At 40.7% G+C, this 143196-nt stretch overlaps 11 protein-coding genes and 1 pseudogene across 17 annotated transcripts in view; 1 reads left to right on the forward strand and 11 right to left on the reverse strand.

Moving 5' to 3' along the window:
• LOC115589550 (E3 ubiquitin-protein ligase TRIM47-like) overlaps positions 1–2482 on the reverse strand; it is a 4877-nt gene extending 2395 nt beyond the window's left edge. For all 4 annotated transcript variants that reach the window (XM_030430503.1, XM_030430501.1, XM_030430504.1 and 1 more), the window contains exons 1-5: positions 2166–2482; positions 1075–1449; positions 784–879; positions 428–661; positions 28–190 (exon numbers count right to left, since the gene is read on the reverse strand). In XM_030430503.1, the coding sequence (XP_030286363.1) occupies positions 28–190; positions 428–661; positions 784–879; positions 1075–1449; positions 2166–2402 (1105 nt within the window). In that variant the 5' untranslated portion in view covers positions 2403–2482. The remainder of the gene's footprint in view (positions 1–27; positions 191–427; positions 662–783; positions 880–1074; positions 1450–2165) is intronic.
• A 3996-nt stretch (positions 2483–6478) lies between these two features.
• On the reverse strand, positions 6479–11237 carry LOC115589545 (tripartite motif-containing protein 16-like). The gene is made up of 7 exons (XM_030430493.1): positions 10916–11237; positions 10006–10380; positions 9801–9884; positions 9473–9706; positions 8944–9106; positions 8549–8608; positions 6479–7825 (listed from the first exon to the last, which is right to left on the reverse strand). Exons 1-7 carry the CDS (start codon positions 11150–11152, stop codon positions 7263–7265), a joined length of 1716 nt encoding a protein of 571 aa, XP_030286353.1. The 5' UTR covers positions 11153–11237; the 3' UTR covers positions 6479–7262.
• Positions 11238–18870: 7633 nt separating this feature from the next.
• LOC115589389 (tripartite motif-containing protein 40-like) lies at positions 18871–23593 on the reverse strand. The gene is made up of 4 exons (XM_030430232.1): positions 23348–23593; positions 21591–21695; positions 20482–20580; positions 18871–19146 (listed from the first exon to the last, which is right to left on the reverse strand). Exons 1-4 carry the CDS (start codon positions 23582–23584, stop codon positions 18871–18873), a joined length of 717 nt encoding a protein of 238 aa, XP_030286092.1. The 5' UTR covers positions 23585–23593.
• A 198-nt stretch (positions 23594–23791) lies between these two features.
• Positions 23792–29757, reverse strand: LOC115589578 (GTPase IMAP family member 7-like). 2 transcript variants are annotated; one of them, XM_030430556.1, is made up of 3 exons: positions 29587–29605; positions 27140–27303; positions 23792–25662 (listed from the first exon to the last, which is right to left on the reverse strand). In XM_030430556.1, the coding sequence occupies exons 2-3, from the start codon at positions 27144–27146 to the stop codon at positions 24815–24817; spliced, it is 855 nt and encodes a 284-aa protein (XP_030286416.1). In that variant the 5' UTR covers positions 27147–27303; positions 29587–29605; the 3' UTR covers positions 23792–24814. The 2 variants fall into 2 exon arrangements, with proteins under 2 accessions (XP_030286416.1, XP_030286414.1); XM_030430554.1 differs by lacking the exon at positions 27140–27303 and having other exon boundaries at positions 29587–29757.
• Positions 29758–34850: 5093 nt separating this feature from the next.
• On the reverse strand, positions 34851–38040 carry LOC115589390 (GTPase IMAP family member 7-like). Its single transcript, XM_030430233.1, has 3 exons — positions 38034–38040; positions 35748–36480; positions 34851–35040 (listed from the first exon to the last, which is right to left on the reverse strand). The coding sequence occupies exons 1-3, from the start codon at positions 38038–38040 to the stop codon at positions 34851–34853; spliced, it is 930 nt and encodes a 309-aa protein (XP_030286093.1).
• A 2675-nt stretch (positions 38041–40715) lies between these two features.
• Positions 40716–41771, reverse strand: LOC115589391 (GTPase IMAP family member 7-like). Its single transcript, XM_030430234.1, has 2 exons — positions 41714–41771; positions 40716–41338 (listed from the first exon to the last, which is right to left on the reverse strand). The coding sequence occupies exons 1-2, from the start codon at positions 41769–41771 to the stop codon at positions 40716–40718; spliced, it is 681 nt and encodes a 226-aa protein (XP_030286094.1).
• Positions 41772–46020: 4249 nt separating this feature from the next.
• On the reverse strand, positions 46021–53581 carry LOC115589575 (GTPase IMAP family member 7-like). Of its 3 annotated transcripts, none has more exons than XM_030430552.1 (2): positions 53475–53581; positions 46021–47506 (listed from the first exon to the last, which is right to left on the reverse strand). In XM_030430552.1, exons 1-2 carry the CDS (start codon positions 53482–53484, stop codon positions 46677–46679), a joined length of 840 nt encoding a protein of 279 aa, XP_030286412.1. In that variant the 5' UTR covers positions 53485–53581; the 3' UTR covers positions 46021–46676. The 3 variants fall into 3 exon arrangements, with proteins under 3 accessions (XP_030286412.1, XP_030286411.1, XP_030286410.1); XM_030430551.1 differs by lacking the exon at positions 53475–53581 and adding an exon at positions 50636–51231 and having other exon boundaries at positions 46021–47051; XM_030430550.1 differs by lacking the exon at positions 46021–47506 and adding an exon at positions 49721–51090 and having other exon boundaries at positions 53475–53556.
• A 5496-nt stretch (positions 53582–59077) lies between these two features.
• On the reverse strand, positions 59078–61499 carry LOC115589392 (GTPase IMAP family member 7-like). Its single transcript, XM_030430235.1, has 2 exons — positions 61416–61499; positions 59078–60162 (listed from the first exon to the last, which is right to left on the reverse strand). Exons 1-2 carry the CDS (start codon positions 61497–61499, stop codon positions 59101–59103), a joined length of 1146 nt encoding a protein of 381 aa, XP_030286095.1. The 3' UTR covers positions 59078–59100.
• A 5821-nt stretch (positions 61500–67320) lies between these two features.
• Positions 67321–71633, reverse strand: LOC115589571 (GTPase IMAP family member 7-like). The gene is made up of 2 exons (XM_030430544.1): positions 71604–71633; positions 67321–68477 (listed from the first exon to the last, which is right to left on the reverse strand). Exons 1-2 carry the CDS (start codon positions 71608–71610, stop codon positions 67396–67398), a joined length of 1089 nt encoding a protein of 362 aa, XP_030286404.1. The 5' UTR covers positions 71611–71633; the 3' UTR covers positions 67321–67395.
• A 5239-nt stretch (positions 71634–76872) lies between these two features.
• Positions 76873–92013, reverse strand: LOC115589393 (uncharacterized). Its single transcript, XM_030430236.1, has 6 exons — positions 91974–92013; positions 89665–90568; positions 89138–89303; positions 78496–78610; positions 78115–78357; positions 76873–76982 (listed from the first exon to the last, which is right to left on the reverse strand). Exons 1-6 carry the CDS (start codon positions 91978–91980, stop codon positions 76873–76875), a joined length of 1545 nt encoding a protein of 514 aa, XP_030286096.1. The 5' UTR covers positions 91981–92013.
• Positions 92014–97942: 5929 nt separating this feature from the next.
• On the forward strand, positions 97943–99125 carry LOC115589394 (uncharacterized; annotated as a pseudogene).
• Positions 99126–117271: 18146 nt separating this feature from the next.
• LOC115589396 (GTPase IMAP family member 7-like) lies at positions 117272–138715 on the reverse strand. Its single transcript, XM_030430238.1, has 3 exons — positions 138469–138715; positions 118402–118541; positions 117272–118332 (listed from the first exon to the last, which is right to left on the reverse strand). Exons 1-3 carry the CDS (start codon positions 138713–138715, stop codon positions 117424–117426), a joined length of 1296 nt encoding a protein of 431 aa, XP_030286098.1. The 3' UTR covers positions 117272–117423.
• Between the last annotated feature and the right edge of the window lie 4481 nt (positions 138716–143196).

A 143196-nucleotide genomic window follows, 5' to 3' on the forward strand; every position in this document is an offset into this window, starting at 1 on the left:
AAATAAATAAAAATAAAAAAAAGGTACCTGTTTTAGAGATCCCGGGCCATTTTTCATTCAACAGCCTTTTTATATCACCCCTCAGCTGAGACACACCGTCAGTCACAGCTTTGAACGAACGTTTAGGACAAGCAAAAGGACCAGCACGCACATCTGGATTTTCACAGGAGATGGAGAGGGACTTAAAAGTCTGCAATGAAATAAAATAATTTCAAATTTGCACTTTTTACACATTTGTCAAAGTTTTTGGTCCAAAGTATAATAGATCAATAGTTAACTTTTGGTTAACTAAGACTGAAGTTGAGTGAGCGCTTTGGCTTGTTTCATCAGTCAGGATTGACACAACATAAAAAATTATACAGAGTAACAAAATACCAAAAAACAGACACAATTGCTCCTCTCTGGTCCTGTACAGTTTCTCTGGTACCTGAATGAAGTGGATGTGGTCGTCCACATGAGAAAGCTGTTCCAGTTCAGAGTCCCTCCTCCTCAGCTTGGTGATCTCGTCCTCCAGCTGCAGCTGCAGCTGTTTGGCCTGAATGACGGCAGTCTTCTCCTGACTTTGCATCAGCTGCTTTACCAGAGTGTGTTTTATCTTTATGGAGGTGATCAGCTCATCAAAGATCTTGTCGCTGGTCTTCACTGCAGTCCCACTACAGCTCTGTTCATGCAAAGACAGTAGGTTTTACAAGCACACCTTGCCAGAGATCAAAACCTGAGACTTCTTCTTCTATAGGGATCAATAAAGACACAGGATCAAATCCTGAAGTCTAACATCCACACCTTGTACTCCTTCAGAGCTTGGATCAGCTGATTCAGCTCCTTTTCTCGCTCCTTTTCTCTCTGCTGAACTTTCCTTTGACTCGCAGTCAGCCGTTTCTGAAATAATAGTACACGGTTTTGTTGATCAGTCAGTACTTATTCTATTATTTCATTCACAGGTGGTAATTGGTAATGCAATTTGGAGTAAAACAATAAGAAACTTGTCAATATGTCCGACTGCAGACCTTTCTGATTTTCTTATCGTCCACAGTCAGTTTTATAATTACTCTTCATCTGTGTGTTTGCTTCTACCTGTTCCTCAGCCCTCTCTGCTGCAGCTGACACTGTACGGTGGTATTTATGCTCATCTATAATGCACAGATAACAGATGCACTTCTTGTCCGTCTGGCAGTAGATCTCCATCAGCTTGTTGTGCTTCGTACACATCTTCTCCTGCAGTGGGATTGTAGCAGAGACCAGCTGGTGCTTCTTCAACACAGGAACACTGTAGTGAGGCTCAATGTGAGTCGGACAGTAAGACGCCAGACACGTCAGACAGGACATGGTGGCTTTGTTGGATTTGGTCTCAGAGCAGAAATCACAGGCAACATCTGACGGGTCGGCACAGGCCACAGCAGCAGGGGGAGGAGCCTGCTGGGTGCTCGTCTTCTTCAGATTTAGAACAACCTAGAGGCAACAACATGGAACGTGAATGTACAGGTGTAGCACGGCTTCTCAACTCTCTCAATCAGTCACTCAATATGTATCTACCTACCTACCTACCTACCTACCTACATTTAATTTTTTTTTACCTGTAGCCAAGACTGTAATTGGCTGATGGTAGCTTCTTTTGATTCTGAATAGAACCCAATTCATGGGCATATAGACTTTACTTAAGGACAGTATGCAAGTTTCAAGTTAGTTTTACTGTTCATCAATCAGAGCTTTTAACCCGAAAGTACAACTACATAGAAACATTTATAAATAGAAATGTGTGAATAAATGAGAAGGTAAATAATAGGTACAATTACGTATTTCTTGTGTCATTTAATGTGTGATTCATCCATTGCCAGTTGAAACAATGTGTTCAATGAGCTGCTGGGAGGTGTGGCGCGTTTCAGACACGGAAGTAGCCAGGATGCACCCGAAAAAAAAAAACAGGCTTTCACAGCAATGAGGTGACAAAGTGAGGCTTTTTACAATCAAAAAATAAATACAAATCTAATGTAATGCTTAATTTACAAGAAGGCGCCAATTAGTTAGAATCCGTTGTAGCCGTTTGACGCAGCAACTCTTAAAATTACACAAGTTGCAATCAGAGTCTGGGATATTCGCCGTCACTGCATGACTAAGTGACTGCACTTCCAGCCATACGTTCGTATTCAGAACTAAACCCTTCCTACCTCAGCCAGGATGTTGTTCTTCCTCAGCACAGGCCTCTGACTGAACTCCTCTCTGCACTGAGGACAGCTGTACTTTCCTCTCTGCTTCTCCTGGTCCCAGCATCCCTCAATACACACTTTGCAGTAAGTGTGTCCACAGGGAATGGTGACCGGCTCCTTAAACAGCTCCAGACAGACTGAACAGCAGAAATGACTCTGGTCCAGGTCTATGCCCTGCTGCATCTGCTGCTCAGCCATGTTGACGAGTGTGCAGTGAAGAGAACTCCTAAGTTTGGTCTTGTCTAAAGCTGCTTCCTACTGTGGCAGGTCATCCAAGAGCAGCCAATGAACATGTTTATTGGTTCCATTAAGTCACATGACAAAGAGGGCAGTGCTTCAATCACACACCTGTGCTGATCCCACTGTGTATCAACACAGGTGGGTTAAATAACACAAGCACATTTCTAATGACAACACTGCAGGAAAACAGCTCTCTGAAACAGTTTTGACACAATAAACTGAACATCATGGTCTTTATGTAGGTAGGGTTTATTGCAGGACTGTTGTATTAGACTGCATTTCTCCTTAAAGGTGCAATATGACTCATTTTGTTTATGGCAAAACAGGCTAAATGAACAAACTGTCTTTGTTTTAATGACTGAATGAATTCAATTAACAACACAATTATATTGTTTTACTTATATTTGGCGGACCCTGACACTTTTCTACCTCTACATAGGGACCTTATTGTTTTTTGTTTGTATTATTACATCATTGATATTATACAGTTCGATTTCTTCTCCAAAACTACACAGTGCGCCTTTAAATGTAAAAAAAAAAAGAAAAAAAAACTTAACCAGTTTAAATATCATAACAGGTCCTTCATCTTTCCCAGATAGGTTTTGATTAACAGAAGAATTTATTACAAAGTTCATAAAATTATCATTCTATCATTCATATCATCTGCCAAACATATTGTAGGTGGCACAACAGAAAAGCCAAAACTCATCAAGAAAGAAAATCAACTGATGGAAAGTAAAACATTATTCAGCATCTTGACAGTGTAAAAGAATTCGTTACAGACAGTTTGAGATTATTAATCACTTTCAATTTATGATAAAAGTAAATCACATGAGAGTCTAATAATGTAGGAATTCATAATAAATGTCTTCAAACTGTTTTGACTCGTTATTACATTTCATCAACAACAGTTTTCAGATATATACTAATTATTTACCCTGTATTGCTAAAACAACTACCCCACTGATACTCAACATGCAGCCCATTGTTTCCTAGTCAACCAGCTGCTCCACTCTGTTTACTGTCGATGTTTGTTTATTGTTTGTTTTGATCTGCTGCAAACCCAGATTGGCTCCAGACAGCGCTCGCTGCCTTCTGCACGGCCTCCAATGTCGTCTCTGCTCCTTCAGCTGCAGTATATCTTGTCCGACCTCCCTTTGCCAAAGTGCTTTGTATAAACATGGTATACAAAGCACTTTGTAAACCACGTTTTTAAAAGTGCTATACAAATAAAGTTATTATTTACTCCATCATCATCATTTCCATCCATCCATCAATTTTCTTCCTTTTATCCGGGGCCCGGTCGCGGGGGCAGCTGTCTGAGCAGGAACACCCAGACTTTCCTCTCCCCGGACACTGCCTCTAGCTATTTTCAGGAGGATCCCAAGGTGTTTCCAGGCCAGCCGAGTGACATTGTCACTCCAGCATGTCCTGGGTCTCCTCCTGGCAGGGCATGCCAGGAACACCTCCCGAGGAAGGCGCCCAGGGGGCATCCGGTACAGATACCCGAGCCAACTCAGCTGGCTCCTCTCGATGTGGAGGAGCAGCGGCTCAAGTCCGAGCTCCTCCTGGGTGCCAGAGCTCCTCACCCTATCTCTAAGGGAGCGCCCTGCCACCCTGCGCCGAGAAATTCTGTCCATAAAAATAATGAACAGAACTGGTGACAAAGGGCAACCCTACCAGAGTCCAACATGCACTGGGAACAGGTGTGACTTACTGCCGGCAACGTGAACCAAGCTCCTGCTCCGGTCGTACAGGGACCACACAGCCCTTTACAGAGGGCCTCCGACCCCATACTCCCGAAGCACCTCCAACAGAATGCCACGAGGGACACGGTCGAACGCCTTCTCCAAGCCTACAAAGCACATGTGGACTGGTTGGGCAAACTCCCATGAACCCTCGAGCACCCTGCGGAGGGTATAGAGCTGGTCAAGTGTTCCACAGCCAGGACGAAAACCGCATTGTTCCTCCTGAATCCGAGGTTCGACTAACGGCCGAATTCTCCTCTCCAGTACCCTGGAATAGACTTTCCCAGGGAGGCTGAGGAGTGTGATCGCTGATAGTTGGAACACATCCCCCGGCCCCCCTTTTTGAATAGAGGGACCACCACTAGTCCTCCTCCTTGAACTTTTCCCTGACCCGAGTTTTTGCTTCAGTGACCGCCCGTGCTGCCGGTACCCGCCAGCTGCCTCAGGAGTCCCCCAATCTAACCAGGCTTGATAGGACTCCTTCTTCAGCATCCCTTACTTCCTGTGTCCACCACCAGGTCCGGGGATTGCCGCCACGACAGGCACCGGAGACCTTACGGCCACAGCTTCGAATAGCCGTGTCAACAATGGAAGTGGAGAACATGGTTCATTCGGACTCAATGTCCCCAGCCTCCCTTGTGATCTGGCCAAAAATCTGGTTGAAGATCTCCCCGACAGAGGGTTCCGCCAGAAGTTCCCAGCAGACCCTCACAATGTATTTGGGTCTGCCAAGTCTGTCTAGCTTCCTCCCTTGCCAGTGGATCTGACTCACCAGGTCGGAGGTCAGATGACACGACCACAAAGTCCTGGTGCAACGTGCACTGATGGACACCCTTATGCTTTAACACGGTGTTTGTTATGGACAAACTGTGACTAGCACAGAAGTCCAGCAATAGAACACCACTTGGGTTCAGATCAGGGAGGCTGATCACTTCCAATCACACCCCTCCAGGTAACACTGTTGCTGCCCACGTGAGGGTTGAAGTCCCCCAGTAGTACCGCAGAGTCCCCGGTTGGAGCACTTTCCAGTACTCCTCCCAGGGCCTTCAAGAAGGCCAGGTACTCTATACTGCTGTTCGGCCCATAAGCCAAAACAACAGTAAGAGACCTATCCCAAACCCGAAGGCACAGGGAAGCGACCCTCTCGTTCACTGGGGAAAACTCCAACACATGGAGGCTGAGCTGGGGAGCTATAAGCAAGCCCACACCAGCTTGCCCACTCTCACCGTGGGCAACTCCAGAGTAGAAGAGAGTCCAGCCTCTCTCAAGGAGTTGGGTTCCAGAGCCAAGACTGTGTGTGGAGGTGAGCCCAACTATCTTCTAGCTGGTACCGCTCAACCTCCCGCACTAGCTGGAACTGGTTGCTCCTGTATTCATGATTCGGCTTTTCTTTCCTAGTATTTATTGTCGACGACGTGGCACCGTCCTCCACACTTCTTCACAAGATCACTCAGGATTTTATTCTGGCAGACAAAATCCTCAATCGTCTCTTCTTCAGGGAGCTGGTCACCATGAATGAAGAGAACTGTGGCATATTTGAAAGCTTCTTCAGAGAAGTATTCCTGTATTGTGTTGATGACTTCCTGCTCCTGCTCTGTGAATTTCTCCACTTTTGAGCACAATGAGAAAAGCACGAGGCCCAGGAGCACACTCTGTGATACACCTCACTATCTCAGGCTTCAGCTGCTCCTCAGATCTGTCTGTGTCAAAGAGACCAGAGTGATGCTTCTTCCATTAACAGATCTGGTTTCTGCTTGACATTGACTTGTTCCAGACCTAAAAGTGTGGCAGATAATGAACACATCTTCTCCAGATATGGTGTTAGCCAGGCTGCTTCTCCAGCTTTTCCCAAGATGACAATACTCTTTTCTGACACTCAGCGAAAATAATATTTTACATCAGTGTTTGTGATTTTCGTGTGCAAGAAGATACACATGCTAAATTAAAGTTTTCATTGGTCAAAATCAAAAGCTACCAAAAAGTCATGGTACAGTATGATATACACAATATTTTTCACAATTATGAATATGATTATTATCATCCTTTGTTATTAACAAGAATTATTGTGAATACAATGTTATTTTACTTGAGCTCCTTCTAAAGTGAAATAAAAAGACCTCCACGTCTGTGTAAACTCTAAATTTAATCTGTTCCATTTTCCCGGTGATTCATATTTTTAAGTTCAGTTTTTATTTTTTCATGTGTGAAATGTATAAAAAAGGTTTTCACAAGTTCTCTCTTCTATACACATACATGGAGAAAAATGAAAAGTCACAAACAATGGGCTGTAAGTCAAGTGTGTATTTTATTTATTCATTTACTTAATCACAACTTTCAAATAAACAAAAGAAAAGAAAAATCCAAAACAGACTGTTACCAATTTACAGGATTTGGATAATATACATACTGGAAATAAACATGTATCGCATGTCCGCTCTTCATCACCAAACAGTTGTAGATGAAGAAAAACACATGCGTGGATAAAATAAACTTACAAGGGCCAACATGGCTTGAAGTATGTGATGACAAGTAATCCAAGCACAAGTAAAAGCAAAACACTTAAACTTCAGCATTACAGGCCACAGAAATCTGAGACCCATCTTTTTAAAAAAAGTGTGTTCAAACAAGTTCAATGTCTTTTACATGTTTTTTTCTTAAAAATAAATCCTCATCTCAACAGTAGCCAATATTTTTAGAAGACAAGAGAACATTGCCACAAGTCTCAAAACACTGAGCACCGACCTTGAAATGTGGGGGACTCATAACACTCGATCATATGTTATGATTGTATAGTGATCATTTGACCTTGGTTGACATCATCCCCAACATTCCTACCAATGGAATTTCTCATTTCTGAATGGCTGACATAATTCTGAGCCCCACAGAGTGCTGATGGTGACGTGACCGGACCTAAAAATTTGGGCGAGGTGGGATTCAACATTCATTTGTAGAATTTTTCACCATTAAAAATCACATCCTCTCATCTGTCATATGATGTCCATATATTGAAGGGGCCAAGTACAGCCTGATCAACAGTGGCGCACATCAACCACCCCAATAATATGTTTCTTTACCACAGTTTGATCAGCTCTGCATAAGATCCACTGCTTGACTGAGCTCCATCATCACTCATCCCTAACCCAGGATAGAGAGGCTGAGTGAATATGGTTTTTACTTTGTGGAGCAGAGCCATGTTTGTACCACAGATGCTATAAAAGGACAAAGTACCTTCCTTATAATCCAGGTAAACTCCAACCCTGGAGGTTCGATAGCCTGACACTCGTCCGCGCCAACCATTGTGTCGGAAATAGTAGCCTTGCTGGGAGCAGTCTAGACTCCAAGACTTGTTGTCATTACCAAACGCTGAGTTATATGTGGATTGTTGACTGATGTCTTTGTACGACACCGCCACAGACCAGGTACTACCTCGCCAAGTGACCTCCCAGTAACATTGCCCAGACAAACCCTCGCTGCACAACACCTGCCTAATATCCGTCCCGACATTAATCCGTCTACCTGAGTAGCTATCATAATAACACTGAACATTTTTTTTATTCGTCGCCCGCCGATTTTCTTGTGAAACGGACACATATTTGGAGACTGTGTTCTGATCCAGTGTTAGAGGACAGCAATCTGACAGAACAAAAGAGGAAAACAAATTCAATCAACCTTTTGATATTTAGATTATGATTAATGCACTGGTATACAGAGTATTCACTCTCTTGGATATTTTTCCCTTTTTGGTCAACATAATTTGGCTCTTCTGACAAAAATGTCTTCATTGTAAGTGCAAATAAAGTAATGTCAATTCATTAAAAACTGATTGTAGTATAAAGACACCTGTGTCTGAAGGTCCAGTCACTGGTTAATCAGTATTTCTGGTTATAATTACACCATAAAGGCAAAAGAACACTACAAGCAACACTGTGTAATGGTTATTGAAATGTATAAGTTAGGGGATGGATACAAAAACATGTCCAAGTCACTGAACATCCCCTGGAGTTCAGATACATCTATCCAAACTCAATGAACATACAAGGGGACCAGTAAAAGAGACCAAGGAGTTTAAAGCCTCAGCAGCTGAGATGGGAGAGACTCTTTATACGACAACTGTTGCTCAGGTTCTTCACCAGTCAAAGCTTTGTGGGAGAGTGGCAAAGTCACTGTTGATCACATTAAATCTCAGATAGAGTTTACTCAAATGCATGTGGGAGACTCCAAGCTCAACTGTTAGACTGACCATATTAACCATCATTCCATTTATAATAGCACTAAAAGGGGAAACCATCTGAGGGGGGTGAATACGTTCTATAGGAACTGTGTTTTTAAATGTGAAGAATCAAATGTTTTACTCACAGTGTAAAAACTCGTCTCTTGTCTTTGGTTCAGGTGGCTTCACAACATTTGTAAGAGACACTATAAGAAAAAAAATAATATTAATACCACTGAACCTGAATCAAACCACTGTATACCCCGGGGTTTTTATATACTGCAAGGCTCACAAAATGCAGCTTTTGCACACCTGTGGACTGACAGGTACATAGGAGAACGAAGGCTGACGAAATCAGGAAAAGAACTCCTGCACACTGTTGGCTTCACTTGCAATCAATTTTAATAACATTTTTGGTACTCAGAAATGTGAGATAACCTGATGAATTACCAAAACATTGTTATCTAAATGCACTGCAAGTGAATTTAACAGTGTGCAGGAATTTTTTCATGATATTTCTTTAAAAAGAAAAAAAGTGTACCCATTTTGGAGATCTTGGGCCATTTTTCATTCAAGATGCTCTCTAGATCATCCCTCAGCTGAGACACACCGTCAGTCACAGCTTTGAACGAAAGTTTAGGACAAGCAAAAGGACCAGCACGCACATCTGGATTGTCACAGGAGATGGAGAGGGACTTGAAAGTCTGAAATAAAGTAAAAGAATTTTTATTAGCACTTTTTACAAGTGTCAAAGTTTTCAGCCCAAATTATAACAGATCAATAGTTAACTTTTGGTTAACCAAGACTGAGTTGTTATAGAAAAAAAAAAAACAACAACAAAAAAACTCAGTCAGCAGATGTCACCTTTGGTTCATGTATTCAGCTGAGCTTTGCTAGAGTTTTACATGGTTTAAGCTTCTACAGTTACAGACGGTGAGTAAGTGCTTTAGCTTGTTTCATCAATTGGGATTGACACAACATAAAAAGAAATAAAAATCTACGGAGTAATAAAATACCAATTAACAGACACAATTGCTCCTCTCTGGTCCTGTACAGTTCCTCTCTAGTACCTGAATGAAGTGGATGTTGTCGTCCACATGAGAAAGCTGTTCCAGTTCAGAGTCCCTCCTCCTCAGCTTGGTGATCTCGTCCTCCAGCTGCAGCTGCAGCTGTTTGCCCTGAATGACGGCAGTCTTCTCCTGGCTTTGCATCAGCTGCTTCACCAGAGAGCGTTTCTTATTTATGGAGACGATCAGCTCATCAAAGATCTTGTCGCTGGTCTTCACTGCAGTCCCGCTACAGCTCTGTTCATATGAAGACAGTAAGTCTTACAAGCACATCTTGCCAGAGATCAAAACAAACACAGGATCACTTCATACTGAAGTCTAACATCCACACCTTGAACTCCTTCAGCGCTTGGACCAGCTGATTAAGCTCCATTTCTCTCTGCTGGACTTTCTTTTGACTCACATTTAGCCGTTTCTGAAATAATAGTACACGGTTTTGTTGATACAATCAGTACTTATTCTATTATTTCAGTCACAGGTGGTAATAAAAGTTTACAGTTTCATGATCACTAGTTCATCTGTGTGTTTGCTTCTACCTGTTCCTCAGCCCTCTCTGCTGCAGCTGACACTGTTCTGTGGCCTTTATGCTCATATATAATGCACAGGTAACAGATGCACATCTTGTCCGTCTGGCAGTAGATCTCCATCAGCTTGTTGTGCTTCGTACACATCTTCTCCTGCAGTGGGATTGTAGCAGAGACCAGCTGGTGCTTCTTCAACACAGGAACACTGTAGTGAGGCCGGAGGTGAGTCGGACAGTAAGATGACAGACACGTCAGGCAGGACATGGTGGCTTTGTTGGGTTTGGCCTCAGAGCAGAAATCACAGGCAACATCTGACGGGCCGGCACAGGCCACAGCAGCAGGGGGAGGAGCCTGCTGGGTGCTTGTCTTCTTCAGATTTAGAACAACCTAGGAGGCAACAAAATGGAAGGTGAATATAAAGGTTTTTGTGTCATTTAATGTGTGATTTATCCATTGCCAGTTGAAACAAGGTGTTCAATGAGCTGCTGGGAGGTATGTCACGTTTCAGACACGGAAGTAGCAGGACACACCCGAAAAAAAAAACAGGCTTTCACAGCAATGAGATGACAATGTGAGGCTTTTTACAAGGAAAGAAAAAAAATCTAATGTACTGTATTTAATGCCGAAGTTACAGGAAGGCGCCAATGAGTCAGAATCCATTGTAGCCGTTTCACAGAGTGTGTTAAGTTTCTCCTCATGACGCAGCAGCTCTTAAAATTACACAATTTGCAAGGGAGTCTGGGATATCGCCAACTGCTTGAAACAACTCCATACATGCTCATAAGAGATTTACTGAAAATACTTTTAGATTTGAAAGATACCAATCATTTTAAAGATGTTACAGTTAAACTCTTTACAACTATTCGGCCTTTAAAAGACAACAACCTTCCAGCCATAGGTTCGTACTCACAACCCTTCCTACCTCAGCCAGCATGTTGTTCTTCCTCAGCACAGGTCTCTGACTGAACTCCTCTCTGCACTGAGGACAGCTGTACTTTCCTCTCTGCTCCTCCTGGTCCCAGCATCCCTCAATACAGACTTTGCAGTAAGTGTGTCCACAGGGAATGGTGACCGGCTCCTTCAACAGCTCCAGACAGACTGAACAGCAGAAATGACTCTGGTCCAGGTCTATGCCCTGCTGCAGCTGCTGCTCAGCCATGTTGACGAGTGTGCAGTGAAGAGAGCTCCTAAGTTTGGTCTTATCTAAAGCTGCTTCCTACTGTGGCGGGTCATCCAAGAGCAGCCAATGAACATGTTTATTGGTTCCATTAAGTCACATGACAAAGAGGGCAGTGCTTCAATCACACACCTGTGCTGATCCCACTGTGTATCAACACAGGTGGGTTAAATAACACAAACGTCTTTCTATGAAATGAATCCTCAGATAATGACAACACTGCAGGAAAACAGCTCTCTGAAACAGTTTTGACACAATAAACTGAACATCATGGTGTTTATGTAGGTAGGGTTTATTGCAGGACTGTTGTATTAGACTGCATTTCTCCTTAAAGGTGCACTATGTAGTTTTAGGGAAGAAATCACAGACTGATTTTGTTTACGGCAAAACAGACCAAAGAAACACACTATCTTTGTTTTCATGACTTAATAAACTGAATTAACAACACAATAAATACTGTTTTACTTTGTTTATATCTGGCGGACTCTGCCACCTTCGTCTTATTTTCTTTCTTTTTTTTTTAGTTTGTATTATTATATCATTGATATTATACAGTTCGATTTCTTCTCCAAAAATACATAGTGCTCCTTTAAAGCTTGTTTTTTTAAAAAAAAAACAAACTCAATCCATTCAAATATTGTAATAAATGTCCTTCATCTCTCCCAGAAATGATTACAAATTCATTAAGTTATCATTCGTCACCTGCATAACTTATTGTAGATGGCACAACACAAAAGAGTAGCTGAAGGAAAGTACAACACACAGCTGCTGTTGGATCACACAAACAGAAAAAGAAGCCAAAACTCATCAAGAAAAAAACTCAGTGTAAAAGAATTAGTTACAGTTTGAGATTACATTTCATCAACAATAGTTTTTCAGATATATACTAATTATTTACCCTGTATTGCTAAAACAATAATCCCACTGATACTCAACATGCAGCCCATTGTTTCCTAGTCAACCAGCTGCTCCACTCTGTTTACTGTCGATGCTTCATTGTGTGTTTCTATCTGCTGCAAACCCAGATTGGCTCCAGACAGCGCTCGCTGCCTTCTGCACGGCCTCCAATGTCGTCTCTGCTCCTTCAGCTGCAGTATATCCTGTCTGACCTCCCTTTACTACACTTTCTAAAGCTGCATTTGCTACTGTCGCTCTTCGGAAGAACTCTGTAAGGTCCTGAACGCTTCTAACATCTGATTTAACATCTCTGCCATACCGAGCAACCAATTAAAAATCTGTCAATAAAACAATTTTTAGCTTAATCTGCAATGTCCTCCCGTGAGCTTTCCTGGTGACTGTCTCATGTGCTCTCCCTGTTTTATCTTTTCCTCCACCTTATAAACTCCGCTCTTAGTCATCTTAGATCAATCTGATCTCTTCCAATCTCATGTTTCCTGGTGACTGTCCAATGTTTTCCTCCTCGTTTTTTTTATTTCCTCCACTTTTTGCAGCATCTCATTGGTGTAGCAGCCTCCATTGTTTTCCATCACCGTCTCGTCTATCGTCTTCAGCAGCTCTTCCACCTGGAACTGGTTGCTCCATTCATGTTTTGTTTTTTCTCTCCAGTATTTGTTGTCGACGACGTGGCACCATCCTCCACACTTCTTCACCAGATCATCCACAGGCTTAACTTGTCCGACCAGTTCTTCTGTTGAGTGAAGACAACTGTGGCATATTTGAAAGCTTCTTCAGAGAAGAATTCTTTTGTTTTGCTGATGACTTCCTGCTCCTGCTCTGTGAATTTCTCCACTTTGAGCGTGATGCTTCTTCCATTGACAGATCTGGTTTCTGCTTGACATTTTCTCATTCCAGATTCGGGTGATCGTCTATCTCAAACATAGCCTGTACAAAGACGGTGTTGGCGCGGCTGCTCTTCCCAGCTCCAGTTTTTCCCAAGTTCCAACATTTAAAACGGTGCAGAGGATGTTGCAACTGCATCTTTTCCTCTGTCTTGCTTCGGTTTGCCTCTCACTTCCCTTTTTCCACCTCCATATCACACAATGCACTTCTGCTGTTATACTTATTGTTTTTAATTGTTTTCTTTTATTCTTTTAAAATACTTGGATAAAAACTAATTTAGTAGAACTGTAAACATCTGTCATACATACTACAGCATATTTAAATAATGCACAAAAATTGATAATTTTTCTTGCTTTCTGCAACAGCATGTGAATTATTGTCATTATTTCATTAACATAGCCCCTCACAGACGTAGCAAATTTAGGTGATTTACGGCTTCAGACTCATTGGTATCAGTTTCCAAATCTTGTCATATCTTTTCATAATGCTCTTTTTCTTGACCGAAGTAACAATTATTCACGCATGACCCAGTTGAGTAAGATACCTGGATTTTCTGCACAGCAACATTAAAACGGTTTTCATTCTAAATGAATAATACAGTCTTCTGACTTTTGTTTAAGTTGTTTAAAATCAGACCAGCGCTGTCCTGGATTTGTCTTCTAGGTCAAAATATGGCAGATTTGTCTTTTCGTGTCCATTTAAGGTGGAATGTATTCACTGTGGGTGAGACAGTGGTGGACAGGAATGTTTTTTTGTTTCTTTTTTATAATTGTTTAATATGTGGCCATAGTATCACAATATTTTACAGTTCATACACAATTAAAAATGAATGAAGGCCTCAGCTCAAGTTGGCCCTTCAGCTGTGTTTATCCACAAATGTAGTTTGTTGGCATTGGGTTTACTCAGCTATATAGTAAAATGTGATATTGTTGGGAACCTCAGGAATCAAGAGTTAATAGACATGTGTATTGTGGTGATCAAAAGGTGAAACAAAACTTTGGCACTGTCAGCAAACAAATCCGACAGCATGTGCTGAAACTCGTTTGTTTTTTTGCCCTTAATAAAACACTGTTGATTCATGCCACTTCAGCACCCCCTTCAAACAAGCTTTGGAGACGTTTGGGATGCTATATTTTTTATTTTGTGGTTATCAAACAATCTCATTAAGGGTGTAACTACTTGCATTACATAATGTATATTTAAAATACATGTTCATATATGTGTTAACAACAATATAAGTCATTTTTCTTTTAATTTGCTAATGTGAAAACTAACATTTATTTGCGACTTGTACAAATGATTTTCACCGACACAAACCCTACCCAATGTCATTTCCCCACATAATTACTGTTCTCTTACGGACAAGCTTCTATGTTTTGCTCATGCCTGATATCTTCATAGACAGAGTGATACATCTAATTTACATGATAGTTCATATCTACTCTTGAAAGTGCCTAAAGTCGTAATGTTTAATGAGAACATTCATACTGGAATGAATGACAGAAATGACAGAACTATAGTTGACAAGCAAGAGCATCACTCTTACAGCAAGGGTCAATGGATAACGGGGAATAATACCAGAAGACATGAATCTGATCAACTTTTGTTATCGTTTCATTACATTTGCTAAAACATTTTCAGATTGCAAGAGATGAATAGAAAACATTACACATTATAATCTTCATCCACCTATTTTAGATTTACATTTCATTAAACAATACATTTCAATGCATCTTTGCTATATAGTACTGTTCTTCGTTCCCCTCTATAATCTCTTCCCCTCTTTTTCTTCATCTTTACTTACGTCATCTATTTAAGTCGAAATTCCACAATGAAATATAGGTATGTTGTAGCAACAATTAGCCTACACGTACAATACTACAAAATCACAAAGCATAATGGTAAGTGCAAGCTCTTTTGGTTTAAAAAAATAAGCAGATAAAAGTCATGGAAGACAAATGTAATTATTTTCGTTGATTTATTAACGCTTGAATAAAGCTAGTGAAAATACATCAAGCAATACAATTACCAAAACTAAAAGCACCTGCAATTGAGGCAATGATGACGATAATAATAATAAAACTTACATAACACAAAAGTACTATATTGTTTTCAGTTTTTTTTTCTCTCAGCAGCATGAGTTATTCTTATAATAATTCCCATGCTGCAAAAAGATTCAAACAAAACTAACACAAACGTGAAAAGAAAACTTTGTCCAAAGAAAATCAGCCCTATAGATTGTCTACATTGGGATGTTCGCATAACAGGGCATATAGGTAAGGCTTATTGTCAGGCTTATAGGCACTTTTATAATACCACGAACAATAATACTAACAACAAAAACAAAAATAACACTCCGAACCATAAGAGGAGAGTCCCCACTATTGGTACTTTGACACCTAATGATAATAATAGCAATAAGTAAAAGACAACAACCAGCAATGTGATAGCAATATTTAGTGGCAGGTCCATTATAAAACGTATGAACGCAACAATTTTTGTTTTTATTACCCATGATAGTGTTGCTGCTATTATTGGTCCCAGGGGTATTGCTAGGGGTACTGCTCGGGTTATTGCTGCGACAACTGCACTTGCTGTTCCTGCTGCACTTGCTGTCTTTGCTGTACTTGCTGTTCCTGCTGCACTTGCTGTCTTTGCTGTACTTGCTGTTCCTGCAGTACTTGGTACTCTTAATACCAAGACCAATAAAATTAACAACAAAAACAAAAATAACACTCCGAACCATAAGAGGAGAGTCCCCACTATTGGTACTTTGACACCTAATGATAATATTAGCAATGAGTAAAAGACAACAACCAGCAATGTGATGGCAATATTTCGTGGCAGGTCCATTATAAAACGTATGAATGCAACAATTTTTGTTATTACCCATAATATAAGTCTTGCTAGTCTTGGTCCCAGGAATACTGCTAAGGCTATTGCTGCTATTTTAACTGCACTTGCTGTACCCGCTACGCTTGCTGTTCCCACTGTGCTTGCTGTTCCCGTTGTGCTTGCTGTTCCCGCTGTGCTTGCTGTTCCCGCTGTGCTTGCTGTTCCCGTTGTGCTTGCTGTTCCCGCTGTGCTTGCTGTTCCCGTTGTGCTTGCTGTTCCTGCTGTACTTCCTGTTCCCACTGTACTTGCTATTCCCACTGAACATCCTGTTCCTGTTGTACTTGCTGCCCCCACACCAAGTGCTGTTCCTGCTGCACCCATTGCCGCACCAACTCCTGTTGATAATAATGCCCATCCTGCTGTTGCCGAAAATAATGCCCATCCTGCTATTGCCGAAAATAATGTCCATCCTGCTGCTACCACACCTACTGCCACTGAACCTACTGCCACTGCACCTACTGCTAGTCTACTCCTAACCTTTCCAGATCTTCCTTCTTCTGCTTTCTTCTCTGTTTCTGTCACTACTTCATCTTTCTCTTCATCTTTCTCTTCTGTGTCTGTCACCACTTCATCTTTCTCTTCATCTTTCTCTTCTGTGTCTGTCACCACTTCATCTTTCTCTTCTCTGTCTGTCACCACTTCATCTGTCTCTTCTGTGTCTGTCACCACTTCATCTGTCTCTTCTGTGTCTGTCACCACTTTATCTGTCTCTCCTCTGTCTGTCACCACTTCATCTGTCTCTTCTGTGTCTGTCACCACTTCATCTGTCTCTTCTGTGTCTGTCACCACTTCATCTGTCTCTTCTGTGTCTGTCACTACGTCATCTTTCTCTTCTCTGTCAGTCACTATTTCTTCATCTGTCTCCTTTGTTTCTGTTAGTACTTCTTCATCTGTCTCTTCTGTTGCTGTCGGTACTTCCTCTATTTCATTATTCACTCTGTGTAGCATCTTCTTGGTGAAGCAGCCTCCTTTGTTTTCCATCACTATCTTGTCTGTCATGCTGAGTAAGTCTGACACCTGGAAGTCATTGCTCCTGTAGTCACAAAGTTGGTTGTTCTTCTGGTATGTATTATCAATGACGTGGCAACGCCCACCACACTTCTTCACCAAATCACTCAGACATTTATTCTGATCAACAAACTCCTCAATTTTCATTCCATCTTGTGGGTGGTCACCATGAGTGAACACAACGACAGCATACTTTAAAACTTCCTCAGAAAAATGATGAAAAATGTTGGCAATGACATTCCTGTCCTGCTCCCTGAATTCCTCTACTTTCAGCACAATGAAAAAAACATGAGGTCCAGGAGCACACTCTAAGATACTCAACATCCTCATTATCTCACCCTTCACCTCTTCCTCAGGTCTATCTGTTTCAAAGAAACCAGGGGTGTCGATCACAGTAATTCTTCTTCCATGAACAGATTTGGACTCTGCTTGGCATTCACGAGTTCCACAGAAGGGGGTGTGATGTATCTTGAACACATCCTCTCCAAATATAGTGTTTGCTAAGCTGCTTTTTCCAGCTGTAGTTTTTCCCAGCAGCACAATCCCGTATGTTAGCTCTAGGAGAGAATAATGGTACAACATTAATACTGTGCATTTGTATTCAGTTGGTTCTCTTATATTGCTATTTTTATTATAAAAATAATAATAATATCATACAATATTATTAAAAATAATAATCAGTAATCACAGAGAAGAGGGGATGCTGATAACATGAACTTGTTAATATCAATAGTAAAGGTCTGAGTGGAGAACGCTTTACTTCGCTTTTAGGGAAAGGTGATAATTGTGCATGGTCTGATGGATATGAATAACATTTTTAAAGCACTTTAAAAAAATGTGAAAATACAGTATAGTTAAAAAAACAGCCATTTAGACTATTTCGAGTGATTGCAAGAAAAGCATAGTGTTATAATACACAACATCAAGCTACTTGCAGATAATGATAATTCCAGCTTTAGTAATGATGGCAAGAACACAAGAAGTCAGATGCAAAATGTCCATTATGCTTGCATCTGTTTACTTTCCTCTTTGTAATACTGCAGCATATTGAGCAGTAAAGTGTTCACTGTGAAAGAAAGGTGCTTTTGGTCATTATTTGAAGCTTCCATTTCACCACAGAGGGTGAAAAATGAAGCATCTGGAGATGAATAGTTTAAAAAAAAACCGTTGGGCCAGAAGTAGATGTGCATGAACACAAAAACAATCCATACACAGCTTCCCATATATAAACTGATATTTATGAAGAAAAATGTGAGGTAAGAATGTCAACATCTTATGCATGGGCTTCTTTAGACCAGGCCTACACACAGATTTATAGAGCCTATGTGTGATATGATAAGAACGACATTGATACAAGTTCAGAGATAATCTAAAACCAAAACTTAAAAAAAATGTATTTATTTTTTAATAGAAAAATGATTAATTTGGGATTTCTACTACTACAACTTGGATCCTTTTTTCATGCTTGAAAAGGCTTCTTCAGTTCTTGAATGCGAGGTGAAACATGTTCAAAAAACAGAAACACGTCCAGATGCCTACGATACGTCAGTCAGAATTACCATGACCTGGATGACAGAGAATCGGCATCAACATGTTTCCATTTAGCTAAGTAAATTATGAAGTCGGTGGCAGAATTAATTTCTTGTTGTCTCTTTTGGGACACCTTTTGCAGTGTGGCCAACCTTTACACCCAGTCTACTTAACTGTTGTTCCCCCTTGTGCCCCCCACATGACAATAATGTGGATCCGCTCCTGCTGTTGTCTTCTCTGCTTGTAGAGCACAGTTGTTTTAAGTTTCTTTTCATGTGATTTTGTGATTTCAGATGTTTTATTGGAATGCTCTGATCAGTGGCACCAAGACTGAAGAGCTGACCAGCAGGTTAATGCAAGGGGAAATAAATTAAAAGAATTTAGAATCTGATGGATACCAATATTTACATTTTCCAAAAATATTTGTTAAATGTTGCAATAACAGTAGACTACAGAAAACAGTGATACTATGTGGGGTCGAGTTGAAGTCCGAACAGATGAGTCTTGAGGACTTTTGCAGAAGATGGAGTGATTCCGCTGTCCTGACATTGGTCGGGAGTTCGTTCTACTACTGAGGTGCCAAAACAGAGAAGAGTTGCGACTTTGCTGAGCGGGCTTTGTTTGCTGTCAGCGATGGGGGTACCAGCCGGCCATCTGATGTAGATTCGGGAAGTGCTCTCGCGAAGTGTTTGGAGGTAGAGGGGTGAAGTTCCATTGAAGGCCTTGAAGGCCAGCACCATTGTCTTGAATCGGACGCGGGCCGCAACAGGAAGCCAGAGATCATGGAGGAGGTCCCAAGGTTCCTCACCGTCGACGAAGGCGATACCGTGACATCCTCTACAGTGACTGACAGGTCCGGGCAAGGCCGAGAATGAAGAGGAGTTCAGTTTTACTAGGGCTGAGTTTAAGGTGATGTGCAGCTGTCATATATAATATATTATATTATATATTATTTAACTGATCAACAAGCTGTTTTCGGGGTGCCACAAGCTATGTTAGTAGAGTGCGCCCCATGTACAGAGGCTGTGTCCTTGCTGCTGCCCAGAGTTCGAGTCTGACTTGACCTTTGCGGCATGTCATCACCCTCTCTCTCATCCCACTTTTGTTCACTGTTGCCAACTCTGCAGTAAGGAAAGTTACTATTGTCGGTCCTAGAAGTCGCTAAATGACGCCATCATCTAATTTTCCTAACTGGCCATGTGCATTAAATTGTAATGGGTGCAGTAGAAAAGATGAGCATATGTCAGTGTAGTGATTTAATTTAGACAAAGAATATTTAACATTTACATCAGCCAGTGCTGGCTTCGCACATGCGCGATTCACAGTCTGAACGTGGAGGGCTGAAATCTCTTAGATTTGTCGCTAGTTACGATACTTTTTCAAAAAGAGTTGCTAGAGTTGTCTGAAAACTTGCTAAATATAGCAACAAAGTCGCTAAGTTGGCAACACTGCTTTTGTTATGCTGCAACTTTTTTTCCCACTTAAATCTACACTCAATACACCATGATGAGAAAGCAGAAACAGAATTTAGGAAATGCAAATGTATGAAAAAGGAAAAGCTAAAATATCTCATTGACGTAAGTATCCAGACCCTTTTGCTTTGACACTTGAAATGTAGCTCAAGTGCCTCCCATTGAAGGTCCTCAAGAGCACAGTGGCATTCATAAGTCTTAAATAGAAGAAGTTTGGAGCAGGACTCTTCCTGGAGCTGGCCACCAAGCCTAGAAATTGGGGCGAAGGGCCTTGGTAAAAAAAAAGGTGACCAAGAACTCGATGGTCACTTTGGCTGAGCTCCAGAGATCGTGTGTGGAGATGGGAGAAACTTACAGAAGGTCAGCCATCACTGCAACTCTCCACCGATCTGGGCTTTATGGCAGTGTGGCCAAGATGCTTGAAATTTGGAAATACATCTCCTCACAGCACAGCAAAATCAGGCAAAAACTGCTGCACACTGTTCGCTTCACTTGCAATGAATTTTAATAACAAGGTTTTTGGTACTCAGCTCCCTTCATCGGGTTATTGCGAATGTTTGAGTACCAAAAACATTGTAATTAAAATTCACTGCAAGTGAATTGAACAATGTGCAGGAGTTTTTTTTCCTGATATTTCTGTAAGCTACCTGTTTTGGAGATCCCGGGCGATTTTTCATTCAAGAGCCTCTCTTCATAACCCCACAGCTGAGAGGAGAAGAAAAAAGAATGTTATCAGTAAATTAATCACGATATGTAAAAACACAATGTAGTTAATGTGAATTCCAGTAAAATACAATGTGGCAACATGCATTTTTCCCACATTTGTCCTAAGTATAAAAGATCAATAGTTAACTTTTGGTTAACTAAAACTAAGGTTGGAATAAAAAAAAGCTTGGTATATACAATAACTTTGTCATGTGTTGCACTGTCAAATTTGAACAGCAGGTGTCACCTTTGGTTCATCTATTCACTGTTTCATCTATACACTTCATGTCACAAAGACTGATTGTTTTTTGTTCTGGTGTTTTTAATTTTTTATTATCTCAGGAACCCTGCACATTGCACATTTATCATACATTAACTGTATGTGGTATGTTTATCTGTATTCAAATAGTTTTTTTTTATTTTCTATTCAAATAGTTATTTTATTCTTCATATATTCTGTTATTGTTGTATCTATTTTTTGAGATTACTCTTGTGCTGCTACTATTTTCCTCTGTACTGTTGTGTTACCTGTAGATTTCTCCCAAGGGGGATCATAAAGGAACATCTTAGTTTAGTTTTGTATGTTCTACGCTTCTACAGTTACAGACAGTGAGTGAGTGCTTTGGCTTGTTTCAACAATTGGGATTGACATAAAATAAGATCATACGGAGTAATAAAATACTAAAAAACAGACAAAATTGCTCCACACTGGTACTGTAATGTTACTTTCTGGTACTTGAATGAAATCGCTAGTCTTCACTGCAGTCTGGCTACAGCTCTGTTCATACCATCTAAAAACATCAAAATTATCTCTGTGGCAAACTTCTCATTTGTTTTTTTATGAGCACACCTTGCCAGAGATCAAAACCTGGGCAAGACTCAGCTGTTTCTGAAATAACAGTACACAGTTTTGTTGATACAATCAGTACTTATTCTATTATTTCAGTCACAGGTGGTAATAAATGTCTGCAGTTTCATGATCACTGGTTCTGCTGTGTGTTTGCTTCTACCTTTTCCTCAAAGTAGAAATCCCAGAGCCCAGCACCATGGAATAACTCCCATAAATCCACTAAATCCACAGCAGCAGGGCAAGAAGCCTGCAGATTCCCAACAACCTAGATGTAACAAAGTGGAAGGTGGTGAGATATATTGTACTGCAGATTTCATGACATACAGGACAAAAAAAGAGTGAGAGCAGAATTCAGTCATAGAAAGTATAGGTGTAGCACGGCTTCGCAACTCTCTTCATCAGTCTTTCGTTTTATAGGAAGCGTTAGATTTATCTTTTTTACAATGGATCGTAATGGAGAGTTAAAAAGGCCAAACTGAAATATACAAACACATAAATAAATATATAACCAAATAATAAAATGTTTATTTAACTTTGAAATAATCATAGAATTGAATTCTTAATACATACGTAATTATTTATTTAATTGCTTCTATAAATAACAAAACACAAATTAAAATGGCACATTAAACATATAGACGCTAAATGTATTTCTCTATCTATTTATTTACATTTTTGTTTATTTGTACATTTTTCAGACAGTTGCTTATTTATTCACACATTTATCGATCTATTTCTAAATTTATTTATCGATTTGTACTTCGATCCCGAAGATCGAAGAAAAGAATAAATCTGTCAATTTCATCCAAAAGTCAGGGGGCGGGTCAAAGGCTCTGATTGGAGAATGAACAGTATTACAGACTCAGCAGACGCTGTTTTTATATACAGTATGTATTCGTTCATTTAAACATATAATTATGTCATTATTTATGTATGTATACATTTAGTTAGATCTACAGCTAGATTAGTGACAACAAATCGTCATAATGGATATATTTATTGATCTTTAACACACAGATGACAGAAACATTAGATCACATCAACAATTTCTTTACCTTTGGGCATTAAACCCACCATACAGCTGAACTGTGGACATATTTATAAGCAAGGATTGTAATTGGCTGATGGTAGCTAATTCATAGGGATATCAAGACCTTACATAAGGATATGTTTGCACATTTCAAATTAGTTAGACTGTTCACCAATCAGAGCCTTGAACCCGAAAGTACAAATAAATAGAAACATTTATACACAGAAATGTGTGAATAAATGAGAAGGTAAGTAGTAAATATACAAATGAATAAATAAATAGCGTATGCAAAATTGTAAATAAATAGAAAAATGAACATTTACATATTTCTTGTATCATTTAATGTGTGATTTATTCATTGCAAGTTGGAACAATGCGTTCAAACGGCTGCTAGGAGGTATGACGCTTTCAGATACGGAAGCAGACAGGACGCACCCGAAAAAAACGGCTTTCACAGCGATGAGGTGACAAAGTGACGCTTTTTACAAGAAAAGAGAAAATCCTAATGTACTGTATTTAATGCCGAATTGACAAGAGGGCACGAATGAGTAAAAATCCGTTGTAGCCGTTTCACAGAATGTGTTGAGTTTCTCCTCATAACGCAGCAACTTTTAAAATGACACGATTTGCAAGGGAGTCTGGGATATCGCCGTCACCAGTGACTTCACATCATTACGCGATCAAATTCCATCACTTTCACACACACACAGCAGCCAACTGCTCGAAACAACTCCTGTAGTGCTCGTAAGAGATTTACTAAAACAAATATTTAAATTTGAAAGATAATAATCCATTTACAGATGTTCGAGTAAAACTCTATACAACTATTTGGCTTTTAAAGGACTACAACCTTCCAGCCATAGGTTCGTACTCACAACCCTTCCTACCTCAGCCAGCATGTTGTTCTTCCTCAGCACAGGTCTCTGACTGAACTCCTCTCTGCACTGAGGACAGCTGTACTTTCCTCTCTGCTCCTCCTGGTCCCAGCATCCCTCAATACACACTTTGCAGTAAGTGTGTCCACAGGGAATGGTGACCGGCTCCTTCAGCAGGTCCAGACAGACTGAACAGCAGAAATGACTCTGGTCCAGGTCTATGACATGCTCTTGCTGCTGCTTTGCCATGTTGATGGATGTGCAGTGAGCACTTTTTAGTTACGTTTTCTCTAAAGCTGCTTCCCCCTGTGGCAGGTCAGCCAAGAGCCAAACAAATGTTTATTGGTTCCATGAAGTTGCATGGCAAAGAGGGCAGTGATTCAATCACAAACCTTTGCTGGGTTAAATAACACAAACACTCTCTAAAACAGTTTCGACACAATAAATTGAACATCATTGTCTTTATGTAGGTAGGGTTTATTGCAGGACTGTTGTATTGGACTGCATTTCTTCTTAAAGGTGCACTGTGTAGTTTTAGGGAAGAAATCACAGACTGATTTTGTTTACGGCAAAACAGACTAAATATACAAACTATCTTCGTTTTCATGACTGAATAAACTGAATTGACAACACAATAAATACTGAAATACGTTTATATTTGTCGGACCCTGCCACCTTTCAACCTTTACACAGGGACCTTATTATCTTTCTTTTTTTACTTTGTATTGTTACGTCATTGATATTATACAATTTGATTTCTCCTCCAAAACTACACAGTGCCCCATTAAATGTTTAAAAAAAAAATACTCAATCCATTTAAATATCGTAATAAATGTCCTTAATCTTTCCCAGTAATTATTACAAAGTTCATAAAGTAATCATTTGTCGTCTGCAGAACTTTTTGCAGGTGGTGCAACAGAAAAGAGAGGCTAAAAGGAAAGTTCACACAGCTGCTGTTGGATCACACAAGCAGAAAAAAAAAGCCAAAACTCATCAAGAAAAAGAATCAACTGATGGAAACAAAAACATTATTCAGGATCTTGAAAGTTTAAGATAAATAGTTACAGTTTGAGATTATTAATCACTTTCGTTTTATAATAAAAGTAATCACATGAGAGTCTAATAATGTAGGAATTCATAATAGATAAATGTCTTCAAACTGTCTTGACTCGTTATTACATTTCATCTACAATAGTTTCTCAGATATATACTAATTATTTACCCTGTATTGCAAAAACAACAATCCCACTGATACTCAACATGCAGCTCATTGTTTCCTAGTCAACCAGCTGCTCCACTCTGTTTACTGTCGATGCTTTATTGTGTGTTTGGACCTGCTGCAAACCCAGATTGGCTCCAGACAGCGCTCGCTGCCTTCTGCACGGCCTCCAATGTCGTCTCTGCTCCTTCAGCTGCAGTATATCCTGTCTGACCTCCCTTTACTCCACTTTCTAAAGCTGCATTTGATACTGTCACTCTTCAGAAGAACTCTACAAGGTCCTGAACACTTCTCAGATCTGATTTAGCCATCTCTGCCAGACCAAGCAAAGCGCCTAACAATGCACCCGTTGCAACACCTGCTGATCTGATCAAAAATCTGTCAATAAAACTCTTTTTAGCCTCATTTACAACCTCCTCCTGTGACAAGTTTCCTGCTGACTGTCTCACGTGCTCCTCCTCTCTCTCCACTGCTCTTTTCACTGCTTGCAGCATCTCATTGGTGTAGCAGAGTCCTTGGTTTGCCTCAGTCATCTTGTCCAGTGTGTTTAGCAGCTCCTCGACCTGGAACTTGTTACTTCTGTAGTCGTCTTCTTCATTGTGCTTCCAGTATCTATTGTCAACGACGTGGCACCGGCCTCCACACTTCTCTACCAGATCACGCAGATTTTTATTCTGGCTGACGAAGTCCTCAATTTTCTTTCTGTCAGGGAGCTGGTCACCATGAGTGAAGACGATCACTGCGTATTTGAGGGCATCTTTGGAGAAATGCTGGCGTATTTTGGTGATTACAGCCTGCTCGTGCTCTGTGAATCTCTCCACTTTGAGCACAATGAGAAAAGCATGAGGCCCAGGAGCACACTCTGTGATACACCTCATCATCTCAGGCTTCATCTCCTCCTCAGATCTGTCTGTGTCAAAGAGACCAGGAGTGTCGATCAGAGTGATGCTTCTTCCTTTGACAGACCTGGTGTTTGCTTGACATTTGGTTGTGCCCGAGTTGGGAGAATCGTTTATAGTGAACAGCTGCTCTCCAAATATGGTGTTAGCCAGGCTGCTTTTTCCAGCTCCAGTTTTTCCCAGTAGGACGATCCTCCTTGAAGTCAGCTCTACAGGAGAGAACAGCGACACTGTTAACTTCTTTTTATTGATGATTAACCTAGTGATTATTTTTTCCATTTAACAGATTATTTGGTCTGTAAACTAGAATGGCACTCAGTCGAGCATATAATATAAAAACAAAAGCCCTGTATCACACTAAATTATAGCCCCCCTCTTAACCATAAAATCAAAAAATCCAGCATCTGCATCAAATTGTACTCCATTAACTCTTTCCTGAACAAATTAACGAGAATGTCAACAAACACCCTATCTCGCAATGTTATAGAAAGTGAGCAAAAATGTGAGAAGTTAACAGGCTCTATTCTGGGCCGAGACCAATTCTCCATCCAAATATCATGGAAATCCGTTCAGTAGTTTTCGTTTAATCCTGCTGACAAACCAACCAACAAAGCTTGCTAACTTATTCACAGTGGCAATGCTAACATGCTGATGTTTAGCAGGTGTAATGTTTATCTTGGTGACCGTCTTACAGTGTGGTAGCATGCAAACAGTTGCTAATTAACTCTAACACAAAGTAGAACATGGGAGTAAACAAAAGAAATCAAACAAACATGGTCGTATCTTTTTGTGTTGTATGCCTTTACGTGTTAATTATGAATGAAAAACATGCCAAAGGACAATTGTTTAGCCTTTTGCCTAAGGAAACGCATATAACAATGCGTGTTACATTGCTTTTTTTCTGTGTTTTTGCTTGGCTGGTTTTGTTGAGGCATTGTAAAACTTCCATTGTACTATTGATGCTGATGAGATTGCCATTTGGTTCTACAGTACTTTGCTCATAAACCAAAGTACTAAACCAGTAATGTTTTTGGCCTGATGATGGCGCCAGATGAAAAAAGTTAAGGGATCGTCAACTCCTTCTGAGGAACTGAACCAGATTTCCTGTAAATCTAGTCAGTGTACAGCAAGTCACTCAGTGTTGACACCAATGACAGTGGCTAAGTGTTTTTGCTGAACTGTTTTATGTTCGCATATACACATCTGGGACACTTGATATGTAATTTTAGTGTATCTATTTCATGCTACTTTACACCTTTACTTCATTACATTTCATAGGAAAATATTGTACTTTGGTAACACTTTTAAGTTACTATCATTGATAAATGTTAAATTCATAGATAACTCAATCTTAGTTGATAATTTGCAAACAATTAAATGCTTTATAAACTTTTTATCAAGCAACTGTTTATTGTAAATTTAATGGATGTTCATAATACTTTGTAAATGGTTAATAAATAGTGTGCAGTTCTATAAACATCTGGATGTTCATTATGAAATTGCAAGTCTTGTCTATTAACCTTTACAATTTCTTAATTAATTTTTTATAAAGCATTTCATTGTTTGTTGAAAGACACATCACAGTTAAACATCTTTTAAGTCAACTACACATTTAGCTATCAGTGCTATTAGAGTTGTGAAGTTGCTACTTTTGCTGCATTAAAAGTCTAAAATGACTCAACTTACCGTCCATGCTGTCTGAAAAGAAATCACTGTAGTCGTCAATACTGCTGGATGTCCTCGCCGCATAACTTTCCACCTTTTCTGTTGCTATGGTTGGACGGCACTTTCATTTTCTACCCGTTTGACTTGATTGACCGAACTTGCCCAAACAACAGCGTGAGTGTCACCTGTTCACGTGCATTGCGAGGAATGTCGTTTTATTTTTTACACAGGCACTATTTCTATAAACAGAATTTTTGACAACATGTAAAAATGGAGTGGAATGAGGTCAAATAAATAAGTAATAATTAAAGTAAAAGATTTGTAAGAGTGAGATTTAAAACAGATCATTAAGGGGGATGTTGATCCACCCTAAATGCTGTGGACAAAATAAGGGAACAGTCTATAGTTTAGTTAGAAAACTCTGATGAAATGAAGTAAAACTGGAAATCTTGAGAATGCAGATCACTGTAATGGATGAGATGTGAAGTGCTTTTAGCTTGCATATGTGACCACCCTGAATGAGTGAGAGGATTTCTTTTTAGAGATAAAAAAAGGTATGTTATGCTGATCTCATTTGTACCTTTTGGTTACTTTCACCCACAAATTAATAAGAGAAAACATCTCCTAATCCCTTGAAATACCATTTCATTGTAAATTCCTTCATTGCATTGCAGCTTTATTGAAATGTGCAGTAAAAGGAAATGACAGACACACTTCTGCACATTCAAAGAATTATAAGCAAAAGCTAAATTATGATTGAAAAAATTAAATAAAAATAAATGTTTTCCCTTTTTTTGGTGTTGTCATTGAAGCGGCATGTGTGGGCATGAATCAGGCAATTTCACATTTTATCTTATTCTAATTAAGGCACACGTTAATTTATGCATCCCTTAAGAATGTCTCTCTCTTGAAATCATGTGACCGTTTGTTAATCCCACTTGCATGGAAATGGTTGTAAAAGAAAAGTCTAGTTAGATATGCAGTACCGGCCACCTTCAAGAGCTGCAGTTGCTTGCTTTGTTTTCTCATAATCGAATCTTTGATTTGGATGGAACGTGGCGGGGAGGGTGGTGGCAGCACCCTTAATAGCTGTTTAGGGTGGTGACTGTGGCTTACAAGGTACAGCTTCAAAAGAATGCTATTTTAATTGGCATCAGGTGTTTCCACCGTGAGAATGATCAGGCTGTAAAAGCCGACAATAGTTGGGTACTCCACTCTTCTGGCTCCACTGCTTTTTTGAAGGGTTCGTAATAATATGTGTCATGCCAAAAGTTTTTCTGTACACAACATATAATTATTCATTGACAATAGAAGTGGTGCTGCACCTGTTCATACCTTTTAAAGGTGGAGTGTTTTATCTGAAACAGAACAAGCTGAAAGGAATTTGTTTTATCTGTTTGTGTTGGCAGCATCAATACCCCACTGCTGGGAACCAACTGTACAAGTGCACAGACTGAAATCAAGGCCTTCGTGTTTAAACTTTGGCCAGTAGCCAGATTACTTCTTTCTCATAAGTGTGAGAATGGTTCTAAGTTTCTTCTTGTCTTTAAGAATCTTACAAAATAAAAATGACAGTTAGGAATTGAGATTCAAGGCTGCTTTTAAACACACACATTAAACCTAAAGGTAAAACTTTGGTCATTATCTGACTCACCCTCTGGTGAAGTTTTGTAGTCTCCAAAATATTCCTGAAGCCTCACTACAAAAGTGTTGTAGCATTCTCCTAAACAGTTGATGTAGATTGGGATTTGACACAACCAAGAAATGACAGCTCGTCCGGTCAAAATTTATTAAAGTCATTAAAGTCATCAACACACGGTTGAGCTACTTTTGTTCCGACTTGGATTACCTAAGCAACCATTTCATGTTTTTCTTTTTTTTTTCTTTTTTTTTTGTAGTTGTAGATTTTTTTACACATAAAAACTGGTCCCCATCTACTTCAGTCATAAAATAATTGTATTTTTTGTCTTAAAATAGATTTTATCTATAAGAAAACAGTGTTGTTGGTCTTACACTTTAAAATTACATGTGAATGTGAAAAAAGGAAGCAACTGAAATAAAGACGTGACCAGCTTGAATCAGCTTTTTTTTTTGTTGCTGCTCAATAGATTTATTGCAAAAAACGATGCAATCATCGTCATTAAACACCATTGATTCGGTATTGTACTCCCACAAAGCCGCAACAAAACAAATTAAAGAGTGTTCTCTTTTAGTCTCTTTTAAGCAGTGAGTCAAGCTTTCACAATTGTCATTACGCAGCTCACTTGTCTTTAATTTTATACACTCCTTGCCTCTTAAATGTTCATGGTGTGATGAAACTAAAAATGAAAGTGAAATGCACACATAAAAATGGTAGCATATCCCACTGAAACAGCATAAAGTCATAGAGAATATCTAACCCAACAACCACTTTTAGCTTTAAAGGGTAAGCCCACCCAGAAATCAGAAGTCAGCAATTATCTACTCACCTTCATGGCTGAAGTTTCGTAGTTGATAAAACATTTCTGGAGTAACAGCTGAAGTAGATGGGGACTTGTTTTAAATGTAAAAAAAAACAACACCAACAGCCAAAAGCAAGGCACAAAATGGCATCTGGCATATTTCAAGTCTTTGGAAGCACTGAGTGTCACGTCGCCCAGCTAAGTGTTCCCCTTTTACCTTGCCAGTTTCTCTCCTGTGCTTCTTGTATTGTATTTTGGTTCTCACTGTTGTCTCTGTTCCAGGTCATCACCTCCCGTCCTTGTGTCCTTCCCTCCTGTGTGATTACCTGCCCCGCCCTGATGTGCTTCACCTGTGTCTCTTTGTCTCACCTGTGTGCTTAAGTAGCCTGTCTCCCCCACCTCCTGTGCCAGTTCGTCTTAGTTTTGTCTAGCGTTCCAGCCTTTTTCTCCGAGCTCCTAGTGATTGTATCTTTCTGGTTTTTTGGACTTCTGCCTGGTTTCTCCGACGCTGCCTCTGCCTGACCCTCTTGTATTGTTTGCCTGTCTGGACTGATAACCCGTGTACCGAACCCCTTTTTGATTAAAGACACCTTCTCTGAGCTCTGCGTCCTGCGCTTTGGGTCCTGTCTCTGTGCCTCCCGTTACAGAACGAACTGGCCAAGATGGACCCAGCGGACGCTGGCTCTGTGCTGCAGGCGCATGCACAGAGGATCCAGAGCCAAGACGACCACATCGCCGCTCTGACTCGAGAGATGCAGGGGCTCGCTGACAGGCAGGAGAAATGGATGAGCTCAATGGGAGCACAGTTCGCTATGTTTGTGGAGCAGGCACAGAAGACGCCGTCGCCACCGCCACCTCCTCCCAGCAGCGCCGAGGCGTCTTCTCCGGGACCCACCGCTCCTCTACCTCATCCCATCCCTCTTCACCTCTCCAAGCCTGCCGTTTTCTCCGGGGACTCAGGTGATTGCACAGCTTTCCTCACACAATGTGAACTCCACTTCGAGCTCCAGGCGGCTGCCTTTCCTTCTGAGCGAGCCAAAGTGGCGTATATTATTTCTCACCTGACGGGTCGGGCCGAGGCCTGGGCCACGGCTGAGTGGAGCCGGAAGACGGCCATCTGCAACTCTGTTGCCCGGTTCACCAAGTCTTTTACCCAGATTTTTCAGCTGACTACTCCCGGCCGGGAGGCAGCACGGGCTCTGGTGCGGCTGCGGCAGGGAGGAAGCCGGGTCTCCGATTACGCCATCGAGTTTCGGACCCTCGCAGCAGAGAGCGGCTGGAATCCGGAGGCTCTGTTCGACACTTTCATCGAAGGCCTATCTGAGCCCCTCAAGGATCAACTCACTCCTCTCGATTTGCCTGACGGCCTTGATGCCCTCATCGCCTTGGCCATCAAGATAGACAAGCGTTTGTTTGAAAGAGAGCTGGGTCGCAGCAGGTCAGCATGTTCTCCGCCCCGCCAGCAGGGACGCCATTACTCCGGTGGACGGTCCCCGTTTTCTTCGTGGCGCCACTCATCTCCTCCCAGGTCTGACGCAACTCCGACGGAGGAGCCCATGCAGCTGGGGCGCACCCGTCTCTCCCTTGAGGAACGACAGCGCCGCATGGTGGAGGGGAGGTGCCTTTACTGTGGACTGAGCGGACATTATATCGCCACCTGCCCTCGGAGAGGCTCCGCGCCGCCCAGCAAGGTAAAGGTCCTCACCAGCAGTACTCTGTCTATTTCCAATCCTGCTAAGCTACCAGTCACAGTCACTCTGACCTCTCCTTCACAAACTATTGTAACCCCTGTGTTCATTGACTCTGGCTCTGATGCTAACTTTATGGACTTTGCTCTTGTTAGTTCTCTCAGCCTAAAGACGTATCGGCTCCAGACACCCATTGAGGCCTTCGCTCTGGACGGCAGACTTATCTGCAAGGTCACCAATCACACACAGTCACTCCTCCTCTCCTTCCCGGACTCTCACACGGAGAGGATTAGTTTCCATGTTTTCAAGGCTCCTCAGCACCCCCTAATTTTGGGTCACCCCTGGCTATCCTCACACAACCCACACATTGACTGGAACACTAACCAGGTGATATCTTGGGGAAAAGAGTGCAGGGGAAAGTGTTTCCCCGCCCCCAAGGCTCTGTCTCCCGCGGAGGACGCCAAGTACCCTGACCTCTCTAGGGTCCCCTCCTGTTACCACCAGCTTAAGGAGGTGTTTAATAAGGCCCGAGCTCTCTCTCTCCCTCCACATCGCCCTTATGACTGCGCCATTGAGCTCCTTCCAGGAACCTCTCCACCTAAGGGGAGGTTATACTCCCTGTCCAGACCTGAGACCCTAGCCATGAAGAAGTACATTGATGACTCCCTCGCTGCTGGAATTATCCGTCCTTCCTCCTCCCCTGCCGGTGCAGGATTCTTCTTCGTGGACAAAAAGGATAAGTCTTTACGGCCTTGCATTGATTACAGAGGTTTGAACGACATCACCATCAAGAACAGGTACCCCCTCCCTCTGATCGCATCTGCGTTCGAGTCCCTGCAGGGAGCCAAGTGGTTCACCAAACTAGATCTCCGCAACGCCTATCATTTGGTCAGAATCAGGGAGGGGGATGAGTGGAAGACTGCCTTTAACACCCCCAGCGGGCATTACGAATATCTTGTGATGCCTTTTTGGCTTAATGAACGCTCCTGGAGTGTTCCAGGCCCTTGTGAATGACGTCCTCAGAGACTTTTTGAATGACTTTGTTTTTGTATATCTGGATGATATCCTGATTTTCTCTCCCGATGAGCAGGCTCATATCCAGCATGTCACCCAGGTTCTGCAGCGTCTCCTCCAGCACCAGCTCTATGTCAAGGCCGAGAAGTGTGAATTTCACGTTCACTCGGTCTCCTTCCTCGGCTTTAGGGTCTCCCAAAGCAAGGTGGCTATGGATCAGGAAAAGGTGAGGGCAGTGGCTGACTGGCCGGTTCCCACCTCTAGAAAGGAGGTGCAGCGATTTTTGGGCTTTGCTAATTTTTATAGGAAATTTATCAGAAATTTTAGCTCTATTGCTGCACCTCTACATGCTTTAACCTCTCCCAAGACTCTCTTCCAGTGGAACACCCGTGCCGACGCTGCTTACAGTACCCTTAAGAGGAGTTTCTCGTCTGCTCCCATACTCACCCTGCCTGATCACGAACGCCAGTTTATTGTAGAGGTGGATGCCTCGGACGTGGGCATAGGAGCAGTCCTGTCCCAAAGGTCTGCAGCAGACAGTCGTTTGCACCCCTGTGCTTTTCTCTCTAAAAGGCTTTCCCCTGCTGAGAAGAACTATGATGTGGGCAACAGAGAACTACTGGCGGTGAAGGTGGCACTGGAGGAGTGGCGGCACTGGCTGGAGGGAGCACAGACCCCTTTCCTTGTGTGGACTGATCACAAGAATCTGGAGTACCTGAAGAAGGCAAAGAGACTCAACGCCCGTCAAGCAAGGTGGGCCCTCTTTTTTACCCGATTCAATTTCACTCTGTCCTATCGTCCAGGTTCCAAGAACACAAAGCCAGATGCACTCTCTCGTCTGTTTTCGGCCAGGAGTAACGGTCAGTCTGACAGCACCATTCTCCCCCTGTCCTGCGTAGTGGGGGCTGTCTCCTGGGAAGTTGAAGCCCAGGTTCTACGAGCTAATGTTAATAACCCACCGCCGGCCGGCTGCCCGCCGAATCGGCTATTTGTCCCTAACCCTCTCCGCTCACAGGTCATTCACTGGGCCCACGCTTCACGACTCTCGTGCCATCCAGGAGTTAAACGGACCCTCTTTGTGACCAGGCAGAGATTTTGGTGGCCTGCCATGGAGAGGGACATCACAGACTATGTAACTGCCTGCCCGGTGTGTGCACAATGCAAGACCTCTCGCCACCCCGTAGCTGGCCTGCTCCGCCCCCTCCCTGTGCCACAGCGGCCCTGGTCGGACATTTCAGTGGACTTTGTTACTGGACTTCCTCCTTCAGAAGGTAACACAGCCATTCTCACCGTTGTTGATCGCTTTTCCAAGATGGCTCACTTTATTCCCCTGCAGAAGTTGCCCTCAGCCAAGGAGACAGCTGAGGTAATGCTCCAACACGTGTTTCGGCTCCATGGCCTGCCAAGGGACATCGTCTCCGACCGGGGTCCCCAATTTGTGTCTCAGTTTTGGCAGACCTTTTGTCGGCTCCTGGGAGCCACGGCCAGCTTGTCCTCAGGTTATCACCCGCAGTCCAACGGTCAGACAGAGCGCTTAAACCAAGTCCTGGAAACCAGCCTTCGTTGTCTTGCCACCCAGAACCCTGGCTCCTGGAGTAAACATCTCATCTGGGCAGAATATGCCCACAACTCCCTTCCTAGCTCCTCCTCTGGTTTCTTACCTGTTCATTGTGTTTATGGTTACCAACCCCCCCTCTTCCCCGCCCTGGAAGAAGAGGTCAACGTCCCGTCAGCCCTTGCCCTGGTCCGCCGCTGCCGCCGCATATGGGACACTGCCAGACGCTCCCTACTGCACCGCTCGGACCAGTATAAGGTGGGAGCAGACAGGCGTCGCTCCAAGGGGCCCACTTATCTGGAAGGACAAAGAGTGTGGCTTTCGACCAAAAACTTGCCCCTCCGTCATGTGGAAGCCAGGAAGCTTGCCCCAAGGTTTGTGGGACCGTTTATCATCTCTAAAGTTATTAACCCTTTTGCTGTGAAGCTTAAACTCCCCAGAACTATGAGGGTGCACCCTACGTTCCACATCAGCCAGGTGAAACCCGCAAGAGAGAGCGCTCTGGTCCCTGCATCCAGAACCCCGCCTCCCCCCCGAATCGTGGATGGAGGCCCTGTCTTCACTGTCCGCAAGCTTTTGGCTGTTCGCCGACGAGGACGTGGGTTCCAGTACTTGGTTGACTGGGAGGGCTACGGCCCGGAAGAACGATCTTGGGTTCCCACCAGGCACATCGTGGACCCTCACCTTATACGGGACTTCCACCGCGAGCGTCCCGGGGAGCCTCGGCCGCCAGGAGTCGGCCGTTGGGGGGGGGGGGGTACTGTCACGTCGCCCAGCTAAGTGTTCCCCTTTTACCTTGCCAGTTTCTCTCCTGTGCTTCTTGTATTGTATTTTGGTTCTCACTGTTGTCTCTGTTCCAGGTCATCACCTCCCGTCCTTGTGTCCTTCCCTCCTGTGTGATTACCTGCCCCGCCCTGATGTGCTTCACCTGTGTCTCTTTGTCTCACCTGTGTGCTTAAGTTGCCTGTCTCCCCCACCTCCTGTGCCAGTTCGTCTTAGTTTTGTCTAGCGTTCCAGCCTTTTTCTCCGAGCTCCTAGTGATTGTATCTTTCTGGTTTTTTGGACTTCTGCCTGGTTTCTCCGACGCTGCCTCTGCCTGACCCTCTTGTATTGTTTGCCTGTCTGGACTGATAACCCGTGTACCGAACCCCTTTTTGATTAAAGACACCTTCTCTGAGCTCTGCGTCCTGCGCTTTGGGTCCTGTCTCTGTGCCTCCCGTTACACTGAGATTCCAAATTGATAAGAAAAGGGTGTAAAAAAACACATTTTTAAATCAATTTTGTAATCGCTGTGCTTCTGAAGACTTGGATCATGCTGGACAAAACTGGACACCTTTTGTGGTTTTCAGTTGTCCCCACCTGCTTCAGTTGTTTTAGGAGGAGACTGAATATTCATTTTTGAGGCGAACTTGTCCTATAGGATCATTAATCAAATTGGGTCTGTCAGAAACACACACACATTTCCATTTTTGATTATTTTGCCACTCAATTTACTTTTGGATTCAAAGTCGACCCTTCAATTTTATAGCTTACTAGTTTTAAATATAATTTGACATGACCTGTGTAGGATTGCGACAATTAATACACTGATGTCAACCTCTGAGGGGCTGCTTTTTATTTGATTCGGTGTTCAGTCGAATGGATTCCAAGGATTGAATATTCTTTCATACAAATCAAAAAGTTTGGCCGTGAAGGATTCAAATGTCTCTTGTGGGATTACCTCCTCAGCGACCTCTACCATTGTACTGGCTGTCTCGACTACTATTTTTTCTACCACATCTCCCAGTCCTGTACAAACTTCTTCAAGTGGTGCTTTTGTTAATGCCTCCCCACCTCTTAAATAGATCCACACAGCTGAAACAGCCGCTCCTCCAGCTATGAATGTGAAACCCACTAAACGTCTGAACCATGTTCGTAGTGAGCTGTCAAACCGCTTCTTAAAGACGCTGATTTTAGCCTGTTTCCTGATCTCTTCATCTGTCATGTGTCCGGATGGCTTTCCGATGCACTCCACCTCGGTCCGTATTGCGTTCTCCATTTCTTGTAGCATCTCATTGGTGAAGTATCCTCCATTGTTCGCCATCACCATCTTGTCTATGGTGTTGAGCAGCTCTGCCACCTGGAACTGGTTGCTCCTGTATTCATCCCCTTGGCTGCTTTTCCAGTATCTATTATCAACAATACAGCAACGGTCTCCGCACTTCTTCACCAGATCGCTCAGACCCTCACTTTGAGCCACATACTTCTCAATTTTAATCTCTTCAGGGAGCTGGTCACCGTGAGTGAAGACGACTACAGCATATTTGAGGGCATCTTCAGAGAAAAGCTGGCATATTTTGTTGATGACTTCCTGCTCCTTATCTGTGAATCTCTCCATTTTGAGCACAATGAGAAAAGCGTGAGGCCCAGGAGCACACTCTGTGATACACCTCACTATCTCAGGCTTCATCTCCTCCTCAGACCTCTCCCCATCAAAGAAACCAGGCATATCGATCAGAGTGATGCTCTTCCCATTGAGAGACTTGGTTTCGGCTTGTGTACAGTGTGTTTTCAAGTCATTGAAATCGTTTATTTGGAATTTGGCTTCTCCAAAGATGGTGTCAGCCAGGCTGCTTTTTCCAGCTCCGGTTTTTCCCAGTAGGACGATCCTCCTGGTGTTTGGCACTGGAAGAGAATAACTTGGTATCATTAAATCGGTACATTTATCTCTTCGCGTTGTTTTGGATAGACTTTCTGACCAATTACAGGAAGGTATGATTAGCTAAAACCTTGCATCACAAGAGCACATGGGTAGAAGAGGAGACCAAATATAACATTTACATTTGGTCCGACGACTTTATTAAGAATCACCTGGACGAAAAAATAATACAAATGTCGAGAGACGATACAAGAGGACAGGAGAGCAATGCCACCTGAAGACAGCGTAACTGTTGCAACAGTGTACAAACCGTGTGATGCCGTGGGAAAAAACCGAGCACCGACAAATTCACTTTTCATTAATAGCTAATTGGTTGTTTCCTTTATTCAAAATCTTGTATAGTTTGTTTTACGTTTGTTATTTAAACATTTTATGCTGATGTATCAACCAGGACTCCATTGTAACAAAGAATCACAATAGGAATATTCCTGTCAGAATAAAAGTTGAACACCCAAAAAACAAAAATGCTACACGCATGGCGCCACAGTGGGGTTAGATGATGCTATAATCACATCACTAATCTGTTGTCAAGCATTTTAAAGTATTTTTATGAAGACATATGGAAAGACCTTTAATTTTGGCAGCAGGTATACTGTCCTGTGCTGGAGTCGTTCACCGAATGTTTTTGTCATTGCCTGGTGGTCACTTGTATTAGGCTGTTCAGTACTATGTGGGTTGTTTTTATTTTGTGTTGCTGTATGAACAGTTTGGTACTGATAGATATGGTGCTGTGGAAAACAATTTCCCCTGAGTCTAAATCTAAGTCTAAGTCCAAGTCTAGACTTATACGATATTTTGCTATAGTCAGTTAAAAAGATGAATACTTCCTGATAAAGTAACTCTTAAGTCATGTAAATCGACTATTCTCTTAGCGCTCACATGTAATGGTCCAGCCCTCCCTTAGCACCAGAAGAACAAACTCCTGGCACCGGCCGTGGTTAAGGGTGAATACTCAGCGTGAAATAAAGCTAATTACATTAAAAAAACTGTGAAAAATCACAAGTAGGAAAGACAGAACTTTCATCTTTTAGGATTTTGATAGAATATATAGTATGTGTGGGGTCACAGTTTACTAATTAGTCACAGTGAGACACCAGAGCTACCTGACAGGTGCACATAAGGAAGTTAACTCCTAATTCTAAACACTCTGATAAGCTCAAGGATGCTGATACCTTTTAAAAATTAAATTAAACTAAAACAAATAAATACAAAATAAATAAATTATTGGATGAATTGGATGGTTGAAAGTTAGAAATGCATAATTGGAAAATAGAGTATTATTATCTAAATATGATTTTACTACTAGGTCATTCACAAGGTTTTGTCAGACCTTAAATTATGTAAAAAAGAAAAAAAGTAAAATAAACTCTTCTGAATAAAATATATTAAAAGACAGCAACAAAACTGTCGTTTGAAATACTTACTTTGAGTTATAAGAATGCCACATTGGCATGAGCTACAGTATTTGGTGGTCCTTGTTGACACAACAGCTGATTAAAGGAAATAAGTTATAACTTACCGTCCATGCTCACGAAATCAGACCACCACAAAAGTCACTCAGATCCACGCAACGTCTCGAGGTGAGTCTTTACTGTTGCTCTCCTGCTCGGACTTGGCTCTTGCTTTGTTTTCTTTCAACCTGTCTGACTTGTTTCCTGGCTGCACGCTGCAGGATTGATCAACACATGTTGCAATTGTTTTCACACAATAACCCCATACAGGCATCAGTATACCTATTAATAGTAATAATCAGTGGGTGTTCTAGCTTGCATGACGCCCTGGGGGAACCTCATCTCCAGCAAAGGTGGGGTTCTGAAAATCAGTCACTTGCGTAGCCCAGATGAGAGTTGGACAAAACACAAGTTTGACACAATATTTCTTCTCTGTAAGTTCTTCATTGTTTGCAAGCAAGAGTCACTCATCAGCAGCGCATATATGATGACTGAAGAGAGGCATTCTCTCCTCATCCTTTATTGTAGCAGACACCGACACACAATCATAGTAGTCCCAAGGTTACATGTGACCTCACTTAAATAACATTCCCACTTCATGCACATCCACCTCACGTTAAAATTTAATTTAACATTCAAATACATTCCATACTTTATGTGTCATACATCAACCATTTTCAGAACACATATGCACAGGAGAGGTTACACAGAGGAGGTTACAAAAACACCTTTTAGCATGAACTCCTTAACTGAGTTCTTATCTATGTTACAGCCCTCAATATTAACATATGCTCTGCAACTATAAAACTGTCACTGGACAGAAATCATGCAAGAGGCCCACAGACTTAAGTTTTCACCCTACACACATAATGTTGCATCCATATTTATAAAGTTTCATATGCAAGCACAACATAATAAAGGGATGTTAGAGAATTTCCCTCACATGCTGCTCGTTAGTGGTTGCTTTACCAACAATACAGCTGTCAAGAGATGAGAAAAGGCAGCTGAAGGACAGTATAAGAGACAACGTGTACTCGATAAAACATGATCCAGTTTTATCTAAAGCACTGAAAAATAGATATAAAGTTGTGTTTTTTAACAGTAATCCATGGCAGCATCATGAAAATTAACAGAGCCTTTACTGGACATAAAACTATTATACACTGCCAAGTGCAGGATGAGTTTTTATTGTTTTCCAGGAAATACCTCTAAAATACAATTAAGAATACCATCTTGCAACATTTTTGGTGTTGTTGGGTTAGATACTAGCATTTAGGTGCACAATGTGATAAAAACACTTCAAGCAACATTATTCAGGAATTGGCATTTTTTGCAATTCACCCCCCCAAGTCAACATGTATGTAACGCTGTGATCCTACCCTCTCACTGAAGGTACACAGTGCAGAATTAAGTGATAGGCCGGACAGAGTGGACACCATTCACCCTATTACAAGACACTGTATTGCATCAAAGTGATTTTGAAGCAGTTATTTTAAGCTAAAAAGATACATAATGTTGCTTCAGTATTGCTTTTAACTTAACTTTGAACAGCTTTCTACTTTAAAGAAGGGTGCTTCCCTGTGCTGCATCTATTGCGGCGATGCTTCTGCTCCTCTTGCTGCTCCCTTTGCTACTCCTAGTGCTAATGCTATTGTCCTGCTCAATACTTTCTCACTAAGGAAAAGTCCCAGCAAAGCTGCTGTTGTGACTCCTGGGCTCGCAGTCAAGACGATCGCAGCAAACACAATTTTAGCCTGCTGTCTGATTGCTTCGTTTGACATCTCTGCAGACAACAGTTTGCGCTCTTCCTCTTGTATTTTCCTCTCAGATGCCTGCCCTTAGCAAAAAGTAGTATACTTGAAGTTCATTTTATTAAGTATGCTTGAGTATAAGTATAAGTATAGCAAGTATACTATGGACCATGTACTTGTAGCATACTAGAAAGTATACTTATTTAATACTTCTTTGGACTAAATTGGAACATTTTAAGTTTATAAAAGTATACTTTAAGTATATTTTATAAGGTCATTTTAAGTTTACAGAAGTACACTTTCAAGTATACAACAAGTACACTAATCTATATACTACTAGTGTACTAAGTATATACTTCTAGTCCACATTTTAGTCAATTAACATGTAAGTTTATAACAGGGGTAATACCTCAAGGCAAATGTATGTAGTGAAAAACATTTTTATTCTGCTAAATTAAATGTAAGCACAACTCAATAAGTCAACCTTTTTCTGTACTTACATTGAGATATTGAAAGTATTACCACTTGCAATGTGACAAGCTTTAGCAAGAGATCCACCATACCCACTGCTTAACAGATGGGAAGTTTCTCCTGGAAAACACCCCTTCACTCACGGTGCCAACATTTTTATCATCTTTGTTAATTCGACACAATTTAACCACAGAACAAGGATGTGAATTAACCCGCAACCATCTTACACATCATCTTATTCACAAACACATTCACAAACCATAATTACACTAACAACAACAGAAAACCCAAGAGTCTTTGCGCCACAGTCCACAGTATACTAAAGTACAAGTATAAGCTTTAATATTAAAGTATAAGTCAGAGTATTAATGTACGTAGTCTTAGACTATTCTTTATACTTTTCAGTATAAGCCAAGTATACTTCACTATACTAAAATGTAGTATATAAAAAGTACACTTCAAGTATACTGCCTCAGTTTTAGTATAAAATAAGTATACTTGTTGTACACTTGAATAAACTACTTTTTGCTAAGGGTGCAGCATCTCATTGGTGTAGCAGCCTCCTTTGTTTGCCTCAGTCATCCTGTCTATTGTCTTGAGTAGCGCCTCTGTCTGAAACTGGTTGCTCCTGTATTCATGTTTTTTTTCTTCTTTCCAGCGTTTATTGTCGACGACGTGGCACCGACCTCCACACTTCTTCACCAGATCATGCAGAGGTTCACACTGATTTACAAAATCATCAATTGTCTGTCCTTCACGGAGCTCATCACCATGAGTAAAGAGAACGGTGGTGTATTTGAAAGCTTCTTCAGAGAAATATTTTTGCATTTTCTCTATGACTGCCTGCTCATGCACTGTGAATTTCTCTACTTTAAGCACAATGAGAAAGGCATGTGGTCCAGGAGCACACTCAGCAATACACCTCATGATCTCAAGCTTCATCTTCTCCTCATCCTCCCTTGTGTCAAAAAACCCAGGAGTGTCGATCCACGTGATGATTCTTCCATTGACTGATCTGGTTTCTGCTTGGCATCTGATCGTTCCAATTTCGGGTGAATCATCTGTCTCAAACACAGCCTCTCCAAAGATGGTGTTGGCAAGGCTGCTCTTGCCAGCTCCAGTTTTTCCCAAGACCACAATCCTCCTTGCTGCTGCAAGAAGACAATAAAAACTCTGGGTCAGCGATGTATATGTTAATCTGCTGTGACCTGATGTTGCAGGAGAGAAAAAGAAGCCCAACAGTGGTGAGGCTCTGCTCTCACACAGACACACACACACAAACACACTACTCTTACAACTACTACTACTACTAATACTCTTTAAGTGCTGTAAGTGAAGTTATCGAATTTCACAGTGGACATTATTGTGGTTGCTAGATCAAACATTACTAAACACTCATGAATGCAACAACACATCACATGAGAAACAAAAACCACACGCAAACCTCCTATTGATTTTGATTTCAGCACAATAATTTAACTTTCTGTTTATTAGAAATACTTTTTTTAAAAATAACCAAAACTTACCGTTCATGTCTCCAAAGTTAAAATCAGTGCAGAGGATGTTGCCACTGCGTCTTTTCATCGATCTTGTTTCGCTTTGCCTCTCACTTCCCCTTTTCCACCTGCTTGACTTGTTTCTTGGCAGCAGGCTAATGGAGCATATCACACAATGCACTTCTATTTTTATACAAGTGTAAGCATTAATAATAAGCTCTGGCTCTGATGTCAAGCTGAAAAGCAGAAAAAAGCAGAAAAGTCATACAAGAAAAACACAATTGTTTTCTCTCATTTTAAAATACTTGATTAAAAAAAGTAAATCTAATAGTGTTACGACCAGGCTCGATAGGGGAAAAGAAAGTAACATAAAACCAGGTGATATTGGTAATTTAGAGTTATTTATTTTATGGAAGCGGGATTGTCAAAAAAACACAACCAATAAACGAAGGACAGAGGGCCTGCGGGTGCTGTTAAATCAAAGAAACAAATATAACCAAAAGAGGACTCGAAAATTGAGCTACTGTTTTTAAACAAACTGAAAAAAAAAACCCCTCTCTATCTACTTCCAGATTACTCCCAACAAAAACAGTCGAAACAGTACCCCTCTTCCTAGTGGGTCTTGTAGTGGAAATTCTCCTTTCTGAGGTAGAGAGTTGCTAAGTCTCCAAAGAACTTCAGACTTCAGCGTATGAATCAGATGTCATTTAATAAAAACACACAGCGTGGAAAGAAGGCCAAAGCATTTTCTCCTGAACTCTAAATTGTTATCCCTTAAGTACAGAAACAGAGAGGAGGTTACCTTCATTTACAACAGTCATAAAACATTTTATTTACAGAATAATGCCTCTTTGATATTTGGGTGTATCCTGTCTTCCCAGGACAGTGACCCTTTGATGTAACAGATGGGACAGCAAATGTCATCTTATCTAAACTTGTGTATCTTTCCATGTGGGGATGTGCCCCCTCCTGTGGCTCTCTCTCCCCCCTCCTGTCCTTACAGTACGTGTGATAACAAAAGGAAGACTATGTAATTTTCTCACAGTCTAACAAAGAAAAACTACATGTGTGTGCAATCAGTACTCTAAAGAGTGTCTAAACCTGGCCCAGTCCACAGACAATTGACAAGTGTCTCAATCACAGAATTCAAATGTACAATCTCGAGAGACACAGTGGCGTGCTGCTCAGTGGTAATCACAGCTTCCTCGACTGCCATGCTGGCCAGAAATTTATAGCCACTTCCGTGACTTGCTCCGCCCAGATTAGTGCGTCGTTACAGGTGCCGGTCCAATCAGATTCCCTCAGGCCAAGAAGGAGGAGCACCCACATCCTGAAACATCACTGAGAGACAGGCAAACACACACACACAAAAACGGAGGCAGAGCTCGGTGACGGCCGTAACAAATACTTATAAAAGTAATAATAATAATAATACTTCATATACTATACATTGTTGTGGCTTTCTGCCTCTTAGCAGCATGTGAATATTGTCATTATCTCAGTCTTGTTGCTTAAAATAGCAACAGTACTCAAAGAAATGCTGCAATTGTCACCCAGAGGGCTCCCTTACTGTGGGGACAACTTAATAAAGTGCCCTGTTGTTTGTCCCATCTCGTAGAGCTGGTGCTCTTTTTAGGTTTTTCACCCCTGAACCTTAAACATCCTGGGTCAGCCACTGCTCTGGTATGATATTTTTTTCACAAACCATCAAACAAACAACAGTCTGCCAAGTACTGATTATTAAGGTGATTTACGGCTTCTGACATGTGCTGGGACCCACAGATGAAGTCATTCATTGTGGATTTCAAAATGGACTCTGTGTCCCAGAATTCCCAATTCTTCACACCTAAGTGCAAAATTCAGGTCTGAGCTACTATTGGTCAGGGTGACAGATCAGGTAGTCAAAACCCCAGTGCCTTCATTATTCTCTCTCTCTCACACTCGACGCCCTCTACTTCTTCAGCTTCGGATCTTCAAGAGCTCCTCTCCATCTCCCCCCCACGGGGCTGCCTGCCTTCAAGATCTCTTCTTCTGGGCCCAACAAGCTGTGGAGAGCTGCAAGCTGCATTGGCAGCATGCCCAAAGAACTTCTCCTCACTGCAGCGACACAAGGTCCTGCCAATCTGAGGAGCTGAGGAACTCCAAGCAGGTTAGCACCGAGCTGCTATCCTTAGGAAAGGAGGGACCAGTTTCCTCCTCTGCCGACTTTCATCAAACCTTGCACAGCAAGAACAGCATTCAACATTGGAGCCCCAACTTTCTCCTGCAACCACCAGCACCTTCTCTTCAAAGACTGGTAATGTTGAACTGGTCTTAGAAAGCATAGCATAGCACAGCTAAGCACAGGACTTTAAACTCTGGTTGATGTAATGTGTTCAATTTATGTGTTTGCTCACTGTTTGGTGTTTTTGTGACCTCAAGTCCAGTTATTGGTAGTTTGCTTTCCTAGACGGCTAATTCGACGTTAGTGCTTCCCACAGACTCAGGGTCTCTGCATGCAACTAAAAATCTTCTATAACCTGGCATCATGTCACACACACACACACGCTCACAGGCACACACACATTCCTTGGGGCTAGAGCATATCACACCTACATGTGATATCACTGACCGCCATTAGTTCTTTGCTCTGCCAGGCACACACACACACACACACACACACACACACACACACACTTGTATATAGGACATATTAGATTGTGTGTTTCCATCTTTGTGTTAAATAAAAGACGTTTGAACCTTCTTGCTGTCTATTTAATATCGTACAAGAGTTAATGTTGCCAACCTCTACACTGTCAAGGACTCCAAAATCCTTCAACCATTACTAGCTGTTATGGCAAATTTGATTGTAGTTATTGAGTTAATTATTAACCAGAGTTACAAACAGTTCAGCACATTTTTATGAAACTGATTTGGTAAAATTTCTATCTTTTCCCTTCTTCAAGGGTGGTGCCCCGAGGTGATCTTATGCAAATTGGATCATATTATTTATCATAATTTATAATTATCCCAAATAATCATTAATTATTATTGATAGCCAAATTTAACCTAAATCCCTCTTTTATTGTTGCATAAACACTCCTTAACTGGGCTTTGCGTAATGCAAGGCCCAACAGCTGTTGTAATCACTTGTCAAATCTTATGTGTTTTCATAACCACAAATCAGTTGCATCACATTTATGCAGCAACTGTTGCAGTTGAACTTTATTTAAACATTTTTTTTAATAATAGTTACAATGACCTTACCTCATACAGCACCTCTTGAAACACAGTAAAGAAGTTAGGAAATGCTATACAAAACTTAATAGAACACAAAGCAAATAAAACAAGTTAGAATCAATTAAACTAAACACAAAAAAGTAAAACAGGGCGTCATTAAAGCAAATAAAATCGCAATCATGAATTGTAAATGCGTGTTCAAAGTTGCACAAATACAAATTACTGAAAATACAATTAACTAAAGATTCTATGGAGCCATGGATTGTTATCCTACTCAGCCTCACAGCTCAGACTCCATCATGAACGTTTATGTGACAAATCCAACCTTCTATGACCTTATTGAGTACAAACCTGATTTATAGTAAAATCTTCACCCTCCATATAGGAAAAGTGAACATAGTTGAAATGAATCATAGACTTTCATGGATGTGTTTTTCCTGAACCTCTTCATCATAGAGTTTCCTTTCTTCTTCAGTGGCTTCTTCAGCTAATGGTGCTTTGCGCTGCCCTCTAGAGGTTGATGAAATATAGTGCAATGATACATCACACCGGTTCAGTTCAGTCTCTACCTCAACCTCTCTCTGGTCCTCATTTTCTCTCTTTCACTGAGTCAGCTGTTCTTTTTATTTAGTAAAATTTTGTACTGACATTTATGGTTTTCAGACAGTGAATGCTGCTGACTTTATGATCCCCTGTCATGTCATATAGCAGGATTCGTCCAATACTTTCATTTTGACCAAATCCGCAAAACTGTATTAACTGTATAAACTTGCCTTGAATATAAACTTGCCTTAACTGTATTTTATCTTCTGTTAATAATCAAATGCTAATATGCTAAACTAGGTGATGATCATGGTAAACATCAGACCTACTAGACATCACCATATTAGCTTTATCATTGTGAGGATGTTAGCATGCTGACATTAGCTGTGCCTACACATAGTCTCATATAGTCTTGTTTTACTCTTTACAGTTATTGTGTCTTTGATTATAATGTTTGGTTTACTCTGTATGAAATTTTTCATAATGTTCTCAATGCACAACTGTTATTTTTTTCACCATTTTTAAATGTATCACCATACCAAGTAAACACTAAGAAATTACATTTTTTCGCAGGTTTCATTTTATTGATTGTTCACATTGATGAGACAGTGTGATCCACAAAGAAATAAAGCTGTTTTAGAACGAGCATCAGAATCCTGTCTAACTAAGTGATGTTGTACATTAAGTGATATTTTCTGGTTAGCTTTTTCAACAAGAAACAGCGATCAGTGTTTTAAGGGCAGACAGAAATACAGTCAACAGCGTACACTGGTTTGAATTAAATCAGCAATTGAAAAATTAAAAGAACACATCAAACCAATACTGAGGTCAGCTCATAAATCAGAAGTTAGTGGCTAAAGTTTGAACCTTAGACAGAAAGCACAGCCTATCACAAGTGACTAAACATTTTAATCAGAGAATGAAGATGTCTCATTAAATATACAGGCAAGCGATCTTTTCTTTGTTCAAGAGCCAGAATATTACAGGTTTCAAGTCTTTTTTTACTCTGGCTGTGACAATCTGCCCATAACATCCTGTGTTTGACCAAAAACAGATTGGGCATCATTCTTGATGGCCTCTGCTGCCCTCTTTCCTGCCTCCCATGGTGTGTCTGCTCCTTCAGCTGCACAATATCCTTGAACACTTCATATATCTGCTCCTACTGCTGCAGCTGTCCCTACAACTGCAGTATTATTCCTAATACTCCTCCTCCTGATCCTGCTGCTCCTAGTCAAGCCTGTAAAGCTGTGATCACTGCTGCAACCATCACTGCTACACCAAACAAAGCTCCCATGAAATCAACTGTTCTAATTCCTCTTAATCTGTTTAAAATATTATAAACTCTGTCATTAGCCTCCTCTCTGATCTCTTCCTCTGTCAAGTTTGCTTGTGACTGTCTAATTTTCTCCACATCTTGTTTTTTCATTTCCTCCACTTTTTGCAGGGTCCCATTGGTGAAGCAGCCTCCTTTGTTTTCCATCACCATCTTGTCTATCGTCTTGAGCAGCTCCTCCACCTGGAACTGGTTGCTCCTGTATTCATTCTTTGGTTTTTCTTTCCAGTATTTATTGTCGATGATGTGGCACCGTCCTCCACACTTCTTCACCAGGTCACTCACACGCTTATTCTGGTGAGCAAATTCCTCAATTGTCTGTTTCTCAGGGAGCTGGTCAGCATGAGTGAAGAGAACTGTGGCATATTTGAAAGCTTCTTCAGAGAAGTATTCTTGTATTTTCTTGATGACAGCCTGCTCCTGCTCTGTGTATTTCTCCACTTTGAGCAAAACGAGAAAAGCATGAAGCCCAGGAGCACACTCTGTGATACACCTCAATATCTCAGACCTAATCTCCTCCTCAGATCTGTCTGTGTCAAAGAGACCAGGAGTGTCGATCAGAGTGATGCTTCTTCCATTGACAGATCTGGTTTCTGACTGACATTTCTTTGTTCCAGAGCTGAAAGTGTGGTAGATCTTGAACTTAGCTTCTGCAAATATGGTGTTAGCCAGGCTGCTTTTCCCAGCTCCAGTTTTTCCCACGATGGCAATTCTCTTTGTGTTCGACACTGAAAAAAAATAATACCCATCAATAATATTTAAAATTTGTGTTTTGTTTTTTTTCCTGTATAAGAAGATAGAATAATGTATGAAGAAGGTGTCAATGCATAAATAAAGGTGCACAATTTAATGATCAAGTACTTCTATTGTATCCAGTCTCTGCTAACACCAGTCAGAACACTTGATGTTCTGTTCTTGATGTGATGTTAATGTGATGTTCTCTATATCTTTTTGAGTTTGGGCATTAGTTCACTCCTTCACTTGTTTCACAACAGATGAAGTCATAAAAAAAGAAAAGAAATAAAATCATGTGTTTCTCACACATGTGCAATGTTCTATCACGTTTTAGATTGAATGATAATCTGTTCTTTCCATCATTCTTTTGTCGATACCGAAACAACATGTCACGACCGAAACTTCACCACATGTTGTGGGTGTGACAGTTGTAGATGATCTGTATCTCATCAAATAGCTTGCTGCTAGCACAGCTCTGAAAACATTAATACATGTGTTGTGTTGAAAATAACAGCTGTTTGTTATTTTCAACATGTTATACTCAGACTTTCAGATTTTCAGACTTTTGAACACATTCACTTCAAAGTGATGGGACCTTTTAAACACAGGGATACTTAACTGTAGGGGTGAGGTTATAACCAGCCTCAGCTAGTCGACTAAAACGTCCGACACTGACATAAACATTCACACATGTTATAACATATAACATATATAACACATATAACCATAGAAACATTGCCAATAAATGATTTCTGTAGCATCTCATGAACTTAATGATGTTGTTAGGATGCAGGATTCAGCAGAATGGCTCTGCCAAAGATGGAAGGATCCTTTTGCAAAGACAAAAGACATTCAATCATTTTTGCATGAATATCACCAGTAATAAAAAAGCCTTTAAGAGACTCTCTGGGAACTGTCTTCTGTGTACAATAACACAGGCAACCCCGACTTAAGTTACTTAAATATTCAATCTGCCTTTTAAACCTTGGCGACCCTGTTTAAACTTGGCAGCAACTCAACCAAATCCCTCAAACACTGAAAATAATATCTGTCTGTCTCATCATCTATCTATGTCAAAGGAAACAAAAGGCCTGATAATAGAGGAGACTTAAGCCAGGCAAAGGGTATTGTTAGATGGACAAAACAGTGAGTTGACAAACAAAGTCAAACACACAGTTGAGGAGTGTGTGTGCACATTGTTCATAAAGTTCACCACGAGCTTGGACAGATGCATCCAAAACAACACTAATCCTACATGACCAGCTGGAAAATCGCCTGCTGTAGGTCTTGCCGAGATATTTCTTAGAGATAAGATACTTTCCACATCAAAATAAGTTTTTATAAATAAGTACTTATGTGCTTTTGTGCTGAAGCCATTCTTAAGATTTGATTTTATGTCTGATTAATTAAAGAGGCCCAACAAGTCGCAGATTGGCTGTCGGGAGCACTCTGATTTTCTGGTGGCCTAGAAAGATAAAAACAGAAAAATGAGCACAGGGCAGTTACAGTCCCTCAGAACTGTAGACCTCCCCACCTGTTTTTAACCTGATGGTATGAGAAGTGAACCTACAAATCATAACATCCATCAGTCAGTGGGTGGAGTGCGAGTGGCCAGGGTGGGAAAGAGAAAAAGTAGAACTGAGAAGGAGGGTATGATGTGGAGTAAAGCCAACAATATCCATCATTGGATCTATTGTCATGGAATTTCTTACACATAAATGGTGACAAGAGCATAAACAGCTCCACCAAGTTCTCCAGTGAAATATTTCAACATCTACTGAATGAATGGGCACAAAATCTGAACTACCTCAACAATATATGCAAATTCATCAAATGCTGCACAAACATTTATGGCTCTGAGACAATAAATGCTACTGACGTTTCATATAACACCACCATCAGGTCAAAATGCTGTTTGGTTTATAACCAAGCTAATGACATTCAACCAACGACATCAGCCTCAACTCCACTTTGTGTTTTGTACGAATTATCATTGTGCTAACATGCTAAACTGATGAACATTACACACACTAACCATCAGCATGTTAGTGTGGCTGTAGACACTTAGTCTTGTTTCACTCTTTAAACTGTCGGAATGCTTTATAAATATTTAAAATAAACATGTTAGGGTTCTCTGTGAAATAAGTTTCATTATCCCACTGCACCATTCATAAATGAATTACCTTACCAAGTGAAACAAATACAAATACGTTTTTCAAAGGTTTTTATTGATTGTTCATATGTGATGATACATTGTGATACAAAAGGAACCACAACCTTTGCAGGATCATCAGAAACATGTCACAAATATTATTTACATGAATCACTCTGGTCAGTGTTTGAAAGAGGAAACACTGACCAATGTTTTAATGGAGACAGAAATACAATTGACACCGTACACTGGTTTGATTACAATAATATAATATAATATAATATAATATCATGTTTGTGATTAGAGTTTACAGAACTGACAGCCCGGTGCTGTGGTTGGCTTTTGAAACAGGAATGAGCAACTAAAAGTTTGAAGCTCAGACAAAGTACAACCTATAACATACAACATCTGAATAAACATAATTAGCTCAATGGTTAAAGATTTAAATCTGATCAGAGATTGTTCATGAAGAATTCTCTCCAGCTCTCTCACATCTCAAGGCTCATTACAGGTTTCAACGATGTTTAAACATCGGCGTTGATGAATTTGCTTCATCTAAAACAGATGGGATTTCATTCTTGACAACCCCAGCTTCCTCTGCTGTGTCTGCTCCTTTACCTTTAATGCATCCTGTAACACCTCCCACCACTGCTCCTACTACACCCGCTGCAACTGTGCGGAATCGCAATGAAAATGCAAAACTGAAGGCGACACCGACAGCATATCTGAACATTTCACCTATTACAATGAGTACCGATCTGATGAAATACTTCTTAAACACTCTTCCCTTAGCTCGCTCTTTGAGCAGCATCTCAGTGGAGTAGTAGCTTCTATTGTTTTCCTTCACAATCGTGTCTATCGTCTTGAGCAGCTCCTCCACCTGGAACTGGTTGCTCCGGTATTCATTCTTTGGGGTATTTTTCCAGTATGTATTGTCGATGACGTGGCACCGTCCTCCACACTTCTTCACCAGGTCACTCAGAATTTTATCCTTGCAGACAAAATCCTCAATTGTCTCTCCCTCGGGGAGCTGGTCACCATGAGTAAAGACAACTGTGGCAGATTTAAAGACGTCATCGGAAAAGTATTTTTGTATTTTTTTCATTCCAACCTGCTCCTGATCTGTGAATATGTCCACTTTGAGCACAATGAGAAAAGCATGAGGCCCAGGAGCACACTCTGTGATACACCTCACTATCTCAGGCTTCAGCTCCTCCTCAGATCTGTGTGTGTCAAAGAGACCAGGAGTGTCGACCAGAGTGATGCTTCTTCCATTGACAGATCTGGTTTCTGACTTACATTGTCTCGTCTCAGAGTTGAGAGTGTGGCTGATCTTAAAGCGTTCCTCTCCAAATATGGTGTTAGCCAGGCTGCTTCTCCCAGCTCCAGTTTTTCCCAACATGACAATTCTCATTGTGTTTGACACTGAAAGAAAATAATGTCCATCACTAAGACTGTATGTTTCTCCTTTTGATACTTTTACAGTGCCTACAAAAGTTTTCATTCACTTCATTGTTTTGCCCTCATATTGCTTTTCAAATGGTATCATGGTCAATATACAAAACAAAACAGAAGAAAAAAATCTTAAATGTCAAAGCGAAAACAGATTTCTACAAAGTAATGTCAGTTCTTTAAGAAAAATACAATGTATAATAAGTGATCACACCTCCTTTAAATCAACTAATCTAATTCAACAGAGGTCCAGCCAGTTGGTGCTAGTAATCTCATAATTAGTGAAATGGAGATCAGCTGAGTGCAGTGAATGTTTCTCAATTGATTGTAGTGTAAAGATACCTGTGTCTGAAGGTCCAGTCACTGGTTAATCAGTATCCCTGGCTACAATTACACCATGAAGACAAAAACATACTTTGTGAAAAGGTTATTGAAAAGTACAAGTCGAGGAATGGATACAAAAACATTTCCAAGTTATTGAACATCCCCTGGAGTTCGGTTTAATCCATCATTAAGAAATCTAAAGGAATATTGCACATGTGTAAATCTGCCTCAAGCAAGTCGTTCTCACAAACTGAGTGACTGTGCAAGAAGGAGACCAATGAGGGATGCCACCAAGACACCTATGACAACTCTGAAGGAGTTAAAAGATGGGAGATGGGAGAGACTCTGCATACAACAACTGTTGCCCAGGTTCCTCACCTGTCAAAGCTTTACGAGAGAGAAGCAAAGATAAAGCCAGTGTAGAAAGAAAGCTCATTAAATCTCAGCTAGAGTTCACCCAAAGGTGTGTGGGAGACTTCAAGGTTAACTGGATGAAGGCTTTTTGGTCTGATGAGAACAAAATGGAGCTTTTTGGCCATCAGACTAGGCACTATGTTTGGTGGAAAACAAGCACTGTACATCACCACAAACACACCATCCCAACCATGAAGCACAGTCCGGGAGGACCACCTGATTCAGTTTTCCAGCAAGACAATGAAGTGAACAGCACAGCTACACAGAAATGGTTTGAAGACAACTAGGTGAATTTGTTAAAGTGTGTCCGAAGCGTGTTAAAGCCCAGGCCTCAATCCAATACGCAATATGTGGCTGGACTAGAAAAGGACTGTTCAGGCTCAAATATCATGCAACCTGACAAAGCTTGAGCAGTTTTGGAAGAATGGAGTAAAATTGCAGTGTCCAGATGTGCAAGCCTGATTGAGTTCCATCCACACAGACTGATTGCTGTGATTGAGGCCAAAGGTGCATCTACTAAATGTTGTCTTTAAGGGGGTGATGTTGTGCACTCACTTGTTTTAAATTATTTTTCATTCACTGAAATTACCTTGTAGAAATCTATTTTCACTTTGTAAAGAGATTTTTTTTTGGTACATTTTCGTCAAAAAAGCCAAATTATATTGAACTAGATTACATTTATAAAAGCAATTAAAGGGGAAAACAAGTACGGGGTGGATGCTTGTTATAGGCACTGTGTTTATATATGAAGTTACACATGAGCTCAGTTACAATAAAAATCAACATTAGTCAAAAATCACACCAAAAAGGGAAATCAGACACTACTAATAATTTCTGAAAATGCAGCCACGTTAAAGTAGCAACAACAATGGCATATAAACAGATGAAAGGGACAATCAGCACCGCATAAAACTTAGAAGCTGTCGCCTCAGTGTTTTCACACTTTTCTTTATTAATAGGTCAGAGAACCTTTGCTGATGTTTCAGAGTCAATCCTCGGTCACACCCTCTATTTTTCACATGCAGCAAAATGCTGACAGTGTTGAAGTCAGCTTTTATTAAACAGAGCTGAACTTAATAGGTATAAGACATCAGTATTGCTTATCAGTATGAAGCCCCAGACACGACATGGTCAAAAAAAAAAATGTAATTGTGGCCACAATATAGCTATAACGTGCGCACGACATACTAATTTGTGGCCATGAAGTAGGTATAATGTGCGCACGCAATACCAATTAATAATATTAATATCATTCCTGGACAGCTGGGTAAGTAAATCGAGTGCACCTTCTCTTTAAACTGCAATAGTCTACGTGATGTCCTTAAGGTGAGTTACTTTTCTTATTCTGTTCTTGTCAATATCTTGTTATCCATGAATCAGTATTTCGTGCGGACGTTATAGCTATATTGCGGCACGTCATATCTGGGGGCTCCATATATCAGTATAAGAGCATTATAATTCACATTATATTGGAAAAGAATAAGAAGGAGGAGAATGGCATGACAGCCATATTGTAGCGATGATGAAAAATGATTCAACACAAAACACCTGTTGATCTGATTTCTGTATCTTTAGACTTAATGAGCAGTGATCAGTCCTGCAGAAAGAAATTAACTTACCGTCAGCCATGTTGTCCAAAGTGAAGAACCTGCAAAGTGACAATCAGTCAGAGTAACGAGGCTGCCAGTGTGTATGTGAATGTGTTTCCTGTATCTTCCCAGAGTTTGTCTGCCACGTTCACTGCCTGACTGAAGTGCAAAAAAAAAAAAGAAAAAGAAACACCCTTTAGAGTATGCGTTGATGCAAATCCATTGTGCGTGTTGGAGAACAGGATATAAACACCCGACACAAACCTGTTTTAGGTTCAGTGATAAGCTGATTGTAAAAACACAGTCATGTTGGAATTCTTTTCATCAGGTGCATGTACCAGCACTGGTTACCCGGTTTATCTTACGGTTGTCTTAAAGTGAAACTCTCACCAAAAAGCAACCTAAGCTTTATTTTTGAATGTATATGAGTCAAACCTTTGTGTAAAAGCATATTTATGAGGGTTTATTTTGCTGGAAGACAGTAGCGTTCCGCCTTAACTGACCTCCATGTTACATTGCATTCGGAGATCGATACTTCTCCACTGCCATGACCGGAACAAGCTACTGCTAACGTGAGTTGTCCAAAAACCTTCTTTTTAGTAAACTCTGAGTACACAAACATGTTCTCAATGCTCGTGTTCATGCAGAGACCCTGGTGATACTACGAGCAAAGTTTCATGTTGTGTCGAGCCTTCTTAGTGTTTTAAAAATAGTAATTTTTATGCTAGCGTACAAGTGCCCCTGCACTCTCAGAAAATTAGCTTGCCCGAAAACGAAACTATGGTAAATCTTAAAAGTGCCTCTTTCGTCATAATTATGCTTTTACATGAAGGTTTGACACAAATAAAGCCTAGGTTGCTTTTTGGCGAGAGTTTCACTTCAAGTGAAGTACCTGTGGAGTGATAATCAGACAAAGTAACGAGGCTGTCAGTGTGCATATGAATGTATTTCATGTATGTTCTCTGAGTTTGGCTGCCAAATTCACTTCCTGACTGCACAAAGTGAGGGAAAAGTAGACTACATGTTTACATGCACCACTGAACCAGCCACCATTGAAAAGAAGAAATCATCACATATTTTTGGTTTAATGAAAACCTTATTGGGATGATACTGAATGCTTTTCATTGAATGCATTTACGAGTCTTGGAATGCAGTTTGAAATCTATCATGAAAAAGGATACTATCGACCGCTGAATGATGTAAGATTTCTTGGATTAATCGTCTAAAACTGTCAATTTAAACAGTACAGACAGACAGACAGTCCACTCTATTAAACAAGAAATAGTTCAGCTGTAAATCTAGATGAACTTATCCCAACTATAGTCCAGCTGCTCAGACCTGAGGGACAGTTGGGTTGGTGAGCAGGGAATCTTACAAGCACATGTGATGTGACTTCAGAGTCAATAATAAAAAAGTTATGTTGGGAACAGATCTGCTTACATGCTGACATACACATTAATTAAAGTGTATTTTAAGGTCCTGAAAACATTTTCTCAATCAGCTTGTTACAATGACTGATGAGGTCCAACATGAACACAAATCTGGACAGGGTGCTTGTTGTTTTAAAAAGAAAAAAGTTCATGGTTTTATCCTTTTTGAATTTAAAAACATCTCACTATTCATTACAACCTGTGGCTTGCTCATCTTCTCTGCAGGTATGTTGCTCCTTTTACAGGACAAGCAGTGACCTTATCTACAGTCCAGTGCCAGTGAAAAGTGCAGAATGACAGTAGAATGAATTTGTTACATAACCTGACTGTATGTTTCCTGTTGTCTTTGGCAACTCATCTTACTTCTACTACACAGTTCATCTCCCTATCAGGTCAATTCACATTAGAAGGTAAAGATAAAGTTCACCCCAAAATTAATTAATTCAGTCACTATCTACTCACCCTCCTAAACAACTGAAGTAGATGAGGACTTGTTTTAAAACACAACACAATATGTAAGAATTGGCCACCACAACAGCATATCACCTGAGTGACCTCTAACTGCTGCTAACAGTAGCTGCCACTCGCTAGTTAGCTTAGTTAACAGTGGAGCTATTTGAGAAAAGTTAAGTGAAACTGTAAGTGCATGATCATGAAAAGACTGAAAATAAAATAAACAAAATATTTTAAGCAGTCTGGTTACTTCACCACATGTTATATGCACAAACATTAAGCCATGGATTTCCATTCTATTCACACTCACATGTCAGAGTTCATCATGAAGGACCTTTCATGGTTTAAGTGAGTTAAAACTGATTTGTAAAGTATTCATTGTTACACTGAGTAAAATCTTTATCTCCATGAGAGAAAAGTGAACATTGTTTAAAAAGGAATCATAGACTTACGTGGATGTGGTTTCCCTTCTTCTTCCGTGTCCTCTTCAGCTAATGTTGCTATGCGCTGCCACCTAGAGGTTGATGAAATATAGTGCAATGATATATCACACAGGTTCAGTTCAGTCTCTACCTCACCCTCTCTCAGGCCCTCCTTGTAGTGTTGTGACGTTCACGAACAAACCGATTCTATTGAACGGCTCGTTAACATGAACGATGGGAACCGAGTCGCAGCTGGGAACCGTTCTTTTTTTTTTTTTCTTTATTAATTTTTTTAAATCACTGTGTGCTCCTCCTTTGCTCCTCCCCTGAGTGGGACAGAGAAGTTACATGTGGAGGAGCGCAGCCCAGCTGCACAGTGCTTATTAGATATGCAAATGTAGCATGATGCCACCTGAGTTGTGCACGCTGCCTTTGCATAAAAAAAAAAAAAAAAGAAATACGTGACTGTCCCTGCCTCTGAGAGCAGAGCAGCTGCAGCGGTCTTAATTAGGAGGACAGTCACTGTCGTGTGTCGTGACGTCGTTGTTTGGACAAAATGAGCCAAAGGAAACGGAGCAGCATTTGGATGCACTTTTCTCTTGTGGAAGACAGTAATGCAAAATGCAATATTTGTCATAAAAATATTTCTTTTAAGTCTGGTTCAACAAATAATTTGCATAGACACTTCAAAACACAACACCCAACAGTAAAAGTGGCAGAGGTGAGAAGAGAGCCAACTGACTAAGGCAATAGTGACAATGAAGTCTCCATTGACACTGAAAATGTGAGTGCTTCCCCTGCCTGTTTATTTGTAAGTGTTAAGGTCACGGTGTTGCATGAATAACAAGTCATGGTAGCTTTGCACACATACAAACAATTTGTACAAAGGGTAAATCCAAAATAGTGATGTCACTGTCAAAGCAGAGTGATATGGCGCAGCCTTGTGGAATATTTACAATGAATCCAGATCAGACTTTAAAATCTAGTCCACATGTCAAATGAGGTTATAATCAATATTTCAGAATAATTCAAACTCAAATTTTGTATTATTTTGTTACAAATCTCACTCTATCATACCTCCTAGTGATTATTTCCAAGATAAAATTAGTTACCACCAGGCTGGCTTAAAACTTAATAAATGTAAAAATCAGTCAAATGAGCCAGTGTTTTGAACGGCTCTTTGAAAGGAACGGTTCACCAAGATCCGGCTCCCCTCAAAGAGCCATAAATCCCATCTCTACCTCCTTGTCTCTCTTTCACTGAGTCAGCTGTTCTTTTTGTTTAGTGAAATTTTGTAAGGACATTTATGGTTTTCAGACAGTGAATGCTGCTGACTTTATAATTCCCTGTCATGTCATACAGCACGATTCGTCCAATACTTTTCATTATGACCAAATAGCTGCAAAACTAACAACATCCGACCAATGACATCTGCCTCAACTGTATTTTATCTTGTGCTAATAATCAAATGCTAATATGCTAAACTAAGATGATAATCATGGTAAGCATCAGACCTAATAGACATCAGCATATTAGCTTTATCATTGTGAGGATGTTAGCATGCTGACATTAGCTGTGCCTACATACAGTTTCATCTTGTTTTACTCTTTACAGTTACTGTATCTTTGACATGTTCAGTTTACTCTGTATGGAATTTTAAAAAACATTCTCAATGCACCACTTTTAAATTCATCACCATACCAAGTAAACACTAAGAAATTAAATTTTTTTATAGGTTTCATTTTATTGATTGTTCATATTTGATGAGACTTTGTGATCCACAAAAAAGCAAAGCTGTTTTAGCAAGAGCATCAGAATCCTGTCTAACTAAATGATGTTGTACATTAAGTGATATTTTCTGGTTAGCTTTTTCAACAAGAAACAATGATCAGTGTTTTAAGAACAGACAGAAATACAGCCAACAGCGTACACTGGTCAAGATAATCAAAAATGTAAAAAAAAAAAAAATGAACACATCATACTGACAGTATGGTCAAGTTTGAAGAAGAACCTTTTACATATCACATTTGAATAAACATGATAACCTCCGAGAATAATTAAAACATTTTTTAACAAAAGCAGGCGGTTCTCGGGGGGGGCCAACAGGGGCCAGTGCCCCTGTAACTCTGAGTCTGGACCCCCCTGTGGCCCCCCCTGACAGGGAGTCTGCATTAATAACACAATGACAGATTTCTTGCAATAATTTTGTTCTGAAGGGAAAGGCAGAAATAAAGTGTCTCAGCAGTTTACTACCCAATCAAAACTGCTGAAATTGTCAACACTGTTTTGTCTGAATGAGGGATTTGTCCTTTTCTTTTTTTTTTTATCTTTCTTGTGTACAGCTTCCTACAGCTCAACCAGGACAAAACAGAGATTTTACTCATTGGTCCTGAGGGCCAGAAAGAGAAACTTTTACCAAAGTTGAAGAATTTTAAACTATCACAATCTGTAAAAAATCTGGGTGTGATTTTTGACTCTGAGCTCAGTTTTATTCCACACATCAAAAAATATAACAAAAATAGGTTTTTACCATCTTAAGAACATATGGCCTCTCATGTCTTATGCTCTTATGCTTTTATGTTCTAGTCCATGTTTTTAGCCTCTGTGCTTTTATGCTTTTATGTTTTAGTCCCTCATGTTTTTAGCCTCCATATTTTAACCCTTTACTGTTTTAGGTAACAGTTTTTAATCTCCAGTGTTTCCTCAGGGGGCCTGCCAGATTGGGAGTTGTCTCTGGTCTGGCTGCGGGGGGTGCTGTCCCGTGGACAGTTCCGGCCCGGGCGACTAGAGGGCTCTGCACCTTGGTGCGGAGCCTCCTGTCTGCCCGGGTTGGGGTGGTCTCTGTGGCGGTGCTCCCTGCGACTTTGGACTGGGATCTCTCCCAGTGTGGTTGGCCCCCCAAAGGTAGCTTCCTCTAGCCTCCTCTGTACCTCAGGTCTCGCTGCCCGGCCATGTCTCTGTAGTGACAGCTAGTGTTTGTGTAGGTGTGAGTGTGTGTGTCTGTGTGTCTCTGTGTCAGCGTGGCTGTTTGTGTATGTGTGAATGTGTGTATGAACGTATACATATTTGTGTATGTCTCTGTGCATGACTGTGGGGGTGGGAGGGTTGGGTTCTTTTAACTTTCTTCTCCTGATTTTATTTGATGTTTCTCTTTTTCTGTACATCTCTGTAAGGCACTTTGCGATACTTTTCTGTATGAAAAGCGCCATATAAATAAAGGTTGATTTGATTTGATTTGATTTGTGTAAAGCACTTTTTCCATGTATGAAAAGTGCTCCATGAATAAAGTTGATTTGATTAAAACTGGTCTAGAACCGCCACTGAACAAAAGATCTGATCTCTTATTTAGAGTCAATATTGAGGGTTACAACTCTTTTTTGCCTGTGACATCATGTCCTTTGCTTTACTACGGACAGATTGGGCTTTCTTCTTGACGGCCTCTGCTGCACGTTTTGCTGCCTTCCGTGGTGTTTCTGCTCCTTCAGCAGCACGATATCCTTCAACACCTCCCATCACTGTTCCTACTATTGCGGACGTCCCTACAGCTGCTGCACGTATGGCTCCAAATGTTGGTATGTTGTTTAACATTGGTACATACTTTAAAGCTGTGGTAACTAATTCAACCATCTCAGCTGCACCAAACAAAGCTCCTAATAGTGCACCTGTTCCAACACCTGCCAGTCTGATCAACAGCTTATCACATACACTGGCCTTAGCCTTCTCTCTGATCTCTTCCTCTGTCAAGTTTCCTGGTAACAATCTAATGGTTTCCTCCTCTTGTTGTATTTCCTTCTCCACTGCTTGCAGCATCTCATTGGGGTAGCAGCCTCCATTGTTTTTCATCACCATCTTGTCTATCATCTTAAGTAGCTCTTCCACCTGGAACTGGTTGCTCCTGTATTCATCTGTTTGGATTGTGTTCCAGTATCTGTTATCAGTGACGTAGCACCGTCCTCCACACTTCTTCACCAGATCACTTATTAACCTATTTTTGAAGACAAAATCCTCAACTTTCTGGCCGTTCAGCTGCTCACCATGAGTGAAGACAACTGTGGCGTATTTGAAGACTTCCTCAGAAAAGTTATCACATATTGTGTTGATGACTTCCTGCTCGTGCTTTGTGAATTTCTCCACTTTGAGCACAATGAGAAAAGCATGAGGCCCAGGAGCACACTCTGTGATACAGCTCACTATCTCCTCCTCAGATCTGTCTGTGTCAAAGAGACCAGGAGTGTCGACCAGAGTGATGCTTCTTCCATTGACAGATTTGTATTTTGCTTGACATTTTCTTGTTTCGGAGTTGGGATCGTGGCTGATCTTAAAGAGTTCCTCTCCAAATATGGTGTTAGCCAGGCTGCTTTTCCCAGCTCCAGTTTTTCCCAAGATGACAATTCTTCTTTCGTTTGACACTGAAAGAAAATAATATCAATCATTAATACTGTATATTTGTCATTGGGATTTCCTCATATATAAGATGTCACGTATGATCAGAGTTGTTAATGTTATAATATTGTGTATCTGATGCAGAGTGTGTTTCAACATTTAGCTTACCTAAACTGATTAATACTCAAGTTAAGTAAATATATATCTGACACATTGTGATATCAGGTGTGAACTACCAGATTTGGCACACCAGACTATCAAAATACTGATGGATCTGGTTAAAAAATGGTTGAATTGACAAGCTGAAATTACTTAACTCCTAAAAATTACAGTCTGAACAGTCTTCAGCAGATACCAGCTAAATGTTCACTTCTATATGTAGAGAACTTGGGTTTACTTACCGTCCATGTTGTCAAAAGTGAGGAGGCTGTGCAGCAACAGTCAGAGTGAAAAGACCGCTAGTGTCTTCTTTGAGGTTGGATGCTTCCTGACTTGTTGCACAATTGATAAACTGCCAAAGGTGTGTTCACACACACGCCCATTTGGCACGGCTCACACTGTATAATCAGAATCAAAAGAGAATCACCGTGAACAAAACAAAGAAAGTCTAAGACTGTTTGCTAAAACCTTTTTTGGTCTGAATGATTTACTCCTGCAGAAAATGATGCTGTTTATCAAAACAAAAAAACAACAACCATGAAACAGTTTTCACATGAATGCCATCAATAATAAAACATGTCTGAGGGGGGACAATGGAAAAAGGGAACGTCTTCTGTGGAAGCTCACATTAACGTCCACTCTAGGTTGCTTGAAGCAGTCCAACATGAAAACAGATCTGGGCACGTCCTCATTTGACGTATGACGATAGTTTTGATACTGTCTGTTCATGTTGCTGCTGATATTCAAATCTGATCGAACCACACAGAGGTTTTTTGTCTTTCTATCAGAGCAGCCTTTGTCAAACAAGCACAGCTCCTGCTTCACGTTCACTTGTTAACCATAGGATGTTTAGTAAACTTGTGTTAGTAAAATCCCACTTTCTCCGTGCACATTCCACACAGGTCAGTTCACATTTGAAGTTAAAGGAAAAAAATTATATTTAGTCTTTATCTACTCGCCCCCTTCACTGATCAAAGTTTTTGTAGTCTACAGAATTGATTACTGTTCATAGGCTTGTCCTTGATGCAAAACAGTGAGAAGATGACAGAGGCAGAGAGGCAGAGGGTGGCGGCGCAGCAGGCTATAGTGTTGGAGAAATTGGTCCAGGACATCGGGGTTCAGGCCTGAAGGCCGCACTGCTCCACCAGCACCACCAGCAGGGTGCAGGCGAAGTTGAGCACCCAGCAGAACATGCACCAGTCAGCCATGATTCCATGCAGTGGGCCTGCATGTGCTGCGACACTGAATGGTGAAGAGCAGGGCAGCTAAACACACCCAAAGAACAATGTCAATGTTCTCGCTGATGATCTCTTTTCCTCATATAGAGGCATCAGTATGTAATAAAGCATCATTAAAATCTGAACAGCCTGTGATGAAGAATTTCCCAGTTGTCCATCACCCAGTCATTAATCAGTTGTTCATCCCTGACTGGCAGGCCTGGGCTCAAACTAAAGTTGTGTAAAGACTGAAGAATATGTGAGAACCTCAGTTTGGTGGTTCAAGCTGTGACCTGTGCAGGGAGGTTTACAGGAAGATGAAACTTAAAGCAGTAGGAAATTCCCTCAGTCTAAGAAGAGAAAGCACATTCATAACTCCAGGCTGTGAGCAGTTTCATATTGATTCCCTCTTTGCCAAACTGTGCTGGTTTCCAGTTCAGCTCCAGTTCATTTTTAATTATGCAGCACAAAATAACTAATGACCAACTTACATTTTACAATCTGTAGATCATTCGCGACCCTCTAGCTCTGTGTATATAACCTTTATTGAACTCGGGGTTCACATTAAGATCCAGATCCCAACATGTGTGAGATGATCCTGTGATAAAACAAAAAGCACAATGATGAACTGCAACAGGTTTTCTTAAGTTGGAGCATCATGCACAGACATGACCCGTGAGTGTACAATCATTTTCCAGTCCTCAAGACAGAGGACAAGGCAAGTTTATTTGTATGGCACAATTCAGACACAATGTAACTCAAAGTGCTTTACAGGGGCTATAAAAATGACATTAAAAGAAATATACATATATTATGTATATATACATTAGAAGACACCAAGAAACAAAACCTTCAAACTAGTTGCAGCTGCAGCTGTCTGATGGATATTTTTAGAGAGTCTTGTAAAGAGTAAAGACACTGTTACAGTAGTCGAGTCTGCTGACGATAAAAGCATGGACAAGTTTCCCTCAATCCTGCCGAGACATAAGTGCTTTTATCCTGGATAAATTCTTAAGTTGACAGTAGGCACAAAGTATAGAGGATGAATACCAATGATGAACAGAGGTGTTGTTATTTCCTGGTTTTAAAGGCTTCACAGCAGTAAAGTGAGGTCAGTTTCAGTTTGTTAAGTACTTGTTCTAATAATTTGTCTTTGCTTAGTCACTATATCCACATTACTGATTTTTTTATTTACGATGAATGTCAATGTGTTAATATTTTTCATCCCTGCAGTATTGTTGCTGTTTCAATATCAATGTATTTGGTAAAAAAAAAAAAAAAGAAAAGGAAAGGAAAAAAATATTGTGATATTTGATGTTGCTCAATTCAAGCATTTCCGAAATGATTTTGAGGATATTTCATAATATGGAGATATATAATGTGTATCGTGAACAGCCTTAAAATGATATATTATTTTAAGGCCACACCGCCCAACCCTACATCATCACCTGTTCAATTTGTCCAATAATTTTGTGCTAAACCAAATACCTGCAAAAAATAATGACACAAAGTAAAATCTGTATTTGCTCACATTTTTCATAGGCTTCATTTTAATTGTTGTTCATATTGGCCTTGATGTTGCACTGTAATCCACAAGGAAGCACAGTGATTTTTACAGGAGCATCAGAAGCTGTCTAATAAAATGACGTTTCACATGGAGTCATTGATATTTTCAGATTAGTTTTTTGCAACAGAAAACCAGTGTTTTAATGGCAGATGGAGACATAGCCAACAGCGTACACTGGTTTGATTTAAGCAGTTGTTAAGATCATGTATATGTACATGCTGTTGAAAAATGTTTCATATTTGTGCTTTGTAGTAACATTTAACAGTGGATGCACCAAACAACACATCGCACCAACGTGCAGTCGGCTCGTGAAACGAGAATGAGTATCTTAAGTTTTTAGCTAGGATCAGAAGCATGATCTATTGCACATGAAGTTACATAATCAAAACAATGGTCAAAGCTTTTCTAAAGAACATCTTTGTAATTCAATCTGCCACTTTGTCCCGTCCTCATTGTGTATGGAGTAAGATCACTGTCAAAAAGACGTGTCCATGATTCTAACATTCATATTCGTAATGTTAAACATTTGTGTGCAAATGAAATTGTCGCACACAAAATTCTACTGTCATATACACAAGTCTGAGAAATTGTTTGTGTTAGGATTGTTTTTATGTGACTATAAATCTTAAAGCCGTGAGTGCAAAGTCTTGTGAGCACAACTCTAATTTCTACCACTACGAAGTCTTCACTGTGAACACGAATTCAAGTTTTTGGGTATGAGTAGAAAAGTGTTGAAATGACGTCACGTAGGTCACAGGCAGGTCACAGGAAAAGTAATCCAACTCCGATTACTCCAAACGTGCATGCGCTAAAGCCTTAGCTAACAGCAGTGGACCGGGTGGAGTGGAGATGCCAGCATAGGTGAATCATCACAGGTAAAGTCAATAACGTGTATGTCCAGTATTTATTCATAAAATTGTACTATTTAAAATAATATGCAGTTCATGGACGTACAGACTTACTGCTTTAGCTTGCAAGCTAACGACATGTAGGTGACGCATAATTAGTGCTACTATTACTAGCATTAGAAGTTGGCTTGTGCTAGTTAATTAGCACCGACCTGCAAAATATGAAATAATCAATTTGAGACATAATGTTGATCAAAATACGACTTTATCGATAAATTGTGTCAATTTCTGTAAAACAGACAGTTGCTATAGACACCGCTCTGATCAGAGGAGTACAGATGGAAAGAGGCTAAAGATTAACTAGGCGGGACATTTGCCTTATGGTTCATTTTTGCGTTAATTAAACAGCTTCAGAGTAATAGTGCTGATTAAATTAACTACTTGTAACTTGTTACATGGAGAATGGAGCCTCCGACCCGGTGTCCCAGCTCGTGTCTCTGCAGCACCAAACACAAACGCGCCCCGTATCCCGTAATCTCTTGTTTATGACAGACACGACTACACAATATACACTTATAATGTGTGTATGATAATCCATCGATCCACTGATTGATTTCCCGCTGGCTTCCTTGTAGACAAATGGAAATGACGGAGAGGAGGGTTAGCAAAGAGGAACAGAAACCGTACTTATATGATGGACAGATTTATGTCAATTTAGCTTGCAAGCTAAAGCAGTAAGTCTGTAAGTCCATGAACTGTATATTATTTGAAATGCTACCATTTTATGAAATAAATATTGGATATGTACGTTATTGACAATACCTGTGATGCTTCACCTGAGCTGGCAGCTCCACCCACAGTGCCGGCCCTGAGTAATTTGGTGCCCTAGGCAATATCATAGCCATCAATTTCACAATCAATGTTCATACATTCACACAGAAACTGCATGTATGTATTCAAGATTTTATTTATTTTAAGTCAAAAATATCACACCAAATAAAAACTGACGAAAGAAACAAGTGATAAGAATACAATATAAATAAGGCATTGTGTAAACATATAATCTCTCAGCCTCAGAGTGTCATCTCTCTCTTATCTATTGTCAGCTGCTTTGCAAAACGACCTCCAACTCCTTCCTTGATGCCATGTGGGTATTGTGCTCACGGCTATCCTCATGAACCATCAGCTAGTGACTTGCATTTTTCTTTTTTTTTTTTCAAAGTCTTTTTTTGGCCTTTTATGGATTTATTGATAGTGCAGCTGAAGATATGACAGGAAACAGGGTGAGAGAGAGGGGGAGTGACACATGTAGCAAAGGGAGGTCCGCTGCAGAGCCTCGGCACATGGGACGCGCGCTCTACCAACTGAGCTAAACGGCGCCCCGGCTTGCATTTTTCCAGTCCTTAAGTCCTTCCTTATTAAGTCGGTAATCTTTTGGAGAAAACATTTAGCAGCAGAAGCAATGCAAGCTATATTTCTGTTTGAGTACATCAGCCAGCTTCTTTTGATATTTTCAGCATTGACTAAGACTCTGTTACAAAAGTCATGCTGACACTCTCCCATCTTTGTTTTTGGACAATGTGTAACTGCTTTTTATTTTAACTGGTCCTCTGTGAACTTGTCAGAAGAGATGTCCAGTCAGCCTTTAGTCCTGATGCTGTCACTGGGCTGTGCTGAGATAGAGGGACAGGAGCACCTGATGCTGTGTCACTGGGCTGCTGGTGGTGAAATATGTTAAAGTGCATCTGAAGAGAGAAGAGAAGTATATGTGACCACTGCATGTTACATTTTAATAAAAAAACAAAAACAAAAACAGATGCTTGATGTGTGCTATACATAAGACTAATAATGAACATGTGATGAGATTCATTCAGTTTATTGTCACTGCAATACAATTAAGTCTAATCAGAGTACAAGTGCAGTGTATATCTATATCTATATCCACATATATATTCATTCGCCTATGAATGATATGGGAAAGCTAAGATGTGGAGTATTAACAGTAATACACTTTAACACTGATGTAAACTTTAACAAACATAAACTGTGACACAATAAACCAAAAGCTTACAACGACCCTGTTACAAAGGGGATGGAAAACTAATAGCATTTTAACTGACATACAAGCAGTGAAGACACCTGTAAAATAACACCTGAACAGGCCTAACGCTATCTTTCCAAACGTCCCTGATGAATTTAAGGTGGAGTAACATGAACATTAACACACGTCGACTCAGCTATTTATTGATTATTAAACAATGCTGCTATCGTCCGAAGTAAGCTAGCAAGCTAACAACAACGGTAACTACGATCATTAAACTATCAATTTCCTTTCTCTTCATCACATTGACGTTACTGTACCTCTATCTTCTTCATGTCTTCCTCTTCTTTCCTTCTTTTCCTTCACTGGGTGCCGGATGGTTTGTCTTTTGGACCTTGTGGTAATGCTACAGTTTCAGAAAATCTCTCTCTTGGTCTTGGGGTCTCGGTCCCGTCAGATTCCTGCAGCTCGCCTCTAAACCCGCCCCCCTCAAAAAGGACACAGGTACAGTGCAACATTTGGAGTGATCGAGGTTCGATTACTTTTCCTGTGACCTGCCTGTGACCTACGTGACGTCATTTCAACACTTTTCTACTCGTACCCAAAAACTTGAATTCGTGTTCACAGTGAGGACTTCGTAGTCGTAGAAATTAGAGTTGTGCTCACAAGACTTTGCACTCACAGCTTTTAGATTCATACTCACGTCAAAACAATCCTAACCCAAACAATTTCTCAGACTTGTGTATATGACAGTAGAATTTTGTGTACAACATTTTTATTTGCACACAAATATATAACATTACGAATACGAATGTTAGAATCATGCACACATCTTTTTGACAGCGATCTTACTCCATAATTGTGAGGATGTTAGCATGCTGACATTAGCTGTTCCTACATACAGTCTCTCATAATCTTGTTTTACTCTTTACAGTTACTGTATCTTTGATTAACAACTTTGGTTGACAATTATTTATTTTTTTATGTTCTCAATGCACCACTTTTATATGTATCGCCTTACCAAAAACTAAGAAATGACATTTTTTTCATAGGTTTCATTTTTTATTAATTGTTCATATTTGATGAGACTTTGTGATCCACAAAGAAGCAAAGGTGTTTTAGCACGAGCATCAGAATCCTGTCTAACTAAATGATCTTACATATAGATTAAATGATATTTTCCGCATAGCTTTTGAAACAAGAAACTGTTTTAAGGGCAGACAGAAATACAGCCAACAGCAGACACAGGTCAAAATAATCAAACATTTAAAAAATTAAGACAACATGATATGGTCAAGTTTGAAGAAGAAAAAACTTTTACATATCACATGTAACTAAACATGACAAGCTCTGAGAATAAAGATTTTTTTATAGAACAAGAGGGAGATATGACTTTTTAATGCCAAATGACTCTTATTAAAAGTCAGAATATCAAAGGTTATAAGTCTTTTTTGCCTGTGACATTCTGTCCTTTGCTTTACTGCAGACAGTTAGGGTTTGGTTCTCGACGGCCTCTGCTGTCCTCTTTGCTGCCTCCCATGGTGTGTCTGCTCCTTCAGCTGCATGATATCCTTCAACACCTCCTATCACTGCTCCTACTGCTGCAGATGCCCCTACAATTGCACCAAATATTACAGGTGCTTCTGCTGCTCCACCTATGGCTGCCAGTGTTTGGTTTAACTGTGGTACAATCTGTAAAGCTGTGATCACGACTCCAACCATCGCTGCTACACCAAGCAAAGCTCCTATGAAAACACCTGTTCCAACACCTGCTAATCTGATCAAAACATTATAAACTCTGCTCTTAGCCTCCTCTCTGATCTCTTCCTCTGTCATGTTTCCTGATTCCTGTCTAATGTTTTCCTCCGTTAATATTTTCATTTCCTCCACTTTTTGCAGCATCTCATTGGTGTAGTAGCTTTTATTTTGTTTCATCACCATCTTGTCTATCGTCTTAAGTAGCTCCTCCACCTGATGCTGGTTGCTCCTGTATTCATCTGTTGGGTTTGTGTTCCAGTATCTGTTATCAATGACGTAGCACCGTCCTCCACACTTCTTCACCAGATCACTTATTAACCTATTCTTGAAGACAAAATCCTCAATTTTCTGGCCACTCAGCTGTTCACCATGAGTGAAGACAACTGTGGCATATTTGAAGACTTCCTCAGAAAAGTTATCACATATTGTGTTGATGACTTCCTGCTCGTGCTTTGTGTATCTCTCCACTTTGAGCACAATGAGAAAAGCATGAGGCCCAGGAGCACACTCTGTGATACAGCTCACTATCTCAGGCTTTAGCTCCTCCTCAGATCTGTCTGTGTCAAAGAAACCAGGAGTGTCGATCAGAGTGATGCTTCTTCCATTGACAGATTTGTCTTTTGCTTGACATTTTCCTGTTTCGGAGTTGGGATCGTGGCTGATCTTGAAGAGTTCCTCTCCAAATATGGTGTTAGCCAGGCTGCTTTTCCCAGCTCCAGTTTTTCCCAAGATGACAATTCTCCTTTCGTCTGACACTGAAAGAAAATAATATCCATCATTAATACTGTATATTTGTCGTTGAGATTTCTTCATATATAAGATGTCACATATGATCAGAGTTGTTAATGTTATACAGTTTTTGCCTAATGCTTACACACATGTTGCAGACTTTGGCTCACTGTGTCATAACTTAACACAAAAGCCGTCTTGAAACAAAACCTAACAATCCCATTTAAAAACTGTTTTTAGCATCAAAACGTTAAACACATGCACCTTTGAATTACACTTTTCTAGCAGCAACAACACACAGATGTGCTTTATGCAAAACACAACTGTATTCAGTACTTTGGATTGTTTTTGACTTTACAGTTTTTTCCAATTGCTTAAACATAATTTTGCAAACTAGGCTGGTTTTATCAAAATACTTTATAATTAATAATAATTCTCAAAACCACACACCCAAATTGCAAAATACCTCATATATCCTGCAAAATGAAGCACTGCAACCAAAACGACATATAACATTATCAAAATCAAACTTTTGCACCAAATGGCACATACTCCATTCATATTACAGATTTTTGTCTAATGAACTACACCCTGTTGGGCATAATGAAAAGCACTCTCATCTTGAGTATGCTTTGCCATAACACTAACATAGTTTAAACTGTAGAGAATTCTTCAGATTGTTCACATGCACAGAAATATTAGCAGATACACACACATACTATTGAAATATTATTTTTTCTATTTTTCACCAAACAAGTCAGTGCAACATATGCACAGCAGATATATTTACATTGGAGTGAACAAAAATATGCTCACAAAAAAGTTAACTGAAAAAGAAAATTGCGTAAAGAAAATCCAACACTGCGAGAGGCTGCACTCTCTGTCCAGCCTCTCGCAAAAAAAAGCTCACCTGTGGTCTTTTAGTGCTAACTTCCTGATTGAAGTGGTAACAATTACGGTAAAAATTATTTGGCCAGTTGGCACATGTAGCGTTACTTTAAATGGCAGTGTTTTGAAACGGCAAACATGTGACTTTATGTCAGACTGTTGTGTCTTATGCAGAGAACAGTGTTCAGTGCATTTAAAACGTGCCATTTTCAATTGCAAAATGTGTGTAAAGCAGAAAATGTGTTTAAAGTTTTGGAGACTTGAGAAGAGGTTTTGCTTTCTATGTGTCAGTTTACAGTTTTTGCCTAATGCTTAAACACTAAAAGTGGTTGTTATGCCACAAGCATCACATCCTCTAACTTTGGTGACCATGCCCTAAACAAAAGCACCAACTCTGCAAACACAATATATGCTTTGCACTGTGTTTGAAATTCTCCAACACACTTCTTGCAAAACACTACACTCTGTTTTTTACATAAGATACATTGTTCAAAAAGGAAATATCATGCAATCATTTGGAAAACACATCTATTTGAAATACAAAACACAACTAGAATTGGAAAAGCACACAGACTCACACATGAAAAAATGTAAAATCTAATTGTAGACCAATCAGTCTAAGCCATAGCACTACAAAGCATATATTGTGTTTGCAGAGTTGGTGCTTTTGTTTAGGGCATGGTCACCAAAGTTAGAGGCTGTGATGCTTTGGGCATAGCAACCACTTTTAGTGTTTAAGCATTAGGCAAAAACTGTAATACTGTTTATGTGATGCAGAGTATGTTACAACATTTAGCTTACCTAAACTGATTGATACTCAATATACTTAAATGTATATTTGACATATTGTAATTAGAGATGCACCGATCAGGATTTTTGGGGCCGATCACCGATCACCAAAAGCAGTATCTGCCGATCCCGATATTGCCGATTACCGATCACAGCGTCAAATCCATAAATTCTTCTATATTGTTGTCTTGTGTAACTTTCATATATTTAATTAATGATTCTTCTTACACAACATTGACATTGTATTATTAAGTATAAAAATTAGGAGATGACAAAGTATCATGAATTGACCACCGTTTTATTGCAGGCTGAGGCAATGTGCAATATTTCACACTCTAGAGACTCTCTTAGAGACAACTTGGACTCAGCTTACATAGAGTAACTGTAGCTTACTAGTGGGAATGCAGTCAGGGTGGGAATTTTGTCATTTTAGGGGCAAGTCCATTTGGCCTTCACTTTTTTTTTCAGGGGCGCCAAGGCCACATGACAGGGCACAAAGGCCACTGAGTAAAATGTGTTGATTTACCTTTCAGACTGATACCATAACATCCTAATTTATAATAAGACATGGATTGTGTATTAAAACATTTTTTAATACCAAAATCAAGTTACATTAGAAAGTAGTTTTTGTTAAGTAGGGTTTGGGTGAGGTGATTTTTGTGACACCACACTGAATATTAGTGTTATTGAATATTTCTCCCAATAGAAATTCCCCAAAATTATGGCATTATGTCTATCGTAGTACGGTAGGAAAGAGCCGTCGTTTGTGTTTTAACAAGGTTGCACTTATGAGTTATTGATCCGGGAAGTTCGAATCTGTGAATATATTTCCAAATTTACCGGACTAAATCCTACCACATAAGTCAGTTACGTATCATGTCAAAACCGGCTGCGCTCGCTCGCTGTGCTGTAAGTTTCGTTCTTCTGTTTTGAGACGCTGATGCTGCTGTTTGAGAGGCTTTCACGTGAGATCATCGTGATGATGAGACTCCACCTGCGCGAACCGCGGACTCACTGAAGTTACTGTGAGTGACTACTGTGCACTCAGGTGGCTGTAATTAAAGGCAAGCTCGCTACGCTGACCGGGCCAGGGGCACAGAGGCCACTGTGGCGCGGGGCAATGGCAGCCATGAAATTCCCTCCCTGCATGCAGTTAATGTACTGTCTTTATACTTAAACGTCATCTGATCGGCCTGATGTGATCTATTTTGAGAACTCCGATCAAAACCGATAGGGGCGTTATCGGCCGATTGCGATCGGTTGCCGATCGATCGGTGCATCTCTAATTGTAATATCAGCTGTGAACTACGAGATTTGGCACGCCAGACCATCAGAATACTGAAAGATCCCGTTAAAAATGATCAAATTGACATGCTTAAATTACTTAACTCCTAAAAATCATAGACAATCTTCAGCAGAGTACAGATACCAGATAAATGTTTACTTCTATATGTATAGAACTTGGGTTTACTTACTGTCCATGTTGACAAAAGTGAGGTGGCTGTGCAGCAACAGAGTGAAAAGACCGCTGGTGTGCTTGTGAAAAGTTGCGAGTGTCTTCTTTGAGGTCGGATGCCAGTTTGACTTCCTGACTTGTTGCACAATTGATAAACTGCCAAAGGTGTGTTCACACACACGCCCATTTGGCACTGCTCACGTGTTATAACCAGAATCCAAACAGAATCACCGTGAACAAAACAAAGAAAGTCTAAGACTGTTTGCTAAAACCTTTTTTGGTCTGAATGATTTACTCCTGCAGAAAATGATGCTGTTTATCAAAACAAAAAAAAACAACAACCATGAAACAGTTTTCACATGAATGCCATCAATAATAAAACATGTCTGAGGGGGGACAATGGAAAAAGGGAATGTCTTCTGTGGAGACTCACATTAACGTCCACCCTGGGTTGCTTAAAGCAGTCCAACATGAAAACAGATCTGGGCACGTCCTCATTTGATGTATGATGATAGTTGTGATACTGTCTGTTCATGTTGCTGCTGATATTCAAATCTGATCAAACCACACAGAGGTTTTTTGTCTTTCTATCAGAGGCAGTCTTTGTCAAACCAAGCACAGCTCCTGCTTCACTTTCACTTGTTAACCGACAGTAGGTTGTTTTATCAGGACATGAAGGGAACATTCTCTGGACAGTTTACATATTAGTTTGGAGTAAAAAAACAAACAAACTGCTGACTGTGAGTTTGTTTCCTGTCATCTTTGACACTTGACTCTATCCTTCAGTGATAGAGGGTCAACAAAGGCCTGTTGCTCTTGTCTTCATCACTGCATTATGAAAGTGACAACACATTGTAGAACCAGAACCCGGGGACAAAGCTCATTGCACGCTTTAAACTTCAAATATTTATTGGTTCAACAACTTTATTCACTCAAATGATATTCCTGTAAAAACGTTTAAGTAAGGGATAATGCCCGACGAGGTGTCCATAATCAGGAATTAATGGACAATGCAGAAGAAGGAACCTTCCTCCGCTGTGTGTCGTTGGACGGTTGCCTCTGCGAAGTCCAACTTTGTAGTGAAGCATCATTAAAGTCTGAACAGCCTGTGATGAAGAATCTCCCAGTTGTCCAGCACCCGGTCCTAACCGAAGGCTTGAAATATGGTGTCACAAAATTTTCAATCATTAATCAGTTGATCATCCTTGACTGGCAGGCCTGGGCTCAAACTAAAGTTGTGTAAAGACTGAGGAATGTGTGAGGACCTCAGTTTGGTGGTTCAAGCTGCGACCTGTGCAGGGAGGTTTATAGGAAGATGAAACTTAAAGCAGTTGCAAATTCCCTCAGTCTAAGAAACGAAAGCACATTCATAACTCCAGGCTGTGAACAGTTTCACAGTGATGCCCTCTGGTGTCCAAACTGCCAACTGTGGTAGTTTTCAGTTCAGCTTAGAGTTTAGATTCTCTGCCCGAGCCCGAGCCTGACCCGGCCCGGCCCGGCCGATATATATAACACGTTACCGGCGTCACTGATTGTGTAGTTTTAGTGCAACATGGAGCTTGAGAACGTCAGTTATGACAGCCCACATATTAAAAAAATGTCGGGTTTAAATCGGGCTTGGGCTCATAATTACAGTTAATGTGTCGGGCTGGGCCGTGCGCGGACACAACGTGCACGGGCTCCTGTCAGGTCGGGCTTGATATTTTGGGCCCAATCTAAGCTCTAGTTCAGCTCCAGTTTATTTTTAATCATGCGGCACAAAATAACTAATGACTAACTTACATTTTACAATCTGTACAACATGCATGACCCTGTAGACCCCTGAAACAGAAAGCTCTGCGTATATAACCTTTATTGAACTCGGGGTTCTCATTAAAGGTTGAATATGTAATATGCTCATTAAAAGCTATATTTTTTCAAAAATAATACATCCACGGAGCGTTTAGAGGGGTGCAGATTAAAAGTAATGTGTTTCCTTGAAAAATTATATTTAGTCTGAAATAAATAATTTAAGAAATTTTGACGGGTTCGACAATGACTTCCTGTTTACATCGTACCAGCCAAACAGCGGCCGGCATTGCAGGTTGCCAATTTCGCAACCTTGGCAAAGCTCGGCACAGCTAGGCTGACACTGGGTAAAATGGCGGAGTCTGCAAGCTCTTCAGAGCCCCAGCGAACGGTGCGTTATCTGTCCCAGCAGCTGAGTGACCGGAGAAGAGCAAAAACCAGAGTAAATATCGGTGAAGCATACGCTCGATGGACTCAGGTACAGGATTTCCACGGCATCATAACACACGTGGAAATGGCAAACTTTCTCCTGGATCGGTAAGCTAACTCGCTTGCTAACTTAGCTAACGTTACCTGTCGGTCAAACTCCTCTGCTATACTTATTTTCATTATATCACATTGATCCTAGATATGAGAATACTGATCGTGACCCATTGACCTCCACACCCAGTAAACGGAGGAAACACTCAAAACGTCAGAGATTAAAAGAATAAATGATAGTAGGTTAACGATAGCTAGCCTAAATAGGACTGTCAGAGATTTCATGCATCTAATAGATAATGAATAGCTAGGTTAACATTAAATACTGTTGTAAAATGAATTGATTAGTCGAAATTAGTCCTTACCCTGTACGATTCATCACTTGACATGATGCTGGCTAATCCTGACACACTCAGCAACAAACCTGGCAAACCGACCGCTGGGATTACTTATTTGTTGTCGTGACTACGATCTTGTGACACTAGATGGCGGCATTCAGCTCATATTCCATATTGCACCTTTAAGATCCAGATCCCAACATGTGTGAGATGATCCTGTGATAAAACAAAAAGCACAAGGATGAACTGCAACAGGTTGTTTTAAGTTGAAGCATCGTGCACAAACATGACACGTGAGTGTACAATCATTTTCCAGTCCTCAAGACAGAGGACAAGGCAAGTTTATTTGTATGGCACAATTCAGACACAGAGCAACTCAAAGTGCTTTACAGGGGCTATAAAAATTACATCAAAAGAAATAAAAAATACTGCATTTAAACACATTAGAAGACACAGAGAAACAAAGCCTTCAAACTAGTTCAGAAATAGGAAAGTAAGCTCAAATAGAATAGGTTTATAAGAGACAAGACTAGAAAATAAAAGTCACAGTGCAGTGTAGAGATCTAAGAACTGGAGTGATGTGATGTGGCGCAGCAGCGTTCTGAATCAGCTGCAGCTGTCTGATGGATATTTTTAGAGAGTCCTGTAAAGAGTAAAGACACCGTTACAGTAGTCGAGTCTGCTGACGATAAAAGCATGGACAAGTTTCCCTCAATCCTGCCGAGACGTAAGTCCTGTTTTCCCAGATAAATTCTTAAGGTGACAGTAGGCACAAAATAAAGAGGTTGAATACCAATGATGAACAGAGGTGTTGTTATTTCCTGGTCTTAAAGGTTTCACAGCAGTAAAGTGAGGTCAGTTTCAGTCTGTTAAGTACTTGTTCTGATAATTTGTCTTTGCTTAGTCATTATATCCACATTACTGATTATTACTTATTTATCATAAATGTCATTGTGTTAATATTTGGTCATCCCTACAGTATTGTTGCAGTATCAATATTGATGTATTTGGTAAAAAGAAATATCTCTCTCTCTCTCTATATATATATATATATATATATATATATGTATATTGTGATATTTGATGTTGTTGCTCAATTCAAGCATTTCCAAAATGATTTTGAGGATATTTCATAGTATAGAGATATATAATGTGTATCGTGAACAGCCTTAAAATGTTATGATATCATTTTAAGACCACACCGCCCAACCCTACATCGTCATCTATTCAATTTGTCCAATAGTTTTGTGTTAAACCAAATACCTGCAAAAAATAATGACACAAAGTAAAAAATTATGCTCAAATTACATTTTTCATGGGCTTCATTTTAATTATTGTTCATATTGGCCTTAATGTTGTACTGTAATCCACAGGGAAGCACAATGATTTTTCACAGGAGCATCAGAAGCCTGTCTAATAAAATGATGTTGCACATGGAGTCATTGATATTTTCAGATTAGTTTTCTGCAACAGGAAACTGACCATATTGATGTTTTAATGGCACACGGAGACATAGCCAACAGCGTACACTGGTTTGATTTAAGCAATTATTAAGTATGTTCATGTACGTGTACATGCTGTTAAAATGTGTTCATATTTGTGCTTTGTAGTAACACTTAACAGTGTATGCACCAAACAACACATCACACCAACATGCAGTCGGGTGTGAAACGAGAATGAGTATCTTAAGTTTGAAGCTCGGATCAGAAGCATGACCTATTGCACATGAAGTAACATAATCAAGTCAATAGTCAAAGCTTTTCTTAAGAACATCTTTGTAATTTAATCTGCCACTTTGTCCCCTGTCCTCATTGTGAGGATGTTAGCATGCTGACATTAGCTGTTCCTACATACAGTCTCATATAGTCCTGTTTTACTCTTTACAGTTACTGTATCTTTAATTAAATAGTTTGGTTTTCAATTTTTTAAAATGTTCTCAATGCACCACTTTTAAATGTATCACCTTACCAAGTAAAAGCTAAGAAATGACATTTTTTTCATAGGTTTCATTTTTTATTGATTGTTCATATTTGATGATGAGACATTGTGATCCACAAAGAAGCAAAGCTGTTTCAGTATGAGCATCAGAATCCTGTCTAACTAACTGATGTTGTACATATAGATGAAATGATATTTTCTGCTTTTGAAACAAGAAACAGCGATCAATGTTTTAAGGACAGACAGAAATAGAACCGACAGTGTACACTGGTCAAAATAATCAAACATTTAAAAAATGAACACATTATACTAACACTATGGTGAAGTTTAAAGAAGAAAAACCTTTTACATATTACATGTGACTAAACATGATTAGATTTTTTTTTTCTAGAACAAGAGGGAGATATGACTTTTGACTTATGACTTATGACACCAGCAGGATTACGACAGGTCTGGAGGGCAAAGTGGCAAAATTCAGCGGGGATTAAGAAGAGTCTTCAACACTGAACGTGTGATCTTGTGTCGGAGATGTCGTCACACACTCTGTTGGTGTTTGTCACATACTCTGCAGGAAGATGATCAATGAGGAGGGTGATCAGAATAAACTGAGGGAACGTTTGGTGAGAAGACGATACAAGACAGGTACTGTGCATGTATCAGTGAAATACAAACATCCTGTGGTGCTTTGTTTCTGAAAGGAAATGCTCAGCTAAAGATGAAAATTCAGTCACTGTTATCTCGCCCTCACGATGATGGAAAGTCGGGTGAAGTTTCATAGTCGTAGTCAGTTGCTGCTACTCGCCGCAGCAACTCACAGACATCCAGTGTGTTCAACCTGTTAAAAGCCTCAGCAGCTGAGATGGGAGAGAATCTACACACAACAACTGTTGCCTGGATTTTTCACCAGTCAAAGCTTTGTGTGGCAAACAGAACGCCACTGTTGAAGAAAGCTCACATTAAATCTCAGCTAGAGTCATGTGGGACACTCCAAGGTCAACGAGGGGGTGAATATTCTTTATAGGAACTGTGTTTTACTCACAGTGTAAAGTGTCGTCTCTGGTCTTTGGTTCAGGTGGCGTCACAACATCTATACAACACACTATTAAAATTTTTTAAAAAAAAATGAAATACCACTGAACCTGAATCAAACCACTGTGTACCCCTGGGTTTTATATACTGTAAGGTTCACAGAGTGAAACTTCTGCAAACCTGTGGCTCCAACTGCGTCACAGAAGACCAAGGGCCGACAAAATCAGGGAAAAACTCCTGCACACCGTTCACCTCACTTGAAATGGAATTAAAGTTTTTGGTACTCAGACCTCGAAATAACCTAATGAAGGGAGCTGCGTCCCCAAACACTGTTATTAAAATTCATTGCAGGTGAAGTTAACAGTGTGCAGTAGTTTTTACTGATATTTCTGTAAGGTACCTGTTCTGAAGATCCTGGGCCATTTTTCATTCAAGAGCCTTTTTATACCATCCCTCAGCTGAGACACCATAAAACAGTCACAGCTTTGAATGAATGTTTAGGACGGGCTAAAGGACCAGCACGCACATCTGATTTTCACAGGAGGTGGACAGGGACTTCAGAGTATGAAATGAAATAAAAAATAAAATTACATAATGTAGTTAATGTGAATTCCATTAAAATACAATATGATGAGGGAACTTGCACTTTTTCCACATTTTGTTCCAAAGTACACTAGATAACTTGTGGTTCACTCAGACTAAAGCTGTAATAATATACAACTTGTTATTTATAATAATGTCTTCATGTGTTGCACTGTCAGATTTGAACAGCAGATGTCACCTTTGCTTCATGTATTCAGCTGAGCTTTCTTACAGAGTTTTGACATTTTAGGCTTCTACAGCTACAGACGGTAAGTGAACGCTTTGGTTTGTTTCATCAGTCGGGATTGACACAAAATGAAAATTATACAGAGTAAAAAAACAAAAATTTGAAATTGCTCCTCACTGGTCCTGTACAGTTCCTCTCTGGTACCTGAATGATGTGGATGTTGTCGTCCACATGAGAAAGCTGTTCCAGTTCAGAGTCCCTCCTCCTCAGCTTGGTGATCTCGTCCTCCAGCTGCAGCTGCAGCTGTTTGGCCTGAATGACGGCAGTCTTCTCCTGGCTTTGCATCAGCTGCTTCACCAGAGTGCTTTTCTTATTTATGGAGGCGATCAGCTCATCAAAGATCTTGTCGATGGCCCTCGATGCAGACAGCTCTGTTCATACAAAGACAAACATAAAGATTATCTCTGTGGTAAACTTCTGATTTGTTTTTTATGAACACACCTTGCCAGAGATCAAAACCTGGACAAGACTTCTTCTGTAGTGATCAATAAAGACACAGGATCAGATACTGAAGTCTAACATCCACACCTTGTACTCCTTCAGAGCTTGGATCAGCTGATTCAGCTCCTTTTCTCGCTCCTGTTCTCTCTGCTGGACTTTCTTTTGACTCGCAGTCAGCTGTTTCTGAAATGATAGTACAGTTCTGTTGATACAATCAGTACTTATTCTATTATTTCAGTCACAGGTGGTAATAAAAGTCTACAGTTTACCGTTTCATGATCACTAGTTCATCTGTGTGTTTTCTTCTACCTGTTCCTCAGCCCTCTCTGCTGCAGCTGACACTGTACTGTGGCCTTTCTGCTCATCTATAAACAATGGATGATGGAAACCCAGTAAGAAAAATTCAACAGATGTCAGACACGTCAGGCAGGACACGGTGGCTTTGTTGGGTTGAGAGAGAGCAATGAGAAACCAGTGGACTGCTTTTCATAAGACATGTGGTGTTGAGATAGGAAAGGGCACAGCCATGAGTTCAGGGATCTCTGTAACACAAAGTTAGGATTTTTTCCTTTAAAGCTACCTTTAAGACAATATGAGCACAAAACATTGTCACTTGCAATAAGGCCCTGAGTTGCCTTAGTAACCTTAGAAATTCTGATTAAAAACTCTAGAAAACTCTAGCTAGATATTTAATTGTTATATAATGTACGTGTATGTATATCACAAGCAATAACAAAAAAAAAAAAGGAAAATATTGGAGAAAAAAATTTGAAAGCCTTTTTAAGCAATAGAAACATCACGAAAGTTTAAAATGAAACAATCAAATATAAAATGAAGAGTTTAAGGTGCACTGTGTTGTTTTGGGGAAGACATTTTAATCAGTAGAGAATTTTTTTTATGCCTAAACAAACTAAATAAACAAACATGAGGACAACATCATTTTATAGTTTTGTTTATATGTGGCGGACCCTGCCACATTTCTAACTTCAAACAGTGTTCTGGGGACCTAATTTTCCTCTGAGATCAGCTTCTTTATTTAGTTGTGAAAAAAATAAACATTTCTGAGTTTGTATTATTACCTCATTAATAATGTATGGTAATACTGTCCTCTCTAAAGCTACACAGTGCCCCTTTAAATATTTGAAAAAACTCTAATTCCATTTAAATATCATGAAAAATGTCCTTCATTTATCCCAGATAGGTCATAAAGTTATCATTCGTCGTCTGCAGAGCTTATTGTAGGTGGTACAACAGAAAAGAGAGGCTGAAAGTAAAGTTCAACACACAGCTGCTGTTGGATCACAAGCAAAAAAAAGGCCAAAACTCATCAAGAAAAAAAATCAGCTGATGGAAACAAAAACATTATTCAGCATCTTGACAGTGTAAAAGAATTAGTTACAGTTTGAGATTATAAATCACTTTCATCTTATAATAAAAGTAATCACATGAGAGTCTAATAATGTCATTATTTATAATTAATGTCTTCAGACTGTCTCGACTCATTATTACATTTCATCTACAATAGTTTCTCAGATATATACTAATTATTTACCCTGTATTGCTAAAACAACAATCCCACTGATACTCAACATGCAGCCCATTGTTTCCTAGTCAACCAGCTGCTCCACTCTGTTTACTGTCGATGCTTCATTGTGTGTTTTGATCTGCTGCAAACCCAGATTGGCTCCAGACAGCGCTCGCTGCCTTCTGTTCGGCCTCCAATGTCGTCTCTGCTCCTTCAGCTGCAGCATATCCTGTCTGACCTCCCTTTACTCCACTTTCTAAAGCTGTATTTGCTGCTGACACTCTTCGGAAGAACTCTGCAAGGTCCTGAACACTTCTAAGATCTGATTTAACCATCTCTGCGAGACCAAGCAAAGTGCCTAACAATGCACCCGTTGCAACACCTGCTGATCCGATCAAAAATCTGTCAATCAAACTCTTTTTAGCCTCATTTATAACCTCCTCCTGTGACAAGTTTCCTGCTGACTGTCTCACGTGCTCCTCCTCTCTCTCTATTGCTCTTTTCACTGCTTGCAGCATCTCATTGGTTTGCCTCAGTCATCTTGTTCAGTGTACAGCAAGTCACTCAGTGTTGACACCGATGACAGAGGTGGAGTGAACTAAGTGTTTTTACTCAACTGTTTTACATATGTATGTATACACTTGATACGTCATTTTAGTGTTTATATTTCATGCTACTTTAAACTTCTACTTTATTACATTTCATAGGAAAATATTGTACACATGGTAACACTTTTAAGTTAATATTATTAGTAAATGTTAAATATAAAAATAACAAAATCTTAGTTAATAGTTTACAAACAATTAAATGCTTTATAAACATTATTAAGTAATTATTTATTGTAATTATGCATAATACGACATAAATGGTTAATAAATAGTGTGTAGTTATATAAACATCTGGATGTCCATTATAAAATTGCAGCTGTTGTCTATTAACTTTTACAATTTCTTAATGAATTGTTCATAAAGCATTTCATTGTTTGTTGAAACACACGTAACAATTAACATTTTAAACCAATACATTCTCTTCACATGGTTGGATGGCACTTTCATCTTCTACCCGTTTAACTTGATTGACTGAACTTGCCCAAACAATGGCAAGAGTGTCACCTGTTCATGTTCATTGCGAGGAATGTCGTTTTATTTTTTTACACATTATATCAGACTCAACACATGAAACAAAAAACATCTTGTATGACTATTTGCACTAGTTGTATAAACAGAAATTTCCAATACTTCAACATGAAAAGATGGAGCGGAATAAGGTCGAACAGATAAGTAATAAGTAGAATACAAAATAACTACAGCATGGGGAATAAAAAATAAAAAGTACATCAGGTTAAGTAAAAGATTTGTGAGAGTGGGATTTAAACCAGATCATCATCATTAATCCACCCTAAATGCTGTGGCCAAAATAATGGAAACAGCCTATACTTTGGTTATAAACCTCGGACGAAATGAAGTAAAAGTGGAAATCTTGAGAATGCAGATTACTGTAATGGATGAGATGGGAAGTGCTTTTAGCTCGCATATGTGATGGCCCTGAACGAGTGAGAGGATTTCTTTACAGAGATAAAAAAAAATGTATGTTATGCTGATTTCATTTGTAAATTTTGATTACTTTCACCCACAAATTAAAGGTCCCATATTATACTGTTTTTCATCAATTTCACACAGCTGTCAGAGGTCCAACAACTCCGTATTCGACATGTATTGCCCCAAACACATCCATGGTCCTGAACTCTAGCTGGCTAAAAGTCGCTCTGCTGAGCTCTGTTCACAGCAGTCTGTTTCTGTGCCTGCACCTTTAAATGCTAATGAGCTCTGTCTGTCAACACCTACTTGGGGCAGTAGTATATCTCTGCAGACCCGGAGGCTGCAGATTCAGGTCCGCAGTTCTAGGCCCCTCATTTTTTGCGACAGTGCCACCTACTGGGAGGAATGTGTGCCTGCAGTACCGGAGGCTGCAGTTTCAGGACTGTTCCGCGACAGCGCCACCTATCGAAATGGATGACAGCAAAATACTACTTCCTGTTTAACTATGGTATTAAAGGTTTATTCCACCCAAATATTAAATAATTGTGATTCATTATTAAAGGTAGATTCCACCCAACTGCCAAAATAACTGTTTTATTATTAAAGGTTAATTCCACCCAAAAGTTAAAAAAAACTGTTTTATTATTAAAGGTTAATTCAACCCAAATGCCAAAATAACTGTTTTATTATTACAGGTTAACTCCACCCAAATGTTAAACTAATTGTTATTTATTATCAAAGGTTTATTCCACCCAAATGCCAAAACAACTGTTTCATTATTAAAGGTTTATTATTATTATCATTTTATTATTAAAATTTTATTCCACCCAAATGCCAAAATAACTGTTTTATTATTAAAGGTTTATTATTATTATTATTATTATTATTATTATTATTATTATTATTATTATTATTATTATTATTGTTATTTGGTATTATTATTAAAAGTTTATTCCACCCAAATGCCAAAATAACCTTTTTATTAAAGGTTTATTCCATCCAAATGCCAAACAACAACAAGGAGCAATAGTATGTCTCTGCAGACACGGATTCTGCAGATTCAGACCCGCAGTTCTGGGACCACAGTGTGACGGATGACCCTGAGAATCCTCAAAGGCCTCTATAGAGAGATGCAAGAAATCAGAGAAGAAATAACATGTAATTACATGTCACTGACATATTCAATCCACAGATTGTGAAGTAGGCAACTGCCCCACATACCATTTGAATTGTTTCCCTTCTTTCTGTAATTGTCTCTCTATCCGTCTACTGAAATCCTCGACTTCACTAAAATAGTACATGGACAACATAATCACAGCTGCTTTTCTTAACAGAAAATATTGGAAACACTTAAGGCACATTAATTAACATAGCTACTTCTTAATTAAGGTATTAATATTACCAAATAGTTGATCAAGATTTGTGTTAAAAAATTACATTCTTACCTCTGATGATAAAGCTGACCAGTGAGGAAGACCCGCTCAGCCTCCTGCAAGGACAGACTTTGCAGCACAGACAGGCCATATATGATGGCCTTCCAAAAAAGAATGGTTACTGTAAAAATATATATACAATTTAAATACACCATCATACCAATGTTGAACAGCAAGCCATTATACAGTGCAGGAACTCACATGAATACATTACATGGTTAGACCTACTTCTGGAAACAGAACACCTAAGATGAACTGGACTTCATCCGTGAAGCCCAGTTGTGTTGGTGTTTTTTTCAAAACTGCCTCCTTAGAGCAGAAAGCCCACGGGACCTCACTGATCTCCTCATTTATGACTTTGCACGTGGGCTAGCGACACACATGAACCTCAGAGATCCAGAGAGGGAGAGGGAGAGGGAGTGATTCCCTTCAAACCCTTCCAAGGACGTTTAAAGGACCCAACGCAAGAAAATCTCACCCTGGCCAAAGCTGGGAAGCTGAAGGTGTCACTGCCTTGGCTAAACTTTAAGAAACTGGTCCCAGGCTGTGATGGTCATCCAATAACAGGTTCAGCTGAGCATTATGCTCTATATGATCGATTTCACGAGGACAACACAAAGGATGCCAGAGAGCTAACTGGCCAGTTTCAGGCTGACTTCACCATACTCGTCGGCAACTGTAAATACTATCAAACTGCGCCGACACTTATCGGTGGCTCAGGTGCAGTTGCTGGGTCCGGTATGGTTGAGACTGATCCTTTTACGAGGGTCAGTGTCGAGGCAAAGCCAGTTTTGTACTGACCCTCGTTACTGAAGCAGTCCGATGTAAGTGGTTAGCACACACATAGAAGCTAACACGAACCGCAGCCGGCACCTTGTCATTAAAAATGAAACACAACCACTGTCTCTTCTGTTGTTCTGTAGCTGGGACAGAATATAGGCACTTCTGTTGATTTTTACACCAACATGCCATTTCATTGTGAATTCCATCTTTGCATTGCAGCTTTATTGAAATTTGCAGTACATGGAGATGACAGACACACTTCTACACATACAAAGCAGCTCCATAATTAAAAATAAAACATGGACATTATAAGCAAAAGCTAAACTATGATTGGAAAAATGAAAAATAGATGTTTTTCCATTTTTTGTTGTTGTCATTTTAAGAATTAAGAGGAATGGTTCAGGGGCATGAATCAGGTACTTTTATATTGCAGATTTTATCTTATTTTTATAGATTTTTATTTATGTTTCCCAATAGATTGTCTCTTTCTTGAAATCATGTGACCGTTTGTTAATCCCAACATTTGTCTATCTCACTTTATCCAACTAGTTAAACACAGTGCTTATGGATTTGCATGAAAATGGTTGTACAAGAAAAGTAAAGAAAATAAATATAGAAATAGTTATTCTGATATATAACTGTACCGCCCCCCTTCAAGAGCTGCAGTTGATAGCTTTGTTTTCTCGTGATAGAAACTTTGATTTGGATGGAACGTGGCGGGGAGGGTGGTGGCTGCACCTTTTCATAGCTGTGGCTTACAAGGAACTGGTTCAAAAGAATGCTGTTTTAATTGGCATCTGGGGTCCGTTTCACAAAGCAGGTTTAGTGAAAACTCTGAGTCTGTTAACCCTGAAATGAGGGAAACTCTGAGTTTTCCGTTTCACAAAGGGAGGTAACTCAAACCAGAGAAAGAGGGGTAACTCCAGCCTGTTTCACAGAGAGAGGTAACTTAAGCTCTCGGTCAGTTACCATGGTAACATACTCTGTGAAACTAACCTGGTCGGGACCAGGTTTTTCTCAACAAACCTCGAGTTTCTCTCTGTCTCCGCCCTCTTTCAGCCACACACGCTATTTGATTTCCTCATTCATTCAGTCAGCAGGCGAGTTTTGGCGTAGTAGGCCTATAGTTCTGCCGTCTGTTTTTTGAGAAAATCATTGCAAAAATCAGTCAGTAGGGCTACATTAGAAGTTATATTAGGTGGCGACTATTTTCACTACCATGGCATGTCCTTTTGATATGATCCCGTGGATGAAGGTGCAGCATTACTGCGCAGAGAATTAAATATTCGTCGGGAGATGATTATCAGACCGTACACAGATGTTCTTGCATTTCCAGACAGTTAGCCTATCTTTTTGAGCGGTACCGTTTCACGTCACAGTCCATCATTTACATACACAACCTAATCCGTCCTTACATTTCCAACATTACCAACCGAAGTCATGCTCTCACATCCCAGCAGATATTGTGTGTTGCGCTGCGTTTTTTTTGCAAATGGGAGTTTTTTATACAACGTCGGAGATGCAGAGCACTTGAGCAAGGCAACTGTATGCAGAGCGGTCAGAAAAGTGTGCCTCGCCCTGAAACGGCTACTACCCATCTTTATCATTTTCAGCTCCTCTGCCTCCGTTAGAGGTGGCGGTGCTGGGCCACCACCCGTTGTACGGGCATCTGCTTTCTTTCTGTTGGCTGAGTAGAAGTCTGTGTTAGTTTAAATAGGCTTAATTATTTAACAGAACATGGTATAGATGAGAAGACATTTATGTGTGTGAAAACAGCATTATGTTGGGGATAAAACAACTGTACAGTCAAACAGCCACTTAATATTTACAATGTAAAACATGATCAAAATGAGTTACCCCCATGAGATTATGCCGAGGTCTTACCTGTTTGAACAATGTTTTTATGTTTCAACTTAAGCTACAGCCAAGTGCGCTTCTCAGCCAGGGTTGCACCTAAATTAAATAAATTAATAGGCTACCACTCAAGCAGTTTCCCCCTGTAATATTATTGTGATTGCAAAGGACTACATTTAAAATTACGCATTGACCCGAGCGCCAATGTTGTCCCACGCCGTCTCCCTCTCTTTTGCTGCTGCAGCGGTTTTACACTTCCTTCTAAAAACGTGCTCAAACTCACCGTATGAGCGCATTAATATTTCCAATTCCAGTGGGGCAGGCCCGCCGCGAGAAGGCAAGCAAACCAAGCAATTGCTTGGGGCCCCGAGCTGGCCTGGGGCCCCAAGACAACGACTGGTTATGAATAAAATGCAACGACAAACTGTGTGAGCGCCCCTTTGATAGTCAATGCAGTAGAGTGCAATGACACTGTTATTGGGATCCCCCTCAAGGGGGCCCCTCTCAGTAGTCGCTGACAGCAGCCAGCCAGCCAGGTAGACCTCTGCTGCCGGCAAAATGCAAAACCTCTGCAGTCATCACATGAAGCGTAATTATGCATCAGGAAGCCAGAAAAGAAAAAAGAGAAAGTAAGAGGAGGATAAGAATAAACAAGAGTGGTAAGTGATACATTATACTGGATAAAATAGCTCTACTTGTCTTGCACAATCACTGTAATTTCGCAGCAAGTAGGCTAGCAAAAAATGTTTATGTTAGCTACCTTCATGTCCATTTTGCTTGGGGCCCCCAAATTCCTTGAAACGGCCCTGCAGTGGGGTGAAAAACGTAGCCCTCCTCTTCCCCGTTGCCATGGTGACTCGTCGAATCAGGGCTCCATTGATGCTGTCTTTTTATACTTGTGGTGCACGTGCTTAACTCCAGGTTAAACTACTCCGAGTTGATCAAACTAACTCAAATCTGCTGTTCTGGAACCGAAAACTCAGAGTTTCCTATCTCAGAGTAGATCAACTCAGAGTTCAGGGTTAGACTCAGAGTTTGTTGAACCTGCTTTGTGAAACGGACCCCAGGTGTTTCCACCGTGAGAATGATCAGGCAGTAAAAGCCGACGATAGTTGGGTACTCCACCCTTCTGGCTCAGCTGACTTTTTGAAGGGTTTGTAATAATACGTGTTGTGCCAAAACTTTTTCTGTACACAACAGGTAATTATGCAGCGACAATAAAGGTAATACTGCGCCTGTTCATACCTTTTTCAGGTGGAGTGTTTTGTCTGAAACAGAACAAGCTGAAAGGAATTTGTTTTATTGTTTGTGTTGGCAGCATCCATACCCAACTGCTGGGAATCCGCTGTACAAGCGCACAGACTGAAAACAAAAAGGCCTTCGTGTTTAAAGTTTGGCCAGCAGCCAGATTACTTCTTTCTCATAAGTGTAGGTATGGCTCTTATTTTTTTTTCTTATCTTTACCAGTATTACAAAATAGAAATGACAGTTGGCAATTGAGATTCAAGGCTGCTTTAAAACACGTACATTAAACTTAAAGGTAAAACTTCAGTCATTATCTGACTCACCCTCATGCTGATGGAGTGTCAGGAGAAGTTTTGTCGTCTCCAAAACATTCCTGAAGCCTCACTACAAAAGTGTTGTAGCATTAACTAGGTGTAATCCTAGTCTCTGGACACCTCAACACACGGTTAAACTACTATTGTTCCAGCTTGGATTATGCCGAACATTCTGTAAGGAACCATTTCATGTCTTTCTTTGGTTTGTTTTTGTAGTTGATTTTTTACACTTCTTTTACATCTACTTCAGTTTTTTAGGAGAACGCTGCAATGCTGCTTTGCATTTAAATCTCCAGAAATGTTTCCATCAGCATGAGGGTGAGTAGATGTTAACTGAATTTTCATCTTTCATCTTTTTCATCTTTTCTGAAACAAGTGAGTTTCTCGTAAGATTGATTGTTGTTTTTGTCTTAAAATACAATTTATCTACAAGGAAAACAGTGTTGTTGGTCTTACACTTTAACATTACATGTAAATGTGAACAAAGAAACAACTGAAATAAATACATGTGACCAATCAGCTTGTTTTTTATTGTTGCACAATACATATATGGCAAAGGGTCACATATTAATAAAAAACATGCAATCACCATTAAACAGTACACCATTGATTCGGAATTGTACTCCCAAAAAGCCACAACAAAAACAAACTAAAAACAGTCTTCTCTTTTAGTCTCTTATAAGCAGTGAGTCAAGCTTTCACAATTGTCATTATGCACCTCAAGTGTCTTTCATTGTACACGCTCCTTGCCTCCTAAATTTTGATGTGATGAAACTAAAACGAAAGTGAAATGCACATATATGATTGGTAGCATATCCCTCTGAAACACCATAAAGTCATAGATAATCTCTAACCCAACAACCACTTTTATATTTAAAGGGTAAGCCCACCCAAAAATCAGAAGTCAGCCATTACCTGCCCACCTTCATGGCTGAAGTTTCATAGTTGATAAAACATTTCTGGAGTAATGGAACAGCTGCAGTAAATGTAAAATGTAAAAACAAAAACAAACAAACAGCCAAAAGCAAACATAAAAGGGCATCTGGCATATTTCAAGACTTTAGAAGCCCTGAGATTCCAAATTGATAAGAAAAGGGTGTAAAAAACATATTTTCAAAACAATTGTGTAATCTCCATGCTTCTGAAGACTTGGATAATTCTGGACAAAACTGGACACATTTTGTGGTTTTCAGTTGTCCCCACCTGCTTTAGTTGTTTTAGGAGGAGACTGAATATTCATTTTTGGGGTGAACTTGTCCTTTAGGATCATTAATCAAATTGGGTCTGTAAGAAGCACACACACATTTCCATTTTTGATTATTTTGCCAATCAATTTACTTTTGGATTCAAAGCCAATCCTTCAATTTTATAGCTTACCGGTTTTAAATATAATTTGACATGACCTGTGTAGGATTGCGACAATTAATACATCGATGTCAACCTCTGAAGTGCTGCCTTCTATTTGATTCAGTGTTCAGTTGAATCGATTCCAGGGATTGTATATTCTTTCATACAAATCAAAAAGGTTGGTCATGATGGATTTAAATGTCTCTTGTGTGATTACCTTCTCAGCAACCTCTACCATTGTAACGGCTGGCTTGACTCCAATTTTTTTCTTTAAAGAAGTAAAGCTGTTTTAGCATGAGCATCTGAATCCTGTATACCAAAATTATGTTGTAAAAGTACAGTAAGTGATATTTTCTGGTTAGCTTTTTCAACATGAAACAGCGATCAATGTATAATGGACAGACAAAAATACAGCCAACAGCGTACACTGGTTTGATTTAAATCTGCAATTGAAACATTTAAAGAATGAATCAAACAAACACTGAGGTCAGCTCATAAATCAGAAATAAGTGACTAAAGTTTAAACCTCAGACAAAAAAATACATATACTGTATATATATCACATATGATGAACATATTAATCAGAGAAAAAAGATTTTTCAGTAAATATACAGGCAACTGATCTCTTCTTATATTTACTAGCCACAATATTAAAGGTTTCAATTACAGACAGATAGGGCTTGGTTCTTGACGGCCTCTGCTGCACGTTTTGCTGCCTCCCAGGGTGAGTCTGCTCCTTCTGCTGCATGATATCCTTGAATACCTCCTATCACTCCTCCTACTGCAGCCACTGCCACTCCAACTATTCTGATTGCTGCTCCTCCTGATGCTCCTGCTGTTGCTGCTGCTCCTCCTCCTGTTGCTGCTGCTTCTCCTCCTGCTGCTTCTCCTGCAACTGCTGTTGCTCCTCCTGAGGCTGCTTCTCCTGCCACTGCTGTTGCTCCCCTTGCTGCTGCTGCTCCTCCTCCTCCTGCTGCTGCTCTTATTCCTGCTGCTGCTGCTGCTGCTGCTGCTGCTGCTCTTCCTCCTCCTCCTGCTGCTGCTGCTGCTCCTCCTCCTCCTGCTGCTGCTGCTGCTGCTCCTCCTCCTCCTGCTGCTGCTGCTGCTGCTCCTCCTCCCTGCTGCTGCTGCTGCTCCTCCTCCTCTTCCTGCTGCTGCTGCTCCTCCTCCTCCTCTTCCTGCTGCTGCTGCTCCTCCTCCTCCTGCTGCTGCTGCTGCTGCTGCTGCTGCTCCTCCTCCTACTGCTGCTGCTGCTGCTGCCTCGGCAGCTACTTGTAAAGCCTGTAAAACTTTGACCACTCCAACCATCACTGCTACACCAAGCAAAGCTCCCAACACTGCACCTGTTCCAACACCTGCTAATCTGATCAAAACCTTATAAACTCTGCCCTTAGCCTTCTTTCTGATCTCTTCCTCTGTCATGTTTCCTGGTGACTGTCTCATGTTTTCCTCCTCGTGTTTTATCATTTGCTCCACTGCTTGCAGCATCTCATTGGTGTAGTAGCCTCCATTGTTTTCCATCACCATCTTGTCCATCGTCTTGAGCAGCTCCTCCACCTGGAACTGGTTGCTCCTGTATTCATGCTTTGGTTTTTCTTTCCAGTATTTATTGTCAACGACGTGGCACCGTCCTCCACACTTATTAACCAGATTTCGCACCTTCCTTTTCTGGTAGACAAAATCCTCAATCGTCTCTCCCTCAAGGAGATCGTCACCATGAGTGAAGAGAACTGTGGCATATTTGAAAGCTTCTTCAGAGAAGTATTTTTGTATTTTGTTGATGACTTCCTGCTCCTGCTCTGTGAATTTTTCCACTTTGAGCACAATGAGAAAAGCATGAGGCCCAGGAGCACACTCTGTGATACACCTCACTATCTCAGGCTTCATCTCCTCCTCAGATCCGTCTGTGTCAAAGAGACCAGGAGTGTCGACCAGAGTGATGCTTCTTCCATTGACAGATCTGGTTTCTGCTTCACATTTACTTGTTCCAGAGTTAATAGTGTGGTCGATCTTGAACACATCTTCTCCGAATATGGTGTTAGCCAGTCTGCTTTTTCCAGCTCCAGTTTTTCCCAAGATGACAATTCTCCTTTCGTTTGACACTGAAAGAAAATAATATCCATCACTAATACTGTATTTTTGTTGTTGGGATTTCTTCATATGTAAGAAGTTACATATGATCAAAGTTGTTGATGTTATAATGTTGTGTATGTGATGCAAAGTATATCCAACATTTAGCTTACCTAAATTGATTAATACTCAAGTTAGTTAAATGTATATCTGACGCATTGTAATAACAGCTGTGAACTACCAGATTTGGCACCAGGGTTGGACTTTTTGTCATTTTAGGGGCAAGGCTATTTGGCCTTTTTTTTAGGGGCACCAAGGCCACATGACAGGGCACAATTGAGTAAAATTTGATGGTTTTACCTTTCAGATTGATACCATAACATAATAATAAGCAGTTAAATTTATAATAAGACACGGATTATGTATTAAAACATTTTTAATACCAATATCAAGTTAATGTTACATTAGAAAACAGGTTTTTTTTAAAAGTAGGGTTAGGGTTAGGTGATTTTGGTGACACTACACTGAATATTTGTGAAGTTATTGAATTTTTTTCTAACAGACAATTCCCCAAAATTATGGCAAAGCAAATTTTTTCCAAACAAACAGTTGTAGAATAACAAGCAAGAGACCATTGATGTTTGGAGTGATTTTGGTGACACAACACTGAATAATAGTGAAGTTATTGAACATTTTTTGTCATATCTCTTTTTCTGTGTTGCACTTTGTAGACGGCCCCTGAGATGGCTGACAGGGACCAATGTTATTTGTCCAGCCCGGAGGACCGCTCGTTTTGATGACAATACGGTTGTAGCTCGTTGTCCTTACTATGGTAGGAAAGAACTGTCATTTGTGGTTTAACAATGTTTCGCTTATGAGTTATTGATCGGGAAAGTTTGAATCTGTGAATATATTTCCAACTTTACCGAACTGAATCCTACCACGTAAGTCAGTTACGTATCATGTCAAAACCGGTTGAGCTCGCGTGTTACCTGTCGTAAGTGACGTTCTTCCGTTTTGAGATGCTGCTTCTGTTTGAGGGGCTTTCACGTGAGATCGACCTGCGCAAACCACAAACTCACTGAAGTTCTATTCAAGGCAAGCCCACTACGCTGCACTGGCGCTTTTTACATGGAACTTGGACAGGGCCAGGGGCTCAAAGGCCACTGTGGCTGTACGCTGATTTTTTTTTTTCACGGGCCATCAAAGCCAACGTGTGGGGCTATGCCGGCCATTGCCAGCCTGTTTGGCACACCAGAATATTCAATGTCAGCTACTTCATCAAAATACTGAAGGATTCGTTGAAAAACGATTAAATTGACAAGCTTAAATTTGTTAAGCTGAAAGAATGCGACTCCTAAACATCAAAACAATCCTTAGCAGATAACAAATACCAGATAAATGTTCACTTCTATATGCAGAGAACTGTGTACTTACCTTTCATGTTGTCAAATGTGAGGTGGCTATGCTGTAAAAGTCAGAGTGAAAAGACTGCTTGCGTGCCTGTGCAAAGTTGCTAGTGTTTTCTTTGACACTAGGGAACGTCTTCTGAGGAGGCTCTAGGTTGCTCAGTTGCTTTAAGCAGTCCAACATGTAATTAAATCTGGGCACGTCCTCATTCGACGTATGACGATAGTTGTGATACTGTCTGTTCATGTTCCTGCTGATATTCAAATCTGGTCAAACCACAAAGAGGTTTTGTGTCTTTCTATCAGATGCATTCTTTGTCAAACCAATCACAGCTCCTGTTTAACATTCACTTGTTAACCATTGGTTGTTTTATCAGGACCTGAAGGGAACATTCTCTGGACTGTTTGCATATTAGTTTGAGTAAAAAAAAAAAAAGAGCAACTGCTGACTGTGAGTATGTTACCTGTCGTCTTTGACACTTGACAGTGATAGAGGGTCAACAAAGGCCCGTTGCTCTTGACAACACATTGTACAACCACAACCTGAGGACAAAGCACATTTCAGCTTCAACTTCAAATATTTATTGGTTCAACAACTTTATTCGCTCAAATGACTTTCTTCTAAAAAACTTTCAATACTGATAGTTGACAGCAGAATAAAAAAAAAAAAAAAACCCTATTAACAAAAACTATTAAGAATAATATATAACAAGACTTTGTCAGGTTCTGATGACTGACCCTCAGATACAGTAAACACATTTATTCCCACTAAAAGTGAAACTCTCGCCAAAATGCAACCTGCGCTTTTTTTGTAAATGCATATGAGTCAAAACTTTGTGTAAAAGCATAATTACTACGAAAGAGGCCCTTTTAAGATTGACCGTATTTTCGTTTTCGGCTCAAACTCATTTTTAATGGGAGTGCATGGGGCACTTTTACCCTAGCATCAAAATCGCTGTTTTTAAAACACTAAGAAGGCTCGACACAACATGAAACTTTGCTCGTAGTATCACCAGGGCCCATGCACTCACATTGAAAATGAGTTTGAGCCAAACATGAAAACACGGTCAATCTTAAAAGTGCCTCTTTCGTCGTAACTATGCTTTTACACGAATGTTTGACTCATATACATTCACAAAAAAAAGCCTAGATTGCATTTTGGCGAGAGTTTTACTTTTAAAATAACGTCTCCTCTGCTGTTCACCTGTGCTCCAGTGTGTTGACTTCATTTTATTTTAACACAAATACAAGCTAAACTTGACTTATAAAATTGCACTTTTTCCTTGCAATTGTCACACAGGTACGTATTTTATTCAACACAAAGATGAGGGCACACAATCTAACTAACATGTACTATACAAATGTGTGTGTGTGTGTGTGTGTGTGTGTGGGGCAGAACAAAGAAACAATAGTGGTCACTGATATCACATGTGGGTGTGATATGCTCCAGGCTCAAGGAACTTGTATGTATGTGTGTGTGTGTGTGTGTGTGTGTGTGTGTGTGCGTGTGTGTGTGTGACGTGATGCCAGGTTACAGAAGATGGTTAACTGCATGCAGAGGAAAGCAAACTACCGATAACCCGACCTGAGATCACAAAAGCACCAAAACAGTGAACAACACATAATTTGAACACATATGCATCACATCAACCAGGGTTTAAAGTCTTGTGCTTAGCTGTGCTATGATATGCTATCAAAGCAGAGTTCAACATTACCAGTCTTTGAAGAAAAAGTGCTGATTGTCACAGGAGAAGGTTGGAACTCCAATGTTGAATGCTGTTCTTACAGTTTGCTCTTTTCCTTTGCAAGGATAGCAGCTTGATGCTAACTTGTTTGGTGTTCCTCAGATTGTGAAGTTAGCAGGCAAGCTTTGCGTCACAGCTGCTGGTACAAACTGATCTGGAATACCAGCAGGAACCATGTCGCTGGAGTTTGGGCTTTCTGCAAATGCTGCTTGCAGCTTTCCACTGCTGTTAGGCCCAGAGAAAGAGATCTTGAGGGCAGGCAGCCCCACGGGGGGTGATGTAGAGGAGCTCTTGAGGATAAGAAGCAGAAGAAGTAGAGAGAGTAGAGTAAGAAAGTAAGAACAAGGGGGCGCTGGAGTTTTCCCCATCTGACTATTGGGTCAGACGGGGGTCTGTAACCCTGACCAATAGTAGCTCAAAGCTGAATTTTGCACCTAGATGCGAATAATGGGGAATTCTGGAACAATGACTTCAGGTCAGAGTTCATTTTGAAATCCACAATGATGGGTCCCAACATCCCCCCTTTGGTCCCAGGATGTCACCTGATCCTGTGAGCACAGATCCACATGTATAATCCATAGTTTGAAGGAGTTCATCTGTCAGTTCATTACAGTTTATCTTGATTGCTTTGATGCAGCAGTTAACTCAGACTCCACATTTTCAAAACAGTTAACACACAGGCCTAAACAGTGGCAGTCATGGTCAAAATAACAATTATTTTGTTTGCAAAAGGCTCTAACCATGCTAAAACATTTAGAATACGCAACAAAAGCAAATTTTGCCTTCAAACAACACAACTTGCAAACAAGTGTATGAGCTCTTCCAATCCACCAATACATAATGGACAACAAAATACAAAATACAGCACTCAGTGCAAATCAGTGCACCATTGCTTGTCATTGTAGCCTATAACTGTACGTAGCTTTCATGCCAGTGCCATTTGTTGTCAAATTTGCCTTCTTGAAAAGGACTGGATCCAGAATCAAAGAGGCTTTGATGCAAATGTTATTGATTCCATTGATTTTTTTTTTCAAACTGTGGCTGAAAAGTCAAATACTGTAAATATTACACAAAATACATGTGATCCAAAATAAAATCCATTAGAGTATAAGAAATTACAGTTTTTGCCGAATGCTTACACACATGTTGCAGACTTTGGCTCACTGTGTCATAACTTAACACACAGGTCGAGTAAGACAAAGCACATGGAGATAAACTCCTAACGTATATGGCAAAATGAAACTCTTGAAACAAAACTTAACAATCCCATTTTAAAACTTTTTAGCATCAAAACATTAAACACATGCACCTTTGTTCGCACTCTTTCCTAGCAGCAACAACACACAGATGTGCTTTATGCAAAACACAGCTGGATTTTTTGTTTTTTTTGTGAAAGATTGATCCACTACAGTTGATCTAGACACATGAAAACAAAATAGAGATACTTCAGGTTTTTTTTGTTTTTGTTTTTCAGGTTTTTGCAAAAGTAAAAGAAAACAAAAAACACAGAGACATGGAACAACTAGAATGTTCTACAAAACATAGTGTTGTAAGGGAACTATTGGAAGACATTTAGGCTATGGATCCTGTCTCCTGTTGGCATTTGATCACCTCATCCACATCACAGGCAATGTCCTCCCTTGCCAAGCAACGGGGGAAATATCACCTTGCATGCCGTATCCAACCCTGTATGGACCTCACCTCAATGTTGCCGCAAGCCTCTTCCATGGCTTGTAGAAGAGGCATGCGGGCATGTGGCTGACGGTCATAAACTTTCCAGCACCATGCTGAGAATAACTCCTCAATTGGATTAAAAAATGGGGTGTATGGGCTGCGCAGGGAGTCAAATGGTTAGAGTGCATGCCACGTATGCAGTGCATATCGTCTCTTACAGAAGTTGACTTTCATGCGGTGCTAATCCTTCTGCCCCTCATCTTCAAAGAGAAAGTGGACCACTTCATTACAGTTGGACAGGTATGGATTCAGTTCTTATATCCAACTGAAAAAAAAGTTTAGAGACAATACTTGTTTGTATCTCTCACTGGAAACAATACATTATTATTATTATTATTATTATTATTATTATTATTATTATTATTATTATTATTATTGTTATATTTTTAAGACTAATGACTCATATCAAATTGTTAACTTTTCGCATTTTGATTTATGAAGTTTGTTTAAAGTAGGTTCGGGAACTAAGACCACGCCTCGAACGCGTCCCAATTTCCGCACCAGAAGTACTTAAGCCCACCGCATCCGTTTCTTTCTCCTTGACTCAGTCTTCACATGATCGTGACAGACCGACAGCAAAAGAAAGAAAAAGAAAAGAACGCTTACCTTAACAATGGACCAGCTCCTTCTCTACCCGTCAGACAGCGACACATTTGAAGGAGACCACCACACTCCAGAAGTCCCAGAAACTTCTCCATCAATCACCGAAAATATCCAGCCTTTTCAGCTACCTCGGATGGGCTCCGTCATCCACATTCCCCGGCGCTCTCGGCACTCATCTTCCGACATCTCCAACATCGTCGGACCTTCGCTGTCCAGCAGCCCAAGGGGAAGATCCCGTCTCCGGTGTCCCGAGCACTTCCAGGTTTGCAGCGCCGCATCCGCAGCAATGTCGATGACGTCACAGCGCGTCGCACCGCCCGAGACGTCCAGCCTTCAGCATCAGCCCTCTCAGAGGGCCAGGTCGTATCCCACTCTGGACAGGCCCTTTCTGTCCCAGAGTCATCCCAACCTCCTTCCCTTTTTCCTCAGCCCTCACAAACCACCCGAGCACACGCATCCTTCCATCCCAGCATCCTTTCCTCTTCTCTCGTTTCTACCTTTCCTGTCCAATCTTCCCTGACCACCTCAGCGCCTCCCACCTCAATACAGGCCACCACCGTCACCCAGACCGCACCTCCAACAGCGACTTACGCCTGCGCCGCTGGTCAAAATCCTCCATTTCCTCCTGTTTCTACTTTTCCCCCTCCCTTCCCCTACCCTTTCCCCCCCTCCCCCATAACCCACATGTAATTAACATTTCTCATCCTCCATTTAATGCCCCCCTTTTTTCCACAGCTCCACCCACAGCAGGTTTCAGCGCTTTTCCCACCCTTCTTCCTCCACCCAACAACTTCACCTTAGCCACCGCACCACCCGTAGCACGTCCAGCCGCACCCGCTCGACCATCCCCCGTGTCACCCTCACTCAGGCATCAGATCCTTGCTGGTAACTACGTTGACCTCGCTCAACTCATTCACCCCTCCTCATGTTATCCTCAGTTCCCCAGGGAAGTGCTAACTCCACACGGCCCAGTCGAACTCAAACAGCCACTCACCACCCGCTCAAAGGAACTCACAGCCGTCGAATTCGCCTTCACTTTCTCTCTCTACCGCGACGTCATCTGTTCCACCTTCCCAGACCGCAGGTCAGAACTGGATGACTACATGTCTCTGATCCTTGACCTGGCCTTGCGGTTCGGCGGACATGGTTTTTACACCTACCACATTCTATTCGCTTCCCAAGCCGCCGGACGCCTGCAACAGTTCAACGTGGGCCCGGCCACAGCATGCACCCTCTCCGCCCCCTTGCCTCGCACCACCCCAGCCCAAAATAAACGGAACTCTGCCGCTTTCCGCAGCCTGCCCATAGCTGCCCCCCCTCTGTCTATCACCCTGAAACCAGCCAGCACCCAGCCTACCCCCCTCGGCCCCCTTCCCAAAGGCATGGACAAGAGAGGAAGACCAATCCTCTACCAGGGCGGGAGAATGGTGTGCAATAATTTCAATGACCTGGGGTGCAGCGCCTCTAGCTGCCGATTCCTCCACACCTGCTCCTTCTGTGGCGGCGCCCACTCCAGACCCACCTGCCCTCATAACCCCACCAAGCACAGCTCGTGTAAGTATCTCAATACACCAATCAAATTCAACGCTCTCGCCACTGCCTTAAAAAACCATCCAGAGCGCCGGTTCGTTAAATTCCTCATTCAGGGTCTTACACACGGCTTCCACCCAGGTTTACAGGTCACGCCATATTCCTCCTACATATGCCACAATTTGCAGTCAGCAATCACCGAGCCCGATATAGTCGACAAACTCCTGGATAAGGAAGTTAAAGAATCCTTTATGATCGGCCCATTTTCCAGCCCACCCTTCCCTACATACAGAATCAGTCCAATCGGCATAGCCACCAGAAAATACTCAGGAAAAAATCGACCGTCCCAAGTATCAATAGCTTAATTCCCAGCCCAGACTTCTCAATGCAATATACTTCTATCGTCCACGCCATCTCCCTCATCCGCCTAGCCAGCCAAGGAGCCTGGCTATCCAAGGCTGACATCACCAGCGCTTTTAAAGTCCTCCCCATCCACCCGACTTCTGGGGTCTCTTCGGCGTCCTCTGGAAGGGCGCATACTACTTCGCAGTGCGTCTGACCTTCGGGTGCAAAAGCAGCCCGAAAATATTCGACTCTCTATCCGAAGCACTCTACTGGATCTTGACTAACAACCACAAACTCCCCCACGTCCACCAACTCCTCGACGACTTTCTCGTCGTCACGCCGCCATCTTTACCCCCACTACACGGTCTCAACACTCTGACCTCCACATTCCTCGAACTCGGAGTTCCCCTAGCCCCAGAGAAAACAGATGGCCCCAGCACTTCCTTGGAGTTCCTGGGCATCACCCTGGACTCCGTTTCGCTCCAAGCATCCCTTCCTCCCGAGAAAACCCACCGGATCGCCCTACTCATTTCCAACTTCCTTCTGGCCCACACATGCACCAAACGGCAATTACTCTCGCTGCTAGGCCACCTCAACTATGCCATCCGTATCATCCCCCAAGGTCGTTCCTTCTTGTCTCACCTCCTCTCCATAGCCGCTTCCGTCCCATCTCTCCATGCTCACGTCCCGCTGGACGAAGCATGTAAGATGGAGCTAAAACTGTGGCATCACTTCCTCTCGTCCTGGAACGGCATCTCATTCTTTTATGACGACCACGTCACCAAACAAGAAGACATCCAGCTGTTCACAGACGCAGCCCCTTCCGTCGGCTTTGGCGGCTATTATGGCGGCAGGTGGTTCTCAGCCACATGGCCGCCCGAATTCTCTTCCCTCACTCCTTCCTCCACCATATACGAAATGTACCCAGTCCTGATAGCAGCCATCCTTTGGGGCCACGAATGGTCAAAGAAGACCATCGCCATATATTCAGACAACAGCGCCGTCGTCGACATAATCAATAAAGGGCGGTTGCATTGCCTCGACATCATGCAGTTCATGCGAAGGCTCACGCTGGTCTCAGCCCAACACCAATTCCTCATCCGTGCCTCCCACATCCCAGGTCACTTTCTTGTTTCTCTTTCCAGAGATTCAGACAATTGGCACCAGCCTCCGAACCTCCTCCAACCCCAGTCCCACCGTTTTCAGCAACCATATTCAACTGACTCCGAAGGCCGAACCTCGCCCCACGACGAAACGTTTGCCCCTCACTTCAGACCTCCTCGCCCGCTGCATCAGTACTCTCCGCGCCGGCTATCTGTCTCCACACATCGACAAAGTCCTAGAGTCCATGTTCTTGTTAGCTTTCTATGGCTTCCTACGCTGCTCAGAATTCACCGCTCCATCCCTCGTCTACCAACCAACTCGACACGCCTCTCTATCTGACATTTCCATCCAGTCCACCGACACCCTCATCTTCCACCTCAAACTCAGCAAGACCAACCAGTCTGGTCAACCTCAACCCATTTACCTTTTCCGTCTAGACTCTTTCCTAAGTCCATATGAACCCATTTGCAACTACGTCACTTCAAGACTAGCCAACCAAGCTTCCCCCCAAGACCCTCTATTCGTCTCAGAAACCGGCCAAGTTGCCACACGATTCTGGTTTCACCACCATTTCCGTCAAAATACCCCCCGAGCTTTATTCCGGTCACTCATTCCGCATAAGAGCCGCCTCCACTGCTTCCAGACAGGGGATCCCTGACCACACCATAAAAATCCTCGGCCGTTGGTCTTCCCCCGCGTACCTCACGTACATCCACCACAACCTGAACGACATCAGAAATCGCCGGAGTGCACCTTTCCACCTTAAGTCCTCTTGGGGATCATTCCCGAAAGAGGAAGCACGGAGACGGCTCCCCCACCCAGAGTCTCGGCTTCCCACATTCATCTACATCTATCAACCGCCACCAAACCACGCCGGTCCGCCGACCTCCTCCCTCATCGTACACCCTACAACCTCGACCCCCCTTTTCATCCCTTCATCCCTTCATTCCTCCATCCCTCGACCCCTGTCCCTTCATCCCTCGACCCCCATCCCTTCATCCCTTCATCCCTCTACCCTCGACCCTTATCCCTCATCCCTCCTATCCTCCTCCCCTCGAACCCTCTATCCATCCCTCTCACACATCGTCGATCCTACAAATTCATTCTGTTCAATAAACCTTTCTAAATTCACATCAGCATTTGGCGTGGTCTATGTTAGTGAAATGAAGTTTGTTTAAAGTAGGTTCGGGAACTAAGACCACGCCTCGAATGCGTCCCAATTTCCGCACCAGAAGTACTTAAGCCCACCGCATCCGTTTCTTTCTCCTTGACTCAGTCTTCACATCCCTCCCCCCCAATCCCCTTTTCTTTTCCCTTCTCTTCTCTCCTCCTTCATCTCATCACAGGAACCACAGGGGATCATTCCCGAAAGAGGAAGCACGGAGACAGCTCCCCCACCCAGAGTCTCGGCTTCCCACATTCATCTACATCCCCCACCACCAAACCACGCCGGTCCACCGACCTCCTCCCTCATCGTACACCCTACAACCTCGACCCACCTTTTCATCCCTTAATCCCTCCATCCCTCGACCCCATCCCTTCATCCCTTCATCCCTCCATCCCTCCATCCCTCGATCCCCATCCCTTCATCCCTTCATCCCTCTACCCTCGACCCTTATCCCTCATCCCTCCTATCCTCCTCCCCTCCCCTCGAACCCTCTATCCATCCCTCTCACACATCGTCCATCCTACAAATTCATTCTGTTCAATAAACCTTTCTAAATTCACATCAGCATTTGGCGTGGTCTATGTTACTGAAATTAAAGTTAAGGTTTGGAGCCTTGATATGAAGCTCTATCTGTTTTAGTTATTTGCTTCATCATTGTTTTGAAATTTTTTTGCAGTGTGACAGTCAGAGTCCCTGTCCAACTGTACAGCTGGTAGACGAGCAGGGTTCCCGCGGAATCTTAAAGGTTGCATATTATACTGTTTTTCATCAATTTCACACAGCTGTCAGAGGTCCAACAACTCTGTATTCGATATGTATTGCCCCAAACACATCCGTGGTCCTGAACTCCAGCTGTCTAAAAGTCGCTCTGCTGAGCTGTATTCAGAGCACTCTGTTTCTGTGCCTGCACCTTTAAATGCTAATGAGCTCCGTCTGTCAACGCCTACTTGGGAAGCCTTGCCTGCTACGTCACTCTCAGGGAGGGGAAGCCCCTTATGCTAACGGTAGCATGCGCTAATGTTTACGGTGGATGTAACACTATGGCGCGCAGAGATTTTTTCGTTCAACCGAACCAGTTTGACCAAGAATCAGACTCAGAGGGAGAGGCTCCGGAAGAAGTACAGACTCTGCGGCTGCAGCAGGACGTTTCAGAATGGTTAGTGTGTCTAATAATGTTAGTTTGTTTGTATGTGTTGTATGGTGTACGGCAGTTATTACCGTGTAGCTGATGGCTAACAGCTAGCGAAAGCTGTTTTTGTCCTCAACACAGTCTCTAAACTCTTGGACACACTGTTCGCATCGTCTCTGTCTCCAGTCTGCACGTTTTCAGACTTTCTACTGTGACAACCAAGCTCCATCGTAATATTATTAACATCAAACTCACTTCAAATGCCATTGCATAGCGGACCGAAGTGGAGCTAACTTAGCCAGTTTCCAGCTGACTTCCCCGTACTCGTCCTGTAAATACTATCAAACTGCGGAGACACTTATCCTTTGCTTCGGTGCAGTTGCTGGGTCCAGTATGGTTGGGACTGATCCTTTTACGAGGGTCAGTGTCGAGGCAAAGCCAGCTTTGTACTGACACTCGTTACTGAAGCAGTCCGATGTGAAGTGGTGAGCACACACATACTACACTTTGGGAACTGCTGTGGGTACATTCCCATTAAAAATAAAATCCATCCATTGAGTCCTCAAGACCCCCGATGAGGGAGGTTTAAAAAGACTCTGGTGCTCGTTAGTGCAGCCAACGACAGAGCAACCGCTTCTTCCTGGTCGTATATTCGCCATTTTCTAACCGAGCAAAAAAAAATGGCGCCGTTTAGATAATTCCTTCGGGTGTGGCAAACCTTCACCTGGGGCGGTGCCACCAACCTAGGGGGACGCGTCTAATTTGTCGGTGACGTCACCGACAGACTATCTTCAACTGGCCTGTATAAGCACACATTTTCTAAAGGCGGAGAAAGCAAAAAAGGGAGAGGATGAACTTTTTTCATACCAGGGGGGATTGTAGACAGGCCGGGGATGCATATTATTGATAGAAAACCACTCGAAGGTGTATTTTGCATAATATGGGACCTTTAAAAAGTCTTAAATTTGACAATCTCAATTTTAGGCCTTAAAAAGTCTTAAATATGTTCATGTTTTGCATATAGGTCTTAAATTATATTTAGTCGGGTCTTAAATATGTACGTTCATTAACCGCTTCCGTCATCACGTTTTTTTTTATTTTTTTGTTTGTTTGGAGTAAATGTGAGATTCACTGTCATCTCCGTGTGTTCTTCTGTCTGAAGTATCCAGGAACGTAAGTAGTATTTTGCTGACAGCGCAGTCGGAATTTATCGCCGCACACTTCGCCAGTTCCGGAACGACTTCGACAGCAGAATCTGCCAGAGGACCCTCAGATTGGGCACACTCGGCGTGAAAGCGCTGAAAAAACACCAGTTAGTTTCTAAAAGTCTCCAGTGAAGTCATGTAATCACACACTACTGTATGCCTTTGTCACCAGTTCCCGGTCCAATTTCATCCAGTTCTGCTCGACCCGAACTCTGCACTGCCTCTGCCACCTAACAGTCAAGCGACATTCAAACCGTCTTTGGCCCAACTCCAACGTTGAAAGTGGAGGTACTTTCGATTTTGAACACTGTGTGTGTGTCAGTGTGTGTGTGTGTGCGCGCACCTGGGTTATTATAGTTAATTCAAATTAAGTTCCTTGATAAAAACTATACTTAAACTACTTAGATCACTTGTTAAACTAATTGAAACTAAACTAAAATGAAAAAACAAACTGAAAAACTAAATTAAAATAAAAACTAATGAAAATGTTAAAACTATAATAACCTTGACACACACTCATTCACTCCATTCTTTATTGTTTGAGCTGCTCTGTGAATGGCAATAAATGTGGTTATTGGTTTAAAGCAATTCCGGGACCGCATTTTTCCTTACTTTTTTATACTTCATGTAGGTCTGAAATTTAGTTCAAAATGGTCTTAATAAGGTCTTAAAAAGTCTTAAATTTGACTTGTTCAAACCTGCAGGAACCCTGACGAGGCTGGAAAATGGTCTTTACCAGGACAGTCCCGGTTCAGTCAGGGTGGACGGTGTGGAGCTGGCTTACCCACTCTACACATTTCCAAACCAGATGAAAATTGCTAAGGTCATACCGCTATATAAAACTGGGTGCAAGCACAACTTTACAAACTATAGACCTGTCTCAATACTGCCACAACTCTCAAAAATATTGGAAAAGCTTTTTAACAGTAGAATGGATGCATTTCTGGAAAAACACAAATTATTTTCAGAGAGTCAGTATGGGTTTAGGGTAGGGCTGCACAAAAAATCGTTAAAAAATCGCGATCTCGATTCACACATACACGTGATCTTATTTCTACACATAGCGATTCTGGAGCATTTTATATCTGGAGCTGAATCACAAACAAATGCTCCTATTTTCCTCCCGGATTTTTCGAAGCGCCCCCAAACGCAGCACTGCCGCTGCCTCCTCCCTCAACCTGTGGTAAAGCATCTTTACAACACGGGATTCAGCGGAGGAAGCCCGCCTGCAGTTGAGTGTTTGGAAGGAGTGAGTGAGAAGCCGTTTTTAGACGGGGCAGCAAGCCGCCAATCTGCCCGTCTTTTGGGCAGCTAGGTCCACGGTTTTAGACAGAGGGCAGCAAATTGAGAGTCTGTTTAGGTCCGCCGATTTGCCGCCTCAGAGGGTACACTTATTTCCACCTCGCCTGCTAGTTGAGCAACTGGACAGCTGCTGAGATCCGGGAGATGCTAGCTTCTCCTGGATCTCTAGCGATTTCGTTGTGTTAGCTTGTTGTTGTAGCGCAAGCTAGAAACGGTCGCTACTTTCAAAGTAAAAGCCCCCCGCTAAGAACACAGTTCTAAACTACAATGGGGTGCAATGTAAAGCTCTTATTTTGAAGACAAATTTGTGGTCAACTGTTCCCAGCCCAACTTCGGGCTTCATGTCACGTCACATGTTTACTCGATGAATATTACGCCTCCGTTTTAGAAAGCCGATCAAAGCAGCTATCACATATCACCTAGCCAAAGATACGGCCCCAATAAACACTGTACAACATGAGGGATTAAAGGATTGCCTCTCATCTTGGAGACAAATTATTATTATTTTTTCTTTCGTAAAAATCATTTCTCATCCAATGATAGAACTTGAACAAAACAAAAAAAAAACATTGCTTTATGCCTCTGCCATACTACAATGTTTTTTTACTCATCAGTGCAATAAAAAGTTTTTGTGAAAAAATCGTGCCAGAGAATCGTGATCTCAATTCCAAGCAACAAAATCGTGATTCACATTTTTTCCAGAATCGTGCAGCCCTAGTTTAGGGTTAATAGATCAACATCACAGGCAATAATGGAATCAATAGAGGAAATCACAGATGCAATAGACAACAAAAAACATGCAATAGGAGTATTCATCGATCTTAAAAAAGCATTTGATACAATTAATCATAACATACTATTCAATAAACTGGAAAATTTGGGATAAGGGGACTGGTATTAGACTGGATAAAGAGTTACTTGAAAGGACGGCAACAGTTTGTAAAGTTGGGTAATCACTGCTCGAGATATTTGGACATTGCTTGCAGGGTCCCCCAGGGGTCAGTATTGGGCCCCAAATTGTTTATCCTGTATATCAATGATATGTGTAAAGTATCTAGGTGGTTAACATTGGTCAATTTCGCGGATGACACAAATATTTTTGGTTCAGGAGAAAACATTAAACAAGTGGAAACAGTTATAAACAAGGAAATGAAAAACTAAAAACATGGTTTGACTGGAATAAATTATCATTAAATGTAAGTAAGACTAAGTTCATGTTGTTTGGAAAATGCACATGGAACACAAAGGTGCGAATAGAATTATTCTTGAAATGTTGAAATGGAAAGGGTGCATGAAAACAGATTTCTTGGGGTTATAGTAGATGACAGACTGAGTTGGAAACCACACATCAAACATGTTCAGTCCAAAGTTTCAAGAAGCATTGCAGTCATACACAAAGCAAAACAATTACTGGATCATAATTCTCTTCGCACACTGTACTGTTCACTGGTCTTGCCATATATACATTACTGCGCTGAGATTTGGGGAAACACTTACAAAACTTCATTACGGTCACTTACTATCCTGCAAAAAAAAAAGCAATAAGGACTATTCACAAGGTCAGCTACTTGGAACATACAAATCCACTTTTTATACAATCAAAACTACTGAAATTCACTGACATTGTATCTTACCAAACAGCAATTATCATGTACAAGGCAAAAAACAGACAATTACCAGAAAATATACAAAATTTATTTAGAAATCGGGAGGGAGGTTATCAATTAAGAGGGGAACATAACTTTAAAAGATTAAACAGAAGAACAACCTTGAAAAGTTTCTGTATATCTATTTCTGGTGTCAAGCTATGGAACAACCTAAGTGAGGAACTCAAGCAAAGTCCAAATATCAACCAGTTCAAGAAAATGTACAAACACATGTTATTTAGCGGGTACAATGGATAATGGTATTAATGATTATTGGTGATTATCACTTATTAATTGATGTGGCATGGTGATGAGAGGCAGAGAGTGTGTGTGTGTGTGTGTGTGTGTGTGTGTGTGTGTAGGTTTGTGTGTTTTTGTGTGTATGTATATGTATATATACAAGCATGTATATGTGGGTGGTATGTGTGTATGTAGATATATATATATTAGGGCCGGGACTTTAACGCGTTAATTACGATTAATTAATTACACAAAAAATAACGCGTTAAAAAAATTAACGCATTTTAATCGCACTAATTTTTGCACCACGGAACGTTTCTCACTGGATGAGTTTCAGGGGTACCGATTATACTGGAGCACCAACAAACGTTCATGCATAGCGTTCATGCAGTGTTGGGCAGTAACGTCGCTACAAGTAGCGGCGTTACTAGTTTAACTACATTTCTCAGTAGCGTGGTGGTAGGGTCGCTACTTTCTGAATGAAAAAGCTTTTCAGTAGCTTAGCTCTTTTATTGACCAAGTAGCGCGGTAGCGTCTACACAAGCTACATTTTTATGAACACCTCTGAAGTTCAGCGCAGCGGAGCTTTCTGTTGCGGTCTGAAATGAAAGGATAAGTCGGTGATGCCACCGCCACACATGGCCGTGTATGTGGAGCCGACAGAAGCACTTCCGTATGACGGTGACACCACGGACTAATCCTTGCATACAACGTCTCTGCTGCACGGGAATACAGACAGGTTAGCTTCAGTGAGTTACGTTACTTGGTGGAAAGATGGCAGAGGGTGAGGAGGACGGAGACGAGTTGATCCCGAGGGATGCAAAAGACAAACTTGAATAATAAACAAATACAGTAACAGAGAAACATTACTCTGAATTATTACTTTTGTAATCTTTAACCAGCACAGGATACAGCAACAATGCAATTTCTACAAAACCAAAGTATGGTGATTAGTCAAAATGATTAGCTTAAAATGTATGTAGATATAGCTACTACTACAGAGTGGGCCTAATAAAAATACCACTTTTGAAACTGCCAGTTATATGAGACACTGGTTGATGGATAGAGTACTTTATTAATCTCAAAGGGAAATTAAAGTGTTACAGCCACTTGACATAAATCAAAATCCAAAAACAATGAGGTAGGTAAAAGAAACAAATACAATTAAAGGCTGAATTATATACAATAACTAAATAGACTAACTCAAATATCAAATATAATTATAAAGTTGAAACTAGAAGACTAGAGAACCTTAACGAAAACTACAACTATAATATACTATTTGCTGTTTAATTATGTTAATATGCTACAGTGTAGGACACTGTCCATTAGTGTAAGTCAGGTGGATATTGCTGTGGTAGCAAGGTGAATGTCTGTCCATGGATGTTAGAATTAAGTGTGCGTTGATAGTTGAATAATAAAATATACAAAATAGTGAAAGCACAAATTATTGTTTAATAAACAATTGAACGTAACATTTTTGCCTGCTTATCTGTCTGATTGATAGTTTTATTGATCATGATTGAGATAGCTTTGACTTGGAATGAAGTTGTTCCAATATAAAAAAAAATAGCTTTGATGTAGTTAAGCTACTTTTGCCATTTTGCTGTAGCTTAGCTTGCTTCATTTCTCTGGGGAGTAGCTTTGGTGTAGTGAAGCTTAATTTAATGTAGAGTAACTTGTAGCTTAGCTCACTACTTTTTTCGAGTAGCTTGCCCAACATGACTTCAGACAACAACAATGAACGAAGAAGCAGATAAGACCGCTCTGGTTGGCCCCGTGGATGGGAAATTTTGTTTTAAAAAGCGGACGGATGGCAGCGTAGATAAGAGCACGGATGTGTGCAAATTATGCAAGAAGGAGTTTGCGTATCACCGCAGCATATCAAGCCTCAGATATCACCTAAATGCTAAGCAACTATTTATTGTTGTTGTTGCAACTGGCACTTTATGTTGAACTGTTTATTGTTTTGGGCTGAAATTGATTTGTTTAGATCAACTGTTGGTAAAGTCTGTTATGGCCTCTGAAGATAGATGTTTTCTAATAGTCAGGGTTTCCAATGTTCTGAATGTACTTGAAAGTATTGTGTTTTACTTAAAAAACAAAGTGTTATAGTTTACAGAAGGTCTACCTACCTTAGGCTACCTGAATCTCTGAAATGTATTCCTAAATAAGCTATTACTACACTTTATGGCAAAAATTGCACTGGTCTGTTGGTCTTGAAAAAAAACAAACAAACAATGTTTTGTTGCTTAAGCTTCTGTATTCAGTCATTATTCAATGGTATACTAAAATCCATGTAAAAAAAAATTGCTTCTCACTGTTCTCAGGTCAAATATTTATATGCGATTAAAATGCGATTAATTTCGATTAATTAATTACAAAGCCTCTGATTAATTCGATTAATTTTTTTAATCGAGTCCCGGCCCTAATATATATTAATTTCATTTAGAGAAAGGGGTGAGAGCTAACAAGCTATGCTTCTTCTCACTCCTTTTCGAATATGTTATTTGTTTTACTTTTTATCATTATTATTTTGCTTCCTCAAAATCTTCATTTCCATATTATGTTGTGTAAATAATTTGTTAAATAGCAATCAGGAAGCCGTGTTCCATTTTGCATATTCGGAATAAATAAAATGAAAAAAATGAAAAAAGATGCTGACTTTCCTCCAACGTGCTGTACTGAACATTACTGTGGTGGGTGACACGGATCTTCCAGCCACTGTCACCTGAATGATTAATGTCTTCCTGTAAATATGCCTCGACTGTATAGATGTCCCAGGTGTAAAAGAGCCACCTTCACCTTAATGAAACTGATTCAACATGTTGATCTTATCCATGCACACAAATCCAACTTCAATATCACTTGTAGACTAAATGACTGTAAATCATCTTTTACATTATATGAGTCCTGCAGGCGTCTGTAAACACAGGCAACATGTGCTACCTGAAAACAACAGCAATGTCACTGATCCACCCAGTTGTGGTTATTGGGATGTGTTCCTGATCTGTCGTGACATAGTTGACATAGTAACTGCCCTTAAATCAAAAGGTTATTAAATATTAACACACAGTGGCTTCTGAGGGGATTATAAACGTTAGCTATTGTTTTGGGTTGCAAATTGTTGAGTTTTAAATGTAGTGTTACTGTATTTGATAACAATTGTACCATTTTGTAATTAAATGTTTTTAAGATGCAATGATATATTTTTGAATATTTTATATTTTATAATAAATGGGATGAAACATTTTTTGACTATTTTGTGTTGTACTGGGTACACATTTGCCATCATAAGGTACAGATGGTTCATCACTGGGGCAGTACCCTCAAGAGAACACATTTGTACCATTTCAAAGGGTACATTTTAGTACCTAGAGCATTTAAGTCAATTTTTGTACCCCAGGGTTCATAAATGTCCCCATGAGGTACTAACTGGAAGGGTACTAAATGTTCCCCTGTTTAGAGGTTCAATTGGTGTACCTTTGAGGGTATTGCCCCAGTGACGAGCTGTTGTACCCTTAAACGTACAAATTTAACACATTATTTCTGAGAGTGTATACTTCAAAGAAATCTTTAGAAAAAATGGGGTGTATGGTGGCAAGTTGAGTGCACTAGATCTATTATGGTTGGTGAATCAGTCCCGGACCAGAGCAGCCCGATGGAAACTGACATTTTCCCTGAAGACAACAAACTGGGGCTGCTCTGGCCCGTCCTGGACTACTGTGTCATGAAGTGTGTCCAGAAAGTGAATAATGAGGGCTGTGTTGTAGGGACTGGGTCCCTACAACCTGAAGTGTCTCTATTTTGTTTTCATGTGTCTAGATCAACTGTAGTGGATCAATCTTTCACAAAAAAAAAAAAAAAAAAATCTGTATGAGACTTTTAAAGTCAAAAACCATCCAAAGTACTGAATCCAGCTGTGTTTTGCATAATTTGTACCATTTCAAAGGGTACATTTTAGTACCTAGAGCATTTAAGTCAATTTTTGTACCCCAGGGTTCATAAATGTCCCCATGAGGTACTAACTGGAAGGGTACTAAATGTTCCCCTGTTTAGAGGTTCAATTGGTGTACCTTTGAGGGTATTGCCCCAGTGACGAGCTGTTGTACCCTTAAACGTACAAATTTAACACATTATTTCTGAGAGTGTATACTTCAAAGAAATCTTTAGAAAAAATGGGGTGTATGGTGGCAAGTTGAGTGCACTAGATCTATTATGGTTGGTGAATCAGTCCCGGACCAGAGCAGCCCGATGGAAACTGACATTTTCCCTGAAGACAACAAACTGGGGCTGCTCTGGCCCGTCCTGGACTACTGTGTCATGAAGTGTGTCCAGAAAGTGAATAATGAGGGCTGTGTTGTAGGGACTGGGTCCCTACAACCTGAAGTGTCTCTATTTTGTTTTCATGTGTCTAGATCAACTGTAGTGGATCAATCTTTCACAAAAAAAAAAAAATAAAAAATCTGTATGAGACTTTTAAAGTCAAAAACCATCCAAAGTACTGAATCCAGCTGTGTTTTGCATAAAGCACACCTGTGCGTTGTTGCTGCTAGGAAAGAGTGCAAACAAAGGTGCATGTGTTGATGCTAAAAACAGTTTTGAAATGGGATTGTTAAGTTTTGTTTCAAGAGTTTCATTTTGCCGTATAAGTTAGGAGTTTATCTACATGTGCTTTGTCTTACTCGACCTGTGTGTTAAGTTATGACACAGTGAGCCAAAGTCTGCAACATGTGTGTAAGCATTCGGCAAAAACTGTAACAGTAATCTGAGGCCCAGTCGTCAAAAAAGAATCCCCTGACAGTGTCCATCCATGGCAGCATCATGAAAATTAACAGGCTTTACAAGACATAAAACTGTTATACAGCATCAAGTGCAGAATGAGTTTTTTTTCCAGGAAAAAGCTCTAAAATAAAATTAAGAATACCATCTTGCAGCTTGTTCAGGAATTGGCATTTTGTGCAATTCAGCCCGTAATTACAAATCAAATACAAAAATACAAATTTAAGAGTTGAAAACTTGTATGTTGAAGTGAACATGAATGTAACACTGTGATCCTACCCTCTTACTGAAGGTACACAGTGCAGAATTAAGTGATGGGCCAGACAGAGTGGACACCATTCACCCTATTACAAGACACTGTACCATCAAAACGATTTCGAAGCAGTTATTTTAAGCTAAAAAGATACATGATGTTGCCTCAGTATTGCATTTAACTTAACTTTGAACAGCTTTCTACTTTAAAGAAGGGTGCTTCCCTGTGCTGCATCTATTGCGGCGATGCTTCTGCTCGTCTTGGTGCTCCCTTTGCTACTCCTAGTGCTAATGCTATTGTCTCGCCTAACACATTCTCACTGAGGAAATGTCCCAGCAAAGCTGCTGTTGTGAGTCGTGGGCTCGCATTCAAGACGATCGCAGCAAACACAATTTTAGCCTGCTGTCTGATTGCTTCCTTTGACATGTCATCAGACGACAGTTTGCGCTCTTCCTCTTGTGTTTTCATCTCAGATGCCTGCAGCATCTCATTGGTGTAGCAGCCTCCTTTGTTTGCCTCAGGTAACCTGTGTATTGTCTTGAGTAGCGCCTCTGCCTGAAACTGGTTGCTCCTGTATTCATTCTTTGGTTTTCCTCTCCAGTATTTATTGTCGATGACGTGGCAACGTCCTCCACACTTCTTCAACAGATCACGCAGAGGTTTTCTCTGGTCTACCAATTGCTCAATTGTCTCTCCTTCACAGAGCTCGTCACCAAAAGTAAAGAGAACTATGGCATATTTGAAAGCTTCTTCAGAGAAGTATTGTTGTATTTTCTTTATGACTGCCTGCTCACGCTCTGTGAATTTCTCCACTTTGAGCACAATGAAAAAGGCATGAGGCCCAGGATCCACACAGCAATACACCTCACGATCTCAAGCTTCAAATCCTCCTCACCCTCCTTTGTGTTAAAAAAACCAGGTGTGTCAATTCACCTGATGCTTCTTCCATTGACAGATGTGGTTTCTGCTTGACATCTCATCGTTCCAGATTTTGGTGAATCGTCTGTCTTGAAACACAGGCTCTTCAAAGATGGCGTTGGCGAGGCTGCTCTTGCCAGCTCTAGTTTTTCCCAAGACAACAATCCCCCTTGTTGCTGCTAGAAGACAATAAAGACTCTGGGTCAGCGATGTACATGTTAATCTGATTTGTCCTGCTGTTGCAGGGGGAAAAGAAGTTCAACAATATGCTCACACACACACACACACACACACACACCCACACACACACACACACACACGCACACACTACTCTTACTACCACTACTACCACTACTCTGTAAGTGCTGTAAGGAAAGTTATCAAATTCCACAGTGGACATTAATGGATTGATAAAATTCTCATTTAAAATAGATCAAACATTACTAAACTACGGTGGCCCTGAAAGGTCACAGCACTGAAACTTAAGAAAACACATGCAAAAAGACAAAACACAAGCAAATTGAGAAAATATTTTCATCAATTTGACAACACATGCGCAGCATTTAGAAAATGCGCTGCAAAGACCACAACACAACACTTTAGAAAAACGCGCTGCAAATAGACCGCAACACGACGGAAGTGTTTCCAGAGGACATTGAAAAGTGACGCACATGTCCGAACATGCTTGTTGTTGACGTGGGTTTTGAGTCACACCACCAAGCATTCTCAGCATCAAGGTAAATGCGGAGAAACAGCGTATTTGCTTCCGGTTTTCAAAATAAAGGTATTAAGAACAGTAAGCTATATATTGAAACCTACATTTCAGATAAAATATGTTACATTAAAGTGTTTCATGCGCCCATGATGAATAAAAAAAAAACAGTTATTATAATCTTTTACTGCTCCAGTGTGGAGACATGCCATAATAAAAGGCCCATATTTATACCTGCAGATTACATGTTTTATTATGTTTGACATACGTTAAGAACACATTACTCAATAATTCCTGGCCATGGGTGGTATATTTGACTTCTACACATCAGAGACAATCTCCAGGTATAAATATGGGACTTTTAGTGTGGAATTTCTCCACACTGGTGCAGTAAAGATGTTTGATAGCAAGTATACTTGTAGTCTTCTATGTGTGGAAGTCAAATATATCACCTATAGCCAGGAATTATGGAACAAAGTGTTTAAACAGTACCTCAAATATGGTCAAATATGCAATCTCCAGGTATAAATATGTGACTTTTATTGTTGGATTTCTCCACAGTAGTGCAGTAAAATGCTTGATATCAAGTGTATTTGTAGTCTTCTATGTGCAGAAGTCATATATACTATATATAGAGTAGTGTGTTTTTACAGTATGTCAAACATAAGAAAACATGCAATCACCAGGTATAAATATAAGATTTTTATTTTGGCATTTCTCCACACTGGTGCAGTTTTTTTATTCATCATGGGCGCATGAAACACTTTAATGTAACATATCTTATTTGAAATGTAGGTTCAATATATAGCTTACTGTTCTTAATGCCTTTATTTTGAAAACCGGAAGCAAAAACGCTGTTTCTCCGCATTTTCTGTAATGCTGAGAATACTTGTACACTCGAAATATAAGTGCGGCTGATTTGACCACGAAGATCGGAGTGACGGCTTGACCGCAGTTGACCGCTGTTGTGTGACTCAGAATCCGCATCAACAAGCGTGTCCGGACATGTGCGTCACTTTGAAGTGTCCTCTGGAAACACTTCCGTTGTGTTGCGGTCTACTTGCAGCACGCTTTTCTAAAGTGTTGTGTTGCGGTCTATTTGCAGCGCGTTTTTCTCAAGTGTTGTGTTGTGGTCGTTGCAGCGCGTTTTTCTAATGTGTTGTGTTGTGGTCTTTGCAGCGCGTTTGTCTAAAGTGTTGTGTTGTGGTCTTTGCAGCGCGTTTTTCTAAAGTGTTGTGTTGTGGTCTTTGCAGCGCATTTTCTAAATGCTGCGCATGTGTTGTCAAATTGATGAAAATGTTTTCTCAATTTGCTTGTGTTTTGTCTTTTTGCATGTGTTTTCTGAAGTTGCAGTGCTGTGACCTTTCAGGGCCACCGTACTAAACACTCATGAATGCAACAACACATCGCATGAGAAACAAAAACACACACAAACCTCCTATGAATTTTGATTGTGGCACAATTATTCAACTTCTGTTTCTTAGAAAAACTTAAAAAGAAAACTTAACAATTACCAAAACTTACCATTCATGCTTCCAAAATTAGAAATCAGTGCAGAGGATGTTGAAATTGCCTCTGTTCTTCTGTCTTGCTCAATTTGCCTCTCACTTCCCCTTTTTCACCTGCTTGACTTGTTTGTTGGTGGCAGGCTAATGGAGCGTATCACACAATGCACTTCTATCTTTATACAAGTGTAAGCATTAATAATAAGCTCCGGCTCTTTTGTCAGTGTCGAAAGCTACAGAGCTTAAAAGATGTCATTCAGGAAAAACACAATGGTTTTCTCTCATCATTTCAAAATGATTGAAACTTGATTGAAAAAAGTAGATCTGACAATATCTATCATAAAGTAATAATAATAGTAACGATAATAATAATAATACTTCATATAGGCTACTATACATTGTTCTGGCTTTCTGCTTCTCAGCAGCATGTGAATTTTTGCCATTATTTCAGTCTTGTAGCATAAAATAGCAACAGTGTTAAAAGAAATGCTGCAGAAGTGACCCAGAGGATTCCCTTACTGTGGAGACAACTTAATAAAGTGCAGTGTAGTTTGTCCCATCACGTAGAGCTGGTGCCCTTTTTAGTTTTTTTTGCCTCTGACCCTTAAACATCCTGAGTCAGCCACTGCTCTGGTATGATGTTCTCTTCACAAACCATCAAACAAACAACAGTCTGCCAGGTACAGATTAATTAAGGAGTTACAACTTCTGACCTGTTGCTATCTCTTGTCAGACTCCATTATAACCTTTATGTGACAAATCCAATCTCCCATGATCTTATTGAGTATAAAACTGATTTTATAAAGGACTCATGGCTACACTGAAAAATCTTTACCTCAATGATGGAAAAGTAAACATAGTTGAAAATGAATCATAGACTCTCATGGATGTGGTTTTCCTGAACCTCTTCATCATCAAGTTTCCCTTCTTCTTCAGTGTCTTCTTCAGCTAATGTTGCTTTGCACTGCCATCAAGAGGTTGATGAAATATAGTGCAATGATACATCACACAGGTTCAGTTCAGGCACTACCTCACGCTCTCTCTGGTCCTCCTTGTCTCTCTTTCACTGAGCCAGCTGTTTTCACCTCTTTTTATTTTGTGAAATTTTGTACTTACATTTATGGTTTTCAGACAGCAAATGCTGCTGACTTTGTGATTCCCTGTCATGTCATACAGCACGATTCATCCAATACTTTTCATTCTAACCAAATACCTGCAAAACCAACAACATCCGACCAGTGACATCTGCCTTAACTGTATTTTATCTTGTGCTAATAATCAAATGCTAATATGCTAAACTAAGATGATGATCACGGTAAACATCAGACCTACTAGACATCAGCATATTAGCTTTATCATTGTGAGGATGTTAGCATGCTGACATTAGCTGTGCCTACATACAGTCTCATATAGTCTTGTTTTACTCTTTACAGTCACTGTATCTTTGATTAACATATTTGGTTTACACTGTATGGAGTTGTTTTAATTTTCTCAATTCACCACTTTTAAATTTATCATCTTACCAAGTAAAAACTAAGAAATAAAATTTTTTTTTTACAGGTTTCATTTTATTGATTGTTCATTTTGATTAGACATTGTGATCCACAAAGAAGCAAAGCTGTCTTAGCACGAGCATCAGAATCCTGTCTAAATAAATGATGTTGAACATTAAGTGATATTTTCTGGTTAGCTTTTGCAACAAGAAACAGCGATCACTGTTTTAAGGGCAGACAGAAATACATTCAACAGCGTGCACTGGTTTGATTTACAAACACCAATTCGTATGAAGTTGAGACGTTATGTAAAATGTAAATGAAAACAGAATACAATGATTTGCAAATCCTTTTCAACTTATATTAGATTGAATATACTACAAAGGCAAGATACTTAATGTTCAAACTGCTAAACTTCATTGTTTTTTGCAAATATTCACTCATTTTGAATTTGATGTCTGCAACACGTTCCAAAAGAGCTGGGACAGCGGCATGTTAACCACTGTGTTACATCACCATTCCTTTTAACAACACTCAATAAGCGTTTGGGAAGTGAGGACACTAATTGTCGAAGTGTTGTAGGTGGAATTCTTTGCCATTCTTGCTTGATATACGACTTCAGTTGCTCAACAGTCCAGGGCCTCCGCTGTTGTATTTGCGCTTCATAATGCGCCACACATTTTCAATGGGAGACAGGTCTGGACTGCAGGCAGGCTAGTCTAGTACCTGCACTCTTTAAATACGAAGCCACACTGTTGTAACACGTGCAGAATGTGGCTTGGCATTGTCTTGCTGAAATAAGCAGGGATGTCCCTGAAAAAAACGATGCCTTGATGGCAGCATATGTTGCTCCAAAACCTGTATGTACCTTTCAGTGTAACTTGTACCATGTGCAAGTTACCAATAACATGGGCACTAACACAGCTCCATACCATCACAGATGCTGGCTTCTGAACTTTGCACTGATAGCAGTCTGGACGGTCCTCTTTGGCCCAGAGGACACGACGTCCATGATTTCCAAAAACAATTTGAAATGTGGACTCGTCAGACCACAGCACACTTTTCCACTTTGCTTCAGTCCATCTCAGATGAGCTTGAGCCCAGAGAAGCCAGTGACATTTCTAGATGTTGTTGATATAGGGCTTTCACTTTGTATTGTGGAGTTTTAACTTGCACTTGTAGATGTAGCAACGAACTGTGTTAACTGACATCGGTTTTCTGAAGTGTTCCTGAGCCCATGTGCTAATATCCTTGACAGAATGATGTTGGTTTTTAATGCAGTGCCGCCTGAGGGATCAAAGGTCACAGGCATTTAATGTTGGTTTTTGGCTTTGCCGCTTACATGCAGAGATTTCTCAAGATTCTCTGAATCTTTTGATGGTATTATGGTCTGTAGATGAAGAATTCCCTCAATTTCTTGCAACTGTACATTGAGAAATGTTGTTCTTAAACTGTAAGACTATTTGCTGACAAAGTGGTGAACATTGTCCCATCCTTGCTTGTGTACGACTAACACTTTTGGGGATGCTCCTTTTATACCCAATCATGGCAGCTGTATCCAATTTACCTGTTCACCTGCGGAATGTTTCAAACAGGTGTTTTTTAAGCATTCCTCAACTTTCCCAGTCTTTTGTTGCCGCTGTCCCAGCTATTTTGGAACGTGTTGCAGGCATCAAATTCAAAATGAGTGAATATCTGCACAAAAACAATAAAGTTTAGCAATTTAAACATTAAATATCTTGTCTTCGTCGTGTATTCAAATGAATTTAAGTTAAAAAGGATTTGCAAATCATTTTATTATGTTTTTATTTACGTTTTACACAACATCCCAACTTCATTGGAATTGGGGTTTTTAAATCAGCAATAGAAAAAAATAAATAAATGAACATATGAAACCAACACTAAGGTCAGCTCGTAAATCAGAAATAAGTGCCTAAAGTTTGAACATTAGACAAAAAGTAAAACATCACATGTGATGAACACAGCAATCAGAGATAAAGATTGTTCAGTAAATATACAGGCTAATGATCTCTTCTCCAATCAAGAGCCACAATAATAAAGGTTTCAATTATACTTTAACTTTGGTTGTAATAATTTGTCCACCTCATCCTTTGATTCACTAGTTTGGGGTTGGTTCTTGATGGCCCCTGCTGTCCTCTTTGCTGCCTCCCATGGTGTGTCTGCTCCTTCAGCTGCATGATATCCTCGAACACCTCCTATCAATACTCCTCCTACTGCAGCCACTGCCACTCCAACTATTTTGATTGCTGCTCCTGCTGCTGCTGCTCCTGCTGCTTTAGCATCTACTGCTAAAGCTGTGATTGCTGCTACACCAAGCAAAGCTCCCAACAGTGCACCTGTTCCAACACCTGTTAATCTGATCAAAACCTTATAAACTCTCCTGTTAGCCTCCTTCCTGATCTTTTCTTCTGTCATGGTTCCTGATGACTGTCTAATTTTTTCCTCCTTGTGTTTTATCATTTGCTCCACTGCTTGCAGCATCTCATTGGTGTAGTAGCCTCCATTGTTTTCTGTCACCATCTTGTCTATCGTCTTAAGCAGGTCCTCCACCTGGAAGTGGTTGCTCCTGTATTCATGCCTTGGTTTTTCTTTCCAATATTTATTGTCAATGACGTGGCACCGTCCTCCACACTTCTTCACCAGGTCACTCAGATGCTTATTCTCTTTGAAAAAATCCTCAATCTTCTCTCCCTCAGGGAGATCGTCACCATGAGTGAAGACAACTGTGGCATATTTTAAAGCTTCTTCAGAGAAGTATTCTTGTATTTTGTTGATGACTTCCTGCTCCTGCTTTGTGATTTTCTCCACTTTGAGCACAATGAGAAAAGCATGAGGCCCAGGAGCACACTCTGTGATACACCTCACTATCTCAGGCTTCATCTCCTCCTCAGATCTGTCTGTGTCAAAGAAACCAGGAGTGTCGACCAGAGTGATGCTTCTTCCATTGACAGTCTTGAATTTTGCTTGATGTGCTTTTTTTTCGGAGTTAGCAAAATCGTTTATGGTCAACTTTTTAGGTACTGCTTGACATTGTCTAGTCTCAGAATTCGGAGTGTGGTTGATCTTGAAGCTTTCCTCTCTAAATATGGTGTTAGCCAGGCTGCTTTTCCCAGATCCAGTTTTTCCCAAGATGACGATTCTCGTTTCGCTGGACACTGAAAGAAAATAATAACCATCGATAAGATTTTATGTTTGTGTTTCGCCGATTTTCATGAATAAAAGTTACACATGCTAAAAAAGCTAAATTATGAACATTTTTATTTAAAAAAGAAATAAATATCACAGCTACAAAAAAAAAGTCTTGGTACAATATCTTTATGATATACAGTTTTTAAAATGTAAATATTCTATTACTATTCATAACAATAATGTAGGAACACCAGCCCTTATGTCTCCACCACGAGGCTCTGCTTCCTTTCCCCATCCTCTGACCTCTCACCTCTCAACCACAAGACAAGATTAACCATCTTTCAAGATCCCATATTATGAAAAACTGACTTTTTCTGGTATTTGGGGTGTTATTGTGGGTCCATGGTGCTGCCACACACCTATAAACTTTGAAAAAAGACTATCCGTGCTTTTTTGAGTGAGATACAGATATCTAAAGGGGTCCTGCCTGCAGTTTCCAGATACACCAGTCAAATTTGCTGCGGCTGTCGACGTCGACGGCCACTCATTTGCATATGGCTACCCCACTGCCCCTCCCTTCACCGCACGGTGTCTCCACCCACCGGGTACAGCTACCGTCTGGGAGATCCGCCATTACGCTATTGAAATCACCATGTCCAAGCTCAAGGAGAAGTGCGCTGTTGTTGGTTGCAAGGACCAGCACAAAACACTTCATCGTCTCCCAGCTGCAGAGGACAAAAGAGCTGCATGGACTGAATTTATTTTTGAGAGCAATGTCCCAGCTGAAGTTGGCAAAAAACTGTTGGTGTGTGTGAACCACTTTGACGCTGACTGTTTCACCAACTTGGGCCAGTACAAGGCAGGAGTAGTTTGCAGACTTGTACTCAAAGGAATACTTGCAGACCAAGGACATGTAAGTATACAAATAATGTGCTGTGTGTTCCTGTAGATAAGGCTGAACTCCTGCGTGATGTACTGTGTGTTTTGCCATTGAGAACAAGGTATGGTTAGCGGCTAACCGCTAACGTTAGCTTCTCTGACCACACAAGTTAGTGCTACAGCAGAATCACTCTGTGTATTACATTTCTGATGTTGCACATTATGTAATGCGTGTCCTAGGGAAATGTCTGCATGTGCAAGTATTTAGCTGTTTTTATTTAGCAATTTTACACGAACTAACCAAGCAGTGTCACATAGTACCAGCTAACGCTAACCGCGATCTTCCAAGCTAATGCTAACCGCGAGCTAGTTCGCGATCAACACGGTCTCCACATGCAAACCCAGAGACCCGGTCGGTCAAGCGGTACATACACACACCCTCCGCCGGGTCTAAGTTTTCAGGATTTTGTGAAATAATGCATTTGAAAACGTTTTCTAAGCTGGAATATGTTGGCCTAAGCCAGGGCAAAACCAGTGTACTGCTGAATGCTACACAGAGTTTAGATTCTCTGCCCGAGCCCGCCGCTATCCTCGGACGGGCCGGGCCGGACCCTTGACCAAGTATTTGTGCTTTTTTGTTTTTAATAACAGCTAGAAAAACGCGCATCTCTCTCCTCCCTCCATTTTTGTGTTGCTGCGTGGTGTTACACGTGAGTTATCCTCATGGTAAAAACGTGACTTGAGACGTACGTGACATCACTCCCCGAGACGCAAGAAGAAAGCAAGAATATATATTTTTACTAAGGAAAATGACCAAAATAATTCTAATGCACAGTGACTTGAATAAATAACTTTAATCTGATCACTTGTTTGGAAATGTTAACGCATTAGATGCAGCCTTTAGTGCTTGAATTATACTGTAACAGTGCTGTCATGTGTTATCCTATCCATATCTGGGAATTCTGTGCAGGATAATTAAACTGTGATTACTTGTTGAGAACATTTTAAATTGTTTGCCCATTTCTTGCAATTGTTTTCATGTTTGATTGTCTTTTTACTGTTTAAGACTCTACCTGGCTGCACTGCATTACAGTGAGAAGGCTGATAGAGGACAAGCTACCACATCATCAGGAGATCCTCTTTTCAAACTGAGCTTTCCAAAGTCCAGGAAGGAAGGGAGAGTGCAGAGCCAAACCCGTGTAGACAGAGGCGACATTCCGTAAGTTTTACAATCTTTTATTTGAACCTCTCAAATTAAAATAAACATGGACACACAGGCATCACACAAACACTTAAAACCTGAATTATTTTAAGATGGTTTTCAAAATAAATAATAAGGAGAATGTATAAATAAGAAGTAATTAGGAGAAATAAGAGAAACTTTACAACACTGCAGCACAAGGCTTTTTGGTTCTACTGCAATTTTCCTGTAAACATACATTTTTGTTTATTGCACTGCAGACTGAGGTGATGCACTGTTGGACCTGATCTCGAGAAGGTTTTCCAGGACCCTGCCCCATATGTGAAAGAGGTGCTGAAACTCATAATCCCTGAAGACCTCTCGGACCACACAGACAGGCAGCACAACTCTCACTCTCCACCCCAGAGAGCCCCTACACCAGCTTACAAAGCTTCTGTAGGCTATATTGGCTGAACACAATTCAATATAAAGTCAGCACTGAATGTTTACACCCATGGCAACTAGATACTTTTTTTTTTTTATTATTTTCATATTGATATTGAAGTTAATATATAAAGTCAAACTGTTTCACTTCAGATATTTATTTTCTTATTATTATTTCATTCATGTCAACACATGTTTACAAATGTTTCTTACAATAAAACATCTTTCCTGACTGTTCTGTGTTTTCATTGTTTGATATGTAATTTTCATGGTAATAAGTAAAAGATAAACTATAAGCAATTTAAGATAGAGGAATCAGTTATGTACTTTTCATCATAACACTTTTGCGATAAATTAATAGTATTTATGTGACTAAAAGCTTACTGCACTATTCCCCTCAGACGTAAAGGTCCATAGTCTGTCTGATAAATGTTCAGTGCATTCTGCAGTGCAGATACATTCAGGCAGACAGGTTACAGGCCAGGAGGGTCCACCATGCATGATGGTGGCTCAGGAAGCTGCTGTAGTCTTCGTGTAACCTAGAAATTATGAAAGGTAAGTGAGTGACGATAGATTAGAGAAAAGAGAGACAGAAAAATGATAACCATGTTTGCCCAGTGTTCACACTTAATTGTGGTATTTCCATACAGCAGATATTCTCAGGTTATGTAGGCATTTGTACACAATTGCCACAGGAACACCTGCTTTTATGCAGAATTTGTATTATTCACCGGAAACTATAATCGCTAATCACGTCGCATTTTTTATTTGATAATATATCTAAAGTTTATAAACCGTTGTAACTGGTAAAAAAAACCAATTCTGCTGGTAGAGAGGTGATGGGGGGGTAAATACTAATATACGGTCACGCTTTTCTCTTGTAACTGCTATTGCCAAATTGCATCCGCGTTACTTTAACTGGACAGCAGTAAACACCAGCCGAGGTTTGGCTAAGCTTTATGATGTAAACACTTGAGGCAGGAGAAGGGGGCTGTTATTTGAAACAACGCGGGGCAGACGGCCAATAAGCTCGTAAAACTTTCGTTAGTCTGCAGTAACATAAAAGTAATGTCGAGGTAACAAACTTAACTACTAACCAATGAGAAGAATCAATGTTCGTTCTTACTTTCTTCTGGAGCCTCTTGTTGTCCGGCAGCCATTACTTCCAGAAACTCCGCCGTTGCCATGGTCACATGATGCCGTCCTCACGTCTTCCGCAGGCAGGAAGAAGTGGGCGGCACCGTAGGCGGCGCGCAGTAGCTCATTAGCATTTAAAGGGAAAGGCACTGAAACAGGCCACCTGGAGCAGGGCTGTGAAACTGGTGTTTCAAGAACCCTGCTGTGCTCAATCCTTCAGCTTATTTCGACCAAAGCATGTTACTAACATTCCATTTAGACTTCAAGGAACCATGTTAAGAAGCAGAAATGAGCATAATATGGGACCTTTAACAAACAAAGCCTATCTGTTTGACTGAATATTCGCTTCTTCTCCCCCCTCACAAAGAAGATGAACTCCTTCTTCCTCAGGCCAAACCATGTCCAGCACGTATCCTCTTCTCTCAATAGAGTAGGAAGATGTGTTGCTTTCTTGCTATAAACAGATCACTGGAGACCTTCTCTTACTAATTAACAACTAAGCACAATAGGATCCTCTCTCTCTTCACATCAGATGACAGGAAGTGGGGGTAGATGTTGGTTGGGGTAGAGATGACCCAGTCCCAGTAAATGTCTGATATGTTTTGTTAAGATAGAACTACAAGGAATATGTATAAGTCCTTGGTCCTACTGTGTATTGTATACTTTGTTGTTTATTTTGTATACTTTATTGTTTTATGCCTTAATCATGTTTTTAATTCTTTCATTCTTGGATCATACCCATGTTACATCTTTTAACGAAGACAAAAATTCGACTTTTAAGATGGTAAAGTTTTTGAGAAGTTAAAACACGATTTTGAAACATTAAGGCAATAGTTTAGTTGATTTAAAGTGTTGTGGGTCGAAACGCCGAACACAGAAGGAGTATTGTCAGCCAGCCCCACCCCTGTTCTCAGTCTGTCTGCTGTAGCTCATAAAAACAGAGAAGATGCTCTGCACATCACTTTTGGGTCCTGACTTTGGTCATGACTTTGGGTCACTTCTTTCTGTTACTACACTTCTCTCCTCTCTGTTTCACCTTCGGTCTGACTTCGGTCTGACCGAACCTTCTCCTTCTCTCTTCTCTTCTCTTCTCGTCACCTCTTTGCTTTTTATTCTTATTTTTATTTTCAAAGTAATCTTTACTTTTATTTTTGCAACAAGCTCTAAGAAAGCGAATTGAATAACTACTTTAAGTGCTTTACTTTTATCCAAGTTTTAATAGAACAAATTATTTTCTTTTTGATTTTTGATTTGATTTTAATATAACGTTAAAGTATCACCGCCTGATCCAGAAGAAGTTGAATTAGTGAAAGGATCAGAACTTGAGAACCACCTTGAAACATCAAGAAAAAGTCTTTGTCAAGACTGTGATCATCTGATGAAGAAATTGCAGTCCATCGTCTGCCTCAGAAGCCGTGCAAGGAGTCTCCAACAAAAGAGATTTTGTGTGTTCCCAGCCGAGATCGACTCTGCCCCTAGCGCTCCCAAGGTGGAAACCCCGCTGGGCCTTCGGACCAAGAGTTCCTCAACAGAGTACCGGCCTTCCCTCTGGCTACTGGACTGACGCGCCGTGCCGTGGTCCAACCCAAAACTCTCAAAGAGACCAAGCTTCAGTGCCTCCTGACGCCCAGACAAAACCGGCTGAACGTCTTCATACAGCTGGATCCACACACGTGAGAATGAGTGGTGTCTAAAGTTCTGACTTCTGTCTCAGGTTCTGACTTCTGTCTAAAGTTCTGACTTCTATCTTATGAACTTAAGAAAGTTGAGGATAGGGTCTCATTAGTATTAAAAGATTACTCCCGTAATACTTAATATATAAAAACCCGACCCTTTAACTTTACCATCTGTCGACGGTTACATAACTTTATTACTTTGCTTATTACAGTCTTTACCTTTTCTGTTATCTGTTGTTCGTCTAAAATTGTCAGTTCATTTATGTTATCCCGAATTATTTAGTCAATAAACATATATATTCATTTGTTTCGTCTGGAACTTAATCTTAATGTGGAGAACCGATGGATACGTGCAAAGAATTCACTGCTTCAGAATATTGAGATTGAGTAAATTGATTTGAAATTGATACTCTAGCTGTCCAAGTCAAACTTGTACAGTTAGATGTTTGGAATAGTTCCCTCCAGCCTATTCAAACAATGGAGGTGGTGCCCCATCTACGAGTGTAAAATTAATCACCAGTGATTAATGACCTTTATCATCAAGCAGTGATAGTCCCCTACATTTATATCTATGGTGCCGTCCATGTGAGGCCCGTATAGTCTCCTACAATAATAATGATAATAATAATAATAATAACTGGAAGAACAATACCTCGCAGGTCTGTGACCTGGTCTGGCCCTAATAATAATTTGGATACAATTTGTTATAACATTTTACTTGAGCTGCTCCTGTAGTGAAATAAAGGACCTATGTCTTGACTCATGGCTTTTTTTGTAAATGCATGAGTCAAAACTTTGTGTAAAAGCATAATTACTACGAAAGAGGCCCTTTTAAGATTGACGGTATTTTCGTTTTCGGCTCAAACTTATTTTCAATGGGAGTGCATGGGGCACTTTTACCCTAGCATCAAAATCGCTGTTTTTAAAACACTAAGAAGGCTCGACACAACATGAAACTTTGCTCGTAGTATCACCAGGGCCCATGCACTCACATTGAAAATGAGTTTGAGCCAAACATGAAAACACGGTCAATCTTAACCCGTTTAATCCCACCGGCAACAATTGTTGCCGCTCTTTTTTTTTTTTTTTACTTCTGGGACCTCTAAAAGTGCTGTTTGGGTTTTGGCAGCTAATTTAAGTTTTTAAATCAAAGAACATGTTGTCTCCTCTAATTTGTATCAATGTCATGTAACTAGTGTGAATGGTCACATGACCAGGCCTCTTTACTTCCTGCTTGCACCGCTGGCGGGAAATGTCTGCCTCAAACTTGTACAAGAGGAAGCAATTAAAATACCTTAATCAACAGATATAAGTGAAATATTTTGCACATATAATATTTAAAGGGTCTACTACTGATATATAATGAGAATTATATGCCTGCATAAATCTTGTGATCATAAAAAGAGTAAATGTAACCACGGCAACATTTGTTGCCGCTAGCATAACACATAGTCATAGTGGTGTCAAAAGTTTTAGCTGTTTATTCTATTTTTCTTATGTTTTTCTCTACACACCTTAAAACTATCAGAGGTTTTGGATCTTCTAGACTTAAAAGAACCCCAAAGTGATGTGTGCTACATAACAGTCATTCCTACAGTTGAAAAAGATGCAATTGAAAGTGACAGTGACTGCTCAGATAGAGAGTACCAAGACGATACAGGCCATTTCCCTGCTATACTGCTGAATGGTGAAGCACAGTTAACCTATCTGGAGGATGAGAACGATTTTTAAAAGATTGCGATCGACGCCCAGCCACATCCGGTATACCAGATTTTGTGATCTATGGTCCAAATGCAGCAGATTGCATAAAACAAACTAAACCTGACCCTGTTGATTTGTTCCTTTGCATGTATCCTCCTACTCTGAGGGAGCTCACTGTTGAGATGTCAAACCTCTACTCAATGCAAACCAAAGGGAAGGCACTTGATCTGAGCATGGATGAGTTGCTGAGTTTTTATGGGGTTCTGCTCGCATCTGGCTACAGTTCAGTACCACGGAGGCACATGTATTGGTCATATGACCCTGATGTCTACAATGAAGCCATCTCAAATGCAGTAAGAAGGAACCGCTTTGACGAGATAATGGCTTCAATTCATCTGGTGGATAACTCAAAGGCCACAGACAACCATTTTCTACAAAGGGTAGGGTAGTGCACTGAATGACACCTACAAGATGATGCCATACACGAAACAGCTGTCAATTGATGAAAGCATGAGACGCTATTATGGCAGGTATGGCTACATCTTGTGGAGCCTTGCTTCACCCACAGGGTACATGTTTCACATGGAGCCCCATTGTGGAGTCTACACACATCTGCCTGAAACTAGCTTAGGACAGGGCCCAAGTGTAGTCCTTGGTCTGGCTGAACAAGCAGAAGTCCCTCCAGGATGCACATTTGTGCATGATAACCTTTTCACCTCACTTAGCCTCATTGATGAAATGACCAAACAAGGTTATGGGTCCCTTGCCATCTGCTTGACATTCCTTTCACAGGTGTGAAGGATTTTGAAAAAATGCCTCGTGGAAGTACGAAGGTCCTTACAGAGGGGGAGAAGTTACTGGTGCGATGGAAGGGTAACAGTGTTGTAGCCATGGCAACCAATGCTGTAGAAAGATATTCAGAGGGTCAAGCATCCAGGTGGAACAAAGAGAAAAAAGCAGTTGTCAAAGTGCCGCAACCTCTGTGTTTCCTTACGGACAGAATCGCGGAATTGGCCGATTAAAACGGAATCTACTTTTTAACACGGAATATCGCGGAATTTGACATAATTTCACTGAAATGTTGTTCTCGTGTGGAAGAGGAACGTTTTTCTGGGGAAAACTGCACGGTGGGTGCAACAAGTCGCCGCCGCCCCCCTCCCCACAGACTGAGCTCCCCCGTCAAAACAATGTAGGCATGGCGAAGCGGCTGCTCACGTCTTCGTTGGCGAAAAAGCTGAGAAACTTGACATTTACCCCTCAGTACAGAGCCGAGCAGTTCCCGAACGACTTGTATGTGTCAGGTGTTGTTTTGCAAAGAAGCAGACCTGAGAAATCATAATTAAAGGTGTAACGTTAATGCGTTAGAGTTAGCCACCTGTCCGATTCATATTATCGGCATATAATACCAGAGTGACTGTTAACTGCTGCATACAGTAGCTGCTGTTAGCTAGCTAGCCCCGTTAGCCACAGCCCTCTTAGCTGACTCTGCCGGGGCTGGGAGGCTTTTCTGGATCTGCCTGAGAGCTGACCATGTTTTTATTCAATGAAACCCATAAAAACACAAAATATACTACTGTATGAAGACATGATGAAGTCAAAATGTTTTTGATGCACTTTACTGTATGGTACAGTATTGAGGAAATATGTTTGTCACCTCAATTAATTTAAGGTAATTTCTATTTAATTTGTGCACATTTTAGTCATTTACATTAAAAACACACTGTTTTTGGTAGTATAATAAGAGTAAATCGGGATTCACACAAATTAAAACGGAAAAAACGGAATTCCCAAAAAATAAAATGAAAAAAACAGAATTAGGGAAAAAATAAAACGGAATTTGGGAAAAAATAAAACAGATTTTATAGGGCCCTACATGCCTTGTTATAATATGTTACTCATGTTCATGTTATTTTCATTCTTTACATGTGTAAATAGGTCACATTGAAGGAATTGTGTAAATTTAGACTATGCGGTTTCCCACCGGCAACAATTGTTGCCGAGTATAAAACCTACATTTTCACTAACATAACCAACATGATATGAAAAAATTCATACATATTATATGTTAGGGAGGTCTAAGGAGTAAAATGCATGCACTTATTTTGCAGGGAAAAATTTGGGATTAAACGGGTTAAAAGTGCCTCTTTCGTCGTAACTATGCTTTTACACGAATGTTTGACTCATATACATTCACAAAAAAAAGCCTAGATTGCATTTTGCCGAGAGTTTTACTTTAAAAATAACGTCTCCTCTGCTGTTCACCTGTGTTCCAGTGTGTTGACTTCATTTTATTTTAACACAAATACAAGCTAAACTTGACTTATAAAATTGCACTTTTTCCTTGCAATTGTCACACAGGTACGTATTTTATTCAACACAAAGATGAGGGCACACAATCTAACTAACATGTACTATACAAATGTGTGTGTGTGTGTGTGTGTGTGTGTGTGTGTGGGGCAGAACAAAGAAACAATAGTGGTCACTGATATCACATGTGGGTGTGATATGCTCCAGGCTCAAGGAACTTGTATGTATGTGTGTGTGTGTGTGTGTGTGTGTGTGTGTGTGTGTGTTCCTCAAATATCTCTGCGGATCAGGATCAGACTGACCTGAGACTTTCAACATGGCTGCTGCGTGGTTCAGTGGTGTGCAACTAAGCATTTGCTTGGACTGCAATGATAGCGTGAATAAATTATTTCATAAATGCTTTACAAATTCTCAAGCCCACGACATACCTTTTAAAACAAGCGGATTTATACCTGCAGCGGCGCGAGCTGGACCGGGATTTTGGCGGCGGTTCGGTTCCGTTCTGTGCATCTAAACTGACTGTTGTGGATTAATGAGATTAAACAAGTCCAAGTCTGTTCGGGTCTGAGGAGATCCGGAGACGCGCGGACAACAAAGTGGGATCGGAATCTGTGGATGTTCGTGTGTAGCTAGCGCTAGCTACACGACCCACCGCCCGAGTCGACGGAGCGGACGCACTGGCACGTCCAAAACCGGATTTAGGGTAAATAATGTCCAACACGCTTTTTCGCGAACATTACCGTTACGTTTGCTTTATGTCTGGTGCAGGAAGAAACAGTAAAAATGTGCTTTTGTCACAAGCGGATTTATACCTGCAGCGGCGCGAGCTGGACCAGGATTTTGCTGGCAGTTCAATTCAAATTCAAATTCAAAGAACTTTATTTTTTCGTTAGAAACTTCATTTGTAAAAAGCGTCAGTGCAGTGCAAATTTTAGACAAGATAAATAAGCAAATAAATACATACAGGTGAATACAAAAGAAGTACAAAACAAATGTTAAAAAGAGAAGGACACTCATCCACACGCTCACACACACACGAACACACACCCCCACACACAAGCCAGACCGGGTCAGCTGTTCAGTAATCTGATTGATGCTGGGACAAAGCTTGTCATGGCTCTCTTTGTTTTAAAAGTGAGGGATCTGTATCTCAGGCCTGAAGGTAGGAGACTATAGTGGCAATGTAGTGTGTGCGCAGTGTCTGAAGCTATCTGTAAACCTTTTTGTTTAGTCCGTCTATTGTAGATGCTGTGAAGTGATTCCTGTGCCAGTCCAATTATTTTACTGCTCATGTTTATGATTTTGTTAAGCGGGTTGCGATGTATGTTGGACAATGAACCAAACCAGACTGTTATATTGAAGGTGATGACAGATTCAATAAAACATTTATAAAAAGCAACAGTTCGGTCCCATTCTGTTCTGTTCTGTTGATCTAAACTGACTGTTGTGGATTGTAATGAAATTAAACAAGTCCAGACCGAGTCTATTCGGGTCTGAGGAGATCCGGAGACGCGCGGTCAACAAAGTTGGATCGGAATCTGTGGATGTTCGTGTGTAGCTAGCTGCTAGCCGCTAACCGACCCACACGGCCCACCTCCCGAGTTGATGGAGCGGATGCACTGGCACGTCCAAAACTGGATTTAGGGTAAATAATGTCCAACACGCTTTTTCGCGAACATTGCCGTTACGTTTGCTTTATGTCTGGTGCAAGAAGAAACAGTAAAAATGTGCTTTTGTCACGAAAGTGTCCAAGCAGCAAGTTTGGTTGTTGAGGAACAGGAAGATGTGGGAGGGACATCGGCGGATGATTGACAGCAGCAGTGATGTGTTGGAGACGGCGACAGAGATAGCGAGTTTTGAGAGTTGAGAGATTTGTGACATATAGCGTGTTTGGAGTGTATAGTTAGTGTGTTATGTAGTATTTGGTGTGGTGTGTTTAGTGAGTAGTGGAGTCGTGTTGTGAGGCAAACCAAGGAGGAGACGGCTGAATGTGGAACAGGCAGGAATGAGCTGAGGAGCCTGAGGCATTGCCTGCATTTAAATGTAAATAGTTACACATAACTTTGTAAATTTCAAAAACTTATGCACCAATTTAGTAAACAACAATTTATATTTGCATTATAACTAATACAATTGGTTCATTAAACATATTTGTGGTTTTCACAGTAAAGAAACTAACTTTTTCTACTCTGATTTTATGTTATTTTGTGATTTTAGGTCCATAGTGTTAATATAGTACCTTAAAATGAAAAAATAACTGTACAGTCACACATGTGAGGTTGTGTTAAAAATAATTACACCAAGTAAGGCAAGGTAAATAGTTTTTAAGGTGAAATATAATGGTATAATCAAAAGTAGTCAAAAACAGCCAATTATATCCCTGACGTCCCACCTTCAATCACAGCCTCATTTGGCCATCCATGAAAAAGCTACTTAACCTCCCACTTTTCTATAGGAATACATGCTTCCTACGGGCAATGCACTAGTCTTAGAAAACGAAAATAACATTCTTAAAGGGTTCACAGCATGTAAAATCTGCCTAAAAGTTTTAGTTGATAGCCGCAAGTGTGGCACTTCATCCCTACAGAAGCATGCAGAGAAGTATGTGTCTAATTTTGGGTAAGGCCGGATTATCAATGGGCTTTATGGGCACAGGCCCAGGGGCCCACGTGCACCTGGGCCCAACCAGACGTGTAGGGAAACTATAAAAACGCTTGTTTCTCTTTTACTCACTGATATTGACACCATGTGCAACCAATAAAAAACATCCTCGTTTTTTTTAACTAAAGACGATGATTTGATTGGTCAAGTGCAAGTGTGGAAACCATCGGAACTGCCAGCACCGCCCCCTAGCCACTCGTGGTCGATCATGGGGAAGTAGTTTGAGAGAAAAAAATTGAGTGAGGTAAGTGGTTGTAGTAAGTGAAAACATAAAAGAGAAAAGGAGGAGAGGGAGGCAATTTTTTTGAGAAATGTGCCATCCATTCAAACTTTCTTCAAATGGGGTCAGGATCATCAGGACGAAGGTGACACTGTGGAGGAGGAGGTGTAACACATGGCTCCAAATACAGTAAATTCAATGAAGATAAATAAAGATAAATAAATAATAATGGCTGAAATTACTGTGGCTAGAATCAGAATTAACAAAAGGTTCGACAAGGAGGCAGAAATGTTTGCAAAATTAAATGAAGAAACCAGAAAAAGTGCTTTAAATTGATACCTTATATTATAACCAAAAATATAACACCAAAAACAATATACATATCAGACTGTACACATCTGGGTCTGGGTGCACCCTATTCCAAAATAATTCAAACTTAACAAATCATAATTCGTGTATCAAAATAAAATGCAGTTCTAAACCAAATCACCTTATGAACAACCACCTCATCATTACCACATCAGCACTGCACACAACAGGAATAATAGTATGTTTCTTAATCCATTATCTTAACTTCCAGCCGCAAAACAGAGTGTCTTTATGGAAGTCGGAAGGTTACAGCAGTCCTTAAGTCAAGTCGAAAAGTGAAAAAAAATCAATAAAGTCAAGTCAAGTCAATGATACTGGAACTGAGTGTAGTTGGGGGTGCTGGCTTGGTGTAGTTTTGTCCTACCAATGTGGCTGGACAAAGATGAAGTTCAGTTCATAGCAGTTCAGTTCATGGAGCTCTGGGGTGATCCATCTGGGTTAGCTCGCCATCCATTTTCAAGGGGTAGGTGAAAAACCTGGCCAATTCAGAAGTCATGCAGTAATGCTTTGCAGATTTCACCATGGCTCGATTCACACAACACATCTAGAAACGTGCAGCAGCAGCAGCTCCTCTCCCCACAGAGTCACTCCGGTGTCTGACTAGTGTCATCTAACCTGCCCACTGCTGCTGCGGTCATGCTCTCTGATTGGCTAAGAATAGTTAACCCTTTGTGATCTGATTTACCTGGGCTACAGGAGGACTGCCTGCAAGCTAACCTGGAGCTAGAGGACAATGTCGGCGGAAGCTAGTGTTAGCCTGTTGCTAGCTGCATTCACAGCACCGGTGTGAGCTGATCAGGCAGCCCGAGCACATCCAGTACTTACACTGGCAGCTCGATGACTGGATGTGCCAGGTGTCGGATCCGGCATTGTGGGGCAAAGTTAATGAAAATGCTCACACTGTCCTAATCGATCGCGGACCTGCTGCATTTCATAACCAAACAAGCAAATACCCGGCCTCAACTCGTGATGGCAGTTTGGCCGGTAAAGTGTGCTCCTTTACTAACGATCTGGGCCCGTATTCACAAAGAATCTTAAGGTTAAAAGTAGCTCCTAACAGGCGAATTTAGGAGCAACTCCTAAAAATAATGGGCGTGTCAGTCGTAAATTTGGGGATTGAAGTTGTGGTTGAGTTGGTGAGGGACACAATAACGTTCCCAACCAACCGAAACAATCCAATAATGCCGGAGTTAAAATGTTTGGCAACACTCCGGTATTTGGCTACGGGGAAAATGCAGCTCTTCGCACTAGTTCGGGACTAGTATAACCTGGGGACCTCAAGTGATTTAGAAATTATCCCACCATGTCTGTGTTTCCTGTGGCGCATTCGCACAGGATAAGCAAAGTCTTAGTGGAGCAGCACAACGGTTAGATATGGATATTTTAATATAATAACTGGTGAGCCTGTTAAAAGATGGAAAAATGTTCCTTACCGCATGCTGCCATGCATCCATCTAATCATCTTTCGAGATTTCGCTCTTCTGATGAGCCTCCTGAATTTGCACCCAGAATGCTGTCAAAACATTCCTTTATAACTCCCAACGCAGCCTCCATAATTCTCGACCGGGAAAAAGGCAGAAAAAAGGTGTGGAAAACACAAAAAAACCTGCCAATTGCCACGGGACTAATATTATCAAATGACCTCTGTGTTTGTCGAAATATGGTAGGTAATTTGCGGTGGAATTTTTACTTTACAAATCACGGACATGGCAGATTCGCACGGGATTAAGAGCACAGACGACCTCCACAATTATTACAAATTACTGGAGGTCCCCAGGTTATACTATTCCCGTGCGAATAGGGCTTTTGTCAATCAGAAAAAGTTGCATTCCATTAATACACAAATTGTCTTTGACGCATGTTACAATATACTGGACATTGTTGAGAAATGGCCCGGATCAACACACGATTCCCGAATTTTAATGGAGAAAACATTTTCATCGCATTCTAATTTGTAATTTGTGTCCTAGGCGTTTTTGTTTGGGGGGGTGCACTTAATTCTCCTCATAAATACATTTCTTTATCCAATATATTTACAAAGGCTTTGTCATGGGCTTGTAGGCAACTTCCTTATTTTCAATACATGCATTGTGTAGCCTAAATGACTTTTCAATGGGCTGCCCTGTCACTCAACAACCACCATTGTCATTGCTTCTAAGTGCGTCCTTATAAAATGACATCATCCATAGCAACAGAGAGTTACTTCTAGTTTAGGAGTTCACTGTTTTCATAACTAAAACTAAATCTCAGTGGCTTTGAATTACTTTTAAGAAATGACTCCTACATAAAAACTTTTAGTCCGATTTAGGAGTACTCCTAACGTTAAGATAAAAGTCTTTGTGAATGCGGGCCTACTGCTGTTTACCAAATGGGAAGAGAGTTTCCCGTGACTGGATGACATATTCACCATCTACAGGTAACATTTATTGCTTTGCCTGCATGCTCTTTATAACAAAGACACATCAATTTGTTAGTAGCTTCTCTGACTGGAAACACCTTGAACGCTTGCAGAATCATGAGAAAAGCACAGAGCACTGTAGTTGTATGCTAGCATTAATTCGGCGCTCATCTGTCAGCGAGAACAGGACTGTGAATGCTCAACTAGTGCAACAACTGGAGGGAGAAAAGTGCTGACGCCTGGTGCTGAACCGGTTGTGGCTGTCATTCAGTTTTTGAGTGAAAGGGGGTTGCCTTTCCGGGGTGATGATGAACTTATTGGATCACCACACAATGAGAACTTTCTTGGCATTCTGGAGGTCATTTCCCTGTTTGATCATTTCCTGGCTGAACATGTTAGCTGCTTTATAGCGGTTGTTTGTGGGCTGCCGCAGTCTTCTCGTTAAAGAAGCCCCCCCCACCCACTACACTAAAAATTTCTGGGGAGAACCCTGACATCCTATGTTTCATCCACCATCTATGAGGATTTGATAAAGCAAATGGGCGTCAAAGTGAAAGCTACCATAGCTACAGAGATACAGCATGCCAAGTACTTTTCTTTGATTGTGAACTCGACTCCTGATTAGGGGTGGGAATTGATTAGTTTTTAATCAATATCAATGCCATTGTCAATTCTGCCTATCGATTCAATTCCTTATCAATTCTCATATCGATTCCTGAGTAGTTCATTGAGTGGCAAAAAAGGAGTTCTACACAGTCTTCTGCACCAAAACCAACCATTTTATTTTTTCCCCAAATTATGTCTGCACAAGACTGTGAACATGAACATATTCAACTCAAACATACAACAAAAAACTGCATGCTGCTTGCAGTTGCAAGGCGACAGTGCGCTTATGCAGGATATTTAATGTCAACTTTACCGCCGTCAACGGAGGTCTCACTGGAGCTTGTTTGACCAGCAGCAACGCAGGCGCCCTAACACGATATTACAGCATTATTAATAATATATTTAATTTATATAGCGGCTTTCAGGCTACCCAAGGACACTTAACCAAGTCAAACAAATAAAACAAAGAACAAATGGAGCGCCTGTCAGTCTGCACGGAGGGAATAGCACCGTTCTTGTAAACAGACTTGCGTCTGTATGGAGCCAGAACGGTGACTTTAAAATTTGGCATCCAAAAAAAAAAATTGGCATTGAAAACAAAACCAGTACTGAAAAAGGAAACGTTGTCATTGAAACATTTGTATTGAAAACAGTTGTATTGGCATTGAAACAAGTATTGGAACTGAAAAAATAAACTAATTAAAATCCGAAAATCTTATCATTTTATTGGGATTTTTTTGTATTTTTCAATGACAATCTTCAGATTTTTTCTTCATGTCACTTTTTTTTCAGTGACAGATTTTTTTACAATGTCAGTTTTTTTTCAATGTCACTGATTTTCAGTTTCAACTTTTTGTCACTGTTTCGGCGTCGAGAGGGAGGGGCCTGAGGGGAGGGGCAAGTAGAGCGTAGTTTGCATATCATTTGAGAAGGTAATGGCAGCAGCCTATGGGAAGGCGGGGCTGGACGGTCCAGCCACAAAACACCATTTTAGGCCGTCTCTGGGCAACAGAGTCTAACTACCTCGCAGACTTTTCTTCAAGCTCTCTCCTGATGTGTCCAAGTGTCTGTGTATCTGGTTCTGTCCCCGAGCTCCCGAGCTCTGGTCTCTATATTCGTTTGGAGTCTGGAGGTCCCGTCCTACATCGCCGCAGCCAGGGGAGAGCACAGCAGCAGAGGAGAGCGTCAAAGGAGCCAGGCGGTGAATAAGCCCGAGGTTGTGGTGGAGGGAGGACCAACGGAGCAATGATGGACAGCCCACAGAGTATTGAGTACATTGGTTTTAAAGTTAGAGTTGCTAGGCTAACAGCTGATCGACGGGGCTAACAGCTGATCATGGGAGAAAGGTGAGTTCATGGAGCCAATTGTTCAGGTGTGCAGCCTTTAGAGTTAGTAGTACAGTCCCAGAGCTTGTAGGGACAACTTCGCTTTCTATCTCTAAAAAAAAAAGCAGTTTTGCTACGAATTAAGAAGCGGCGATATTTATGCTAGCTTTCTCTCGCATCCAGGTTGATTACACTGATTACACACGGCAGAATAGATCACTTCTTCTTCTCAATGATGCTGCCTCGCGGTTGAAGGTCTTAGTCATCAGAGAGTGTGACACAAATGTACCGCGACGCAAAATTTCCTTGTGCAGGCAGGGAAATGAGAGAATCGCGAAGAAGAATTGATAACGCCTGAGGCTTACAATTCCGATGGAATTGGTCAGTTTGAACCTGTTCTGAGTCGGAACCGGTTCTCGATTTCCACCCCTACTCCTGATCTGTCACATATTGACCATCTGACCTTCATTTTTAGATTTATGAATGAAGAAGGAAAAATAATAGGGCGATTTGTTGGCTTTGAGCCAATTGAGAATTACACAGGGGAGAGCTTGGCCAATACTGTAATGGCTATGCTTGACAGTTTAGGCCTAGATCTTGCAAACTGTAGAGGTCAGGCATATGAAAATGTAAGTAACATGTCTGGACATTATAATGGGCTGCATGCTCACTTGAAGAACAAGAACCCCTTAATCCATTATATACCCTGCGCAGCACATTCTCTAAATTTGGTGGGTGTCAACAGTTTTGAAGGCAGTTGTCAAGATGCATGTAATTTTTTTGTGCAGGTTCCACTCAAAGTTGGAACAGAATCTTCAATAATGCAGACATCAAGGTAGACATGACATTGAAATCACTATCATCAATACATTGGAGTTGCCGTGCAGATGCAACTAGGGCACTTTGTAGAAATTATGCACAAACAAGGGATGTACTTTTCACTCACCAACATGCTCACAGTGTTGAAGTCAGCTTTTATAAAACAGAGCTGAGCCTAATCAGTGCAAGACATCAGTATAATTCACATTATATAGGAAAAGAATTACAAGGAGGAGAATGTTGAAGTGCCTCTGCACTGTAAAAAATGATTAAACACAAAACAGCTGTTAATTAAATTTCTATTTCTTAAGACTCAATGAGCAGTGATCAGTCCTGAAGAAAGAAATTAACTTACTGTAAGCCATGTTGTCCAAAGTGAAGAACCTGCAGAGTGACAATCAGTCAGAGTAATGAGGCTGCCAGTGTGCATGTGAATGTGTTCTCTGTATGTTCTCAGAGTTTTTCTGCCACCTTCACTTCCTGACTGAAGCGCAAAAAAAAAGAAAAAGAAAGAAACACCCTTTAGAGTACGTGTTCATGCACTTCCATTGTGCGTGTTGCACTACTCAATAAAATCTCATGATGCTGAACTTGTATTATGGTTCATTGATAATCTGATTGTGAAAACACAAACATGTTGGACTTTTTTTCATAAGGGTCATGAATCAGTGCTGATATGTGGTTTATCTGATATTGTGATGTTGGTTTTGTTCTGCAGAATGAAATTGACTTACTGCCTACTCTTCCTCAAAGCGATCACAGCTCCCACGTAACATAAAATAGAACCTTTCATCTGTCACAAAGGCTACATTCTCTGGATACAACCTATGTTTTGCTCAACTTCACTGCAGGTATGTTGCTCCTTTTACAGGACAAGCAGTGATCTTATCTACAGTCCAGTGTCAGTGAAAAGTGCATAAGAAATGCTCAAATGTTGTACTGCTGTGTTCCAGATCCTATAAATATCAGGAATCTGGCCAAATGTTACCATGTCACTGCTGACTGAATGCTAATCATAGCTAATGGTGTTATCGATAGGTTATTTTACCTATCACTATCCATATTCAAGGAGCGCTGTAATGATAACAGTTTGTCAGATCTCCTGTCTTTGTACAACTTACAACCAGAAACACAGCAGCAAGATATCCCAGCATCTGAGCTTCCTGCCCTGACGTCAAAATAGCCGCCATGTGGACAAAGTCTACTACCTGGTTTTGACCTCTGCCTGTGGTGTTGACCACTTTGGTTCAGAGGATAAATCTGACTGACTTTCTTGATCCCCTATCAGTTGTGTTTTGAGGATGAATACTAATGATGGTGATCCCCTGACATTTCATGAAGCGCCACCTGCAAGTTAAAATCTTCACTCATCTTGGTCATCATTTTATACCTCATGAATTATTATCAGTCAAAACAGACTGGGTCAATTTGACCCAAGAGGACAAAAGGTGCGTAGTAAATGGGAGGACAATACGAGGGTTAATCATCCAAATGCACCAGTCATAAATTGATTACCTTATTAAGTAAAACAAAAAGATAAAATTTTTTCATAGGTTTCATTTTATTGATTGGTCATATTGATGAGACATTGTGACCCACAAAGAAACAAAGCTTATTTAGCACGAGCATCAGAATCCTACATTAGATGGTATTTTTCTGGTTGGATTTTTCAACATAAAACAGCAATCAGTGTTTTAAGAACAGACAGAAATACAGCCAACAGCGTACACTGGCTTGATTTAAATCAGCAGTCGAAAAACTTAAAGAACGCATCAAACCAACACTGAGGTCAGCTCGTAAATCAGAAATAACTGACAAAAGTTTGAACCTTAGACAGAAAGTACAACCTATCACAGGTGATTGAACATATTAATCAGAGAATAAAGATGTCTTGTTAAATACACAGGCAAATGATCTCTTTTTTGTTCAGGAGCCACAATATTAAAGGTTTCAATTATTTTTTTTACTTTGGCTGTAACATTCTGTCCACAGCGTCTGCCTCCCATGGTGTGTCTGCTCCTTCAGCTGCAGACGTCCCTACAGCTGCAACAAATATTCCTAAGGTTACTACTTTTTCTGCTTCTGCTGCTGCTGCAGCTGCTTCTGCCCCAGCTATTATTACTCCCATGGCTACTGCAGCACCTGCTGTAGTTTTGGCAGATGATGATCAAGTCTTAAAGCTGTGATCACTACTCGAACCATCACCCTTACACCAAGCAAAGCTCCCAACATTGCACCTGTTCCAACACCTGTTAATCTGATCAAAACCTTATAAACTCTCCTGTTAGCCTCCTTCCTGATCTCTTCCTCTGTCATGTTTCCAGGTGACTGTCTAATGTTTTCCACCTCTTCTTTTATCATTTGCTCCACTTCTTGCAGCATCTCATTGGTGAAGCAGCCTCCATTGTTTTCCGTCACCATCTTGTCTATCGTCTTGAGCAGCTCCTCCACCTGGAACTGGTTGCTCCTGTATTCATGTTTCATGTTTGTCGATTACGTGGCACCATCCTCCACACTTCTTCACCAGGTCACACAGAATTTTATTCTGGCAGACAAAATCGTCAATTGTCTCTCCCTCAGGGATCTGGTCGCCATGAGTGAAGACAACTGTTGCCTATTTGAAAGCTTATTCAGAGAAGTACTCTTGTATTGTGTTGATGACTTCCTGGTTCTGATGTGTGAATTTCTCCACTTTGAGCACAATGAGAAAAGCATGATGCCCAGGAGCACACTCTCTGATACACCTCACTATCTCAGGCTTCAGCTCCTCCTCAGATCTGTCTGTGTCTTAATTTGCTATCAGTAGAATGTCCCCACTATAGATGGAAGGATCCTTCAGCACAGACAAAAGACATTAAGTCGTTTTTGCATGAATGTCATCAGTAATATTTTATGAGGCTCTCTGGCAACTGCCTTCTGTGCACATTAACACAGGAATCCCCAACTTAAGTTACTTAAATATTCCGTCTGCCTTTTTTAACCTCGGTTTCCCTGTTTAACCTCGGCAGCAGCTAAACCACATTCCTCAAACACTTCACTGATAATAATATCTGTGTGTCTCATCACTTCTCTCTGCATCAGAGGAACCAAAAGACCTGATGGTAGAAGAGACTGAAGCCAGGCAACAGGTATTGTTAGGTGTCTAACAGTCTGACAGACAAAGAAAGATCATTATTTTCTTAGAGATAAGATCATTTCCACATCAAAGAAAGGTTTTATAAATAAACACTGTGATGGAAGCAACCAAGAACATTCATTTGAGTATTGTACTTTAGTATTCAGTGATTTTTCTGTTACTTTTTACTTCCAGTCTGCTACATTTTGGCAAAAGATTTTACTTTTTACTCCCTTACCATTATTTTATAACTTAAGTTACTAGTTACTTTGTAGATTACCTTGCTGCATCAGAGCAACAGGGGTAAGCTTTTTAATTGATTTTTTTAAATTGATAATTGGATATTTTGGGGAAATGTTGATACATTGAGAGAATGTACGGTGAGATAATCAAATCAACCCACCTATACAGTATATACTGTACATGCATGTACATTTATGCAAAAAAAACCTAACTCCATTTTAGTTCGATTAGATTTCGACTGCTTTTTAAACTTTATTTTTTTAAATCTTGGCAACCCTGTTGAACCATGTCGGCTTCTGCAGCAGCTCTACCACATTCCCCACACACTTGACAACCAATTCTATCTGTGTGTCTCATCAGATTCATCTGCGTCAGAAGAACCAAAAGGCCTGATGGTAGAGGAGATTGAAGCCAGGCAAGAGGTATTGTTAGGTAGACAAAATAGTGAGTTGACAAACAAAGTGAAACACACAGCTTGGGAGTTTGTGTGCACATTGTTCACAAAGTTCAACACAAGTTTGGACACATACAGTGGGGCAAAAAAGTATTTAGTCAGCCACCAATTGTGCAAGTTCTCCCACTTTAAAAGATGAGAGAGGCTGCGCTAGGCAACACGGACTTTCAACTCCCTCCAAAGATTTTCTATGGGGTTGAGATCTGGAGACTGGCTAGGCCACTCCAGGACCTTGAAATGCTTCTTACGAAGCCACTCCTTCGTTGCCCAGGCGGTGTGTTTGGGATCATTATCATGCTGAAAGACCCAGCCACGTTTCATCTTCAATGCCCTTGCTGATGGAAGGAGGTTTTCACTCAAAATCTCACGATACATGGCCCCATTCATTCTTTCCTTTAAACGGATCAGTTGTCCCGGTCCCTTTGCAGAAAAACGGCCCCAAAGCATGATGTTTCCACCCCCATGCTTCACAGTAGGTATGGTGTTCTTTGGATGCAACTCAGCATTCTTTCTCCTCCAAACACGACAAGTTGAGTTTTTACCAAAAAGTTTTATTTTGGTTTCATCTGACCATATGACATTCTCCCAATCCTCTTCTGGATCATCCAAATGCTCTCTAGCAAACTTCAGATGGGCCTGGACATGTACTGGCTTAAGCAGGGGGACACGTCTGGCACTGCAGGATTCGAGTCCCTGGCGGCGTAGTGTGTTACTGATGGTAGCCTTTGTTACTTTGGTCCCAGCTCTCTGCAGGTCATTCACTAGGACCCCCCGTGTGGTTCTGGGATTTTTGCTCACCGTTCTTGTGATCATTTTGACCCCACGGGGTGAGATCTTGTGTGGAGCCCCAGATCGAGGGAGATTATCAGTGGTCTTGTATGTCTTCCATTTTCTAATAATTGCTCCCACAGTTGATTTCTTCACACCAAGCTGCTTACCTATTGCAGATTCAGTCTTCCCAGCCTAGTGCAGGTCTACAATTTTGTTTCTGGTGCCCTTTGACAGCTCTTTGGTCTTGGCCATAGTGGAGTTTGGAGTGTGACTGTTTGAGGTTGTGGACAGGTGTCTTTTATACTGATAACGAGTTCAAACAGGTGCCATTAATACAGGTAACGAGTGGAGGACAGAGGAGCCTCATAAAGAAGTTACAGGTCTGTGAGAGCCAGAAATCTTGCTTGTTTGTAGGTGACCCAATACTTATTTTACCGAGGAATTTACCAATTAATTCATTAAAAATCCTACAATGTGATTTCCTGGATTATTTCCCCCCATTCTGTCTCTCATAGTTGAAGTGTACCTATGATGAAAATTACAGGCCTCTCTCATCTTTTTAAGTGGGAGAACTTGCACAATTGGAGGCTGACTAAATACTTTTTTGCCCCACTGTACATCCCAAACAACACAAACCCTACATGACCTGCAGGAAATCCCTTTGTTCAAGTAGAGACATTTATTAGGGATAAGATTATTTTAGTGTCAAAAAAGATTTTATAAATAACTACTTATGTGTGACTTTGATCACATGACATTTCATATAACACCATCATCGTCTTAAAATTTTGTATAGTTTATTACCAAATTAATGACATTCAACCAATGACATCAGCCTCAACTCCACTTGGTGTTTTGTGCTAATTATCTTCGTGCTCACATGCTAACTTGATAAACATTACACACACTAACCATCAGCATGTTAGTGTGGCTGTAGACTCTTAGTCTTGTTTCACTCTTTGAATCTTTAGAATCTTTTATAAACATTAAAAAAATAATAATAAATAAATAAAATTACCTTACACTTTTTTTGTAGATTTGTATTGATTGCTCATATGCACTGATACACTTTATTAAAAAAGGAACCACAACTTGTACAGAATCATCAGAAGCATGTCAAAAATTGTATGTACATACATCATGCTGGTCAGTGTTTGAAAAAGAAAGAAATACAACTGACACCATACATTGGTTTAATTAAAATATCTTTAAAGTTGTTTTATATGAATGCTGTTAAAAATGTTTATGATTAGAGTTTACAGAACTGACAGCCTGGTGCTGTGGTTAGCTTGTGAAACAAGAATAAGCAAATAAAAGTTTGGTGCACTGACTATATACTATAGTTGGGGTTAATATGGGTAAAGTGGGACAATGGGTAAACTGGGACAGTTAAGCTTAATGATATTTATCTTTACGTATGTATACTTAAATTACTAAAAATCATCATTGAGCTCATCATAGGAAAGTATGAGATTCAAAAAGATTGGTTATGTGTTGATGACATCACTTCCGGGGGCGTGGCATGGCTAACCATATTCAACTACCTCTGCGGCGAATCAAGATGGTAGGTAAAATGACATTACCAATATGCTATTGGCAAACTGGGACAATCATTTAAGTCATTCTAAAGGTAAAAATAAGTTCCCTTTTATTAATCCCTCATAAATTTAGTTATCTGGCTAGCTGGATATACAAACAAATGTACTTAAATTGCATAAATAAAGCTAGCTACAATGAAAATGATGATCGTGATGCTTAGCTAGCCTATGCTAGCTAGCTAGTAGGCTAATGGTTATTCGCCTAAGGTTATTTCAGAATCCAATGGCAGCAAAGAGCAGATCAGGGAGAAGCAAAGTTAAGAAGGGAAAGAAGAAGAGGTCAGGTCTGAAGGCAGGAAAGCAAATAAATAAATGGAGTGAGGACAGAATGAAAGGTGCCATTTTAGAGTATCAGGAGCAGGTAGATGCAGGACAGACTCCTCATCTGCGCATGCTTGCGCGGGCTTGGAATGTTCCTAAAAGCACCAGCACCAGCAAGTCCCTCTTCAAGTCCCTGAAACTTGATTGGAATGAGGAGGGACGGACTGCTCCTCAAGCCTGCCTGTCAAGATTAACGTGCCCAAAACCTAAACTACGGTGAATCTTAAAAGTGCCTCTTTCGTCCTAATTATGCTTTCACACGAAGGTTTGACTCATATTCAATCCCAAATAAAGCCTTGGTTGCTTTTTGGCGAGAGTTTCGCTTTAAGGGGAGAGTTTTTTTCCTTGTTTGGGAGAGCATGGCAGATGGCAGCCACAGTCCAAACTGCTCAAGCTGGCTTCAGGGGAACTGGGATGTTCCCAGTAAATCACACCCCAGTGTGTATGAGCCACCGAAAGGCCA

Source organism: Sparus aurata, chromosome 10 (assembly GCF_900880675.1).
Source record: "Sparus aurata chromosome 10, fSpaAur1.1, whole genome shotgun sequence".
NCBI classification, from domain to species: Eukaryota; Metazoa; Chordata; class Actinopteri; order Spariformes; family Sparidae; genus Sparus; species Sparus aurata.

What these genes read in the sequence shown, in the direction of transcription:
- LOC115589545 (XM_030430493.1), bottom strand. Translation starts at nt 11,152, where the DNA reads ATGGCTGAGCAGCAGCTGCAGCAGGGCATAGACCTGGACCAGAGTCAT. An exon ending in AGAACAACATGCTGGCTGAG is followed by an intron (nt 10,381 to 10,915) that starts GTAGGAAGGGTT and finishes GTTGCCTCCTAG; the next exon opens with GTTGTTCTAAATCTGAAGAA. An exon ending in GCCCAAGATCTCCAAAATGG is followed by an intron (nt 8,609 to 8,943) that starts GTACACTTTTTT and finishes TTTTTCTTATAG; the next exon opens with TGTCTCTTACAAATGTTGTG.
- LOC115589389 (XM_030430232.1), bottom strand. Translation starts at nt 23,584, where the DNA reads ATGGCAAAGCAGCAGCAAGAGCATGTCATAGACCTGGACCAGAGTCAT. An exon ending in ATTTCTACTTTGAGGAAAAG is followed by an intron (nt 20,581 to 21,590) that starts GTAGAAGCAAAC and finishes TTCTCCTCTCAG; the next exon opens with CTGTGGGGTTATGAAGAGAG. An exon ending in AAAAAAAACTCCTGCACATT is followed by an intron (nt 19,147 to 20,481) that starts GTTCAATTCACT and finishes GTCCGATTCAAG; the next exon opens with ACAATGGTGCTGGCCTTCAA.
- LOC115589578 (XM_030430554.1), bottom strand. Translation starts at nt 29,620, where the DNA reads ATGTTTTATCAACTACGAAACTTCAGCCATGAAG. An exon ending in ACGAAACTTCAGCCATGAAG is followed by an intron (nt 25,663 to 29,586) that starts GTGAGTAGATAA and finishes TCTCTCCTGTAG; the next exon opens with AGCTGACTTCAAGGAGGATC.
- LOC115589390 (XM_030430233.1), bottom strand. An exon ending in ATCAGCGTCTTTAAGAAGCG is followed by an intron (nt 35,041 to 35,747) that starts GTTTGACAGCTC and finishes TTGGAATCTCAG; the next exon opens with TGTAACGGGAGGCACAGAGA.
- LOC115589391 (XM_030430234.1), bottom strand. Translation starts at nt 41,771, where the DNA reads ATGAAAAGACGCAGTGGCAACATCCTCTGCACTGATTTTAACTTTGGA. An exon ending in TAACTTTGGAGACATGAACG is followed by an intron (nt 41,339 to 41,713) that starts GTAAGTTTTGGT and finishes GTCTTCTTGCAG; the next exon opens with CAGCAAGGAGGATTGTGGTC.
- LOC115589392 (XM_030430235.1), bottom strand. Translation starts at nt 61,499, where the DNA reads ATGGCTGACTGGTGCATGTTCTGCTGGGTGCTCAACTTCGCCTGCACC. An exon ending in TGGAGCAGTGCGGCCTTCAG is followed by an intron (nt 60,163 to 61,415) that starts GCCTGAACCCCG and finishes TATTATTTTCTT; the next exon opens with TCAGTGTCAAACGAAAGAAG.
- LOC115589393 (XM_030430236.1), bottom strand. An exon ending in GGTGTGGATGTTAGACTTCA is followed by an intron (nt 78,358 to 78,495) that starts GTATCTGATCCT and finishes TTGTATGAACAG; the next exon opens with AGCTGTCTGCATCGAGGGCC. An exon ending in TCAGGTACCAGAGAGGAACT is followed by an intron (nt 76,983 to 78,114) that starts GTACAGGACCAG and finishes CTCCCATCTCAG; the next exon opens with CTGCTGAGGCTTTTAACAGG.
- LOC115589396 (XM_030430238.1), bottom strand. Translation starts at nt 138,715, where the DNA reads ATGAAACATGAATACAGGAGCAACCAGTTCCAGGTGGAGGAGCTGCTC. An exon ending in ATTAACAGGTGTTGGAACAG is followed by an intron (nt 118,542 to 138,468) that starts GTGCAATGTTGG and finishes GTTATTATTTTC; the next exon opens with TTTCAGTGTCCAGCGAAACG. An exon ending in AGACTAGACAATGTCAAGCA is followed by an intron (nt 118,333 to 118,401) that starts GTACCTAAAAAG and finishes GCAAAATTCAAG; the next exon opens with ACTGTCAATGGAAGAAGCAT.